This window comes from Ylistrum balloti, unplaced genomic scaffold (assembly GCF_031769215.1).
Source record: "Ylistrum balloti isolate Yb309-2 unplaced genomic scaffold, AGI_CSIRO_Ybal_v1 Utg370056, whole genome shotgun sequence".
In the NCBI taxonomy this organism is placed as follows: domain Eukaryota; kingdom Metazoa; phylum Mollusca; class Bivalvia; order Pectinida; family Pectinidae; genus Ylistrum; species Ylistrum balloti.
In genome coordinates this window covers 1,870,882-1,975,811 of record NW_026782106.1, presented here as the reverse complement: position 1 = coordinate 1,975,811, position 104,930 = coordinate 1,870,882, and the positions used below count along the sequence as shown (strand labels likewise).

The 104,930-nt window shown below is 34.8% G+C and overlaps 3 protein-coding genes across 3 annotated transcripts; 2 read left to right on the top strand and 1 right to left on the bottom strand.

Annotated features, from left to right (window-relative positions):
* The first annotated feature begins 11,874 nt into the window (after window positions 1–11,874).
* LOC132549381 (kinesin-like protein unc-104) lies at window positions 11,875–69,425 on the top strand. The gene is made up of 44 exons (XM_060213308.1): window positions 11,875–11,912; window positions 14,681–14,784; window positions 15,114–15,196; window positions 15,513–15,692; window positions 16,636–16,701; window positions 31,352–31,530; window positions 31,866–31,977; window positions 32,110–32,253; window positions 32,623–32,646; window positions 33,902–33,980; window positions 34,427–34,505; window positions 34,783–34,922; window positions 35,945–36,134; window positions 36,472–36,547; window positions 36,900–36,982; window positions 37,296–37,387; window positions 37,910–38,050; window positions 39,200–39,253; window positions 39,508–39,589; window positions 40,807–40,988; window positions 41,749–41,831; window positions 42,285–42,353; window positions 42,624–42,796; window positions 46,517–46,660; window positions 48,217–48,354; window positions 48,690–48,808; window positions 49,080–49,168; window positions 49,552–49,684; window positions 50,302–50,473; window positions 50,650–50,740; window positions 51,343–51,464; window positions 52,393–52,488; window positions 54,735–54,800; window positions 56,362–56,421; window positions 60,418–60,575; window positions 61,107–61,212; window positions 61,742–61,942; window positions 63,838–63,953; window positions 65,401–65,909; window positions 66,244–66,365; window positions 66,483–66,735; window positions 67,349–67,468; window positions 68,324–68,442; window positions 68,711–69,425. Exons 2-44 carry the CDS (start codon window positions 14,685–14,687, stop codon window positions 68,748–68,750), a joined length of 5,385 nt encoding a protein of 1,794 aa, XP_060069291.1. The 5' UTR covers window positions 11,875–11,912; window positions 14,681–14,684; the 3' UTR covers window positions 68,751–69,425.
* Window positions 69,426–80,783: 11,358 nt separating this feature from the next.
* Window positions 80,784–87,932, top strand: LOC132549380 (lithostathine-1-beta-like). Its single transcript, XM_060213307.1, has 4 exons — window positions 80,784–80,838; window positions 81,724–82,008; window positions 83,119–83,304; window positions 87,725–87,932. The coding sequence occupies exons 1-4, from the start codon at window positions 80,784–80,786 to the stop codon at window positions 87,874–87,876; spliced, it is 678 nt and encodes a 225-aa protein (XP_060069290.1). The 3' UTR covers window positions 87,877–87,932.
* Window positions 87,933–89,434: 1,502 nt separating this feature from the next.
* LOC132549379 (uncharacterized) lies at window positions 89,435–98,356 on the bottom strand. The gene is made up of 4 exons (XM_060213306.1): window positions 98,279–98,356; window positions 96,377–96,796; window positions 95,512–95,787; window positions 89,435–89,515 (listed from the first exon to the last, which is right to left on the bottom strand). The coding sequence occupies exons 1-4, from the start codon at window positions 98,354–98,356 to the stop codon at window positions 89,435–89,437; spliced, it is 855 nt and encodes a 284-aa protein (XP_060069289.1).
* Between the last annotated feature and the right edge of the window lie 6,574 nt (window positions 98,357–104,930).

Sequence of the window (104,930 nt, the reverse complement as noted above, 5' to 3'; positions counted from 1 at the left end):
TTTGGTAGCCCTTTGTCCATTTATGTGAAAAAACCGATATCAACAGCGTGGGCATTTTGGTTATCAAGACGAAGATATTTAACGACATTGTGGCCCTTCGTCCTAGTATGCTACAGGCCAAATATAAGAACCCTGAGCCTTTTGGTTATTGAAAAGTTGTTTGAATGGAAAGGTTCCACACAGCAAACAGCACATAACCACAGACGAAACACAATGACTATAGTTCATCTTGACCCTTCAGATCAGATGATCGAAAAATGCTATTCTAAAGTTGAATTTACTTGTTCTGTACCCATGTGTGTTTTGTTGACATCAATTGTAATTGTATAGGACTCTTAGTGAAATTCCCATGATCAATAATGGAAAACTGAAAACTTCAGAAATATATACATGTAGTGCTAATGTGACCATATCATTAGATGTATATTTGTTAATTGGTTTGTTACTTTAAACACACAAGAAAAAATAAATAAATAAAAATATCTGCATGACATAAATGTCCTTCTGCCATGGCCTTGACCTTGGATCCTGAAACACAGCAAATTGGAAATATACTTATACTTGATCCTTGTACATAAAAACCAAATCCAAATTCAATTCCGCTCTCCACACCCCCATGATGTTTTGAGAGTTGAATAATGCCCATCTATTGTGGTGGAAAAGTTGGTTTTGAAATAAAACTGTTTATCTACCTCTATAATATATATAAACCAACAAGTAAATTTCCACAACAAGAAACACAATCTTTATTTTGTTTGGCCTTTATTGTGTCAAATTCCTCAATATAGAGGGTGGCTTGTACTTGTCCTTACATCTATATAAACAGTTGCATGCTTGAATCTCTAACACCTGGTGTAGGTAACCTGATTAAAAACAAAACAACCAGGTCAGATGCAGGAGTCAACCCTATAAACACATAGGTCTAGGATAAGCTGAATTTTTACAGATAATTATCAGATACTGTTAAATCTAAATATCAGTGATAAGGCCAAACAAGATTGTATAACAATTGTTTATATAACAACTATATGACAGTCATGCTTAGGTTAAAATACCTTACACCATATCTCATAACTGGAAACATATATATTCTGTAGAGAATATTACTAGAGGGGATCTCTGCTCATAAAAATATTACATGAACCATATCTTTCACCTTGATATACAATGTACCATGCCAACCCTCCTTACTTAAGAGGGAGACATTCATTTCCAGGTCCTGGTTTATAGTTCATAAAATACTGCAGAAAATATTTCAACATGTCCTCGAAAAAGACCAACTTTTAATACTTAAATTTTATTTATTAAGTTGTCACAAATCAATCTTATAACATGAGGCCCATGGGCCTTAACGATCACTTAACAACCTAATCATTCATTTAAGAAATTATTGCCGTTTCAAATAAAATACGGGTAAAATCCACCATTGGTGAAATCTGGCCAAAACTCCCCACTTTGGGGCCTACCTACAGTCCTCAGAGGTTGAATTAGCTTGTTTGAATATTAGAAACCATCACCCTAAGTGATGATTAAGACCATATTGGAAGCGTAGGGTTTTTGAACAAAATTTTAACCCAATTCCCAAAGAACTGTATCAACTTTCTGAATTTTAACAGATAATTGCACACCCCTGAAAACGTTTCATGCCAAATGAGGTTGAAATATCCTGTAGCGTCAAGGAAGAGTAGAACTTTAAAGTAAAATTTAAGTTTAATTCCCCATTTGATTACAGAACGAAACTACATGTATATTTTGAGCAGTTAGGAAAAGAAAACTAAATACCAATATCACACCTGGTTTAATGGAAGGATTTTGAAGAAATTGTTTGATTTTCCCTATTGGGCCCCATCCGTCTCGTCTCAGGAAGCCAAGACCCACTGTTCAAAAACATTTCCCTCTACTCAAGGATACTTCAGTGAAAAAATTCAAAGCAGTTCCTCTATTTCTCCTTTCACTCATCGCCCCTCTGGCTATAACAGCAATTGTTTACCGATAGACTCTTGGATCTGCCTCATCCAAGGATGTTTCAGATCAAATTTATTAAAATCTATTCAAATTATGACTGGTAGTGATTTTTAGATTAAAACAGTGTAGAATGCTTCATGTCATACAACTGTATAAGCTCAATGGACCAGACAAGAAAAACAGAAATTAAAAATGGAATAAAATGAAAAAAAAAAATGAATATCATGCGAGTGATGCAAGCCCATTCGGCATCTTGTTTTATGTAGGAGTGGCATATTATTGTTTAACATATAAAACACCTTAAGCCTTTAATCTGTGACAATATATATTCATCACACACTATTTAATGTCCAGGAAAAATACTTTTCTTTTTTGTAAACAGGTTTTGTCCTACACTCCTAACTTCTAAGAAGCTTTCGTAAAAATATATTAAGTCAAGGCACACAGTAAAGTTAAAGTTCTTAATGGTCTGTAGAAGATATAAGTGACGTTTTGATGACTACACAATCACCTTCATCAGACAAATCACCGATGTGAAGTGGACTAGCACTGACATATGTAGTGTATGAGATGGTTATGAATGGAACAACTTTTTCAGCTGTACTATAATCCAGGTACACTAAGGTCAAAAATAGTAAATAAGATGGTAAACAGGTTATAAAAGAAAATTGCAGAAGATATGGTAGCTAAGTATTGTAGTTGATTTGGCTATCCTTCAACTGCACAAGCTCAATGGACCAAACAAGTAAAATAAAAACCTAAAAATTACCAAAAATTGGTAATCAGGGTGCTAATGGTAGTTACACCTCCTAAAATGCAACATGATGAAACTATTAAAGGCTTTTAAATATTATTAATTTTCAAATTTGGATCTACATTTCTTCAATATGTACAAAATTTATCATTAGGTTATCAAGCTCAGAAGAATTATCTCCCTTTGCTTATCAGTTGACTTAAAGTAATGCAATTGTATATATCCAAAATGTAACAGTGCGCTGAGAAAGATTAAAATATCAACAAAGTGAAAACATTAGGTCAACATGCGAGTACCGGTAATGATGGTTGTAACAATTGATCAGGCCAGACTTGTTTATTGTCTCGATATCTTGGCCGTGAAGAAGTCACTTTTTAAAGCCCTATTAAACACAAGTTTCACTAAAAAAGCAGAGAGAAAATATAATCTATCTATATTTCTTTAGTATAATTTAACTTATCTGATATATAATCAAGGTAACTTGCATTGGTATTGATTTCAAAGCTGTAGATATTCACTTTCTGTAAGCATGCCTTTTATAGCTGTACTGTAATCCAGGTACACCAAGGACGAGATGGTAAACAGATTATAGAAAAGTATAACATATGATATAGAAGCCAAGTATTGTAGCTGATTTGGCTATCCTTTGTATCCGGAGTCATAGATGTGTGATGTTTGTGACCCCCTTGTCTCTGTTGTGAAATATACAGTATAATGTATAATTGCAAGCAAACTAAACTTTGTATTTAAAACCACAACAAGTGTAAGTGCACTTTCTAATTCACTAGTGAAAGCAAAGTTCACTCCAATGGAATACATAGCAAAACACCTCCACTACTCCACGCACTTCCAGTATGGCTACATTTAAATATTACATAAAACATCCTATAGTCCATGTAATTCATTCCATCTTCAGTGGAATTAGTAAAAAGATCATATCAAAAGTTCAATATCAACAATGAAGGAGGATATTAGCAACAATTATCTATCCCCTCCCTGTATTTCCAACTTGTAGTCCATGTATGTAAAACTGATAACAGTAGTATATGTTAAGGTGGAAAGGACAGAAAAGACAACACAATAAAGTACCTTCCTCAACACAAAACACATTGTGTAAATCACCTTGCAAAAGAATTCTAAGTAGGGCAGCAGTTATTGTAATCAAAGGCCATTGGTCAAAAATCAGTATGTTTCTAAGTACTCAAAATTCTGTAACCTCGTACCTCGTAATATCTAGTAGCTTATATTTACAAAGACTGTATGGAGATGTTGATGTCTGAAGTCCTCCAGATGCTGTTTCCTAGTTTAATATTTAATAGCTCATATTTACAAAGACTGTTAGGAGATTTTGATGTCTGAAGTCGTTGCTTCGACAACTGACAGTAGATATATCTCCTGTTTTATCTGAGCATGCCCTGAAGTCGTTCTTACCAACAACACCAACCGAATACCAAGCGTCGACTACCTGACATACTGCGATGTGTACGGTAAGACATCTTACAGGTATAGCTTTGACCGACGAACCAGCTTTTTTATTATTTGGCACCTCCCTTTCCTGCTGAAAGCTGGTCAGAAAAACAGCAGAAATGTTAGAAGGGAGGGCAACAATACGGTTAGGGTTAGGAAAGGTGGTGAGCCATGCAGCCCAACCACTATGGCCGGCCAGTGAAGTAGGAACTCCCGCTAAAGCGTCAATTGGGGAGAACTCCTCGGGTCTTTTCCTTGTGTTATTTGAACAATAACAGAGAGCATTTTTGTACCAATCAAATCGCGCATTGCAAGTGACCTTTGACCCAGGCAAAATGGCGTTATCGGCCTACTGAAGATCGATCTTCTTGAAGTAATTAAGGTAATGTGTGAATGAAAATGACTACTTTGGCCCTTAAAATTCACAGAGTGTTCAACTCACCTCAATTTGAGTTCATTTCTTTTTTTAGTTTGGCTTTTGTATGGAGAATTATCGGGATTTAGCGAACAGAAACCATCTGTCAAACTCCGCATCTGTAAACAGTCATGTGACATTGATAAATACCAAACGTCGGGCATAGAATCACCGACGCACTAGATATATCTTCATTTTAATAACCATATTGTAAACCGTACTTGTGAAGTGACAAAACTTATATCTGCACACTGTGTACTTGTTTTGTGTGACCGTGTCCTTTCGCTGCCAAAGTTACGTTATTATGAACCGAAAGAATGTTGATTACCATCTTCAGTATTGAAAAAATAGATATATGAATCATTTCCATTTTATATAATGATCAAATTGATGAGAACCAAAGAATTTGAAAAGTTCCTATAATCAAAGCATGAAATGAAAATGATTCCAGGAGTATGTGAAAGTTGGTTAGCAAATACAGTATTTAAAAACCACGTAAGTTTAAGTTTCTTCTGGCATGAACGCCAAACATTATAAACATTTGGATAGAAAATTGTCTGTTATTGGACGAGATCAAGAGCACACTCCAAATGAAAACATTTAAAGAAGTGACTAAGCATACTTCTTTGGTTCAGTTGGTAGAGACATTCAGATGGATTAATTTATCACGCTGGAGATTGGCGTTCCATTCCAATTAGTACACTTGACAAGCTTAACACATTTATATTACATCTTGCAACAACACTCTGTTGTATATTACAAATAGAGTTATCTTGTCTCCTTTCTTTCAACCACAAAAAAATTATTTTACCATTTAACATTCTTTAATGGGTTAATTCATATGCAGGTCATTTTCCTTCATTTAATTTTGTTATTCCCAAACCTTGTCTGGATAAGGCAGTTCCCTGGAAATTGAATACTCTTTTGAAAGATTTTTTTTTATCTTGATCTTGTCTTTTTTCCCTAAATGTGTTCTTACTGTGCATTAGATTTCCACATTTGATATTCTTCTTGACACTGTCCACATATGATCCTGTCTGTTACACTGTAAAACTAAAAATATAATTACCATCAGACAAAAACCACCAAGCAAATAACTTACATTAAATTATCATTAAAAATGGTGTTGTAATTTTATCTTATCTTAGATTTATAATGGTAACACTAAAGTGGATGTCTCAGTTCTTGTTAAGAAATGATTCTTAAGACTTAAAATATTTTACTAATGTTTTGGTTTAAAATAAATGAAGTGGATCAATTTTCCATTGGCAACAAGCATTTTATCTTGTTACATAAATTTCACTTAAACATTTTATTAATTGGTAGCAAAGATATTTAATAATTATGATGTTTTATAAAGATATCACACAAACATAAAAATATTGAAAACAATTTTAAAGTACATGGAATTTAAACTGCAAAATTAAGGGAAACATTCATCAAACCCAAAGTGATGTTGTGTGATATTTGAAAAAAAAAAATATGGTGATCAGTTGATAGATATTTTAAACCTAATTGTGGCCCAATAAACTTATAACTGGTGTAAAACATTGCTGGAACATAAAAGTTGAAAAAAACATGTAATTTTTTAATCATCTATGTGAAATAATCACATTAACATCAGTTTTGCAACAAAAATCTTCTAATGATATAGGACTTGTGTCTGTTTGGGGATATGTCATTTTCAATACTCTGCAACAAATTTAAGGAGGGGAGGGTATGGGTGCAGGTGTTTATAGCGGAATCAGCTTATCTATCTGGCCAGAGACAAATTTGCTGTATATGTTTTTGATGATTTTATCCCATTTTCATGTAAGATAACAGTATGATATGGAGTTGTGCCCCCTTAAGTAATTTTGCATAAGCATGGGTCTGTTTTTAGAGACTTCTACCACGTTCCTGTAAAAATGAGCACTTCTTTTGTCCCATTATGCATTTTCTCATTTTTCCAATGTTTTTTGTTTTTGTTTATGTTTTATGTGAAATGACAGTACCATTTGGGGTTGTGCCTCCTGAAGTGATATTGCATTTTGACAGTTTTTAAGGGAGTTATGCCCCTTCATGTGAAAAATAAGCCAAAATTCATCTGTTTATACGGTCACTCATTCCTCTGTAGATGCTTTTCCATTTTCAAGTTTAGTACCAGTACCATACAGAGTTTAAGTGCCCTCTGAAGTGAATTTTCTATTTTAACCTTTTTTAAGAGGGTTATGCCACATTATATCCATTCATTCTTCCACTTAGAGTGAGTAGGTATTGCAACCCCTCCTCCTCCCCTCCCCAACTCAAACTTTATAGCATTACCTGAAACCTAACTTGTCAAAATAAGTAAGAAATTCTGTCCTAAACATCAACCTGTAAGGTGCACCAGGGATATGATGGAACAGTCAACCACACAGTCTGGGAAGGTAGCTTTTGAACTAAATACGTAGATAAAATGCCCATATCCAAAAACTGTTACCTATATTGCCCCTTCTCTAATGAGCTTCACCCTAAAGATTGTGTAGGTTGAACTTGACACTTTCTCAGCATGCACAACTGACCCTCTTGTTATTATGGTGCCACCTCAGGACTAGAACCCAAAGTCCCCAACAGGTTTCCACAAACATTGTGTTTCCCATACTGTCCAAGAACACTATATGGAATACCAGGTTCATTTGCTGCCACAAGGTATTGAGTACCAGGGTACAACAGAGCAGCTGTCATCCATCCAATTGCTCGACATTTATTAATTTAGGTACATAGACTCGAGACTCAACCTCACAGCCACAAAAGTTAGTTTTTGGACTATGCAGCTAAACTGGCCATATCCATGACAGATATTGAACTTTGCAACTGAAATAACCATATCCATGACCCATCACTAACCACTATCTACATGTATCTCTGAGTATGTCAATCGTTCTGTCTTTGATACCCTTTCAAGTTTCATCTTTTTGCATTTTTTTTTTTTTTATATTTATACAAGTTTATTAAAAAACGTGTTCTGTAAAATGCTTTGAGGGATCAACCATCAAACACTGCATTGCCAGCATTGAAAATTTTGTTAAGTTGATTATTCAAACTAACTTACGGTCGATCGTTCTGTCTTTGTTACCCGTGATCTTTCTTTTTGACATTAGAGAATCACAGGAAGTTGTCGTTTTGTTTGACGTCAAATAGGCCTGTATAGCTCACACCACATATTCATCTAAGTCTCAGTTACCATATTTGGCCTTATGAGCACCCTTCTGCTTTAACAAAGGCTAGGCATTAATGAGTTCACTCGACCATTTATAGAAAATAGTATGAAACGGTAGGGCCTGACAAGAACGTAGCCATTATTTACTTACCAATTGTATCATTTGGAATTTTGGAATTTCACAGCATACGTTTATTACAATGTTCTTATCAAATTGTTTGTGAATGTCATCAAAATAAGAAATGAAGTTTGATTAGCTTTCTTTTTCAATGAAATTTGTGAATTTTTTTTCATTTCTTTATTTTTTTTTTTGTTTTATTTTTGAAGAATTTACATGTAAAACAAACATACACAATACATGTGCATGAAAACCCCATAAACTCTGATTCATTAATCGATAATTATATACTGGATCATTCTCACTTGCACTCGCACAATCTAAAGATGAAGGGAGGGTAGAAAAAGGGGTGATGGAGAGTGTGGAGAGGAGGGGGTCAGAAAGAAAGGAGTGATGGGATCATTGGAATGTGAGGAGAGGAGGGGTTAGGAGAGTGGGATGAGGTGGGGGATAGTGTTTAAGAGAGGTAGTTTCTCCAGACAACTTAAATTTATAAATCAGATATCATTTATGATGAATGTTTATTTAATAAATAAATATGTAGACTGTGCTGTGTCGGCTTGATTTACTATGTGGTTACAGGCATCATGAAATATAAGACAAATTCGAAGTATTGATAGTGAAATCACACTAGAGATAAATGTATAAATAACTAATGAGAACTTCATAATAGACAAACATTCAAATACAAACATTGAGTATATACCATAACTGGTTACTCATATTTTGATTAAACTGGTTAACTTAACTGATTACCAATAAGTCAGATAAAACCACAAATATTATATCTTTTTGCAATTTGACATTTCATTATTATCATATACTCTGATATAGGGCTTTATTGTGGCTTGTGTTACAATATTACCAAACTTTGAGTTTCATTGAAGTAATTAGAAGGAAATTAATAAGTTTTGAAGTAGATATTACTCAAGATTAAAGATCTCGGGTTACATGTACCATGATTCTTCTGAAGACGGGGATACGTAGCATTATAATTCAAATATGATATGTGGAAATGAAGGCTCCTCAATGTATCTGTAATGTCTCAATGTTTACCAAACAACTGCAACCATCTTAAGCTGCAAAATTATACTTCAAGGCTTATGAAAGTCATCCTGATGATGGCCTCATAGTGGTCGAAACATGTTGATGACATCAAAAATCACAATAAAGAAGATAATTATTGTTGGAAGTTGAGAAGTCTTTAAGTCCATGTTACATGTTGATCAGATAGGAATGGACTTTGATAAACAATGCAAAGCTTCCATCCAAGATGTTGCTATTTGAAATATTTGGAATGTTGGTTCTCCTATCTTTTGAGTACTCAAGTAAATATTAAATAAATACAATGTAACGGTAAATGTAATAAGTAATTAAAAGAGTCTGTACCTGGTTTTTGATGTGATCATCAGGATAGAAAGTAAACAAAAGTGGTTGCTTCTTTGCTTGTAGCTGTCAACATCCCCCACCATTTTCAGTTTTTTCATAACTCATGATTTTTACCCAATGAAGTTTTATATAACCATAATATCTTGAATTTCAAATTCTGTAAGGGAAACAGACTTTTATCAAAATTACTGGAACTGCTTTTCTTATAGTCCTCTGTCTACTTTTTACTTATTACCTGAAAAATTAACAGAATTGTCTAAACGTTGATCTGTTATAAACATGAGTATCTATTATAACCCTTATTACACAATATTGTAATCCAACATGACATTAACATTGGATAGTTTACACTTTGCCTTCATGATCAGAGAAAATGATACTATGGTATGTTTCTTCTAAGCAATAATATAAAAAAAATTTCAATTCACTTTTTTCATCAAGTTTTAAGAAAAATTTTACATACGACTTTTGTCAGTTATGAAAACAATGCAGACAGTATCATATAGATAATATAGAAATGTGACAAACATTGTTTATTTTTACTGACTGTGCATGATTTTAAACATCAGATGAGTTGATTAGCTTCAAACATATATATACCCAACTAACCATAACATGTTTTGTTCAACGACCTTGAGAAGCAAAATAGAATGATTCATGCAGACATACTTTGCTGTTTTTGTAATTATTTAAACTTAAAGCAATGTTGTGTAATTTACTTTGATAGATCAGAACTTTAACAAGTTTAACACATTTAAATTTTGCAGCAGACCTGAATTGATATGTCTAAGCTAGTACGTTAATTACATTTCAGATTTCCCACACATTACATAGTTTTGAGGACTGGTTAGGTCTTAATGTGTATTTGGTCATTTTGTGTCTTAGAGAATAATATTTGTTAAGATATGAATAAAATAAAATGAAAAAAGAATCGTTCAATTTTTCCAAATTTCATATTTTCATGTCTGTATTTTTGAGATTAGATGATTATTAAAGATTTTGATCTGAAACCTCCAAAATTTTTATGCCTGGTGAGCTGGCCAAATCAACCAAGCTTAGAATGGTCTGTGCAATATTATATATTTATAATAGCATGTATTGATTGATCTGTCACTGGGGCTTGTGCCCTTGTATCCCTGTTAGATCAATGGATTCATCTCTGCTTCTGACGCAGAATTTCTCTCCAAGAAAAATCAATAATCTCTCCCACCAACAACATGACATCACCCTAACTACTAAAGGGAATGGTACTATGAGGTTCCAAAGGGAAATTTACCAAGAATTTTAATCAAATTCCAAATTTTTTAAACATGAGAGAATTTCATAAATGCCAGATTCTTGATTAATGGCTGTTTTAACAAATTTGTTTTGAAATTGTTTCAACATTCACTATTTGTATGTCATAGCAGCTGGCTTGTCAGGAGCATAATGGTACCATTCCTTGTTTTGTGAAGTCTATATATTGATTGACAATGTTTGGTTGCCCTATTTAGTTGCAGACTTTTCCATTGATTTTACACCAATTATCTATATTTTGTGCTCTATTATTCATTAATCTAGGTATGAGCTGAACACATATGTATACATACTTATATATATATTCTTACAAGGACTCACAGGAAAATTAGTACTCCTTTCCTCACAATATCATGGGAAATGTCAGTCTACCAAAATTTATTTTGTTTCCAATGAATGTGAGGATGTTTTCCCTGGGTGCACCTCTGATTGGAAGTGCATTACATATTCATTAGATATAGCTTAACTGTTCCTGGTGTGCTTCAGACTTAGCACAAAAAGTGGCTTATGTTCAACTTGGATTTTAGGACACCCTGCTAAGGTAAGCTTGTAGAATGACGGAGGAATGATATTGTAGGAATCACACTTTACTTTGTCGTGTAAATACATCAGAAGGTCACATAGAAACTGAATTCCAGTAGTGCCTTCAGGCTACAAGTCCAGACGTTACATCATACAACACAGAAATATAAACATAATAGATTATAAGTTTGTGAGAGACCCGTTCTGTAGAATCAGTATTTACATCAGCCACTGTTGATCAGTATTTATATAAGATATCACTGGTGACCAGGTCTGCTGGCTTAACTGAATATCGGATTTTTACAGCAGCTCATGTGTTATGTTTTAGGATTCGTCAAATCTGCTCGTTCAGCATTTTGGGTGAATTATGTTAATTTCGATGTGTTTTCTATGGATCGAAGTGACGTCCAATATTATAATAAGAATCCAAATGAGTCAATACTCAGAGACATGACGTTATACTGTGTAAATTATCATAAGAGCACTACCAAATCTTAGCGATCGTTTTCGCCATATTGCCGCCAAGTGGAACATTTGGTCAGTGGATTGGACTTTCCGATAACCTTTTTTTATATCTATTTAACTTCAGTGTCAATATGGAGTTGTGAGAGGAGAAAGAGAAAACCAGGTGGAGGATTTCTTGTCGGATACCAGCCTCCGAATCAGACTTTCCTGGGATACCTGCAATAACGGGCCGCCATACCAAAATGGATCGTATACCCAGCTTGTATCTGTAGAGACTCATCAAGCTTAGATTCATAATCCTCCTGAATATTTTTAAAGTTTAAACAAGGAACAAGAAAAGGTATGTCCAATTCTTTATTTCTAGATCTTATTCTTTGGCCAATACTCCCCATTTTCACAACAGTTCACTGTTGCAAGCTGTTTGGAATTGTTCACAGTGATAAGTATGAGTCCTCCCTGTATATAATCTTCCTAATTACTTTTTTGTATTGAATTCTTCTATTTCTTTTTCCATGTTTTGTTGCATTTTTTTAAAGATATTTTATTTGATATGTATATATTTCTTGGACAGCAGGCAAAACAAAAATATTCATTTGTGTCATGTCAGCACTTAGCTTGGCGAGTTATGACCAATGCAGTGTTGAGATCTTGTTTTTATAAGTATTGTATTTGATATAGATATAAATATGTGTCCTTTATAGACAGGTGTCTGTATATTGGCCATGTTTGTCATATTTCTTTATATGGAGAAGGTAGTCATACATTTACATAGACAGATGGTCACTACTATAGACAGGTGATTGATGTCCTATGACAGGTCATGTTAAAGTACAGGTAGATTGTTTTTATAGACAGATGGTCACTATAGACAGGTGATTAATGTCCTATGACAGATCATGTAAAGTATAGCTAGATTGTTTTTATAGACAGATGGTCACTATAGACAGGTGATCGATGTCCTATGACAGGTCATGTAAACGTAAAGCTAGATTGTTTTTATAGACAGATGGTCACTATAGACAGGTGATTGATGTCATATGACAGGTCACGTAAACATATAGCTAGATTGTTTTTATAGACAGATGGTCATTATAGACAGGTGATTAATGTCATATGAAAGGTCATGTAAAAGTATAGGTAGATGGTTTTTATAGACAGGTCGTCAGCGTAGACAGGTGATTGTTGTCTTCTAATATATTATGTAATACTATAGCTAGATCGTTTCGATGGTTTTGTACTTCAATACATGTCAGTATGTTCCCCTTGTCTATTTACTTTCAACTGAGACCACCATCTTGTAAAAGCAGAGACCAATACAAGAGAAATGTTTAAATAGGAGGTAATTAAACTGATCTGATATGGTATGAACACATTACTGACAGGTAAAGTATGAACATATTGCTGACTGCATATATTATGAATGTATTACTGACCAGATATAGTATGAACACATTACTGACAAGGTAAAGTATGAACATATTACCGACCAGATATAGTATGAACACATTACTGAGGATATAGTATGAACACATTACTGACCAGACATAGTATGAACATATTACTGACCAGATATAGTATGAACCCGTTACTGACCAGATATAGTATGAACACATTACTGACCAGATATAGTATGAACACATTACTGACCAGATATAGTATGAACACATTACTGACCAGATATAGTATGAACACATTACTGACCAGATATAGTATGAACACATTGGTGACCTGACACAGTATGAACACATTACTGACCAGATATAGTATGAACACATTACTGACCAGATAAAGTATGAACACATTAGTGACCTGACAGAGTATGAACACATTACTGACCAGATATGGTATGAACACATTAGTGACCTGGCACAGTATGAACACATTACTGACCAAATATAGTATGAACCCATTACTGACCAGATATAGTATGAACCCATTACTGACCCAATACAGTGTGAAAATATTACTCTACTGAAGTACTTATGTATTTTGGATGTTACCCATAGGAAGAATTAATGCTGTATGTCTTTATTAAAGTCAAGAAAAAATGTTTTTCTTCAATCTTAATACACACAAACAATTTTTGATGCTGACCTTCAGCTGTCATCTTTATTGGGTTAGAGTTTATATTATTAGTTTTTCAGTTGGAACAGTGATAAGATTTTCTGAAATATTGATCAGTGTTTTTTTGCTGCATCATATAAGAAATGCAGTGATAATTTCCTGTTGGGTCAGTGTTGAATACAAGATCATAGAAATCATGTTTATTATCCTCTCAATATTGTTTAATATCCATAACAAAATATAAATATGGTTTAAAAGTGATATTATCGGTATTTTGGTTAAAGCTTGAAAATTAATCAAGGTAAAATTTTGAAGGTTAAAGGTCATAATGCTGAATGTTGCATATAGCATGATATTGTTTTAATGTAGTTGGAATAGATATACCAGTTACAAGGTCAGATTATTAATTTAATAACAAATGTAATTCCCAGTGTAATGGTAAGACATGCTTACACATTGATATACGGTCGAGGCAATGTCAAGGTCATGTATGTCATTTGAACAGTAAAAGTGGTCTAAGAATTCCTGTGTTGAGATAGATATGATCAAGTTTCAGGTCAAAGTCACTGTTATTTGGTAATTTGTATGGAACAGGGCATTCAAATTTCTTTTTAAACCTTTACATGTATAGCCTGATAGTGAGCGATAATGGTAAAAACTTGCCTTAGTAAGTTGCGTTTATTATGTTATATATTGTATAGCTAGTAGTTTTCAAAAGTCCAAATTTCCACACTTTCTTTTAAATTTAACTGACAATGTATTAACAAACTAAAATTTCATCTGGATGTAAAAGAACATCTTATACACCTGTCTAATTACTTCATGGATTGAAACTTTTGCTACAACATTAATGAAGTGAAATTATCATCCCTGCAAAAATAACCCGCTCTATGAGTCTGTTCTGTTTATAGATGTACTGCAAGTTAAGGTAAAAATCTCAGGGGAATTAATGATCAAGTTCATTATAATCTTTTGGTTGCTGGTGTAAATATAAAAGTATTGATTGTGCAATAAGACCATGCCTGGTAATATATTACTTTGCAGTAAGATGTCGTCTGTAAAAGTTGCTGTGCGAGTGCGGCCATTTAATGGACGAGAAAAGTCACATAACTCCAACTGCATCATTCAGATGTCAGGGAAAAGCTCAGGTATGATATGTATAAACTCTAGAGTGCTACTGAAAATTGGTAAAAATTGTGGAATCTTCACTACTACAGTGTTTTACAAACATTATGTCACTATTAACTACATAGAGCACAGATTTGGCTAAAGGTTGTGCAGAATATTTGTATGCATTTGTGATCAGGTGCTAAGGTAGCTGTGTGTATTTTATCTAGTTTGAAAAGCTGATGAGAATTCTGACTTTGAGATGTGTAGTCAGTTTGCCACTTCTTCAAGTTTCATCAAATAATATTTTTATGCGTGATTTTCTGTACATGTTTGAAGTTCTATTTTAAATTTTTGCCAATATTTGCAGCCATAACTAATCCAAAAGCTGGACCCAAAGAACAGAAGATAAAGACTTTTGAGTTTGACTATTCTTACTGGTCACACACCACGGTAAATATTAACCTAGGGTATTTTTCTCCTCTCATCACAAAATACTGTATCATCTCTCTCTTTCAAAAAAAAAGGAAAAGAAAATGAACAAAAACAATAAACAAGATTTTGTACTTAAACTTAATTACTGATGAGTGTTAAAGTCTTCTATTGTGTAGAAGTTGAGAATATATTTTACATTTGCATCACAGTTAGATAAAATTTATTGAAATTTTCCTGTCTGTATATCAAAATTATGACACAGAGAATAATGACTTTCAATTTATTTTACTAAGGAAGAGTGTTCTTTTCAATAACTTATTGTGATTTTTTTCAGCCGGATGATCCAAACTTCGCCTCCCAACGTCAAGTCTATGAAGACATTGGACTGGAGATGCTTGACCATGCCTTCGAAGGGTACAATGTGTGCATCTTTGCTTATGGCCAGACTGGTTCAGGCAAAAGTTATACCATGATGGGCAAGAATGAGCCAGGACAGCAAGGAATTATCCCACAGGTATGTTAACAATATATACAAAAACTATAATATATGACAGAAACATGAGTGAGATTCAAAACAGGTTTTAAGAATCAAAATTCATTTTAGATCTATAGTTTTCTGTGATGTGGTACTTGAAGTTATGTACCAGGGTCACCTGATGATGATTTTCACTTGTGCGAGTACTTGTTACTTGTTTATTCCTACCACTACCAATAATAACAACAGCAGAATTCTTTTTTTCATTAATTTAGTTGGTTAATTATGTCAAAACTGTAAACTTTCACCAGAATTCAAGGGAGGTTATGTGATATAACCATGATGGTTAAATTACATTCCTACCATGTCATCAGTATGATAACACCCATTGCATGAATGCTGTTGTGGTTACATGTTGAATAAGACTTAGCAGAGTTCTAATTGGCTGAAGATTTCCCCATGGCCAATCACAACACTTTCTCAATGGTGATATCATAACTACCAACATCACATGAATTGTGATATCACCAAAGAAAGAAATATTGAGTGAGAACACACCCTGATCTTTTTTTTAATCAGTTCAGTAAAATGCTTCAAAAAAACTTGCAAAGTATCTAATAAGAGACTTTGTTACAGTCTTAGAGAGAATCTTGCTTTTTAAAAGAATTTTTTTTTTACAATTTCATGTTGGTTTTCATTTTGTCTTATCCTCTATAAAGTAAAAACCATTAGTTTTGTTTTATTAATCTCAGTATGAGATGTAAACACGTTTAGGATCTATATTTATTATACAGTAATGCATGTGGAATGCAATGATTTTGTCAACTTTGAGAAGAAATACAGTGCAGTTCAGTAATTCATCTCACATTCTAGTCCAGGTGGTTTATCCGAACACATCATAACCATTACAATGTAGATTAGATGTGATATTAAAAGCACTTTCTTATCAGAAATATGAAGCAGTGATATTTTGTTGTTACAGCTGTGTGAAGATCTGTTTGTAAGGATAAAAGAGAAGTCTTGTGAGGAGACAAACTATTCCTGTGAGGTAGGTATTTCTTACTTCACAATTAGTTAAAATGATGAATCAAATTTTAGATGTGTTAATTTCTTATAGATACTTTGTATCAAGCCTATCTATTGTATAGTTAGCTTTCACGTGGCTGATATGTTGTGGGGGTCAAATTTTTAGCTAGTTTATGGGATCAAATTTCATGTCATAGTATCCATTTACAAAGGCATATATAACAATGTAATAAAACCATTTCCTGAAATTCACTGTAAAATGCATGCTGGCCATTAATTCAGAGAATGTGTATCCCAACTACTATATAATACATATCAACTACAGGTAGGAAAGTCAACAAAATCTGTTGGGTTGTCAATATCATGGCCACACCTACTTTTAGTCATTTACTGTCTTTCATCAGTATCATAATGATTTACCAATAAGCTTATGCTGATAATAAGTGCATGCTTGTCGAGATTCTTTCATGGCTTGAAATACATTTAAAATGTTAAGCTTCACAGGCATGCAGTTCCTAGTCTTATTTTGAAAAATTAATGAGAGTATGTGAAAGAAATATTTTTTGCTTTTGTTTAATTTGTTGTTTTCATAAGTGTGCCTTGGAGAATAAGCCTGAAAACCCCTTGCTTTCTAGTCCGTCACTTTAATGAGAAAGCTAAAGAGAAAATCCTGTTAGGGCAAAGCTAGAAGGCCACTGACTCTATATGCTTTAATATGTGCCACATAGGCAACTTTTGCTCCAATACCAAGTATGTGTTTAAAAATGTAATACTGCAACAGCGGAACTTCCCTTAACTGACCATGTATGGTACATGGACATTTGCTGGTTAAGTGAAGGCTCAGTTTGCAGAATTGAACATAGTTAACCAGTCCAGGATATAGCCCTCCTAATGTCATTCTGTGCATGACAATGTCCATGCCTTTTGTGCCCCGTATGCTGACGGTTGCAAGTCTGTCTAAAAGTGTTTACTATAAGATTGATACATTTGATGAACTGGAGTTTCAGTTAATTAGAATAACAATATAATCTTTTAAAACAAATTCCATGTATGTCTCCATTTTGTATGTGTTAAAATAACACAATGTGTAACTCATGCAAATAGATGTAAAACTACAGTTCTCCAGCTTAGTATATTGACTTACTATCACAATGTCTTTTGATATAGTCCTTTACTTGTTTAAGTTAAACATTTGATTGGTTTGGTATGGTTTCATCTTGTCATGTGATGATAATTATGTATGATTCTATGTATAATCCTCGTCGTGGAAGGTTTGGTAAACGAAGCGTGTTTGTGACATGTATGTGCCCAAGGCACAAAGAATGACATGTTGATTTCATAGATCGCTGGTGCTGGTTTCTCAAATAAGACTGGCTTTTTGTAGAATATTTCTGTATTATTTAATCTTTTCAGACACAAAATTGGTTCCATGTTTGGAATTGAGAGCAACTGGTAATTGGTTTTTTAATTGTTATATTAAAGTGAACGTCATATTCTATACATTTGTTTGATTTCAAGAGGTGATCGATTTTAAGATGAATTGGTTTAGGGGGAGTTTTGCTGTAGATGTATTCACTGCTAACATTCAGAAGTATAACCTTTGCAGTTAATTTGAAGACTGCTTCAGATTTGTCTCTCGTAAAAACTGATTTCCCGTTGGGGTTGTGTTTTAAATTACATGTAATAAGTTGAATTCTAAAACAGTCACTTTCATTTATTCCTAATCATTCTTAACCAAACAAGGTAATTTTGCTTTAATTCTACGTCATGATTTGTATTTAGAAACATTTTCTATTCGTAAACTGAAAAGATCTGGAGACAATTCGCCTTGAGAAAATGTTTTGCTTGATGCAGATTTTATTAGAAGATGTGGTAATTGAGTTTCCTATAAGGGAACAAGGATTGATGACAATTCATTGGTGCTTCTGTAAATGTCACACTCAAAATGTGATTAATTTCTGGAGTTTGATGCAACCAAACCATGTATGAAATCTTCATCTGGAGAATTTTACATGACTTGAAGTTTTTCATTTATTATTCAATAAGCAATGAATTCCTCAAATACATAGAAGTATTTTATCACCAGGCTGTTGTTCTACTCAGTTCTAGAGACAGGGAATATGAATAAAAAGTCATGTATTTCTATTTCTTTTCTTTGCCCTAGAAGATACATGTGATATTGCCCTAGTAAACATTAATGGTACAGCTGACCATGTTTTGTCCTTAAGTCAATATTAGCAGTATTGCGGACCATTTCTTGTCCTTAAGTCAATATTAGCAGTATTGCGGACCATTTCTTGTCCTTAAGTCAATATTAGCAGTATTGCGGACTATTTCTTGTCCTTAAGTCAATATTATCAGTATTGCGGACTATTTCTTGTCCTTAAGTCAATATTAGCAGTATTGCAGACCATTTCTTGTCCTTAAGTCAATATTAGCAGTATTGCGCACCATATTGTACCCTTAAGTCAATATTAGCAGTATTGCGGACTATTTCTTGTTCTGAAGTCAATATTAGCAGTATTGCGGACCATATTGTACCCTTAAGTCAATATTAGCAGTATTGCGCACCATATTGTACCCTTAAGTCAATATTAGCAGTATTGCGGACTATTTCTTGTCCTTAAGTCAATATTATCAGTATTGCGGACTATTTCTTGTCCTTAAGTCAATATTAGCAGTATTGCAGACCATTTCTTGTCCTTAAGTCAATATTAGCAGTATTGCGCACCATATTGTACCCTTAAGTCAATATTAGCAGTATTGCGGACTATTTCTTGTTCTGAAGTCAATATTAGCAGTATTGCAGACCATATTGTACCCTTAAGTCAATATTAGCAGTATTGTGGACCATTTCTTGTCCTTAAGTCAATATTAGCAGTATTGCAGACGATTTCTTGTCCTTAAGTCAATGTTAGCAGTATTGCAGACCATTTCTTGTCCTTAAGTCAATATTAGCAGTATTGCGGACCATATTGTACCCTTAAGTCAATATTAGCAGTATTGCGGACCATTTCTTGTCTTTAAGTTAATATTAGCAATATTGCGGACCATTTCTTGTCCTTAAGTCAATATTAGCAGTATTGCAGATCATTTCTTGTCATTAAGTCAATATAAGCAGTATTGCGGACCATTTCTTGTCCTTAAGTCAATATTAGCAGTATTGCGGACCATTTCTTGTCCTTAAGTCAATATTAGCTGTATTGTGGACCATTTCTTGTCCTTAAGTCAATATTAGCTGTATTGCGAACCATTTCTTGTCCTTAAGTCAATATTAGCAGTATTGCGGACCATTTTTTGTCCTTAAGTCAACAATAGCAGTGTAATGCCAACTGTTTTTACCCTAGTCAGTATTAGCTGTATTGCCAACCATTTCAATGATTCTTCTAACTGGCAATGCCTGTCTTTATCTTTCATTATTAATTCTAATTATGGTACTTTAATTCACTTAAAGCACAAGATATCCAAAGTTCTTCATTCTTAAAGTATAGGCTAGAGAGGACTTATCTTTAGCTCAATCAGTTGTGCATTGTGTATTAATGAGTAAAGACTAGTAAGCCAGATGTCTCTAGCATGATACCTATATGGTGCACTTATAATTAAGGATCAGGGGTAAGCCTGTAATAAGCCTAAACTGTACTCCTGTTAAGGTTAAGCACTACACAGTTTATATATATATATATGATAGGTTATGCTTGTCATCTGTTTTGTATCAATTATAGATGTTGTAGTGCGCTTCATAAATTTTCATGACTTAATTCCCCTGATGTAAGTTTTTTTATGATCAATACATTTTCTGGGTGGCAGAGTGCTTTCTGACTCACAGCAGTCGTGTAGGGTTGGTTCTTCGAATATATTAATCCAAGAATAGGCAATGTAATTGATACTCAAGTAGTTTCATATATACCTGTTTGCTTTCATTTGTCTAATTAGTATCAATGTTAAAACGTTGTCTTATGGTGTTGCTAAAAAAAAGTAAGGTCAAAGAAAAAAGAACTGCGATTAATTTCAGACAGCACCTTCAGATATTTAAGAGTAGGGACCTCCAACTACAGGGTTCTGTACAAATAGAGACCCAGACTACAGGGTCTGTATAGATAGAGACCGAGACTACAGGGTTCTGTACAAATAGAGACTCAGACTACAGGGTCTGTACAGAGAGAGACCCAGACTACAGGGTCTGTACAGAGAGAGACCCAGACTACAGGGTCTGTACAGATAGAAACCCAGACTGCAGAGTCTGTACAGAGAGAGACCCAGACTACAGGGTCAGAGTCAGACTACATGGTCTGTACAGAGAGAGACCCAGACTACAGAGTCTGTACATATAGAAACCCAGACTGCAGAGTCTGTACAGAGAGAGACCCAGACTGCAGGGTCTGTACAGATAGAGACCGAGACTACAGGGTCTGTACAGATAGAGACCCAGACTACAGGGTCTGTACAGAGAGAGACCCAGACTACAGGGTCTGTACAGATAGAAACCCAGACTGCAGAGTCTGTACAGAGAGAGACCCAGACTGCAGGGTCTGTACAGATAGAGACCCAGACTGCAGGGTCTGTACAGATAGAGACCCAGACTGCAGAGTCTGTACAGAGAGAGACCCAGACTGCAGGGTCTGTACAGATAGAGACCCAGACTACAGGGTCTGTACAGATAGAAACCCAGACTGCAGAGTCTGTACAGATAGAGACCCAGACTGCAGAGTCTGTACAGAGAGAGACCCAGACTACAGGGTCTGTACAGAGAGAGACCCAGACTACAGGGTCTGTACAGTCAGAGACCCAGACTACAGGGTCTGTACAGAGAGAGACCCAGACTACAGGGTCTGTACAGAGAGAGACCCAGACTACAGGGTCTGTACAGATAGAAACCCAGACTGCAGAGTCTGTACAGAGAGAGACCCAGACTACAGGGTCTGTACAGATAGAGACTCAGACTACAGGGTCTGTACAGAGAGAGACCCAGACTACAGGGTCTGTACAGATAGAAACCCAGACTGCAGAGTCTGTACAGAGAGAGACCCAGACTGCAGGGTCTGTACAGATAGAGACCCAGACTGCAGAGTCTGTACAGAGAGAGACCCAGACTGCAGGGTCTGTACAGATAGAGACCCAGACTACAGGGTCTGTACAGAGAGAGACCCAGACTACAGGGTCTGTAACAGAGAGAAACCCAGACTGCAGAGTCTGTACAGATAGAGACCCAGACTGCAGGGTCTGTACAGATAGAGACCCAGACTGCAGAGTCTGTACAGAGAGAGACCCAGACTGCAGGGTCTGTACAGATAGAGACCCAGACTACAGGGTCTGTACAGATAGAAACCCAGGCTGCAGAGTCTGTACAGATAGAGACCCAGACTGCAGAGTCTGTACAGAGAGAGACCCAGACCCAGACTACAGGGTCTGTACAGAGAGAGACCCAGACTACAGGGTCTGTACAGTCAGAGACCCAGACTACAGGGTCTGTACAGAGAGACCCAGACTACAGGGTCTGTACAGTCAGAGACCCAGACTACAGGGTCTGTACAGAGAGAGACCCAGACTACAGTGTCTGTACAGATAGAGACCCAGACTACAGGGTCTGTACAGAGAGAGACCCAGACTACAGGGTCTGTACAGAGAGAGACCCAGACTACAGGGTCTGTACTGATAGAGACCCAGACTACAAGGTCTGTATAGATAGTGACTCAGATCACAGGGTCTGTGCAGAGAGAGACCCAGACTACAGGGTCTGTGCAGATAGAGACTCAGACTACAGGGTCTGTACAGAGAGAGACCCAGACTACAGGGTCTGTACAGTCAGAGACCCAGACTACAGGGTCTGTACTGATAGAGACCCAGACTACAGGGTCTGTACAGATAGAGACCCAGACTACAGGGTCTGTACAGACAAAGACCTAGAGTACAAGGTCTTTTCAGACAGAGACCCAGACTACAGGGTCTGTACAGATATAGACTCAGACTACAGGGTCAGCAGCTTTGACTAGAGATAAATCAATGGGCTTCTTTGGTATGTGACAACCGTCAACATTGATATGGATCATGGTGTTAATCCCAGCTGACATTTATACAATTAGTTGACTGTTAAGGGACCACTAATTGTATAGCCAGGGTAGGAATTATCAGCTTCAGGACAGGCCACAAATCATTTGATATCTATATATGGTTGCTAAGAACCATTCATTGTGTAGCATTTAACTTGATTCCCTGAATTATGTAAAAAAAAAATTATAAAAAATCTCTGCTGTAAGCTAGAAATTGTTTGAAATTTCCTGAATTACACATTATTCTGACTTAAAGAACAATTTTTACCAGATATTAAACTGATCAAATTACACTGAATTATAGAAATGATATTTATTAATAGAATTATACATAATGATAAAATAACGTACAGAATTTTAAATACTTATGTTTTAGTGCTTAGTGATAGATACATACTGATCTATAGAAGTAATACAGAAATATAGAACTGCTAAATTTATTTGATATTGATTCTGAGTTGCAGGTCAGGGGGGCTCCCAACGGGGGGTTTACTGGGCTCTCTTTTTTGTGTATACATGTATTATATACAAATGAATGGAAATTATTGAAGATATAAAACGTAAAATCTTGTGTAATGTGCACAGATACCTTTTGGGGCTTAAAATGATAAAAAAAAAATGCTTCTATTTGCATAATATGTGCACCCAAAACTTCAGTCAAAATTGATTGCCAGGAGCCAAGAAATAGATTTTAGAATGTTGAGCTAAATTGCCAGACCATTACACACTTTGGTAAGATAATCACATGGAGGCTATTCCCTTGTTACTGTTAGATATATAGATATCATTGATAAACATTAATAAGACCAATTTCAATAAATATGGAATTACACTCGGTGATAAGTATCTGTTGGAACTCTGCATACTAATATGTCAACGATAACATCGACCATTCTACTGGAAATCGGACCATGTGCTTATAGCTTCTGGTTCGGCGCAGTATCAGACGTCGAGGAGAACAAAATAAAATCTGTCAGTTTCTTAAAAGTTAAACATGAGAAGGTTTCAAAAGATTATTATGTTATAGTGAGTATATTTTTCAATATCCCAAACAGTGTACTGTTGATCATTAGGTTTGCCATGCTAGTTGCTATCACGCTTATAAACACTTCGTTTTCCAGGAAAAAAAAAAGAAACCTTAATAATCCTATAGCTATGTAATGTGCGCATCCCCAACTTTTGACATGAATGAAATACATATTCATAAAATGAATAGAATACATACTCATGACAGTTATGTTGATATACATATAATGTATTTATGAGATATTCATAATTTTCAGATCCACATCAGTGTGATATAATACACAATCAAAACAACATCATTGTGCCAGTATAGATGGGTAGTCAGGCTATTTTCTAGAAACAATATTGTAAATGGTTGATCATACCCTACAGTGGTGTGGCTGTTTTTCTGGGGTGCATTTTGAAGTACTGTAGCCAAATGAAATCTTATTGATTTTTTTTTATTTATTGAGTATAAACATGTATGAAATATGTATGTCCATAGGGTCTGAATATACAATCTCTGGTTTATTGTAATGAGCTTATATTTCTGAGGTCTGAGAGCTGTAGTCTGCAGACTGATCTCCACATTATAGATCAATGATGGTAGATGACTTAGTCACTGCAGTAGTGAATCAGAGGTGACTTGGCGAGGAACAGTCAAACACCAGTGTTAGAAATTCTAAAGGCTTTGGTATTGATTCTGTTATCAAAGTTGTATGTTGTAACCAAGTACTAACTCTAATAGACAGATATATTTGTCTGGTACTGAAATGTGCCATGTATCTTCATACAGTATGTCCATACTTTCATCCACATTTGAGATATTTCGAGACAGACTTTCTATGTTGCTTTTCTCTATATATTAGAATATTACTATGTCATTTCATGTTCAAAGAACTTTTTATTCTAAGCATTTAAACACACATTTGTGAACCAGCAATAAAGATCTAGTCAGGAATGCATCCAAGGAAGTTCAAGGTCAGAGGTTGGGGTCAAAAGTTAATTATCTGTCTTTAATATTGTTTGCAGATAGCCATAATAAAGAAAAAAGGGTTTCAAGCTTAAAATCATAAAAAAGTTGGATAAAACAAAGCAATGCTGAGATAGTTTCACAAGACTTGCACATCTTCTATAGAACTGAAACAAACATATTTTCTTTGAAGTAACATAATGTTTATGCAAATACCAGGAGAAAACCTTTTTATTGCTGTCAAGTTTTCAAGCCCCCAATGGCCCATGATATGTAAACATCCACATTCTTGTCTGTGTATAAAATCCTTAAGACATCATGTAAGATGTTACAACAGGAGGTAACATACTGTCCAATAAATCACAAGGTAATGTAATCAGTATATCTGTACAATATGGGTTTTAATGATAACAGATGTGTTATGATTTAGAGGCTACAACTCTTCTGACTTGGCATAACGCTCTGCTATTTCAACTCTCTGCCATTACCAGGTATAGATGCCACTGGAGTATACGTGCATGTCACATTAAATATTTATATCAGAGTCACGTCTCTTAGAAGTAGAAACTTTATCATCTGGTCTGCGAGGGTCAAGAAAAGGTTTCAGATGTACAGTTACAGGATCAATGGATGTTGTTTACCATAAACGAAATAATGTCTGGATTCATTAAAGACAGAGGGTCAACAGCCATCATTCAGGTATACCTGATTGGCTGATAGACGTGTCTGTAGCACACTTGTCACGATCTGCTAGCAATAGACCTGTCTGTAGCACACTTGTCACGATCTGCTAGCAATAGACGTGTCTGTAGCACACTTGTCACGATCTGCTAGCAATAGACGTGTCTGTAGCACACTTGTTACGATCTGCTAGCAATACCTTAGATCAATTTACACTGTACCAAGCAAAGGTAATCAGTTCTGTAACAATTCTATATATATTGAATGTGAATGAAAGTGTAGCTTGATCAAGAAAGCTGAAATGATTTCAGGAATCATTCTATGACATTAGGCAGACAATAAGCTTTGTCTGATGATTGTAGCGAGTATTTGGACACAAAGCAAAACACAGGTTACATATATAATGGATTTTTACAGTTGAAAATCTTCATGAAACAAAGTCAATATTTCTAGAGTTTGTGAAATTGTGGACTTTATCATAATAATTTACAATGTTAACAGTGTGGTATGTTTACCAAATCCCACCCACGTAAAAACAAAAACGTATCCTTGTTTGATTATCACAATGTATTGCCTGAAAACACACTGTTGTCAGATAAAACGTGAACTACAACAACAATGATGGTCTCCTATGAGATTTTCTAGAACTCATCAGTCTAACCAGCATGGTTCCTGGTGCATTAATCAATTCTTCATTATGTTACAGATCAGATTGAATCTGTTATTTTTTCTGCATGCAACACTGAAATCCTTCATGATGAAGTTAATGGACAAATTGTTGCTTTAATCAATAACTGAACTATTTCATTACTGTTAAATTTAAAACTCACAAACTTACTACAGGAACAGTTCCATTTATCAAGATTTTCATATGTGCAATATTTTCTTGAAAGCTTCTTATTCTGAAGTTCCATTAGTAGGATTCAGTTTAAACTTGCCTGAAATAATCTTGAGATGTTCTTTAAATTTTGAATTTACCTTTTTTAAATTCAGCTGGTGTTAATATGGTGAAGAAGCAAACAAAAGTGTTGTTATTTTTCTAACTTCTTTTTTTTTTGAAATAGGAGTATACAATTGTCAAAAATATTTCAATATGGCCAAATTTAAATAAAATGATCTATTTTGTGGGACGGTCCAAAATCCAATATAGTCACCATGGATGACTGCCATTAAAAAATTGATGAGCAACCCATTTAACAACCTTTCTTTAAATGATCCTTGGATGGTTCTAACCTTTTTTTTACTGGGTCTGTCAAAAATACAATATGGCCACTATGACTGCCATTCAAAAAACCCACTTAAAACCTCTTCTCCAGTTCTGCTGGTGCCATAATGATTTCTGAAATTGTCCTGTTTTTTTTTTTTTTTTTTTTGTAAATTTACTCCTCAAATATTTAGAATTGTTTTAATCATATAATAACTGTTTGTATTGAAGAAGTCACTACTGCTATTGTTTTTGTAGAGGTCTCCTCAGTCTGATGACTGTTATAGCTCATGGGTCTCCTTTTAATTCTCTTAAATATTTAGGATAAAAGAATTGATATGTGTTGAAAAATGGGAACACAACCAAAAATGAAAAGGATAGGATACTGAAGAGAGATTTATTGCTAAAAGGATAGGATACTGAGGAGAGATTTACTGCTTAAAGGATAGGATACTGAGAAGAGATTTATTGCTTAAAGGATAGAATACTGAGGAGAGATTTACTGCTTAAAGGATAGGATACTGAGGAGAGATTTACTGCTTAAAGGATAGGATACTGAGGAGAGATTTACTGCTTAAAGGTTAGGATACTGAGGAGAGATTTACTGTTTAAAGGATTGAATACTGAGGAGAGATTTACTGCTTAAAGGATAGAATACTGAGGAGAGATTTACTGCTTAAAGGATAGAATACTGAGGAGAGATTTACTACTTAAAGGATTGAATACTGAGGAGAGATTTACTGCTTAAAGGATTGGGAAGAGAGAAGTTAATCAATAAGGACTGAGTAGAGGAAAGATACTGATGAAAAGGATCGAGTAGAGAAGGGATTTATCACTAAAAGGATTGGGTGTTAAAACGAGATTTATTGCTAAAAGGATCAAGTTTACTTTAAGTTAGGAATCAATTTGTTGATCGTAATTATAAGCTACATGTTTAACATTAATCTTACATAAACAATGTAGATCGTTGTTGAATCTATTATGAAGATAGGATTTAGAATCCAATGCATACTGCTTTGACTTCTAACAAAGAAGCAAACAAACCTAAGGTTATGCGTGAGCATAGCGTTTCCTCCACACTGATTATTGGAAGGCAGCATTACTTTGGTACAGCAAAGTCCTCATCAGGAAGAATCAATAAGATAGCCGACCGGTCTCCTGTTCCACTGTTGTTCAATTCATTTACAGATATATTTTTAGCATCCTGAAAAGCAATCTTTCTATAGTAATGAATCTGAGACCTTTACTGTTACCAACTGGGTATTCCTTATAAGGACTTAGATCTTTAGGCAGCAGGATGATCCTTCTGTGTATCATACATGCTGATTTCCAATGTAATAACGTTGTAGAATGTTACTGTATAGACTTATGGACTAAATATAGTAACAGCAAAGGGATTAAATCGAAGCAGAGTGACTTAATTTTATCATTTTCCAAATATACATTTATATAAAGATAACCTGTCTATAAAGACCAGGTATACATTTATATAGATACATATATCACCTCCTACAAAGACCAGGTTTACATTTGTATAAAAAAAATTCCTGTCTATAAAGACCAGGTATACATTTATATAGATACATGTATTACCTCCTACAAAGACCAGGTATACATTTGTATAAAAAAATTCCTGTCTATAAAGACCAGGTATACATTTATATAGATACATGTACTACCTCCTATAAAGACCAGGTATACATTTGTATAGATACATGTACTACCTCCTATAAAGACCAGGTATACATTTATATAGATACATGTACTACCTCCTATAAAGACCAGGTAAACATTTGTATAGAAATTTCCTGTTTATAAAGACAAGGTATACATTGATATAGAGATTACCTGCTATAAAGACCAGGTATACATTTTTATAAAGATTACCTGTCTATAAAGACCAGGTATACATTTATATAGATACATGTATTACCTCCTACAAAGACCAGGTATATATTTATATATTCACCTGCCTCTACAAACCAGATATGATTTATCAATGAATATCACCTGTCTATACAGACCAGATACAATGTATGAATGAATATCACCTGCCTATACAGACCAGATACAATGAATCAATGAATATCACCTGCCTATACAGACCAGATATAATGTATCAATGAATATCACCTGCCTATACAGACCAGATACACTGTATCAATAAATATCACCTGCCTATACAGACCAGATATAATGTATCAGTGAATATCACCTGAAAGCTTTACTGTTCAACAATTGAACTAAATAATGAAAATTGATGAGATGCAACTATGATAGTCCCAATGGTTAATTCCAATGCAGACATAATTATCTACCACTTACTGAAATCCTGTTGATTAGTCATCAGATATTATGATAACCTGTTTATACATTGTATTTATTGTAGGCCACATTCACATCATCTTTCTACCTACTGATGTTGTGAATATCGTTAGCAGTTTGTCTAAATTAGGGATTCTGGAATGACACAATACATACAAATGAATTCAATCATTTGTTTTATTTAGAAAATTTCTAATTAATTTATTTTTAAGTGCATTGCAAGTTATTCCCCAATAAAAATTTTGTGTCTGGTGTATTCCAATGAGAAAAGGGAAAAATATTACATATTATAAAATTCTCTTTCATCTGAGAGCCTTTGGAATGACAAAAAGGCTGATTCAGTGTTGAAGACTGTTTTTTTCAAGCATAGAGGATGTAGGTGCAGCATAATGTATATTTAACAGGAGATTGGCAGGCAGTAACATCGATCTACAATGCACAGTGTGTCGGATATTGATTGTAGCTGATAGAATGTTGGTGTGTGGGCGTAACAGAGACAGTGTCTATTGGGCTGTTTCCCCATATAGCTGATTCTTGTTATTGTCTTTGAATTGTACCAAAGTTAGATATAATTTGGATCATAACAACGTCACTTACGTCAGATAACCAGCTTTAGTCTGTTGTATATAAATACTACTGCCTATAACAAATTTAGAATGGGAGTATGTACATTGTTTTCCCTGAAATTCACTCTCTTGAACATGTCTTTAAATTTCATGCAGAATACCAAATTATCCATATTCATGTTTCCTTGGAAACAGCAAAGAAAATTAACATAAAGTATTGGTTGTTTTCATTCTGGATAATCCTTAATTTACTCCTCCAAAATATTGACACAGATTTGTTTAAAGAGTCATATACCATTGAAAGGAAGCAGATGTCAAAGTGATTGAGTATCAACACGTACATTTTGGTGTGGATCTAAACAAAATCAAACATCCTTCCCTTAATATGTACCACAGCCACACATTATCTTCATAGAGAGATCCAATCAGACACATTACATATTTCCTGACCATCACAGCCACACATTATTTACATAGAGATCCAATCAGACACATTACATATTTCCTGACCATCACAGCCACACATTATCTTCATAGAGAGATCCAATCAGACACATTACATATTTCCTGACCATCACAGCCACACATTATCTACATAGAGAGATCCAATCAGACACATTACATATTTCCTGACCATCACAGCCACACATCATTTACATAGAGAGATCCAATCAGACACATTACATATTTCCTGACCATCACAGCCACACATTATCTACATAAAGAGATCCAATCAGACACATTACATATTTCCTGACCATCACAGCCACACATTATCTACATAAAGAGATCCAATCAGACACATTACATATTTCCTGACCATCACAGCCACACATTATTTACATAGAGAGATCCAATCAGACACATTACATATTTCCTGACCATCACAGCCACACATTATCTACATAGAGAGAGATCATTACAATCAGACACATTACATATTTCCTGACCATCACAGCCACACATTATCTACATACACAGAGATCCAATCAGACACATTACATATTTCCTGACCATCACAGCCACACATTATCTACATAGAGAGATCCAATCAGACACATTACATATTTCCTGACCATCACAGCCACACATTATCTACAAAGAGAAATCCAATCAGACACATTACATATTTCCTGACCATCACAGCCACACATTATTTACACATTACATATTTCCTGAGACACATTATCTACACAAAGAGATCCAATCAGACACATTACATATTTCCTGACCATCACAGCCACACATTATCTACACAAAGAGATCCAATCAGACACATTACATATTTCCTGACCATCACAGCCACACATTATCTACATAGAGAGATCCAATCAGACACATTACATATTTCCTGACCATCACAGCCACACATTATCTACACAAAGAGATCCAATCAGACACATTACATATTTCCTGACCATCACAGCCACACATTATCTACATAGAGAGATCCAATCAGACACATTACATATTTCCTGACCATCACAGCCACACATCATTTACATAGAGAGATCCAGTCAGACACATTACATATTTCCTGACCATCACAGCCACACATTTAATACATAAGATGTGAGGATGGTTTCAAATATTTAAAAGAAAATATAAATTTGATTTGAAATTCTTCCATGACATGAAGGACCTATGATTGTATCATTTTTAGAAATTGTTGGAATCCAGTTGCTGAGCATAAATTGATTAATTATTTAATTTTGTGTCCTTAGTTTTTCGTCACGGTGACTATATTCAGATCAATTGATATCATGATTCGTGATAAGGCAAAACGTATGCTACAATGGGCTCTGCATTATTTTTGACGCAATCTTCTGAAGTTCAAATAAATGATTTTGTTGTTTCATTTCTTATTGTAGGTGAGCTACATGGAGATTTATTGTGAACGTGTACGTGACCTTTTGAACCCAGGCAACAAGAACACCCTGAGGGTGCGAGAACATCCTCTCCTAGGCCCCTATGTGGAGGACCTTTCCAAATTGGCCGTCCAGTCCTTCCAGGACATCAGCAATCTCATTGACGAGGGCAACAAAGCCAGGTAAGTGTGATGACAAGGTATGGTGAGGGTAAGGGTGAGTTCAATAAGGCAGGATTAGGGTTATTGCACTAATGCATGGTATTAATGAAGGCATTGAGGCAAGGTAAAGATAAGTACACCCACACCCAAGATTAGATAATGATGACAAGAACAAGGTGAAGAGTTCATGATAGGAACAAAGACTTTGTTGCAGTTTATAGAGTTTAGATACAAGTTATATTGTTAGACTTGATATGGTGTTAAATGTTACTGACACCAGAATCAAATACATATGTAAGGCGTTCATAATTTTTTCTTCAAATCTTAGTGTCAGGTGATACTCTTGTGTTCTACAGAACTGTGGCTGCCACCAATATGAATGAGACAAGCAGTCGGTCACATGCTGTCTTCACAATCATCTTCACTCAGAGAAAGAAAGACCTGGCCACAAAAATGACGGGAGAAAAGGTTGGTAACTGATTTACAGTCATTGTAGACTTCAAATCTGCTTACTTCTTCAGCACTGATTGCTGGTTATTCAATTTACTCTGAAAAACAAATTTAAAAGTCTGTCGAAATAAAAGAAAATTTCTTTTGCAGGTCAGTAAGATAAGTCTTGTAGATTTGGCAGGAAGTGAGCGAGCTGACTCGACAGGAGCTAGTGGCACACGTCTAAAGGAAGGCGCTAATATCAACAAGTCCCTGACAACTCTCGGCAAAGTCATCTCAGCCCTTGCTGAATGTGTAAGTAATGAAAACACAAGAATGTCTGGAAGGTGATCAGGTGTAAATATAAACAACATGATTTCACAAAAATAATATATAGGAAAGGTAGTCTTTTTTTAAACAGACGATATGTGTAGGATTTGTATTCCATGCATTTTGACGTCAGAGATTTTCACAAATAAAAACAATTGTCCAAAAAAATAATGAACAGAGCAAATTAGCAGACTCTTCTAGAGACATATATATTTGTATATAAATTTCATCAAACAACTGCATAATTATTTAAACAGTCAAATGTAATTGTGAAACATAGCAAAAATTGAATTAACAGTATCTTCATTCTCTGTGTTAATTCTCTGCTTTCCCTGTCATGTTTCCTCTACATAGAGTGCTCTAGAATCTTCTGGGAAAGTAAGTGAAGGAAACATGTTGTGGTTATCTCCCCTGTTTTGTGGTTATCTCCCCTGTTTTGTGGTTATCTTCCTTGTTATGTTCTGTTTGTGTGTTCTGTGCCCTACGTTTCTTTTGTACCATGCATAATGCAAGCATTATAATAATTAGAATTGATTATATGTGTTTTTTTTTTGTTCCACTTAGAGTAGGTATTTTCCCTCTCAACCAATTAAAATCACATACATGTGACCAAATTTTTATTAACTATTAATTTATATATTGTTTACATGCATTAGATAATTTTATGGGGTGAAATGAAAATCTGGCTGATAACTCATTTTAATATAAATCAAAATTTAGTCTGTAAAACCACAATTACTCAGAAAATGTATAGCCTGCATTTATTTTGGTTGAAGGATATATTAGTTAGATTTACGGAAAACTTTTGATTTTTGTTGTATGATAATTATTTTAGAAACTCATTTAAAAAAGATTTAGGTGTTTTCTTATGGTTTTATTTCATTTCTGAAGGAATTGTCAAATGCGTAAAACTACAGAAATGAAAAATTTGAGTTTATAATTTTTTGCATGGCTCTGGTCTTGCCATATTTATGTTATGGTAATAAGTGGTATGGTATGATTGTGTGATATCAAAGTGTTAAAGCTTTGAAGATTATAATGCTATCAAAACTGGAACTTTGCATTTTTTATAAAAGTTCTAAAGTAGCTGTGAACACTGAAATGGTTTAAGGAGCCTTCTCTGTCTTGTTTCTTCTTTTATTCCTTTCTCTCACTTGTCTACTTCCCACCTCTTCTGTTCTTCTTGATGTAAGTCAGTGCCTTTAATGAGACCCAGGTACTAATATAATTAATTTGTTAATGTAATTTTCTATGAAGTGTAAATTAATTATCAGTACTGATATATGCAGTGTTTTTACATTTTTTTTGTATCTTGAAATGTCATGTTTTCGTTTTGTAATATAAAACAATCTATATAGATCCTGATTGGAATTTTCAGCACATACTTGTACTATGAAGATGGCTGTTATTGGCCTCTATCATGAAAATCTTGCTTTAATTTCTTTTTGATTCCTGAAGTCAGAGTTATATAAAGACCATTTCTCACTGTCTATTGTCCAGATCGCCCTTTTGGTTATTATAACATGGTCAGTAGTTTTAGTCTAGATGGTAAATTTGGTCAAAACTTACCTAAATAATAAAGAATGGATTCTTTTTGTATGTACTGATATTTGTTCTGCTTTAATTTATTTAGTCGAGTAAGAAGAAGAAAAAAGAAAATTTCATTCCGTACAGAGATTCTGTTCTGACATGGCTCCTCAGAGAAAATCTTGGTAAGTAAATAATATATATATATCCGTCCATCAAGATTAAATTCAAAGGAAATTCTCGCAATGGTAGAATGTTACATGCTAAAGTCCATGTGGCTTTGTAGCTGACCTTTGTCCCATGACCTAGAAAGATGGGAGGAGAAGGATCAACACTGTAATTAGGTAGATATAAGAGACCTTTACCCTTTATAAACCCCCAAGAGGGGATAGAGCATAGAGCTGGTAGGTTCACTTAAGTCTAGATCCTACAAAAAAAACTTCTTTTTCCTTCTTTTGTTCTAGACAGACTTTTCGGCAATCTACAAATAATACATTCATGTATTCTCCATTACTTAACACAAACACATTCGAAATAGATCTTTCCTTGGAGAGGTCAAATGAAAATGAATATAGAAATGATATTTTTGTTTAAGAAGATTGTAATAGATTTGTGTTTAATTGTTTTACAGGTGGAAACTCTAAGACAGCTATGGTGGCAGCTCTGAGTCCGGCTGACATTAACTATGATGAAACTCTCAGTACATTAAGGTAGATAATCTCTAGCTTGTAATATTTTTTCAGAGCGATAAAGTGAACATACATTATATATGTAATTATTGTTTCATACGGACATTTCTGGCCTAATTTCTCAGACTCTGAATTACAAAATGTCAGTTTGTAGATTTTAGAAGAATTCACCTATTGATTTTATAATACGGGCTTTTTAATTTGATATCTCTGTTAGTTGTATTTTTTGTTTTGAAAAATCATTTTAAATCTGTCTGGTTATACTGTTTAAATAGCCAAGTTCTTCTGGTGTCCACAGGTATGCAGACCGAGCCAAACAAATTGTATGTAAGGCTGTGGTCAACGAGGATCCAAATGCCAGGCTTATCCGCGAACTCAAGGAGGAGGTTGCCAAACTGAGGGAGATTCTCGTACAAGAGGGGATAGAGCTTGGAGCTGGTAGGTCCACTTAAGTCCAGATCCTACACAGACATTTGATGATTTTGTGTCTACTTTTTCTGAACATGGAATTCCAAAATACCTGTGTCAATCTCTTACTGGTCAGGTTTAAATTTCATTTTCTTTGTAGTTGTATTCGGGCACAGTAATGTTGATTACTTCAGCAATGTAGTTTTGAGAATTACAATGTGGTAGGGATAACAACTAGAAGTCAATAGTTTTTGAAACTTATGCAATGACCTCTAATGTATTAAAATAAAGTCATATTTCATGATAAATGTATTTGACTGGTACAATATTATGAAAAATTTTGTGATTTTTCTTATAATTGGAAATTCAAGAGTATCGCATCACCATTAATATGGCTTTTCAGTATTTTACCTTTAAGAATACACTACATTTCTCAGACACAGTTATTGTTGATATGTATCAACCCCCATCATAGTGATGTTTTGACTTCATATGCACTTTACATAAAGTCTCGAGACAGGAATACTGAGTCACATATACATTGACATCAAATTTCACAAAGTGCAATCTCTAAATGACATGAATGTGATACCAAATTTATATTACCAGAAATAGCATTGTCCAAACCATTCAAAATGTCTTCGTCTGTCTGATTATATGATGCTGTCTAGATACTAGATATATTCTCTTTATTCAAGTATACAACAACCTGCTGTAGAGATTTATAACATTGCTCTCAGGATACTTACTCCAATAAACAGAACATAGCTGCATCCATATAGACAAGTCAATGGGTTTTGTTTATTTGCAAAAGTATTATTCATATTTAACTCTGTATTACAAACCATAATGACAAAATATAAGATTTGACATAAAATTTTGTGACTCTTGTCATTCTGTTCATGAAAACAGCATCATAGTTATGGTGACATCATCAGTTCAGGCATTTATTACATTGAATCCATATGTTAATTAGCAAAGTCTGAGGGTGCAACATAGACATAAATGTTAATAACTTCTCAAAAATCAAATTTACATTCTTAATTTACTAGGACTTCAAGGTCTGCCTTCAGCCCCCAAGGTGCCAACGGGACCTGGGTCACGGTCAAGAAAAAACTCAGTGTCCATAGAAGGAGGAGAGGATGCTATTGAGAGACTTCAGATGTCAGAGAAACTAATCGCAGAGTTGAACGAGTCCTGGGAGGAGAAACTCAGAAAAACAGAGACCATTCGCAAGGAAAGGTAGGGAGAGGGCTAATTTAGTCTTTAGCCTTTTGCTCAATACATACACATTAAATTTACTCAAGAAAATCTCTGTGAAATGAAAGGTAAACTTCATGCTTACTGCTGTAAAAATAATGCTGTCATGTGATAAATTGTCATTTACTAAGAAAAATCATTCATAAATTTTCTTCCTAAAATCACAACAAAATTTTGAATTTCATATTTTTACTCAAAATTACAAAAGATCATTTGCGAATCATTTGTTTCATCGTTTGACTAAAATAGCACCAACAGATTCTGTTTTTGAATAATATTATGCCTTGTATTTTATATAATATTTGGAACCTGTTGACAGAGAGGCTGTGCTGGCAGAAATGGGTGTGGCTCTACGAGAGGATGGTGGAACAATTGGAGTGTTCTCTCCCAAGAAGGTAATACATGACACCTTATCAACTGAATATTTTGATATTACAGATAGAAAGTTTTTTACTCAAGTCCTTTATTGAAATTTTCGATGAACTACTTTTCCTTGAAAGAAACGAATCAGTACATTAATTTATTTTGTGAAAAGTTATGAAAAGAATCTTTCAAATGTAAGAATTTGTCCTGGAACATTAGATTATTCCAGTCATGAAATTAGTATCTTACTTTCAGTATGAACAGTAGGAAACCACAAATCTCTATTTTCCTCAGTGTATGTGTATATTGAAATGTAAACAGCCATGTCAGAAGACAGTTTATTCACCAAATTAATTGACGCCATATTAAATTTGTGAACCACAGTCTCCCCACCTTGTAAATCTTAATGAAGATCCACTGATGTCAGAGTGTTTAATCTACTACATCAAGGCAGGCTCCAACACAATGTAAGTCACTCCTTTTTATTAGTAATTGTCTGTTTTTGATAATGAATTCATGAATTCATACAAGATTTTAAAATTTTAGTGTAACAAAGTACTTTCCACCAGAAAATCAATGAACAATTGATTTCACATTATGTATTGTAAGATTTGTATTTATAAGCCTAGGAGATTAAAAGAGAGATGAAAAATATCTGTGTATTTAAATGAAACAAGGTTTCATTAAAGTGAAGTGTCACTGAAGTACATATAGAACAGTTGGTGAGGTTCTGCTGTTTTGTGATACATGTAATCTAGAAACAATTTGTTTATTATTCAGGGTCGGCCACGGAAAATCTTCAAAACAGCATGACATTCAGCTTAGTGGTTCCCATATACTGGAGGAGCACTGTTACTTCTCCTGTGAGGACGGTAAGTATCTACCAAAACAAAATGATAAATAAACAAAATAAATTAATAAATAGATAAAGAAAATAAATGAAAACAATAAATATACATGTTATAAATAAAAATCTACAAGAAAGATACCAAACTGACCTATCAGAACAAGAAGTTTGTTGATAAATATTAATTATTGTTCATTAAAAAATTCTGTTTTGTAATATTAGCTCAATAAATCTACTCGTACAAATTTTAACAATTGGTGGATTAAGAGTACCCAAAAAATCACCGAAAAATAAATCACCCTCAATAATTAATTATTGCACAGTATATTTAAAAAATGAATTTACACATTTGAGTGGAAGTACTGCTCAAAAAGCATATCATTATATTGGCTCAATTATATATTATGGCATGTATTTCTTGCCAACAATTTTTTAAACATGAACCACCTAATAATTAATGTCCATGTATTGTTAGATTATTTAAAACATTTGTCATTGCTACATTATATCATGGTGGTATTAATAATATTTTGATTTGTTTCTTCAGAAAAAGTCACCCTATCTCCTATGGGCGAGGCGATGTGCTACGTCAATGGTCGACAGATTACAGAACCAACAGAACTGAAGACAGGAGCTCGTGTCATTCTCGGCAAACACCACGTGTTCCGATTTAATCACCCTATACAAGGTCAGTGAAATACTCTCTTGACCTAGCCATTGTAGAGATAGAATAGACTAAGGTACCTCTTTCTCGTACATGAATGAGGAAAATTTCACATGCACATGTTAGATTCTTCTGTCTCGTCAAATCTGTCTGGTACCTTTATGCAATATTTTGTGCTAAAGGAGGTCATAATTAAAAGTATATCACATTCAGTTATCTTTCTCACATATATCCAAACAGGAAGGTAACAAATTGAAGAATTTGGAAATGAAACTAGCACAGAAAATGTTTGAAATTGATATATCTCAATCAAAGCCTCAGATGAGGTTTTATTACGTCACCTGAGACAAAGTCTGAGTGTGACCTATTGTGATCCCTTTTTTGTCCTGCATTGTAAACTTTTAATATTTTTTACTTTTTCTGGAAAACTCCTGAACTGATTCAATAAAATTCTATTAAACCTTCCATGGGGAAAGCACACCAAACTTGTAAATTATATGGTCCCCTAGGGGCCTAAGGGGCGGGGCAAAAAGGGTAAATTTGACTGAGATTTCAAAAATCCTCTTTTCAATACTGAGATAATGTAGAACGGTGCCTTACCAATACTGTAAGTTTTATGACCCAAGGGCCTTTAGGAAAGCATTAAAATTTACTATAGTTTATATAGGAAAATTACATTTTTGAGCGTATTTTGTTTATTTTCTTTCAAAAATAGTTAAAATTTGGTTGGAATTGTTACTATAAGCTGACAGTTTGATGAGGTGCACATATTGACCTCAGCTGATCTCCAGGGGCTGATGGGCGGGTCCAAAAATGTGTCAAATTGATTGAAATCTCAAAGATGTTCTAATGTCATGGATGGAAGATTTTATTTACATAGAAAATTTATATTTTTGAGTTTAATTTCTTTTAATTCAAAATTGGACAGACGCCTTAACATAGTTACTTTTTAACAAAATCATTTCTATGACATATTACAAGAAGCATTGTAAGTGAGGTGACCCTTTTCGCCATTGGGCTTCTTGTTTACAGAAAATTAGCCCATAGCTGAAGGTAACAGATCTATTTATCTGACTCCCATCTCTAATATTCCTTTCATTTCAAATAATTGCCATTGAGCTCATCTTCATTTTAATTAAGCCTAAGTACTAAGAAAAAGTTTTATTTCTACAGCAAGAAGAAGTCGTGCACATTTATTGGATGAGAACCCAGCTGAGAACCCAAGCAGTAAGTATTTATCACAGTCTTAGTGAATTTTTACTCCAAAATAAAGATATTGTTGTTAATAACTTTTATCACCTGATATTTACATCCTATTTATCTTTTAGAATTCCCTAAATTTTCATCAATTATACTTTTACCTGAATTTTTTTGAGTGAATGATTCCTGAACCTTGTTTCAATAAATGACATCAGTCCCCCAAGTGTATAGAACTGCTTGTCATGTGGGCAGTGTGTATTAAAAATCCTTCTGTGTTACAGCGGAACCTGTTGACTGGACATTTGCCCAGTTAGAGCTGCTGGAAAAACAAGGCATAGATCTGAGAACAGAAATGGAACAAAGGTATCAATTACAGAAAAGACAGAGAATGAAATATCTGACACAAATAGAAAATAAGTAAATTGTACAATTTTGTATTTATTTTTTCTTTAACTTTTTAGTTACAAGACAAGAATGATTATAGTCTATTAGTCTTGTCTAAGTTCAAATTGAAGGGCTCTATTGTGAAGGTCAAGCTAAGGTTACAGTTACTGTTTACAGAATTCCTTGTCAGCACTGTAGTAGCATCATTTTCTGATATATTTCAGCAAAACTCCATAAACTTGTCCATTTTCTGCACTTTATTACACATTTATCTTTAAATCCTTCTTAAAGATTTGGAAAATTTTTACTTTGAAGATGTTGCCTCTTTGAAAAATAGTTGATGATGTAATACAACACTAACAAACCCAATGAAAATTTCTGGAACACAAAATGACATTGTTGACTGATTACACATACAACACTACAATGTTCTCTTGGTGTACACTTCTTGGTGTACACTACCATGCACTACAATGTTCTCTTGGTGTACACTTCTTGGTGTACACTACCATGTTCTCTTGGTGTACACTACCATGCACTACAATGTTCTCTTGGTGTACACTTCTTGGTGTACACTACCATGTTCTCTTGGTGTACACTACCATGTTCTCTTGGTGTACACTACCATGTTCTCTTGGTGTACACCACAATGTTCTCTTGGTGTACACTACCATGTTCTCTTGGTGTACACTACCATGTTCTCTTGGTGTACACTACAATGTTCTCTTGGTGTACACTTCTTGGTGTACACTACCATGTTCTCTTGGTGTACACTACCATGTTCTCTTGGTGTACACTACCATGTTCTCTTGGTGTACACTACCATGTTCTCTTGGTGTACACCACAATGTTCTCTTGGTGTACACTACCATGTTCTCTTGGTGTACACTACCATGTTCTCTTGGTGTACACTACAATGTTCTCTTGGTGTACACTTCTTGGTGTACACTACCATGTTCTCTTGGTGTACACTACCATGTTCTCTTGGTGTACACTACCATGTTCTCTTGGTGTACACTACCATGTTCTCTTGGTGTACACTACCATGTTCTCTTGGTGTACACTACCATGTTCTCTTGGTGTACACTTCTTGGTGTACACTACCATGTTCTCTTGGTGTACACTACCATGTTCTCTTGGTGTACACTACAATGTTCTCTTGGTGTACACTACCATGTTCTCTTGGTGTATGTTAGGTTGTGTGTACTGGAGGAGCAGTATAAGAAAGAGAAGGAAGAGGCAGATCAGTTGTTTGAACAACAGAGGAAGGATTACGAGATTAGAATCCAGTCTCTCCAGGAACAAGTGGAACGCCACTCTATGATCTCCAGCTACGCTAATGTGGAAGATTTGCTCTCTGAGGAAGTGGATATACAAGGTAGAAAGTCTATGAAAGAGAATTTAGCTCAGTGTTTCCATGCAAGTATAGAAAGTTGAAGTGCTAGAGTTTTCTGACACTCCATCAAATCATTAAAAAAACAAGAAAACATTTTATCCAGCATTGATATTAAGAAGCTATCATGTTTACCGCAAAATCAGGTTTGCTGCAGTGTACAATGAATTAAGCTGCCTTTTTAAACTCACTAGCCTGCAGAGCAAAAGAGCTTAGGGCATGGCACATTGCCTGCCATCTGCCTTCTTTCTAGCTTGATTTTTTCCATTTAAATAACTTTTTATATTTAGAATAAAGAGGATCATGCTCATTATATTCAATGCCTGGATGAAAGGCTACAGACTTTGTTCTAATGAGCGCCTTTGACTTTGTTTTAAAACCTGTAAATTCTTCTTAATAATCCAGAGGCCATATAACATGATATGGAGCCTGTATAATGCTGGGTTGAAAAGCTTTCAAGTTTTATCAAATGTTAAATTCTTCAAACATCCCCTTTTAAGTAACCAAGTGTCCCTGAGTGTCATTAATTAGCCTACAGTATGATTATATAATTATACTCCAAAAGAAGGTGACATGTTTTGGATGAATGTAAAAGTTACCACAAAAATAATATCAAAGAATATCTCTTTATCATAAGTTTCAGAACAGGTGAGTGATACAGGTGCACTTGTTGTTTAGATTTGTTGATGATGTAGAATTGTTTCTTTTCCATTCTTACAATTGTCTTTAATTTCTTACTTTCTAGAATGTACTTGGACAGACAGGGAAAGAGAATTGGCTGCCTGGGCATTCAGAAAATGGAAATACCATCAGTTTACATCTCTTCGGGTACACCATTTTTAATACTAAAAGAGTAACGAGTCTGGCCTTATGTGGTCTGTATCTTGAGATTTATCTAGTAGAAATAAGCTCACTATTCAGAACTTTTAATCAAGTTTACTAAATAGCGAAATTTTAATCCACAAATTTGTGGCATTTTTAATAGCGAGATAGAAAGACTTTATATTTCATTATCTATTGAGAGACCAGATTTATATCCAGTAGTATTATTTCCGGAACACAACTGAAAATGTTCACTTCATCGAATCACAGTCATATATGAAAATAATGGTCACATAATTCTCATCATCATGAATTAAATAAATAAAGTATTAACAGAAATCATATTAAAGTTTTAAGAGGAACAGAAATAATATTTGTGAATTTGATCGGATATCTTACTCATCCATTGATGGAACTTTACCAGTAACATGTCATAATGCGAGATTTCTATTCAAACAGGATGACTTGTGGGGCAATGCTATATTCCTTAAAGAGGCCAATGCTATCAGTGTCGAGCTCAATAAGAAGGTAAAATCTCTGACTCTAATTTCTCAAAAGAAAATTTGTAAATTATATGTTAAAACAAACATTTCTTGTTCTGTGGATGCTAAAATTTTCATGAAATGTCCTATAACTTCAATGAATGCAATTTCAATTGAAGCTGTCATGTTAAGACAGGACAAAGGTTTTGCCAGTTTGCATTGTCTACTAATATATGCATAAAGCACCTAATTGTGCATGGTCTGCGGGTGAAGTAGGAAGGCAAGCATATTTTACAATGATATATTCCCCCTACAGGTCCAGTTCCAGTTTGTTTTGCTGACCGACACTTTGTACTCTCCTTTGCCCCCTGACATCCTTTCATCAGATGACCGTGATCTTGAACGCCCGTTTCCAAGGACAATCGTTGCGGTAGAAGTTCAGGACACAAAGAATGGAGCAACCCACTACTGGAGTCTAGACAAACTTAGGTATAGATGCACACATTTCGTTATCATATCTGTTTATGTCAAAATTCACTCACAGTTAATCCGGTGTGTGGGGTCTCTGTTGGTTTAAATGTACAAGTAATTCTTCAAAAAGTTTTCCAAGTTTTTGGAATTTACAAAAAAAAAGGAATTTCTAAATTTTAAGAAGGGGAGAAATTAAAGTTAAATTTTTTTGCCATTTGAGAATAATAATTATGACAGAGGAATACCTTTGAGATTGATATTGGTTGTTAAAGACAAGACAAAAATCTACCATAGTAAAGTTGTCTGTGTTCATAGCTGTCACTAACTGCCAGTAATTGAGATGATATTCCAGTTCAGTCGCAGTAGAAGGATGAAATAGTTATGAAAATTCAAATTCTCTTGGACTCATCAATGAATTGATATGTTCACTTCAAAATTTTTAAACAGTGTAGGCATAAGTCAAAGGTCAAGGTTGCTATAACTATTTATAGAAAATTGCATTTATCTCGTGATATACATTCTTTTATTTTGTAAAACAGACAACATATTTGTGTAATTATTATATAAGTGAAGGAGTTTATATTTTATGTTTCATTTGGAGACAAACAATGGTTACCATTCCAAAACCATTTCATTCAGAGATCTGACAAAATTTGTTTTTCAAAGATGTAAATTTTCACTTGTTTAAGAGTATGAGTACACTGAAACGAAAAATTATGCAAGGTTGAAATGGCTATGTTTCTAAGTGTAAGTTCAAATTTCTAAATTGATGTTTTCATGGCTGTCATGGGATTTAAGAATATTGTATTTACCTGGGCTCTGACATTCTAGAAAATTCTTCATTCTTATTACTTAATGACATATTTCCAAATCAATAAGTATTATCTTTTCTCATTAAAAATTCTACTGCTAATTCTGAATAGTTGTATTGTGAACCAATGGTCAAATTCCTTTGTTAAAAATAAAGTGATTTCTTTATCAAATGTAATTACGAATTTGAATGTAGTTGCCAAAATATTTTGTTCAAATTTTCATTTAACAAATATTTTATCATTGATGACAATACTCAGATGTGTCTCCAAACATTGATAATCATGAACCACAGAACTTTGTTCCAACATTAACACATTAATCCATGATTAACTAACACATTAATCGTTATTTACTAACACTGTATTCCATCATCATGTATTTAAAGAAATAAATATAATAACTAGGATAGGATTGTATGTGATAATATTGTAAAGAAATTATTCTTCTGTACATTTTTTCCTGGAAGATAATCAGGTCAAGTTGTACCATGCTTAGGGATAGATGTAGGTAGAGAAGTTTATGTAGGTAATAAAATGCCCTTTAAGATACTGGACATCAATAGAATGCATGTGTACCGTTTAACATGGAGTAAGAATAAATATGTTTAAAAAAATGTTATTGCTGTAGAATCTCAGAAAAATAAATAATAATAATAATAAAAATATAAAAAGGTGAAGAAATAAATTTAAAAAACACAACAAACAACCGAACAAAAAATACAGAGTGTCCTTATATCCAATACTTGAAATTTTTGTCTAAACATGTAACTGATTAATCATGATTCTCAAATTGTACATAATCCTTTCAAAAGAAACATTATATACATATTGATTCATATTAAATGATTCCAAAAATTTGATTAAAGGATTCAAGTAAAAACAAAACCATTATAGTCAAACAGAAAGAATGCTTACAGAATGTAAAAAATTCAATTGTGATGTTATGTGTGTGTCCCAAAATATTGAAAAACAGATATGGATACTTTTAGAAAGGATAGCCAAGATTATTGTAATATGGGGCAGACAACTCTTGATAATTATTGTCTCTACGAAATCTATAACAATGTTATTGTCACTATTCTTCATATTGCCTTTCAGTTAGCATGAAAACTTCAGATAAATTAAAAGAAAAAAAAAGGGAAAAATTTTTTTTTTTTCATGCAAGGAAAATGTAACTTTATTTTCTCCTTAAAACATGAATTGAAGTTTTGCAGTCTGTACTTGATAAGATTGAAAAGATTTATTTCAGTTGTAGTTACAGTTGCTTTTGAGTTGTACAATATACAATTTTGATGTGGTTGGCACCATGCAAGTTCTCACTAATCGGCAAAGTTGGAATCCTGTGACGAAATCCGACATTTATCAATGCACCTGGCATCCATTTCACTTTCATTTGTTGAAGAATTATGATTAAAAGAGGTTTTACAGCCTCACCTTCATACTCCAACTTTCTTTTTAGGTGTTTTAAAGACTCACATGAAATTTTATTAAATTTTAGAAAAGAAAAATACTCCTTTGTTTTATTCTAGAATTGCGGAATATGATTTGTCAATATTTTCTTTGTTCTAGACCATCCAACAACATCACATGAATATTTTGCTTAAATCTTCCTTTTTCATGTTCATCTTTTCATTTTAACCATCAGATGTTCATTTGTAGTGATAGATTGTAGCTTGCATGATATTACTGCCAATCTTCATATCCATATATGAGTCTTTGCCCGCTGTCAAGCTAATTACAAGAAATTAAAACACAACCTTCCCCAGTTTGAGTCTATATTTACTGTATTTTTTCAGTTATTTACATTATTAGATAGTAAAAATTATCATGAGATTGGCTGATTGTTTTACTGAAATAAAAGTGATCAATTGAGGCAGAATGTGAAGTTTTTGAGAGATTTTTTTTTTAATAAGTGAAATTAAAAAACAATCTTTTGTTTTGCTTCATTAGTTTGCACTTTTTTTGAGTTTTGATTTTGATAAATGTAGTTATATGGGATCTTAAAACAGCTATTTTTCAAAAGTTTATAAAGACTTATTTTGAAAAGAATGTGGCAGTTTATTATTTCTTAGCCAATCAGAAAACACCAAATAAAGAGTAATAACAAGAAACTAACCAGTTTTTCAGTTTGTTGATTTAGAATATTGTTAAGTAAACTGTCAGAGAGAAATAAAAGTTTTGTTGAATATTCTGTATTTAAGTCTTACCGTCATCTTTTTACACATCCAAAAAACCAACCTTCATATATCAACCAAGATGTGTCCTCAAGCTTGTGAAATGAGTTATGTCCCTTCCTGCACCCACTGACCTTAGCATGAGTTCCAACTTTGTCGATTAGATGTTAATGTCCTTGTCAGCTGCCTCTAAAATGCAATCTGTAATCTTGGATGTATATTTAGTAGTTTTTGCTATTCATTAGTATAAAATCACAATCAAAATTTGATTATCTTTAAAATGTGGATTATATTAGATAGGCAATGTGTATTATATTAAATAGGAAATGCAAATTCAGGAATTCTTCATCTCTGGTTCATGGATTTTGAATCTTTTCTTATAATTTTTGCAATAAATTATATTTGTGATTTTGCTGTTTGTACTGAGGACATTTTTTCTGTATTTCTTTAATTTCTATCTTTTTTTTCTGTACAAGCTCTTAAAATTCATTTCTTAATCAAAATTAAAACTCTACAATGCATTTTTCATGAATTCAATAATACACTTTTTTCACAGTACCCAAAGTCAGATACTTAGTAATTGTATTTGGAAATTAAAAGGAAATTAGAAAAAAGTCAGAAATTTTTTTAAAATTGTTTGAAGAAAAAAAAATTCTGTGACATTTGTCTTCTTGGGAAGAATAAAAAAAAGTATGTGGTTTTGATGGAATTTTGAATGGCTGTGACGATGCTTGGACATATTGACATTGTAGACATCGCTTGGAGCTCATGCGCGACATTTATAATGAGGACTTATCACCTGACACCCCTGAGGCCAAACAGGATTTCCTCCAATGCCTGGTCGGCTGTGGTCCGCACCAAAACTACTTTAACTTCATTAACCTTATCCCATCCAGGTGTGTCTGTATGACCTTCACCTCTCACCTTTAACCTCCATTCTGCTTGACTTTTATTTGACTTTTGTTTGACCTCTGTATGACCTTCATTTGATGTTGTGCTCTAAGTCTTGACATGATTTATTTATTTGTTTATGCAGCATTTGTTTTCTTGTTGTTTTTTTTATATTTTTTTCCACAACATTTTGGGTTCTGTTTTTGTTTTTCTGTTCAATTTGAGATTTTGATATCTTATTCTGTCAGATTTTACTGGTTTTTGTGCTTATTTCTCTTTTTTTTTTAATTTTCTGTAAAATTTCTTTTAGCTTTCTTTTTGTCAACTGATGTTCATATGATTCATACCTATTTCATCGTGATTGTGTTTTTTTAAACAGTTAAAATAAAAATTGAACTCATCCATTTCTTTGCGATTTGCAGTCGGTTTTATAAAGAGCTAACATTAGCTCTTTAAATGAATATTGCTCTACCATAATTTTCATGCTGCTTTGAACTCATCATTAACACAGTGATTAAAGACTGTTTTATCAATGCCTTGTTTTATATTCTTTAAATATTTCTAGCCTAAAATCATGAAATTTCAGTAATTATTTGACTGGAATTAGCTAAGTGGAAAGAGGAAAATTACCCAAAATAATTATGTTATTTGCTAATTCATAATTGCACGTTTGATATTTTTTTGTACGTTGAAAAGAGGTATTTTTTAACACTAGATTGATTCCATTTCCTTGTGTATCTATTGTATAATGTCTTCTAATCTTAATGTCACTCTGAATAATATTTAGAGCATGGCTTTTGTATTTTTTAATCCTTTTTAAATGTTTTCAATTTTTTTTTTTTTTTATCTCTATATAATATGGTAGTTGATGTTTGAGAAAATTATGCTTTATTGCTTAGGAAGTAGTTTTTTGAGTTTTAAAATTGGCAGCTTAAGGTACGTCAGATATGGAGTGTATCTGAGATTTGATGAAAAGGAACAAATGTCAAAACAAACAGTTAGTTGTTAAATAAATTCTAACAACTTTATAACCTAGATTGGGTGATTCTTCAGATTTTCCCGGGAAGTGCAATAAACCCTTGACATATAGAATGTAGAGCAATATGTAAATTTTGCTCACTATGGTTCACAGGAATACCTTAATTATATACAATATAGATCTAATGTACTGCAGGATGTGGTACAGCTTCAAAGTTTTCATTGTTACAATGGCTAAAAGTTCAAAATTGTGTTGTCAGTTCGAATCTTTTATCATTCAAATATAACCTGACTTTTTTTCTAAGCAATCCAATATTATACATGGTACTGTTACAATGTATGTTCAGATGGTAGGTATGGATGGAGACTTGTTAAGTCCTATATCTGAGGTGGATTCATTTGTCTTACCAGAATGTTGGATGTGTTTAGTGTGATGTACAGTGGCCTGTTGAAAGCTAAAAAACCTATGCTGGTTACATTGTTAAATGATTTCTCTCAATTGATTTTTCATTGAAGTTATGATCTGATAATGTCTTGCTTGTGATTTCATTGTAAATAAAACTTATTTTCTCTCCAATGACAGACAGAGGCTAGAGTTGATGCGGGAAATGTACCACAATGAAGCAGAGTTGTCTCCCACATCCCCTGAGCCAAACCTGGACAGTATGACCGGAGGTGATCCCTTCTACGACAGGTTCCCCTGGTTTAGACTTGTTGGCAGGTAAGTATTACTTCTGTTGTTTTAAGTTAGATTGATCTAGTTGATTCCTGGCAGTAAAAATCACTTTAAAGTCTAACTCCTTGTCTTTATTGTATGAAATAAAAGCTTTATGATTCAGGGTTTTAGCATTCCTGAGTAACCAAAGTGTAACAGTAATCTTACCATTTTTTCAAATTAAGGGCCTTTGTTTAGCTGTGTGTAACCCATGTGTAACACAGTTATCTCCCCTTTTGTACAAATTATCTTTTGTATTTAATTTCAGAGTGTTTTTGCACCTGATAACACTGATGGATTAGTTGTCTCCTCTTTTGTACAAATCATAATTTACATTTCAGGGCCTTTGTCTATCTGAGTAACTTGTACTACCCAGTGCCCCTTGTCCACAAAGTAACCATTGTTAGTGAAAAGGGAGAGGTCAAGGGGTCACTGAGAGTAGCAGTCCAGGCTATTACTGGTAAGTTTGTTGGCTTCTGTTACCATTAGAAATGTGTCTTGAACTGATTATGTTTCTCTGCTAAGAGGTGGACCTCATCAAAGGTTTTCTTATTTGTAATTAGATGTAAGGAATTAATGTATTTATTCCAATAAAGACATTATCCCTTTCCAAAGATTGATAGCTGCTAATTATAACTGTATTTAAAGAAAGAAATTTCATCAAATGATTTTTTATAATTTTTAATTTCTTGAAATATTTTCTTGATGGACACGTTTGTTTTTATTTATAGATAAAGAGGAAACCCCAGACTACACCCCAGGGATCAAGCAGTCAGGAAATGCCAAAATCACATTTAATGACAAAGACTACTACCAAACAGTGAGTACAGACAGCAGCAGAGAACAGCGGAATTCTTACATAGTCTCAAGGCACATTATTCCAGAACTTTTGTGATGTTGGTCTTATGGAAAATTTATCATTAATGGAAAATTTTCAATTACACTATAGCAGAAATGTCATGTATTAAATGACAGTTTTTATTCTTATATAACACTGCACAAATTAAAGAACTTGGCAACAAAATTATCAATCTTTAGAATATATCAGATATAAAAATGTTTGAATTAGTGAAAAGAGAGTTGAATGGTTATGTTTTGCAGATATGTATTAACACTCAAATTGATGGCGTCTCTGACGTCTTTCACTGCTGTGTTTACTGTTTATTATCTTGTTTATTTACCAAATATCTCCTACCTTTACAGAAACAGCAACACTTGCCAGACAAAGTAGTTCAGATGCGAGCTAGAATGTCCCCCCAGGGCGCGCCCTCGACGGAGGAACTTAGATATGTAGAGGGTGAGGGAACCACTCCTGACAACTGTAATACCATAGATGGTAAAATAATGATACCCCTCGTTATCAAAATTACAAACAATTCACATAAGTATACCCTAGAAATCCTTCAAATAATTGGCTATAGGAGCTGTGGATCTGGAGACCATTATATGGTATTCCTGACCCACTTACAATGGGGTATTAAAAGTACTGGAGTAAGTTATTTCTGTATTGATATTTATGTTCTTCAGCTGTTATTGAAGTTTAAATATTAATTGTCTGTTGCCTCATCTCGTTTGAACTGAGATTGTGACACTAAAGCATATATGTAAGGGTGCTATAATATAAGTTAATGAAAAACACAAAAAAGTTATTGATAGAAATGTAGAAATTACATAATGTTAGCATGCATGTTTCTGGTCAATTGTGTTCAGCTTAATTTGATCTCATAGAGTTTAATATGTGAGATGAAGTGATCATCAGTTTTTCGCTGCTTTCGTATTTTGGTCATGTTTTATCAAATTAACCATCGTATCTCTCCCATTCTAATTGATGTCAGCAGTCTTAGGACTTCAATTTTTTTAGGGATGATTCTGATTACATCAGAAGAGGGGCACCAATGTCTGACAGAACTGATTTGACAGTATTATGGGAGCTTGTTAAAATGTTTTTTGTAGAGGCACATCATTGTTATGAAGACACGACAAATCAGGAAAACAAATTCCCAGATGTCGATGATCGTGACCTTCCCAAACATCTCAAGGTCGGAAGCCAGTTTATGTTCCGGGTGACCATACTGGAAGCCTCAGGGATCAGTCCCGAATATGCTGATATCTTCTGCCAATTCAAGTAAGTATTGATAAAGAAATAAAACACAAGAGAATGAGTCGGTCTGAATGTAGAGGTTAAATTGATGATGATTGAGAGATTTACGTAGATCACTCTAGGACAGTGTTAAGTAAAAACAGATAGTGGAATTATATATGAAGTATATACTTTTTTGAGATGTTTGTTTTGTGTTCTAGTTTCCTGTACCGCCATGACGAAGCTTTCTCCACTGAACCACTGAAAAACTCTGGAAAGAGCCACCCACTTGGTTTCTATCATGTACAAAATGTAGGTTTTGTGTTCCTTTGGTAAAATATCTAAAGTGTATTTTATGTTGAGATGCTGTGAGTTAGTTGTTTGATTAATATATATATATATGACACTATAAGTTTCAAAGTTCAATGGATATGTGACTTTCTTTCATAATGTAAACTCAAGTCTTATCTTGCTTCATCAATTTTAAATCATTCTAATTGTGAAGGTGACCTTGATCATTTTCTGTTTCCTATACTTAGTTCAGTTTGAATGTGACCTTGATCATTTTCTGATTTCCATGAGGAACATTTTGATTCCTGTTGGTTCTCCAATCCTATGACTATGTTAATCAGCTTTCCGTTCCCTTTTAAGTAGTAAACTGTTCACAGGTGACTGTGTCTCTCTGTACATTACAAATAAGTCAAATAATTTCTGTAATCCTTAAATTACTTTATTGATTAGTCCAACTTTCAGTTTCTGAGCAGTAAGAATTTGACCTACTTTCTGTTTACTTTTAGTTTACTTAATAGTGACCTAGCTACTTTCTGCTTGCCCCTATTTTACATAATGACCTAGCTACTTTCTGTTTGCCTCTATTTTACATAATGACCTTGCTACTTTCTGTTTGCCTTTAGTTCACTGTGAATGTGACAAAGTCCTTCATTGACCACATCAAGTCCCAGCCACTGGTGTTTGAGGTGTTTGGCCACTACCAACAACATCCACTACATGACCAAGCCAGGGATACGGTTCCCTAGTAAGTACACAAGTCTATATTTGTTAATGATTTTGACGATAATGTCTAAGTCATTTTATATTGATCACACATTGCATTATCTCTGAAGTTAGGATTTGTAGCGATAACAGTTTGATTTATCTATTAGTTATTTTTTCCTGAAATCATTGGGCTTGTTTTAGATATATAGGTGTAGCATATGGGTTATACAGAAATACACACTTACATGTATATATATTTATCAACCACATAACAATGAAGGTTACATTAGAGAAATTTTAAAAAATACAAAAAATGCTGAAATATAAACATGAACCCAAAATTACACCTTTGAATAAGAAACCTATTTCTGAATGCTAAAAATGGACTACCATGCCATGGTAACAATTTACACAGGCTTAGTAAATCCAAACTTGAAATGGGGTTACAACATGAACACATGTTGACGCTAAGGAAATCCCACTTCTTGTAAAGCTATTTATTGTGATTGGACACAGATTCAAGACTGTCCAATTAATAGTCTCCGATCTGGTACAAAAAGTATTATTCTGAAAAATATGAAGCCTGACATTGTGCACTTCGACATTGCTACCCTCCATGGCCATACCAAGAAACTGTGTACTGCTACCGATATACTCCTGTAGTATAACAAACTCTGACAACAAATTTTATATGCTGTATTTCATACAATAAAGAAATATAGGAAAAATTGAAACAAATATGGCAATAACTTTGATTGGAAATGACAATGAAATATTGATATGAGTATTTTTTTCAAGGAAAATTCTCACTAGTCTTGATAATTGTCTTGGAAATGGGTTGTATATTTTCTTTCCATTAAGTGAGTTATTGAACATTTAATTGGCACAAATTTTACATTTTTAAAAAAAAATTTTACTGAAAGTTTCCACAGTTTCAGTGACATATATGAAGTAACTTCCTATTTCAGCAGTGCCAGGCCTCCCCCTCGTCGTAGTTTCCCGCCATTGATTCCCGTTTCCAAACCAGTTCCCTCCCCCAAGTTTGGCATTATCACCCCTCCAAGGTTAGTATTGAGTAATGTGTGTTTGATGTCCTGAGTAACTGTTTAGCATCCTCAGCTGATGTCATTGTCCTGCCTGTGTTGATTTTGTTGTTATGTATTTCTGTAGTAAATATCAGTTACTCTATTTTACTTTGTATCCTGTTTTCAGACAACATTAGAACAGTTACAAGCATTTCTTAAAGTTTTCAGTGCCTGTAAAAAACAATGTTGTGAAATTCAAACTTTCATTATAGTCTAAGTCTAAAATATAATAAATAAAGTAAGTAATTAAGGTTTTAGGTAGTAGAGTTAATGCCCTTGATTATGACTTGGTTGGATATGAGGTTCCTTTAATATTCAGTTCAGTTTTATATAACTACAACAGATAACTTGTAAGCTAGTTACTATATAACATTAAACATTATATATATAACCCTTTGCTCTATATATTTACAAAAACAGAACAAAAAAAAACAGGGATAATTAATCAGCCAGAGATTTTGAAATCTCTATGTAATCAGCAAATCTAAAACATAGTTTACCAAATGACAATATATTGTGTGCAGGCAAAGTTGAAAGAAGAATGGAGTCTGTACATACAGTGTCGTAATTTAACAGGTGCTGCCTCAGCTTGGTCAATTAATGTAGCTATGTTACATTATCATCCTTACTTTATATTGACAGAAATTTTGATAATTGATGTATTTGATAGTCCGTCATTGTCCGAGATTGCTCTCTAAATTAGCATTGTGTGGATAAGGTTTGATGATATACAGAATCATAAAAACGTTAAACTTAGTAATCTCCTATGTTTGATGAGATCAAATAAATGTGTTATTGTTGAACATATTTAAATGTGAAGTTTATATCCATATAATTTTATTATCATCAAAGTCATATGAGGGAATGGTTTAACACTATATCAAACAGTGACAACACGTAAGTTAGAAATTGTCTTTACTTCATCAGCTTTTTATAATTTTCTGTTTATCTGTTCCATTATGTTTACTGTTTTGCTGTTGTGAAACTTTAGAGATTCAAAACTGTTTGGTCAAATAAGTTTAGACTGTTGATTAATACACAGTCACATGCTTGCCAGTCCTGCATGTTTAGCACATTGAAGTCCTAGTGTTATACGACAATCAGGAAGTCATAGCTTAAATCAAGTACAGATAAACCCAGGGGTCAACATTACCTTTAACAAGTGGGGAGGTATAATTTATCATTCAGCATTTATTGATATTTCTAGTAAAAATGCTATAGATGTTGATGGGCTAATTATCAAACATAGGCTTTTTACAACAAACATGATCTTATTACCAAACATGGGCTTTTTACAAAAACATGAGCTTATTACCAAACATTGACTTATTATCAGACATAGGCTTATTACAACAAGCATGAGCTTATTGCCAGACATGGACTTATTATCAGACATGGACTTATTACCAGACAAGTACTTATTACCAGACAAGTACTTATTATCAGAACTGGGCTTATTACCAGACATGGACTTATTACCAGACATGGACTTATTACCAGACATGTACTTATTACCAGGCATGGACTTATTACCAGACATTGACTTATTACCAGACAAGTACTTATTACCAGACATGGACTTATTACCAGACATGGACTTATTACCAGACATGTACTTATTACCAGACATGGACTTATTATCAGAACTGGTCTTATTGCCAGACATGGACTTATTACCAGACATGTACTTATTACCAGACATGTACTTATTACCAGACATGTACTTATTACCAGACATGGACTTATTACCAGATATGGACTTATTACCAAACATGTACTTATTACCAGACATGGACTTATTACCAGGCATGGACTTATTATCAGAACTGGGCTTATTACCAGACATGGACTTATTACCAGGCATGGACTTATTATCAGAACTGGGCTTATTACCAGACATGGACTTATTACCAGGCATGGACTTATTATCAGAACTGGGCTTATTACCAGACACTGGCTTATTATCAGACATGGGCTTATTATCAGACCTGGGCTTATAATCAGACCTTGGCTTATTATCAGACATGGGCTTATTATCAGACATGGGTTTATTATTAATTGATATTTCAGCTGATCCCTGACATTATGAATATACAAACAGTTTTGAATCTCAGTGTATATATATATATATATATTATTTTGAATTGGTCTTTATTTGTTGCAGTCGTTGATATTTACTTATTTCTTTTATTTTATATTTGTTTGATGCTTTTCTGTCCTCACAGATCTGATAGGAAGTCTGGCACAAAGCAGGATTTATTGATTGATGTTACTAAGTTTACAAGTGTTGGGTAAGACCACACCCACTGTTGACTTCACTAAAGTCATTTGCTTCATTTGCATCAGTGTTAATTCATTTATATACCATCATTAGCTTTAGACTAATTAATAACAACTTATTAACATTGACTAATTAATACTAACATTCATATAATCAAGTTTTTATTTTATACATAACTCACAGATTTCTTGAGAGGCTTTTTTCAACAGCTAAAATCTATACAATTTTATTTCATTTAGGTAATTATCATTTAATGGGTGAAGATAGACACATCCCTCCACTGGGGGTTTACATGTTCTGTGCACGAGGGGGATGGGGGCGAGGAAGAAGGGTGTAGGCATGGCAAATATACTCTGAATAACATAGAAAGAAATTTTTTAAATTATCCAGGAAAATCTTTTTTTTGGACAAGTCATCTTTTCTTATTTTTGTTTCAGTGTCTTTACATATTTACCACATATTTTTTTTCTTCAGAATCTGTTTTTAATATTATATTTTTTTACCTATTTTTTCCTACTCTATGTTTTATGAATATATTATATAACTACCGTCGATTTAGGTTTATTGATTTGAAATCATGTTGTAGCATTATGCTGATATTTTGAAAAAAATTCCATATGTTGGTTTTTGAATTTAACTTTATCAATATGTATTTGTATGTTTTATTATGAACATTTTAGAGTTTTAGTACATTTATTTCCTTATCTAATAGTATTTATGAATAATTTCGTCTTTTATGTTAACGGTTTAAATCTACTATCTAAATGACAAATTGTCAATATAATATTACAGATTTTTTTCTATTTATTTATTTTTATTTTAGCTGTAAGATATAATCCAGTATGATGTGTTAATGGCTGCCTGCAGTATATTTTTGACATATCTCTAAAAGAAGTTACAAGTCAGTACCAAAGTTCCCATCAAAGTGTTTACAGTCGTTTCCTTGCGTTATGAATACTAGGTATTGATTGGTACAGTTTCATTTTTTATTTTTTATTTAAATTGAAAATATTGGATAGGGAATAGCTGTCTTTTTTTTCAAGTATGATAAGTATTTTACGTACAATCATATATCTTGTACATTCATTTTTATTAGATTAGATCTAACGTGATTGTACCATTAATCAACATAGATCAGAGGGCTTTAGAAATTTTCTGTTGCCTTGTGTAAAATCCATTTTTTTTTTAAATATTTCTAATTTATGTTAAAAAAAATCCTCGCATACACTAGGTGGAGAGATGAGCTTTCAATGATTAGTGCAGCAATTTATTGTAGTGCAATGAAGATATATTTGTTCTTGAAACCAGATGATATGTCACATTATAGATTTTATTTGAAGTTGCATTTTAAGAGAAAATGAAAACCTGTACAGTACATAAGATACGATGTGGGAGTTTTGACCAAGAGTGCTTGCCCCTTGTGTTACATAGTTGGTTGTTTTACGCTTGTCTTAGCAGCATTTCACAGCTTGTTATGGCAGTCACTGCTTGCCAGTGTTGATGTATGACAGTGTTGATGTATGACCAGCGATCATTAACCATTGCTTTCATTATTATTTTCTTTACCTTAGGTTTTATGACTCAGGTCGAAGTCCAGACATCGAAGTAGCTCCCCTGACACCTTACATACTGTAGGTACCAGTAATTCACCCTCTCTTCTCTCTCCAGTATTACTCTTGTATTCATATAGCAATAATACTCCTGTCTTGCAACCACAACAGTAATACTGTTTTGTAGCCATAGAAATATCATATTGTATACAGTTATTGACTGGGGTTGAGGGCAACAGATGATCTGTTGGACTCGAAGGCAAACTGTTCGGCCGAGGACAACAGTTTGCTGAGGGTCCAACATATCATCTGTTGCCCGAAACCCCAGTCAATAACTGTTTTGTTATATCCTTCACAAAGATGACATTGCCAGACTGAATCTGCCTGAGTCATTAGGCCTACTGGTTGCCATTTTGTTGTGCAGACGATAAGAGAAGATAACTCTAATGAAAACAAAACATTGTTATCATTCGGGCGTACTTTATGTTTCCGTAAAGTGGTCAACAGTTGATTTTAACAGTCCATTAGGACCGGTGAACAAAACAGTTAAACTTTTGACATTTCTTTCTCTATATAAATATATAGGAACTGAACCTACATGGTATAACAATACAAACCGTGTAAGGCACACTCTAGTTGTAGGATTGCCTGACCTTGCTCAAGATTCTGTAGCAGTAGTACCGCAAGTCTTTTTACCCTAGCAGCAAATTTAAATACTGTTTTATATCCATAGCTTTATCATATTGTGTCTTGTAACCATAGCAGTATCATACTGTCCTTGTCACCATAGCAGTATCATACTGCCTTGTCACCATAGCAGTATCATACTGTCTTGTCACCATAGCAGTATCATACTGTCCTTGTCACCATAGCAGTATCATACTGTCTTGTCACCATAGCAGTATCATACTGTCTTGTCACCATAGCAGTATCATACTGTCTTGTAACCATAGCAGTATCATACTGTCTTGTAACCATAGCAGTATCACACTGTCTTGTAACCATAGCAGTATCACACTGTCCTTGTCACCATAGCAGTATCATAATGTCTTGTCACCATAGTAGTTATAATGTCTTGTAATGAATTTTCTACCCTGATGTGACTACACTAATTTGTCTAATAATCTTGTAACCATATCAGTGTGTCTGTCTTGTTAATATAGTTGTTTGATGTGCATTTGTCCTATAACTTTAGAAGTAAATCTTTCTTGTAACTAAGTTATATATCTATCACGTAACTATAGTGATAACCTGTCCTGTATCTATAGTGATACATCTGTCCTGTATCTATAGTGATACATCTGTCACGTATCTATGGTCAATACAATACACCTGATTTGTATCTATAGTGATGAGTCTGTTATTGTGTCTCTTGTGATACATGTTTTTTATCTGGAGTGATACACCTGTCTTGTATCTAGAGTGATACACCTGTCTTGTATCTAGAGTGATACACCCGTCTTGAATCTATGGTGATACACCTGTCTTGTATCTAGAGTGATACACCTGTCTTGTATCTGGAGTGATACACTCGTCTTGTATCTATGGTGATACACCTGTCTTGTATCTATGGTGATACACCTGTCTTGTATCTAGAGTGATACACCTGTCTTGTATCTATGGTGATACACTCGTCTTGTATCTATGGTGATACACCTGTCTTGTATCTATGGTGATACACCTGTCTTGTATCTAGAGTGATACACCTGTCTTGTATCTAGAGTGATACACCTGTCTTGTATCTAGTGATACACCTGACTTGTATCTAGAGTGATACACCTGTCTTGTATCTATGGTGATACACCTGTCTTGTATCTATGGTGATACACCTGTCTTGTATCTATGGTGATACACCTGTCTTGTATATATGGTGATACACCTGTCTTGTATCTAGAGTGATACACCTGTCTTGTATCTATGGTGATACACCTGTCTTGTATCTAGAGTGATACACCTGTCTTGTATCTAGAGTGATACACCTGACTTGTATCTAGAGTGATACACTTGTCTTGTATCTATGGTGATACACCTGTCTTGTATCTAGAGTGATACACCTGTCTTGTATCTATGGTGATACACCTGTCTTGTATCTATGGTGATACACCTGTCTTGTATCTATGGTGATACACCTGACTTGTATCTAGAGTGATACACCTGTCTTGTATCTAGAGTGATACACCTGTCTTGTATCTATGGTGATACACCTGTCTTGTATCTATGGTGATACACCTGTCTTGTATCTATGGTGATACACCTGTCTTGTATATATGGTGATACACCTGTCTTGTATCTAGAGTGATACACCTGTCTTGTATCTAGAGTGATACACCTGACTTGTATCTAGAGTGATACACCTGTCTTGTATCTATGGTGATACACCTGTCTTGTATCTATGGTGATACACCTGTCTTGTATCTATGGTGATACACCTGTCTTGTATCTATGGTGATACACCTGTCTTGTATCTAGAGTGATACACCTGTCTTGTATCTATGGTGATACACCTGTCTTGTATCTATGGTGATACACCTGTCTTGTATCTATGGTGATACACCTGTCTTGTATCTATGGTGATACACCTGTCTTGTATCTATGGTGATACACCTGTCTTGTATCTATGGTGATAGATCTGCGGTCTTTTTCATGTAATATTCAGATTAAGTTTACATGTTCTCTTTCTTTCCGGTTAATGTTTTGTAATTTTGATTAAAATATAATTCTTCATTAGAACTTACTTTATAACTTAAACAATAAATTACCTGAGTAATCCTAAATTGCCACCCTAAAATATCACATTTGTTCTCATGTTTCACCTTTCATTGGCTATTCTTTGTATTATATATCTTTACTTGCTTGCATGTTTGCCTGCCAGTTTTATTTTGCACTTGTTCCTAATACCTAAATCAAGACTTTTATAACATTCATTTGCTTATCATAATATAAATAAACACATGGTTATTTTTTTATTTAACATCAGATTTGATAATCCGGTCATTGTATGTAACACATCTATGCAGCATTAGTCATGTAATTCAGTGTAATAGATGTTTCCAGATGTTTCTTGGACACTGAAGTATTTGTAAGTTATTTGTCATTGACTTTTGTGTAGAAATTTTAATGGTAGCTGGTTGTGTACAGATAGAAGTTTTGGTAACTGACTGTTGTGTACAGAGAGAAGTTTTATTGGTAACTGACTGTTGTGTACAGAGAGAAGTTTTATTGGTAACTGACTGTTGTGTACAGAGAGAAGTTTTGTTGGTAACTGACTGTTGTGTACAGAGAGAAGTTTTGTTGGTAACTGACTGTTGTGTACAGAGAGAAGTTTTGTTGTGTACAGAGAGATGTTTTATTGGTAACTGGCTGTTGTGTACAGAGAGATGTTTTATTGGTAACTGGCTGTTGTGTACAGAGAGATGTTTTGTTGGTAACTGACTGTTGTGTACAGAGAGAAGTTTTGTTGGTAACTGGTTGTTGTGTACAGAGAGATGTTTTATTGGTAGCTGACTGTTGTGTACAGAGAGAAGTTTTATTGGTAACTTGTGTACGAGAGAAGTTTTATTGGTAACTTGTTTGGAGAGAAGTTTGAGATCTGTGAGTTTTATTGGCTGACTGTGGAGAGTAAGTAGCAGAATTTAGTAGTTTTTTAAATATTGAAACTTTAGTTATTTGTAAATTGTTTTTGATACAAGCTTTTACAACCTACTTGTATATTAAACCAAATAAGCTACACCCAGGCGTAAGTACAATGTTTAGGAGATGTTCACAAAACTCAGAAGTGAAATAATACCTTTTGCAAAAGAAATAATTGAATAAACTATAAAAACCGGATAACATTGGTATTACCCTCACTGTTGAAAAAGTTAATGTCATAGAATATATTCAAAAATATAAAGTCACCTGGAATGTGTATATCACAGTTAACATACTTCAGTGGTTGTATTGTCTTAATCTGTTTTCTGTATTTCTTTTTGATTGGAACAGACATTTACCTTACTAGTCAAATTTAGATACATATGTATTAGGTAAAACAAATCTGCTTTTTATGTAATTGCACTGTATTTGTGGTTCCACCTGAAGATATGTGCCGGCTGTAGTGGATCACAGTGACGACCAGCCATGCATGGGAACGTACATGTTACACCAAGGTATCCAGCGAAGAATCGCCATTACCATCATGCAGGACCAAAGTCCAGAGACAGACCTCATCTGGAAAGATGTCAAGGAACTTGTTGTAGGTAAGTATACCCAGACTTTTATAACAGAGGTCATTATTTATTTCAATATCGCCACTATGATTCCAACTTGGAACCTTTGGCTTAATAGCCAGCCAATCAAGCTCTCAGATGATCTCTCTAGCCAAATGGTATAGAGTGGCTAGTATTTACCAGGGTTACATACCTCCCTTCTACGGAAAATAACTCATACTCAAGTTTCCGGGGATTACAGTGATGGTTATGAAAGTAAAACTTAGTATTATCCCTCAGTCCCTTTGTAACAGAGGTCATTGTTTATTTCTTTTGATTTGATTTGAACTCTGGCTTACTAGTCTGATGCTCAACCAATCAAGCTAAAGAGAAGTTCTCTCTAACTGAGTGGTATGTTGTGGCTAGTATATTACCAGGTGTGCACTTTTATCCTGCAACTACTACAAAAGTACAGCTTTTTTGAGACATTGATCATGTATTCTCTATATCTATGACCCTAAGGAAGAATAGATTATCATTTTGTAGAATTGGAGAGGATTTTAATTGTTTGTAATTTTTCAGGACGTATCCGTACCACACCTGAATACCGAGACTCCGACATGGAGACTACAGTGTTGTCTCTAAGTCTCTTCCCTGCTTCCTACATTCAGTACCCTGGAGATGACAGGTAATAAACCTTCCTTTCTGTCATTTTTACATAAAGTACTGTGTTCTTTGTCTGTGTCAGTCAGTTTTACATAAAGCACTGAGTTCTTTGTCTGTGTCGGTCAGTTTTACATAAAGTACTGTGTTCTTTGTCTGTGTCGGTCAGTTTTACATAAAGTACTGAGTTCTTTGTCTGTGTCAGTCAGTTTGTTTTAGACAGTTAGGTTATTACTCAACCTTCACACTTTTTCTTGTACCTTGCAAAGTTTAAGTTTCATTTCACATTTATACAAACAATTTGTAAAAACAAACTTTTCCTAAGTCACTGTCTCAACTCTTAATTGGTTAGGCCCTGTATCATGTACATTGCAGATGAATTACAGGTAGATTACATGTTCTTTGGTAAACGAGTCCCTGTCTAGATGTAGATTACTGTAATTTATATAAACATGTATAAAGTGTATGTAGGGCTTCTTTATAGTTACACAGTAAAAGTGATTTATTCACTTTATCAAACAATTTATTTTTAAATTTACCTTGTTACTTTCTAGAATCTATTTCCGCTTTGAGGCAGCCTGGGATAGCTCCCTCCATAATTCCCATCTTCTCAACCGCATGACATCCTCCGGAGAGCGCGTCTACATGACACTGTCTGCCTATATTGAGGTGGAGAACTGTGACCAACCGGCATGCATCACCAAGGATCTCTGTGTTATTGTTCATTCCAGAGATACCAAGATATCTACATCAAGGTATGTACTCAGGACGTTTAGGTCACTATTAAATGTCAAGGCCATTTAGTATCAAGTTGAATGCCAATGTCAAGGTCATCTTCTTACAAGTTTTCTGCGTACAAGGTTACTGCTTAAATGTCATGTAATCTGTTTACAAGGTGATTGTTTAATGTCAAGGCCATCTAGTATCAAGTTGAATGCCAATGTCAAGGTCACCGTTAAATGTTAAAGTATCAGCAAATCCATTCCTAAAAATTAGTCATTTAGTACTATATATAAGTCATATCTCTTAAGTGGATGTACATCATATCATTCAACATGTGTGTTTGTATAATTATTTACCTTTGAGTAGGTAATACTTTTGATATAACATAATCACAATGCACATGGTGAATATTAGTTATTACAAAATGGGAGATATATGCTTTAATCATTAGTTATTACTGTTTGTTTGAGTGTACCCGTACATGTGTGTTTAAGTCTGCTTTAACTGTATCTGCGAGGTACAGCTTATACATGTTCTAAAGCAAATGTGTTGTCTTACCACAATATGATGAAATTGTGTTATCATGAGAGCTTATACTTTGCATGTGATAAATTTTGTGTCAATGCAGTGCTATCCTGTGGACAACCCAAATGATTGATCCTTCCCAGCATGCATCAGCACTGCCCTTAGCACATGTGACAGCAGCATCCATGTTATAAATGATGCCGAAATCATTGTAACATCTTTGTGACTTTGGTAGCAATTAATATCTTCCTCTTTATTTTTTCATAACAATTTTTAAAGAAATTGTTTTGAAATATACATGATTCTTTTTTTAACAAAAATCATTAGAAAAAAAATAAAGCAAGACCGTCAGTTATCTTTATCATTAGTAAATCAGCAATATGGAATATCCATTTGGGTTACCAGAATAATTACAAATAAAAAAATTGTGATAGTTTCCTGAAAACAGTGGCTAGTTAGTACATGTATCACAACATTGATGATTACCTTCATGTAAATGTGAACAGTGTTATTGAGGGTATTTATTTCTTGTTTGATATTGTGTGCCTGCTCTCTGTGTACGCTTCAACTCTTGACAACACCTACAGTATAATATTCTACACATTGTACTTGTTTCTATACATCATTACCTAACCTGCCTGTAATTGTAGAGCAACTAAATCATATTGTGCCATGGTGTGATGTAATCCATTTCTTAGTATCAGCTCTTCAGTTTGTTCAACTTATTGACCTTGACCCACATTTCAAATAATTTATGTAAGATAGACCCACTTTCAATAGTCAAGAAACCGAGAATGAAATTATTGGGAAGCAAAGAGCTGTAGAGTTTGTCCAAATAACCTTGACCCACTTTCAAAATTACAATTGTTAACAACAAATGTTTCTTTAAATCTGAATAACCGAGATGAAAGCTAGGATCGTGATATATTTCCTATATAACTACTTTTTTCTTTAGGAATTCAGATAAAATTTTATACAAAGGCCAACTACAGTTCTTTAGATTAGCCTGTATTTATGGCTTCTAAGGTAGTTTTCCAGTTGGATTACAGGGTGTCATTTTCTATGTCACTATTGTCAAATGTGTTGAGATCTGACAATATGGGCTAGAGTTTTATCTCTGTAACATATGGGAAATTAAGGGTTTAGGTCACAGGAGTGAATTTTTAATCTTCTGTTCATAAGCTATAGATCAGGTGAGTGATACAGGACCATGCAGCCTTTTGTATTGAAGTGTAAAATCTTGTCTCATTCATGCTTGTAAGATTTTTGCTGGTGCATGTTAGGACAGATGAATGCCTGACACAGGTTGTGACACAGGATGGCAGACTGATGCCTGGGAAGTTTTGAGCTTTGTGTTACATTGCCAGAGTTTGTTGTATTTAACAGCCTGTCCCTAATTTAGTGCTCGTTTCAGGACACTGAGGAACTTGTTTGGTGGCTCTAAGAACCAGGATAGTAATCGTGTGAGTGGTATCTACGAGCTGTACCTGCGACGGGCGTCCGATTCAGGTAGTCCAGGTATTGTGTTGTGTTTGTGTTGTCTCACCCAGCACCAAATGAATGATCCACCTTCCCCTTCCACCACTTGACAGCTCAACCTTCCACCTTCCCACCAATCTGCACAAATAGACTATATATACTAGTCAGTATACGAGTAATATCGAAAAACAAACCTGACTGGCCATTATTGTATGCATCTACAGATTTGTAATACTATTTTTGACTGCATGGTCACACTGCAATAGGACTTACTTGTCATGACTACATGTTATTGGTTGTTGCATGAAAATTTGTAATGCCACGGAGTGATTGGCTAGTTGTAATATTCCTGTATTAGATATAATATGATCACCTAATTCCTTGTTATTTTGATTGACTTTGGACCTATTACTTTAGCCCCTGTAACACTTACTTTGATTGGCTGCAGATCTGTGGTCACTTAATTCCCTTTAACACTTACTTTGATTGGCTGCTGATATATTTCCTCAGTTCCTGTAACACTTACTTTGATTGGCTGCTGATCTATTTCCTCAGTTCCTGTACCACCTACTTTGATTGGCTGCTGATCTATGATCACTTAATTCCTTGTAACACTTACTTTGATTGGCTGCTGATATATTTCCTCAGTTCCTGTAACACTTACTTTGATTGGCTGCTGATCCATTTCCTCAGTTCCTGTAACACTTACTTTGATTGGGTGCTGATCTGATTTAAACCACATGATCTGTTTGTTTTATATTTATGAAAAATGAAAAATCTTCATCCTTCTTGAATACCAGATTTACTGATAATGTGCGTGTCCATTGTGAATTAGAGTGAACTTTCATTTCTTCTCTTCTAGACATATAATTATGCTTTTATTCAACCCAGAATGTCCATCAATTCCTAACACATTTGGAATTCCATATCATTTAATCTGTATACAGAGACATTACACTTCCTGTTGCCTCTAACTTCCTTATTCTCCCTAATTACACCCACTGCCATTGCAAATGGCCCTTCCCACACAGCTAGCCAATCTTAAACGATTACTGGTAACCCTAACCCCCACAAACATAAACACCACTGTTAGATAAAACAATGTAGAATAGGATAGTAGATATAGTTCTAGATTGAAAGATAGAGAACACAATTTGTACATAAACTGTAATGATATGTAAATAATCCATACATCACATTAGAAAATGTTGGTTAAAAGTCTTCTATGGCGATTGATGGTATCTATTATCTGAAAGTTTCTAAATATTCCTTGATGATAATTTTAGTTAAAAAAGTAAAATTAATTTAGATATGTCATATTTGGAATTGGTTCTTATTCTGGAAATTTAGTCTGTTTTCACTTACAGGTAAAGTTGAACATTTGTAGCCTGTTTTGGCTTCTCTATTTTAAAATTAGTGAATGATATATCAAAATGGTTATATTTTAATTCAAATATTTTAAAGAGTATCCTGTTATGTTTCTTAGGTGTACAAAGACGACAACGCCGCGTCCTTGATACATCCTCGACATATGTTCGGGGTGAGGAGAACCTGAACGGCTGGCGTCCCCGCGGTGACTCACTCATCTTTGACCACCAGTGGGAACTGGAGAAACTCACACGTCTTGAACTTGTAGAGAAGTCACGCCACGTGTTGTTACTACGTGAAAAACTTGCTGAACAAAACAAAACACATGAGCTGAGTAAACTGGACAAAGAAGCATCCAACAAGTCAGCTAAAGCAAGGCAGCAAGAAGAGACGAAACAAGATGAGAAAATACAACCTCCTACACCGGACAAGGTCGACAACACTACCGAGGAAAAACTCATAGAGAAATGGGAAAAGGTGGATGAGAGTGAAAAGGGCAAAAAGCTTAGCAAACGTGAGGTTATATTTAATTTTGAAACTAACGGTGATCCAGAGAAGGAACTAATGGCCAAATGCCTGAGGTTGATGATTCATGGACGGGTTCCATTGTCTCCACCTCCAATCAAGGTAACTACATCAAAAAGACTACTTTTCTTGAGTTTCATGATCAGAGATACAGGTTCTGTCTGACCATCCGGGTGTCCGTCCTTCCATATGATCACACTTTTGGGGATGATCATATATACTGTGATACATATTTATATATTTTGTAGGATAACATGTAAAAATTCATTTTCACTGAAAAAGAAGATTTTTTTAGGATTGATATTTAAATAATGTTAAAATTTAATTCAGTTCTAAGATTAACACTGTAGATTAAACATATATTTCTGTGAAATCTGACGTCACCTTTCAATGTGTAGAATAGCATGCTTATCTGTATTGTTTGAAATGCGTCTAGACGCCGACTGTGATGTTAGACTCTGTGGCCAGTACAAACACAAACACATCAGAGGACAGTGATGGTGTGACAGATTCGATGACTACAAGTATGTCGACATCCTCAGCCTCGGAACTCTTCAGGTAAATATCTGATCTGTTAGTTGTCTGTAAATTTGTTTTCATTATATTATCTATGCATGTTTTATTCTCATGTATTTCAATTCACAATTTAAAAGACCTGGCTTCATTTCTTTTCAGTAAACAATCCACCAACAACAACTCTATCCAATTGTCAAAATCATGTGAAAGTCTGTCTACAAACTCCAACACTTCCCAGGATTCCACAGCAGACAGGAAGTTGTCTCTGCCAATCAAATCAATGAGTCTAAACCTAGACAGCAACATTTACATTCCACATATAGAAGAGGTGCGCGTCAGTCCTGTTGTTTCAAGAAAGGGCTATCTCAACTTTCTGGAGGAGAAGCACAGCGGCTGGGTCAAACGCTGGGTGGTAAGTAAATCCGGAGAAAAACTATTCAGTTTAACTTAGTTATTTCAAAGTCAGTGGGATCGTGGTAAAACTTTATTTCAAAGTCAGTGGGATCATGGTAAAACTGGGAGCTGTCTGATTATTTTATTAAGTAAATGCGAAGTTTAGTGTGAAGGTTGACTGATACCAATAAAATATTAAATGAAATCTTCAAGTTATATAAGTTTGAGATATTGAGATTTGACTGTTTATATATTCTGAATTGTAAAAACAAGCACAGGTCACAACTCAAATGTAAAAGCAAGGTTGAATGTATATGTCAGGGGTCAACTTATCGTTCATCATTAATCTAGGATGAAATGATTGGTACTTGTACATTATAGATCATAAGCCAGGGGTCATGCTATATAAACAGTACATCTTGAAAAGATCAGAAATAATTTGTAGTAAAAAAAAACTCTAATAAGTTTTAGAGGCAATAAGGTCCTTCAGTGTTTTGAAGGGTTGGCAAGAGAATTTAGATTTCTGATGTGTCTATTACCAGGTAACGACTGTCATTGGAATATGGTCACCTACAAATATATCACTTTATGTGTGCGTTTTCTAGATATCTCTTGATGTGTGTGTTTTCTAGGTTGTGAGGCGTCCATACGTGTATATCTACAATTCTGAGAAGGATCCGGTAGAGCGTGGAATTATCAACTTGGCCACATCACAGATAGATTATAGTGAAGACCAGCAAGCTTTACTGAAGGTACCTGTACATACGATATCATACTGAATACAGACATGGTTGTTTCAGTAACGTGACAAGATATTCATTCAGTCATTGACAGAGTACTACTGTGTATTTATATACAATAGAGATTTAATAACTAAGTGTTACTGAGAACTAGATACTGCCACACAAAATAGGTGGTTTGTGAGAACTAGATACTGCCACACAAAATAGATGGTTTGTGAGAACTAGATACTGCCACACAAAATAGGTGGTTTGTGAGAACTAGATACTGCCACACAAAATAGATGGTTTGTGAGAACTAGATACTGCCCACACAAACCAGATAAATATCTAACTTTGTTAGGCACCTTTAGATACTGATCACATTACTGGTAATTTTCAAGTGTAACAAAGTACCAGCAACATTGTAATAGGAAAAAAGTGTAATTATGGAGCTAATTAATAACTCTCGAGATACAAAATTTTTACTTCAGAGTTTCTGTACTATGAATCTTCCTATTGAGTTCAACAAATGGTAAATAGTTTGGAGCAAAATAAAAAGTACTAACTAATAAAAAATGAATACACCATATCTTTATTTTAAGTCATAATTGATATACTGACAGGGTACTTGATAAACCATTAATGTGCCTGGAAAGTGGAATTTTAGAGTGAAAAATCAATAAAAGTTAAACATTGTTAATGTCCTTATGTTGTTATTGTACTATACTCATTCCTTGGTCAAAACCAATTTTTACTTCAAAACTATTGACCAGACTTAGGGATTTTTTCAAACTGTTAAGAGTATGCTGGTACTGTAATGTGTATACTTTGAACCTCTGTTGAAGTCTTTATGTATAGGATAAAGAACTACTTTATTACTTTTAGGCACGAAACACATTCTCTGTTTTGACCAAGCACCGTGGGTTCCTGATGCAGACCCTAGATGAGAAGGACTTCCATGACTGGCTATATGCTATCAACCCGCTATTGGCTGGTCAGATCAGGTAAGGCTGGTCTTTTGCTATCAACCCACTTCTGGCTTTCATGGAGATATGCCCAACAGGTCCTTTGTGTAGTACTTTATAAACCTTAACGAAACTGCTGAGGGTAAATCACAATGCAATCAAAGTATCACGTGTTAGTTTTACTCGTCAGACATGCGTACATGTAATTCATGACTAAGTCAATTTTTTTAGCATTGAATTGAAGGAGTGTTAAGTTTTTAAAATCTGATATTCTTGTTAACAATGATCCTTATATTATGTGTTGCAGGTCAACGTTGTCACGACGTAAACAACCAGTACAGATATGAGTTAATTAATTCACACCGACTGATGAGAGCAAGTGAATGAGAGGATTGAGAGAATGGTCTGACCATCTTCAGCTGAACATTAGAAGTGATAAATGGACAGGAGACATTTTCTGTCAATGTATAGGTATTCTGCATTATTTGAAAAGCTTCTCCTGGAAATATTTGTGAAAATTCTAAAAGAAAGATATTAACAAAACACAGTCTGATGTGTTTGCCATTGGAATATATTCTAATTTAAGAGAATTTGGAATATTAAGTTTTGGCTCTCTTTTCTGTTGAACAAAGTTCCGCCAGCTAGATGAATGGATGTTAATAGCCAATGAGAGAACTTGTTACATAACCTCTGTAAAATTCATCAAATGAATAGTAACTATAGATATAGATTTGTCATTTTCATTTACCCATCATGCAAAGTGAATATATTGTGAAACTATGTGATCCTGTATATTTAACAGTGTAAGTTATTTTGTGTGGAGTTTTCTCCCCTTTTGCAAAATAAAAAATGCATTTTATCATGAAGCTCGAGTAAGCCCTGAAATAACTCTGATGCTGAGCTTAATTATAGTACAAGGTAATATATATATATATACTGGGATGAAAGAATATGCTTCAGAGAGTTTCCAGGAGCTTTTCCATCATATGTTGTGGTGAACTGTTATAAACACATTAAATTTGACTGTGTAGTTGTATAAGCATCTTTATATAAACCTGAATAATCTTTACTTTATTCTCATTGTAATGATGTTTGTGTTGATATATGATATGTGTACATTTTTTATCAGTGAAAATGTGAAAACAGGTCACATTAAAATTTGAAACTGTATTTGACAAAACATATTTTAGCTAAAATTGAAAGAAACGAAAAAAATCCAAATAATTTGGTATTTTTATTGATCAATGTCGTAAATGAAACAGGTGTTTACCATCAATCTTTATGAAGAATTTTTGTGAATAGTTAATTTTTACATGTTTTATATTCTATATGTTGGAACGAATATACTGTTTTAGAAGGAAAAGAAGGCTCTGATTCGATATTGCTTTAAACAAGCATTCCTAAACCTGTAAACTTTTAATGTAGTTTCATGATAGTCAGATAAGACTGCTTAGAAGGTTTTTAAAGAAAGAACATGTTGAAGAATGTTGAACAAATTTTGTTAAAATTCAGGATGATTTATAAAATAATTGTTTGATATACAAGATGAATGTACCTGTTACTTATATAAAGTGAAGAATGTTTACGTCATTTAAATAACTATGACTAAATTCCTCCTAGCATATTAAATAAAAATGTAATGATCTGAAATTGTTCGAGTACACATTTACTGAGGTACTTATAACAGGAACTAATGTAGACTAAACACACGTCTTGTACATGTAACATTACCAGATACACCAGTCCGAATGGAACAGAAAACATTTTACTCTAAATTAATGAAGAAACAAGTGAATTTCATGAAAGATATTTATTTCTCAATCATTATGTACCAAGGACATTTTCCAATATAAGTCCAAATCACTCACTAGCTTCATAATTTTAGTATAAAGTCAAATTTTACCAATTTTTCACTGACTGCATAGATTTAATGTGGCACTAGATAAAAGTAGCCTAGCCAACATGCCAAATCTGACTATCAAACTATTGTATCAGTTTATTTGATGTTGTCAAATATGTCATGTTAATTGAGATCAAGCATATATTGACAGCTGTCAAGTGTGAACGTATAAATATGATATATAAATCTGTAATAATGGAAAACAGTCATGTTGTTGTGTAAAGATGTTTTCCAGTAGAGAAGGGACAGGAGATCATATAACATTCCTTTACATTGAAATCAATGATAATATAATTTGAGCTTTGTTTGAGGATTTAACCTCTGACATTCATGGGATATGTCCTATTAGGTCTGGTAAGAGCTGTTTGTACATGTTTAATTTTTGATTAGGATATAATATCAGATACATGTCCTTGTTCCAGCAATGACTGTACAGAAATTTCATCCCTAATAACCTCATGGAAATCTTTGGTGTATTGAGTTATATAATATACTGCGTCATTCATTTGTATTATAGTTTGGTTTGCTATCCAAACTTTCCAAATATTTAGATAAAGTAACGTCTAACTGACAGAGTAAATATGCTTAACCTTGAGTATCACCCTCTCAAATACCCCAAAAGAGTAATAATTATATATATGCATGTATTTTATACTAAGGGAGATAAATCCAAACTAAGGGAGATAATTAATAGAAAATATTGAAAAGACTACAAGAGTTCTGATATTGCTGACCGTTCATTTCAAAATTTGTCAATGAAATGTACAATATCGTTATCAAATTAGTTTCTCAACCATTTAAGAATAGAATTTCTATTTGTACCATGTGATAGAAGTTGATTATTTCTTTTTCCCCCAAATTTCATACCGGTTTAACAATAGATATTACTGATGTACAAAATCTTATAACTATTATCTCAAACATGTTTTGTAAATATTATGCTTCATGTGTTCCATTGCTAATTGTATATAAAGAAATGTGAATAGTAATTTATCATTAATGAAATATAACAGTAGTGTTTCTGTATTATTTTTGCTACCAAGTTTCTTGTACGTGAGCAACTCTTAGTGTTTAGCTACAAAGTTCTGTGTGATGTTTTTTTTTAACTCATTTAGAGGTGCATACTTTCCTTTTGTATTTACAAATATATGTTGTGACTGAATACTCAGTGAATTTTGCAGAAAATTATTTTTGAAGATATTCCTCTTTTTGTTTCCAAAAAGTGTTGTGAAATATTTATTGACACTATTTATTCCGCCTTAGTAATTCTATGTACTGTTAACAACATTTGTTTGAAATGTATGATATTTATCATGAATCAATTATTTTTTTCCATTATAACATTGATGGATTACAAAAGCTTGATGACAAACCTACGATAAATATGAAACACTTCTTTTCACAAAATTATTTTCAAGTGAGAAAGAAAATTAATGTTCTGTTACAGACATTAAACATAAGCTTTATGTATTGTACTTGCATTCAAATTAAAGTTACTTAAAGTAGAACTAGAAGCAAGTATAGATGATATAATCATAGGTTTGAAGTCTTTTCAATGTTCGAAATTAACTGACAATTTTATTTTACAAAGTTCATGTACAAAACAATTTCTAGTATAGATACGAAAAAGCTATTATTTGATCAGTGAGTGACCGACCTATTGAAAACTCTGTCTTTCGCTGTTTTTGACCACTCCGACCATCCCATAGAACTTACAGCTATGATTCTGCTTCATCATCCTCTTATTTTCAATGGCATAATTCTTGAAATTTCCAATTTTGATGAGTTGTGATGAATGATGCTGCAGCATGTTTTTGCACTGTTGAGATGTTGATAGACAAGTTAAGTGCTTGATACTTAACTATTATTTTTGTTTATTGTTACTGAATTCTATAGTTTATTTACTTTGTTTTTACTTGATTTGATTTGTTCGATGTTGAATAGATTGTGCCAAGAAATAATTTGTCATATTTTGATCCTCAAGTTTGTGCGGATTTTACTTCATGTGAAAAACAAACAAAAACCATTAAATGTAGAGAAATGGAAAAATAAAAAATACAACTTTAAGAAGTAGAAATTGAGATCAGATGTAAGTGTTTTATACATCTCCAGAATTAGGGTGAAAAAAACCATCCTTTCATGGAATATTAGGAATTCAGAACATAATTGAGCCATGATATGTGACTCAGACTACCCAACATTTCATAGTGATCATTTAGAATTTTTATTTGCTTTAATTTCAGCGCTATTTTATTTATTTACAATACCTCAGTATCATTCTAGATATACTCACAATGGTCCTAGTCTTTTATTTCAGGGATGTGATCATACTGTTTGTCCGCTAGATAATGATTGAGTTTAAAATCAATATGAAATATGTACTTTTACTTTTGATTGTACTGTCCACCAATAGTTCTCCTAGAGAGCTGTAAGTCAGCCATTTGCCTTAGCAATCAATTCTATGTGACGCAAATATTAATGTGTGGAAGAATGAAAATATTTCACATGGAAAATATGTAACTTGTTTGACATTTCAATGTTTGATTTTTTAATTGCTTCATGCTTTGCTTGCCATTCAGTATTTTGTAGATGTACTATGTATTTAAGTTTAAAATCTGTAATCAGTCTGTTTCTTATCTTATGATTGTCCTGGAGAGCTGCTTTGCTTAGTCAGTTTCTTGTTCCTAGTGACTAGAAAAATGAATCAGTGGTTGTAGATATATGGTATATCCCTACAATAGGCCTATATACTATCTCTTGTTAGTTCTAACAATAGAAGTATTCCTAGAGGAAGCGAAGGGAGGTTAACTCTAGATATCAAATGTACATACTTCAAAAGTGGGGTTAGAATTAAGTGATGGTGGACATGTCCTCAAAGGGATGAAACATTAATACATGTCTCATTAAGTCTCTACCGGAACTATGTAGAGACATGCTGAAAATGCAGGAATAGAAGATGATCTTGTAGGAACAGTATTTGGTTGTATAGGATCAGAAGGTGGTTGTATAGGATCAGAAGGTGGTCATGTATGATCAGAAGGTGGGCGTGCAGGATCAGAAGATGGTTGTGTATGAATCAAAGGTGGTTTTATAGGAACACAAGGTAATTGTATAAGAACAGAAAGTAGTCTTATAGGAACAGAAGTTTGTTGTATTAAAATTGAAGGTGGCCATTTAGGAATATAGAAGTTGGTTGTATAGAAACAGAAGGTGGTGTTGTAGGAGAATGAGTTGGTAGTATAGGAACAGAAGGTGGTTGTTTAGGAACAGAAGTTTGTTATGTAGGAACAGAAGGTGGTCAGGAAGGAAGAAAAGGTGATTGTTTAGGATCACTAGGTGGTTGTATAGTAACAGAAGATGGTTGTGCAGGAACATAAGTTGGTTGTATTAGAATAGAAGGTGGCCATGTAGGAAAAAGTGATCATATTGGAACAGAAGGTGGTCTTATAGAAGAAGAACTTGGTTGTGTAGGAAGTGGGTGTGAATGTTTAGAAATAGAATATGATTGTGCATGGATAGAAGGAGGTCAAAAGTGAACTGAAGATGTTGGAATGTAAGGTGGTTTTGCAGGAGTAAAAGGTAGTTGTGTAGAGACAGGTTTTTGTGTGTGAATACATTTTGGTCAGATGTTTGGAATTGAGTTTGTAATTCCAGAAAGTGACTTCATGACAGTTTGATGCCTTTAAAATAGCATCCTGCTAAATCTACTAGATAAAAACCCCATTAGAAGTTTGCAACCTCAAGTCTCCAGAGAAAGCAGTTGACGAGATAATTTTTTTTGTATTTTCTGAGAAGATGTTTTAAGTTTCTATTTCATGTTGTTTTGCCAATATGTTGATTTATTCTACTTTTTAAACATTAGTGGCATTTTTCTATTCAATATTTTAATTATAGAAAATGAATTGGTGGTCCATCAAAAAAATTGTAATCTTCTTAAACACCAGCGTACAGTTCCTGGTTTTCATCAAGATGTATCGGAGTAGTTGGTGATGATCCACTCATAACTATGATAGTTTTGACCTTTGTAATAATATCACTATTAATACATTTCATGTAAACAATAGGGCGATGTTACGTGTAAGCGCCTGTGTTGGGGTAGGGAGAAGGTTTAGAGATGGTTAGAAGATGTAGGTGAGGTACATTGTAACTCTATCTATCTCTGGTGAATCTTATAACATTGTATTTATCCTATAAAAACACTACTACTGTACAATGTTATTATTTCCCAAGGAAATTTACGGTAAATTAAGTCAGCAGTGTTGTAGAATTGCCACTACAAACTGACCTTGTATAAGTACTTAGATTTAACATTAAACTCCCACAAAAAAACTATTTTGAATATCAAATTAATACAACTAATTCTTAATTCAATCAACATTTGATAGTTTGTCCCCTGGAAATAAATACATAAAAAGCTAGGTAAAAAATATGTGGGTGGAGCTGTGTAACATGCTCCATCTTCCATTATGTCTATGATGATGAGATATCCTGTGAGATATTGTATCTGTGTTGATGTTGAAATATTCCAAGGACAAACTTGTATATTATTGTGTGTTTGTTGATCTGTTTTCACAATGTGTTCTGCATCTCTGACCTTTGACCCCCACTTCTCACCAGAGTTATATTGTTAGTAAATCATTCCATGATCAGCATATCAAATTGTTCACATCTATATAGAGAAATACAATTCCTATACGTAAAAGTTGATGTTTACTTCTGGAGATCATACACAGTATAGAGGTCAAAGGGTCATACGTACGCCATATACCATAATACTATGGATCTATGGTCCGTAAATTGCTTTTGAATTAAAGGTAAATGAAAATTAATAGATGTAAAACAAATGTGACTAGAATTAATGAAATAGTCATGTTTAAGATGTATTTTAATATACATGTATATAGTAGATAACGTTTATAAAATTTATCACAAAAATTCAAAATGTGCTTTGATATACATAAAGGGATAGTTTCCTTTAAAATTGAAAATGAAACTTATTTAATATTCTTGGATATCGAGATCAGAGTTGAAAATTTTGGCAGATAAAGTTAAAACAATCAGTTTAAGGTACATTGTACGTCACAAGTATTTCTATGACAGTGATTGTCGGGTAAATCACAAGCATTTCTATGATAATGATTGTCAGGTAAATGCCAAGTCTTTAGGTGATTGTGACTTTTAGAAAAATCTTAAGTGTTCTTGTGGCATTGTCTGTCAGGTGAATGACACATGTCTTTGTAATAGTACATGTCAGATAAAAACAGGCGTTTTGAGGATAATGATGGAGAAAATGTGAAATAGTTTATGACATTGACTGTCAGTTAAATCACAAGACGTTCTAAAACATTTACTGTCAGCGAAATAACTTCTGTGACAGGGATATGTCAAATGAGCCACAAGTGTTTTGCTGACTGTGACTGTCAAGTAAAGTGTTTCTGTGACAGCGATTTGAAAATAAATCACAAGTGTTTCTGTGACAGTGACACTAAGATAAGTCACAAGTGTTTCTGTGACAATGACTTTCAGATAAATCACAAGTGTTTCTATGACTGTGACTTTAAGATAAATCACAAGTGTTTCTGTGACAATGACAAATAAATTGCAAGAGTTCTTTGACAGTGACTCTAAGATAAATTACAAGTGTTTCTGTGACAGTGACTTTCAGATAAATTACAAGTGTTTCTGTGACAGTGACTTTTAAGGTAAATTACAAGTATTTTTGTGACAGTGACTACAAGATAAATAACAGATGTTGACAATTGAATCTTTAAAGGTTCGACAGTAGTGACGAGAAGTTGTGGCGACGTGCAATATAACCTTGTTCAAACAGATATGTTAAAGTGATGTTTATGATTGTGATATTTACTATTGCTGTCATCATAACTATTATTAGATAGTTCCTATTTGTTAACATTATTATATACTTTCATGTTCGGCTGTTGCCGTGGAAACCTAATCATGTGATCTGTATGATGATGTATGTACAGCTTTAAAAATGAGCATGTTACATCGTTAAGTGTATCAGCAGGAATAAACTGCAGTTTGGAAAAGTGTGTTTGATTTTCTTTTTTAAATTTCCATTTTTTTTAATGTATGACATGGATTCAATAGTAAATGATAAAAGGCTTTATTAAAGGTCTATGACACTGAGTTTACAATACTCTTTTAATAATTGATCTCTTTTGAGAAGAGACGGACGGGTAGTTGTTCACTTTAGGGTAGAGGACAGGAAGTTGGGATGGGTATCTGCAGAACTGTTTTAAAAGTAGGGGTGACTACATCGTTCTAACAGGATGTTGACCGATAGGATACTACAGCGATGTTTTAACAGAATGTATAACTTCAGAACCGTTTTAACAGGATAGTGACGACATGTATTTTTTAACAGGATGGTGACTACAAGACCTTTTTAGCAGGACAGTGACATCATGGTCATTTTACAGAATGATGACTACATGATCGTTTTAGCAGGACAGTAACATCATGGCCATCGTAACAGGATGATGACTACATGATCGTTTTAGCACGATGGTGACATCATGGCCATTTTACAGGATGATGACTACAAGACCTTTTTACCAGGACAGTGACATCATGGCCATCGTAACAGGATGATGGCAACAGAACCATTTTAATTATCATTGTGCTTGCGGTGATGGAGGAAAGGCCAGAGCTAAAAGAAATCTCCTTTGAAAAAACACTTACAAAGTTGTACAAGGATGGTAGATCTTGGTTAGAAATGGTGCCTGTTTTATTAACGTAGAAAGATGGAATAGTTAACTGGGGGGGGGGGAATCTCCAATATTAAGGTGATATATGGCATTGTTGTGTTTTACCGGGCACAAAGACATCTTTATATCAAATTAGTTATCCCTAAGAATGCGTGAGTACAGGTCTTTCCAACCAACAAATGGACATGATCTTGTAACGAAAGTTCTTATTTCCGGGTTCATTCTAAACGGAGGTGTGATTTGTAAAGTACATATATAATTGTAGACTGAACAAAACGTCCTGTTGTTTGGAGATGACTAGTGTGCCAAGCCCGCGTGCTGTCAATTTTACATGTAACGATGTGCTTTTAATGATCTTCTGAAAAAAAAAGACTAAAACACCTTTACTATAACTAAACCACCTATGCCATAATTTATGGAGAAGATTTATATTTATACTGCCTGGTATCCTATTCATTGATATATGTTCACACAATAAAATTTGTTAAAATGAAATGAAATTCAATGTTAATATAAACTTTATTTTGTTCAATATTGAGTTCAAAACAACATACAGCACAGTACAAATTAATAGGATCCGGAAACATGTTGTACCAACTTATATAAAACCTTTTTCTGAATTTGAAATCCGACTATATATAAGTGATGATAATTGTAAGAATAATGTTTAGAGTATATCATAAAGTAGAACTAAAAATTGCAAGGTGCAGACAATATATTCTTTTTACTTTTTATTTTGATGGTTCTGACTGGTTTCTAAAACTACCGTTATAACTACTTTAAACTGATAATACTTGGAATAATTATATATAACCGGCTGTGGGCACAAGACGTACCTTAACAGAGTAGCATGCTAGGTATGCACTACCAGCTATCATCATTTATGTGTTATCTCGAGACTTATTGTGTGCACTTCAGATTGATATCGACCCTGGTTACCAAGAAATATAACTATTTTATTCGGGATTCTGAATTAAAAATACGTGAGTCATATTGTAAACATAAGAATGGATTTGATTTGTTCCCTAACAAATACTTTTTAAAATTCAACAATGCATTGTATATACAAAAAAAACAGGCTAATAACCACACATAGCTACAATTCAGAACATGAAAATAGTCTTCAGCAATATATCATTGGTAAGATAAGATTCTTATTTTACTGTAACAATTAAAGGAGGATCGTTTTCTTATCACTTCAGGATAGCAATCCAAGAGAACATGACAGATCAGAATTATGTCGCTGTGACCTACTTATTCAGTTTTTGACATTTCTCCCTAGCTTTAATCTTAAACTACCGCCACACTAAAAATGAATCTGTAAAAACATCAACTAAAATGTGGTTATCTTATACCTCACTTTGACCACTAAATTTGTAAAATGAGGGGAGAGGGGTCACAACAAAGGTCTTTGTTAGGTACTATAAACCCATGTACATGTACAAAGTACTTTGTTAGGTACTATAAACCCATGTACATGTATAAAGTACTTTGTTAGGTACTATAAACCCATGTACATGTACAAAGTACTTTCTTAGGTACTATAAACCCATGTACATGTACAAAGTTCTTTGTTAGGTACTATAAACCCATGAACAAAGTACTTTGTTAGGTACTATAAACCCATGTACAAAGTACTTTGTTAGGTACTATAAACCCATGTACATGTATAAAGTACTTTGTTAGGTACTATAAACCCATGTACAAAGTACTTTGTTAGGTACTATAAACCCATGTACATGTATAAAGTACTTTGTTAGGTACTATAAACCCATGTACATGTACAAAGTTCTTTGTTAGGTACTATAAACCCATGTACATGTATAAAGTACTTTGTTAGGTACTATAAACCCATGTACATGTACAAAGTTCTTTGTTAGGTACTATAAACCCATGTACATGTACAAAGTACTTTGTTAGGTACTATAAACCCATGTACATGTACAAAGTTCTTTGTTAGGTACTATAAACCCATGAACAAAGTACTTTGTTAGGTACTATAAACCCATGAACAAAGTACTTTGTTAGGTACTATAAACCCATGTACATGTACAAAGTACTTTGTTAGGTACTATAAACCCATGTACATGTACAAAGTTCTTTGTTAGGTACTATAAACCCATGTACATGTATAAAGTACTTTGTTAGGTACTATAAACCCATGTACATGTACAAAGTTCTTTGTTAGGTACTATAAACCCATGTACATGTACAAAGTACTTTGTTAGGTACTATAAACCCATGTACATGTACAAAGTTCTTTGTTAGGTACTATAAACCCATGTACATGTACAAAGTTCTTTGTTAGGTACTATAAACCCATGTACATGTATAAAGTACTTTGTTAGGTACTATAAACCCATGTACATGTACAAAGTACTTTGTTAGGTACTATAAACCTATGTACATGTATAAAGTACTTTGTTAGGTACTATAAACCCATGTACATGTACAAAGTACTTTGTTAGGTACTATAAACCCATGTACATGTATAAAGTACTTTGTTAGGTACTATAAACCCATGAACAAAGTACTTTGTTAGGTACTATAAACCCATGTACATGTACAAAGTACTTTGTTAGGTACTATAAACCCATGTACATGTATAAAGTACTTTGTTAGGTACTATAAACCCATGTACATGTACAAAGTACTTTGTTAGGTACTATAAACCCATGTACAAAGTACTTTGTTAGGTACTATAAACACATGTACAAAGTACTTTGTTAGGTACTATAAACCCATGAACAAAGTACTTTGTTAGGTACTATAAACCCATGTACAAAGTTCTTTGTTAGGTACTATAAACCCATGAACAAAGTACTTTGTTAGGTACTATAAACCCATGAACAAAGTACTTTGTTAGGTACTATAAACCCATGTACATGTACAAAGTACTTTGTTAGGTAGTATAAACCCATGTACAAAGTACTTTGTTAGGTACTATAAACCCATGTACAAAGTTCTTTGTTAGGTACTATAAACCCATGAACAAAGTACTTTGTTAGGTACTATAAACCCATGTACATGTACAAAGTACTTTGTTAGGTACTATAAACCCATGTACATGTATAAAGTACTTTGTTAGGTACTATAAACCCATGTACATGTATAAAGTACTTTGTTAGGTACTATAAACCCATGTACATGTATAAAGTACTTTGTTAGGTACTATAAACCCATGTACATGTACAAAGTACTTTGTTAGGTACTATAAACCCATGTACATGTATAAAGTACTTTGTTAGGTACTATAAACCCATGTACATGTATAAAGTACTTTGTTAGGTACTATAAACCCATGTATAAAGTACTTTGTTAGGTATATAAACCCATGTACATGTATAAAGTACTTTGTTAGGTACTATAAACCCATGTACATGTATAAAGTACTTTGTTAGGTACTATAAACCCATGTACAAAGTACTTTGTTAGGTACTATAAACCCATGTACATGTATAAAGTACTTTGTTAGGTACTATAAACCCATGTACATGTACAAAGTACTTTGTTAGGTACTATAAACCCATGTACATGTACAAAGTTCTTTGTTAGGTACTATGCATATAGATTTATCATTAACTCTCATAACAACACACAATATCCAGTCATATTCTCTGTGTTTTCTGGGCCATCGTCCTTGTCAGGTCATATAGCTGATATTTAGGCGTTGCTGGGTGTCCTAACTGAAGACTTTATCTAGCATTGTGCACGTGTACAGTTGCCATACTGTTGACCCACCCCACAAGATGAGGACCGTCTGTACAGCTGTGCTCTCAATCCTGGTCCTTCTCTTCTTCACAAGTAAGTCTCTCATCATGGACGTTTTAAAATTAAGATTTTTCAAAATTTATACATTATCGTAAACAACATCGAATGTTTGTCTTTACCCAATGTTTAAAAGTTTTCACCGATCGTGCGGAGTCGTTTTATCAACAACACTATTGAACATGCATCCGTTACAGGATGGAAAACTAATTTTATTCAATTAAACAAGTGTAATTGTTTTGTTCAATATATAACACATACTTCAATCTCCGTGTGAACTTTGACCTTATCAACAAGAAGGAATAATCATAATATTATCTATATCCAAAACGAGATTAGTGGAATAAGAGCGTCAGTCATGGACTGTATCACATATTTGGAAGTAGCAGTAATTAAAATGTTAGGTCGTTAAAACTTTAAAACAACACATACATATTTATCGTGAAGCTGATTTCTTTTCATCAATTTCATTTATTTTATCGTTCTGTTGGCGTCGCACCCATAATGCTAATTTTAGCAAAAACAAGTTGCCTTTTGTCTCTATCAAGTAATAGTCGCCTCATACATGTATAATGCATTAAAATATCTTTTCTTTGGAGGTCTGGATGAGCTCTTAGCGATAACCGCGTGTTTCACTTTTTCAATATATTAAAGAAGTTGGCGCGTGCCGAATTGAAATGTTAGGAAAAAAACAAATAGCAAATTGAATTAAGAAAATATCTTTTTCCTATTAAAAATCAAGCACTTTTAAATCAATGTAGGCATTAATTAACAATGTTTCTATTGATTTGTTAAAGACAACTGTGCGAAACTTCCATGTGCACGTCTTTTCAATTTCATTTCTATGGAACTAATGACTGTAAAAATATAGAATTAATCAAAATTATACAGCAACTTGAAGATATATCATTGTCTGCCTAGAATGTACCGAAAGTAGCACAGACTCGTGCCCAGCCGCTGTGACACGCGACCAGCACTTACAGGAGTATGGGGACTATTGCCTCGAGTTTGTACACACCGAGAGGAACTGGGATGACGCTAGAAAAGACTGTAACAAACGAAGCGGAAATCTCGTGCAAGTTGTCAACCAGGATATCCAGGATTTCATTGTGAAGACTTTGAGGGATGTTCTACACTGGGATAGACACGGAGTCTGGATTGGCGCCACTGACAAAGATGTGGAACAAAAGTGGATGTGGGTCACAGGTAGCACCATTACGTCACATATGACGTCATATATATATAAAAAGGAAGCACAGTTAGTCATTGATCCTAATTTAAGTTCATTTAAGATACCGAAATTTACCCAAGTATAGTAATATTTGATATACTAGTAATCTCATTATGAATAATACAATGTTTTAAATCGTTTTTTGTCTTACAAAGTCTTAGATTCTAACCAGTATCTAATTGTTCGAAGTTTTCTACCACCAAAAATATTAATCTTCCTCAATAAACAAGAACTGGAATAATTATAACGTTGTCCTCCTTCACTCTGTGTAGGTTTTAAGCCAACTCTATTCCTTATGTTCGTCAGTCCTTCAACTAGTCTTGATACCACTATTTATTAAGCCATTCTGAAGTATATATGTGAGGGTTACCCTTGGTGCCTAGCGGTGAAACCAAACAACCGACAGGCGGCCATCTTTTTAAAGAGAGGACTGAATTAATTATTTTTCAATTTTTGCCTTGGTCCTAACTTGTACGTTGTCAATTTTATGTTAATCAGAAAATCAAAATGGCCGTAGACGTTTAGGGGCCATATTAGATTTTACAACTTTCTGTTTGTTGTCGCTTAATTTTTACAACAAGAGGCCATTTAGATTGCTCTCAGAGAAGCACTGTGTGTTGGTTCCTCTTGGTCTCTTTAGTTGGACATTGTTCGCTTCGGAACAGAACTCAGATTTTGGTTGTTACAATGTGTTGCCACTATTTGTAACTAACAATAATAGATGATTTTTCCCGTTCCTATGTAGGTATACCCTTTGGTCCCTTGTGCATTTTTCATCTTGGGACTGATTTCAAAAATAGAACGGCCTAAACATAAATGTAGGTGGCCATCTTGCATGAGGATTTCTTTCAAGACACTGCCTTGTTTATTGTTATGTTGTTGTAATATATATGATTAATTTAACTGTCAGTAAAACGTATTTAAGAGGAGAAAAAAAAACTAACGTTTAAAGAACTAACAATGAAGATCATACAATAGTGAATTTCCCTGGGATCTCTTGATGATAATATTGTCTTGACATCTTAAGTCATATAGAAACTGCACCCATAGTCAAACACGACAACTCACCTCGAGTGATGTTACAGGTCAGGAGTTGACGTGGTCTAATTGGCAGCCAGGAGAGGGACCACAGCACACTGACGGCTTTCTTTTCGTTCCAAGTCACCATAGCGAGGATTGCGCCCAAATCCGTCTTGATGACCCCCTAGGGAGGTGGCACGATTACCGCTGTGACGGAGTAGGAATACACTACTCATATATCTGTCAGTATTGTAAGTATCACGGACTGGAATGTTGCTCTATGTTTTGAGTTGGCGTAGTGGTAACTCATCCGCCAATCACCAAGACGACTTGAGTTCGATTCCTTGATCGGACATTAGAGGGGAATGGTGTTATTTGTCCCACCATATGAGTAATCAACAAGACCTATCCCGCGCGTTCACTGAACCAATATGAATGATTAATTTAAACTGACAGCTTTCTTTACAGTTGTAGGTGCCCTACTTTGTGGTTGTGGTGATGGCTGTAAATCTGGAAATCAACTTGACATTTTCTTTTTACGTTAATATTAAGAACACGTTTTTTTTTTCCATAGCAGATCCATTTATGCAGACAAATTAATGATAAACGTACATCATTCCTTGGGATATTAATAAGGCATTGGCAACAAAAGGTAAACACCCAACCTGTTCTTCTGTCAAAATCAAATCACTTCCGGTGGAACGGTTTTGACAGAAACGACCGAAAGATGTCTCTGAAGACGTATAAAGCTGTAAGTTGGTAATATCAACCTATTGTGTCCGCAGTAAATAAGAAGTGTAATGTCAAATGAAGTGAAGATTGTAACACTTGCCGTGTAGTGCTCTACATTTGAATTTATGCCACGGATTCCTGCTAGACGCATCCTTGATACTCCAGGATATATATCTTAATATATATCTTAGGGTGTTTTCTAGTTTAGTTTTAGGTCTATGGGTCCGATAACAATGTTCTCTATTCCATAAATTAACCGAACTAGGGCTTTGTAGATCGGTCTTCTGCAGTCGTAAGTGCAATGAAAGAGGTTTCTGTGAAGAAAGCCGAGGTTGAAAGTCGCTCTCTAACAGATGATGCTGATTGGTCTCTCTGTGAAGGAAGCCGAGGTTGAAAGTCGCTCTCTAACAGATGATGCTGATTGGTCTCTCTGTGAAGAAAGCCGAGGTTGAAAGTCGCTCTCTAACAGATGATGCTGATTGGTCTCTCTGTGAAGAAAGCCGAGGTTGAAAGTCGCTCTCTAACAGATGATGCTGATTGGTCTTTTCCATTTAATGCCATCTGGGATTTGAAGCTGGAATATTGATATTTATGATGTCTTCTTTTCTTCAGGCTAGTTATCTATATGTTTTGGTGTTAAATCTTTGTCCTGGTTTTTCACAGTTACTTGTTGACACAGTAAAGTTTGCTGTGCTCCAGTCTGTTATTTATCGTCCTGCACAAGGATCAATGTCTTCAAATAATCTTTCTGGTAATTGTTTAGTATTTTGGTGAACTTCAATACGGTATAGAAAAAGTACGGTCCCTATAGCAATGTCTAATGATAAGACCGAGTCATTCTGGTCAGATAACCTCTCTTGTAATACAACCGATTCTCCTTTCTCTTAGAAATTGTCTATGGATAAATTTAAACTTTATTAACTTTACAACAACCGAAAAGCAAATTATCAGCTTATATGAATCACTCCTGGCCCCTGATGGAAGTGTGCGAAAGGTTTTAATATGGAAGGAACCCGGAGTACCAGGGAACCCACGTGATCAGGCAAATGACTCCATACCTTTTCACGTCCGCTTAGGGAATCGAACCCAGAACTGTAGGTGAAAGGCGAGTGCGTTACCAATGAGCCATCCAACCACTCGGAGATGAATTGAACCTGTCTCTTAGTCATGCTTGGTTTTATGAACCTTTTATACGAATGATGGTAGATGATGTTGCTAGGTAGTCTGTACATTGCTTCAATATTCCATAAGTCTAACCTACTAACAGTGTGTCCCATTATATGCCAGGGAAATGGAAATATTCATCCGGCATGGTCGTTATTCTGTACTCACCTAGAACAGATTGTGTAAGGCACTTTGAAATCTTTTAGCTTGAATTTTATCCAATTTCGCATTTGATCTTAAGTTGGAGTTGTTCTATAACTATTAAGTGTTTTACCAGCCTGGACACTCCTCCTCTAAGACGCCTCTGTCATTTTGATATACAGTATAGCCTCTTGGGAACACTTGTGGTGATTCTATTCCGTGTCCCGATTAGTCTTACAAGTTTGAATCCTTTTAGATAAGACATTGTCCCCATGATCATATCTGGTTCGGTACAGTTTGTTTTTGTGTGGATGGTTCTATTATTCCGGGTGGACTGTCGCTTCTTGTAGTGAAGATTTTGTCATCATCTGTTGATTTCCAGGTGTTATGGTCTGGTTTAGGACTGTTTTAATTAGGGTGAACGGATATATATAATAGTGAGAGAAAGTTCTCAGCTATGGTAAGAGGCTAATAACAGCGTAAGGTATAAAATACATTTGTTTTTTCTTAAATCTTCATTGTAGACTCTTTCACGCGCCAAATAAGATGTAAAACTGTTTTGTACACGAAAATCGGTAGTCAGTGACCACTTTCGTAAAATGTTATCATATCTAAATATGTGTCTAAAATTTCAATATTTTTCATGTATGAAATTATGTAAATTTTAATTTTGCATTAGTTTGATACAATGTTTGATTTCACAATTTGCAACAGTTCCACCTCATCCAAAAATGATATCACTTGATAGCGTTAAGCGTTGCTTTAATTATACTTTGGTGTACCCTGTCGTATGTATAATATCACTGGCCTAAGTTATCATGAGATTTTCTATATACATTGTATTGTCTGTGTCTCAAGGTGCTACAAATGACACCCAGTTTACGTTAAACTGGTTTGAGGACAAAATGTTATTGTTCCTGAAAATGGTCATCTCTTTGTGTAGATCGGTATAATAACACCTCATCCGTTTAAACAAATGCTAGAATTACGGGAGAGAACAAGTTAATGGCCATCATATGTATGTTTTTAGGCTAAACGTACTCAGTACGCATGGCCTATTGTGACGGCCTTCCAGACAAAATTTACCGATCCTGGCCTTCTCATTGGCTGAAAAATCGAAAAGAGTTAGAGCCCTCTAGCGGCAATTTTCTGCGTAAATAATGCCGCGATTTTTCAAATCGCTATTTTAAAAGCATCCAAAATTAGTTTATTTTTTTCAAAAAAGAAGCACAGAGTGGTTGAACTATTGATAAATTTTGAACAATATATTTTACGGAATTCTCGACATGACGTAAGCGTATAGAACACTGTACGTGCGAGTTGGCGCCATGATCAGAAGCTAGTCTGGGGGCTCGGTTTGAATTATCAACTATCAGCACTTATAAAAAAAACAAAACTTACAAACAGAACATCAATTTTGATTTAATCATTGTCGTTGTGGCAAGATCGTCTTAATATATAACATCACTTTACCTCATTAGACGTCACAAAATTGGACTGTTCATCCTACGCGCACATCCGCCGATATGACACTTTTTCAGGATTTTCACATCCACCTCTATGACACTTTTTCAAGTTTTTGAAGATAAAAAGTTTGCGCTTCGTAGGCAAGGTACATTTGGTGCTCATGATTTATGAATAATATATTTTTAATAATGCACTGATCATGATGTTGACTTTGTTATAACTTATATTTTTTGTCTTTTAGTTTTATTTGATGAAGGTTGATTGTGCTGATTTCTCAATGTTTGTTAATGTGTATCAAAGTTCCTTGAAATGAAAATATACCTTCAAACAAAGCGCGTATAAAAAAAACCCAAAATTTTCATGTTTATAATTATCAATTAACTAGAACGAAATATTTCCATAACATATTTATTCGTTTAGCGTGTCATGGTGACATTATCTAATGCATTGGAGATCAGAAATAGTAGTAGCTATAGTGAAAATATTGTAAATTTTGTATATATATGGAAGTCTGGTTTAGTCTCTTAGAACTATGCCTTTATAGACATAATTACTGGAAGAAAAGTCTAACCATGATACTTCAAGGAGATAGGCATGTAAATACATTTATATATTACACTTTTATATATCTGAAATGCTGTGTATACCTTATCTACTTTCCTCAACTACAAATATTATTATAATAAGTAAGGACTATTACTTTGCAATACATTCAAAATAAAGAAGTAGGTATAAAGTCCTTTCGATTTGTTTAAATCCTCATATTGATCGGATAGTAATTGTAACATCTTAGGTATTTCAAAGGTTTTATTTAGTCAACTTCATCATAGAGCTATTTATCATTTGGCTTGTTGGCGATAAATATATGGTTGTGTGTATTTTGTTATTATTATTATCTTTTTTTTTTTACCTATTTTGATTTATTCACATTATTGTCGTCAAATTTGAAATAAGAATTAAAGAAGATATAAAATCGCTTAAAATTAAAAAAAATAGTCTCTGGTTCTCTTATTTTAGTAATTTTTGCATTCCAAAGTGTAGGAGTATGGGGAAAGTAATATAGCTTAGCGGTTATTTCTGAACATTTTTCAATACGTTTAGCCTCTCAGTACTTTCAGTACATTGATTTTATCTGTGAGGTACATCGAAGTCTTTTAAACGTTTTAGTCAAGGTAAATGTACATACACAAGTGCCGCAGACCGTTGGACTACCATCAACTGATCCACCAGCCACAATACAGTCTTTTCAAACAACGAACGGCATAGGAGCTCAAACAGACAGTGTTACCACCGACACTTCAGCCACGACAGATGTCTAATCCAATGATGTTTCCACCGACACTTCAATGTCACCAAGTATTCAAGTATAAGAAAATACCGCCAAATTATAATCGTTATCCTTTGTATTTCGTAAAAAGATCTACGATTTGATGTAAATAAAGATGAGTATGATTTAAAATGTCTTCTGTGTTCTGTTGTGGAGAACATCTGAACCGTTAAGATAATCTCCAATTAATATTTTACATTATCAAAAAACTTAGAATTTATTTACCGTGAACTTTATGTGACCTATAGCTAAATTCCATAAAATAGTGACTGCACAAGGGACAGACAGTGACGTACAAAGGACAGATAACAACTGGATGAGAGAGAGAGAGCGACTGCATATGTAACAGACAGTGACGGTACAAAGGACAAACAACAACTTGATAAGAGAAAGTGACTGCATAAGACAGTGGACAGACAGTGACATACAAAGGACAGATAACAACTGGATGAGGGAGAGTGACTGCATATGGAACAGACAGTGATGGTACAAAGGACAGACAACAACTTGTTAAGAGAAAGAGACTGCATACGACAGTGGACAGACAGTGACGGTACGAAAGACAGACAACAACTGGATGAGGAAGAGCGGCTGCATAAGGGACAGACAGTGATGGTACAAAGGACAGATAACAACTGGATGAGGGAGAGCGACTGCATATGGAACAGACAGTGATGGTACAAAGGACAGACAACAACTTGATAAGAGAAAGAGACTGCATAAGACAGTGACGGTACGTAAGACAGACAACAACTGGATGAAAGAGAGAGACTACATAAGGAAGAGACAGTGACGGTGCAAAGGGCAGACAACAAATGGATGAAGGAGATCGACTGCATAAGACAGTGGACAGACAGTGACGGTACGAAAGACAGACAACAATTGGATGAAGGTGAGAGACTACATAAGGAACAGACAATGACGGTTCAAAGGACAGACAACAACTGGTTGAGTGAGAGAGACTGCATAAAAGACAGACATGACGTTACAAAGGACAGACAACAACTGGACAAGGGTGAGAGATCGCACAAAGGACAGACAACAACTGAATGAGGGAGAGAGAATGCACAAATGACAGACAGGTCGTTACAAAGGACAGACAACAACTGGATAATGAGGGGATAACCCAAATATATGGCCGCCTACACACGAAGTTTTTTTTTAATTTGGAGCCCGCGGTGTCAAATATATTTATATTCTATATATTCTTTATTTCTACAGTCAATCGCTCCCCATTGCACAGTGAGTTGCGTCCAGGCAAAATCGACTCTGATAAGGTTCACGTCATACTCTGTGTTTTATGATATAATCGTTATATAGACTATGATTTGTGGGCGTTACATTTGAATATCAATTAACGTTTTAAATAGGTCAAATGACGAGCAACAGCAACAAGACAACACGAATATTCTGTTTAATTAAAAAATGTTTATTATTAAGTTTTTTTCTACCAAAGCGCTACATAATAATTAGTAATTCGTCAGAGGAATAATGAAGTTAAAATGAATGAAGATGCATTTGATAGACACGGCCAGCTGGCTTGTAGTCAATCAACTGTATTGTAACGTAACCCGTGTTCCTGGTCGTACTAAAACACGCTCTGGAGGGAAACAGACTCCACGGTACACCACCTAAAACAAGAAAGAGGAATGGTATCAGGTGTTCGTTAGTGATACACGGGCACCTGGGTGGTATCAGGTGTTCGTAAGTGATACACGGACACATGGGTGGTATCAGATGTTCGTCGGTGATACACGGACACATGGGTGGTATCAGGTGTTCGTTAGTGATACACGGGCACCTGTTGCAGTATGAGGGGTGATATCAGATGTTTGTCGGTGATACACGGACACCTGGGTGGTATCAGATGTTCGTCGGTGATACACGGACACCTGGGTGGTATCAGGTGTTCGTTTGTGATACAAGGACACCTGGGTGGTATCAGCTGTTCGTCGGTGATACATGGGCACCTGTCACAGTAAGAGGTGTGGTATCAGATGTTCGTTAGTGATACATGGACACCTGGGTGGTATCAGGTGTTCGTCGGTCATATACGGACACCTGGGTGGGATCAGATGTTCGTCGGTGATACATGGACACCTGTCACAGTAAGAGGGGTGGTATCAGTTGTTCGTCGGTGATACACGGACACCTGTCACAGTAAGAGGGGTGGTATCAGTTGTTCGTTAGTGATACACGGGCACCTGTTGCAGTATGAGGGGTGATATCAGATGTTTGTCGGTGATACACGGACACCTGGGTGGTATCAGATGTTCGTCGGTGATACACGGACACCTGGGTGGTATCAGGTGTTCGTTTGTGATACAAGGACACCTGGGTGGTATCAGCTGTTCGTCGGTGATACATGGGCACCTGTCACAGTAAGAGGTGTGGTATCAGATGTTCGTTAGTGATACATGGACACCTGGGTGGTATCAGGTGTTCGTCGGTCATATACGGACACCTGGGTGGGATCAGATGTTCGTCGGTGATACATGGACACCTGTCACAGTAAGAGGGGTGGTATCAGTTTTTCGTCGGTGATACACGGACACCTGTCACAGTAAGAGGGGTGGTATCAGTTGTTCGTCGGTGATGCACGGACACCTGTCACAGTAAGAGAGGTGGTATCAGATGTTCGTCGGTGTTACACGGACACCAGGGTGGTATCAGATGTTCGTCAGTGATACTCGGGCACCTGTTGCAATAAAAGGGGTGATATCAGGTGTTCGTCGGTGATACACGGACACCTGGGTGGTATCAAGTTTTCGTTACTGATACACGGACACCTGGGTGTCAGATGTACGTCGGTGATACACGGACACCTGGGTGGAAACAGGTGTTCGTCAGTGATACACGGACACCTGTCACAGTAAGAGGTGTGGTATTAGGTGTTCGTCGGTGATACACAGACACCTGTTGCAGTAAGAGGGGTGATATCAGGTGTTCGTCAGTGATACACGGACACCTGTCACAGTAAGAGGTGTGGTAGGTATTCGTCGGTGATACACAGACACCTGTTGCAGTAAGAGGGGTGATATCAGGTGTTCGTCAGTGATACACGGACACCTGTCACAGTAAGAGGTGTGGTATTAGGTGTTCGTCGGTGATACACGGACACCTGTCACAGAAAGAGGTGTGGTATTAGGTGTTCGTCGGTGATACACGGGCACCTGTTGCAGTAAGAGGTGTGGTATCAGATGTTCGCCAGTGATACACGGACACCTGTCACAGTAAGAGGTGTGGTATCAGATGTTCGCCAGTGATACACGGACACCTGTCACAGTAAGAGGTGTGGTATCAGATGTTCGCCAGTGATACACGGACACCTGTCACAGTAAGAGGTGTGGTATCAGATGTTCGTCTGTGATACACGCAGACCAAATTCGACAACACATCCGGACTTTCATGATAAAAATTCTCACCTGATACGAAACACTATTAAACACAGATTAATGATCATACATTATTAACTATTTATTGTTTATAACAATAGGGACCTGTAAGTATCAAATGAGACCTATACATACCTGAAGTCCTATAGACCACAAGTAACTTACCAAACACCTGACAATAGACGGTCAACACCGGACATTTACTAGCATTTGCTACCACCTGACAGGATCACGTTAAATAGCACATCATAATACAAAAATACAACAGAATCATGTACTTACGACTTCTTGTAAAAATACGCCTGGTATATGACGTCATGTCTGATCTATTTGCAATTACTGGTATATAACGTTACACCGACAGGCAAAACCAGACAAATGTGACATCACGTGACCGTTAACATGTAAAATGATATTGATTTTTTTTATTATTATTACAATTTTAACGGCCAGTCAACACATAAAAGTTCATTAGATTCATAAACCGTTGAAAGACACAGCGATCCCAAAAAAAGGAAATAACATCAATAAACTTAAAGGTAAAAGACGAATACTAAAAATCTTCAATGGATGTATTATCACAAAAAAATTAAATGGTAAGTCATATTCTATAATATTCTATTTCAGATAACCTATAAAATCTCAACAGTTTCAAAGAAGGATCTTTAGACATGTAACGTTACGATAAAAAATTCTTGAGTAGACAGAATATCAATACAGTCCAATAAAACATGTTTAACGGTGAATGGTTCATCACATTCTATGCACCAAGATTATCTTCGCCTTTCAACATATATGAATGTGTAAGGTAAGTATGGTCCATCCGAAGACGAGCAAGGACAACTTCGTCTCGGTGGTTGTCTCTATAGCCTGGAGACCATTCACTGATAACAGATTTAACGCAGTGCAATTTATTATCGGTATATTCATTCCGTTCCTCCTGCCACTGAGCTGTTGAAAATTGTTTGATAAATGGTTTAAAATTAGTTAAATGAAGTTTTAAAACAACAGGTGGTAGTGATAAAGCTTCCTTTGCGGCACGATCTGCTTTTTCATTGCCTGGTATTTCCATGTGTCCAGGAACCCAGCAAAAAGTAATACGAAAGTTTGAGACAAGTTCATGAAATAGTATTATTGTATTAAGAATGAAAATGTTTTTGATATTTCTATTGCTAAGATTTTGTAGTACAGAAAGAGAGTCTGAATGGATAACAGCTCTCATTACTTTGTTTGTTTAAATATGTTAAAGGGCGAGGTAGATAGTTCGCGCTTCCGCCGAGAATATCGAGGCGCTGTTTGGTAGCCGCCAACCATAGGCTTCATCTTGTGTAACCAAGGCCGCAGAAATTTTACAATTATCTTTTGTACCATCAGTATATAGACGTAGATTTTTTTTATATCTTGACGGCAATTTCGAGAAGGGTTGACGGAGGGTGTAACTGTCAGTGTCTGGTTTAACCATTTCTTGAAGTGAAAAGTAAACTTCAGGTGAATGGAAGAGTCAGGGTGAAATTTCTATCGTTCCAAATGACTGAATATGGTCAATATCAATATTTGCGTTTTGTAAAAGAGCGGAAATCCGAATATCGAATGGTGCAATGGTCTTTGGTTGGTTTTGAAGCACTTTTTTTTATATTTTTTGGATCAAGCACGAATGAAAAGGCAGGATTTGAAGGATTTGACTTTAGCTGAATGGTGTATTGCAAAGCCATCTTATTTCGACTGCTATATAGTGATAGTTCGTTAGCCTCTACATAGAGGCTTGCAATAGGCGTGGTCTTAAAAGCTCGGAGAACGAGCCCCAGACTCTGGTGATGAACGGGGTCTAAAAATTTGAGATATGAAGTTCTAACAGATCCATACACAATGGAACCGTAGTCTAAATTTGATCTAATAAGAGTTCTATAAAGTCTTAGCAAAACTTTTCTATCAGCATCCCAACCAGTGTTGGACACAAGCTTTAGAATATTCATTGCCTTAAGGCTTTTGGCTTTAAGGTATTTTATATGTGGAAGACAATTGACAGAAAAGCATACAAACTGTTTTTTATTGTGAAAATTTGAAACCAAATTTGGAGTCGAATCAAACATTGTTCGGTTGTCTTTCATTGGTATTCATATGCTTAGATCGACAGCATATGATGAAGTCATCGACATAAAGAGCGCCCTCCATTGAAGGAGATAATGTTTTGACAATACTGTTAATTTTTAAGTCCAAAAAGTGTAACCGAGAGATTACTGCTTTGTGACACACCTATTTCCTGTTGAACATCGGAAACGATCGTTCCATTCCGGACTTGAAATACTCTATCTGATAGAAAATTTGAAACGAAATTTGGTAGATTACCTATGTCATGCAGATCTTTCATTATACCGTATTTCCACATACGGCATAATGTTGTAACCCTTTTCCGTAATCGAAGAGAACAGCAACCAAGTGCTCCTTCTTTAGAAAAGCCTCACGCACAAAGGTTTCAAGTCTAACCAAATGATCGTTGGTACCTCGCTTAGATCTAAAACCCTTTGTAGGGGTGATATTATGTAATTGGATTCCAGATGCCAAATTGATCTTGAATTTATCATCCGCTCTAGAGTTTTACAAACGCAAGTTGTGAGTGAAGTTGGGCGAAGACTGGTGTAGTGTTATTTATTCTGTGAATGATGTACCAGAAAATGCTTCTTTTCACTTACTAGAAATATGATCTACACACAGCCTTATATGAGTAACAAGTTTTTTCACGTCCAGGACGAGAGGTTCCAAGAATTGATCCATTTGAGGAAAAAATCTTCCGGGTGTGAAATACATGTAGCGTAGGTGCCCTGCCCATTATCCTCGCTAATTCTAATTAAAGAAGAAGAATGAAAAGACGAAGAAGAAGAAGAAAACAAGGAGGAGAAGAAGAAACCTTGCGACCTTGCATTGGGGTCATTTCTTTTCACCAACTTTGTCGAGTTTCATCTCAGCAACCAACAAGCCAAAAATTGTGACATTTTGTTTGCCGAATATTGAGCAAAAGTCGTATAAATATGGAAAAATTGACGACGGACGACAGACATTTTCGCTTTCCTAAAATTGGTGACCTACTTTTAAGTGTAGCTAAGCATAAAGATGATTTTACACAAATGAAATGAACATAATTTTCCCTCTACGTACGTATGACCGTGCTCACAAGTACCCGGCGTATAACGCCAACCGATATCATGACGTCAAAACATATACAAAAGGACACAAAACGTAAATGTCACAATAATTGCGTGATCGACCAGTCGCTGTAGCGCGCCAATTTTCTTCATTTCTTGAAGTACCAACCAATTAACCATATTTATTGCTGTTTTATTGTCTTGCTACTTTCAATCGAGAATGTCATTGTGGCATGTAAGATTCGCTCTTTCCAGGTACTGCCTGACTCGTATTAATTATCATTCCTTGATTGTCATTTACACGAAGAAAGCAGACAAGCATTTTTTTAATTGACAATGTACGGACAAAAAGATATAGATATACTGTTACACAGATCAAGTGTACTTTCTTTTAACGAGAATAAAGATATATTTCTGGCAGTTCACAAATATATAAAGAGTTCGCTTGTCTTTAAATAGTAACATCTGTAATTAGTAATAGTATCAATAATAATAGTGTGTTTGTCAAAACACGACGGGAATCGATTAGATTTTCTCTTAAAATGGGCGCGTTCGGATTTGTCTGAGGATAATTAGGAGTGACGTAGGGATGACGTGTTTATGAGGAGCGGTGCTACGGATATTTGATTAAATAAAACATTTAAGGCTAGTGGTTGTTAAATCCTGTCAGTTTCACCGTGTTTCGATAGATACAGATTTATCATTAACATAAGTACACACGGGCTAAAATCTTCGGATTGTGTTACTACTGTACTCTCTGTGTCATTCTCATACCTAACAACACGTGTTTGAGTGCTAGCGTCAATCAATTCATTATTTATTTTAATGTTCATTTTAGCTATAAAACGATCATGTTAATAAGCACCGGTACATTTTTTGTTATTTGTATCAACTGTATGTATGTTATATGGGAGAGGACGTGATAAGTTTTATTTTGTTTTATTTTTTAACTTTTGTCCAATCCTGTTTATTTCGTTATGTAAAATATGTTTGAACTAGACCAATTGTGTTAACCATCCGATTGGTTTCACAACTGTCGTTAAAGTGTTATGTGACGTCATCTTACATAACCTTTTTGATGTGATAATTTACCCGACCACGTCGTCTTCGAACGTAAATCCTCCACAAATGGCGATCAGAGTTCGTCATCCCAAATATGTCCGCTATAGCTTCACAGTCGTTCTGGTAGTCCCAGTCCAGCATGACATTGAACGGGTTCTCTGCGCCTGCACGTTGTTGTCGTCTAAAAGTTAATGCTGCAGACATCAAAGCCCTGAACACTGACATTTCCGGTTCCGGGGTGATATTTTGTGTGAAGAGGACATCCGGGTCAAAGATTGTTCCGTCCACTGTCACAGATACTGTAGGCTGTGGAAAGAAAGAACGCTCACACAGTTTATTCTGCTCTGCAAATCAGCATTTAACATCAATAAAAATCTTGGTAAAACTAAAGGCATTTAAATGCCCAAATATGATGACACGGAAATGGTCAAGTTCAGAAAAGTGTAGTTTTTTTGAAAATGGAAGAAAAGTGTAAATATTTTTCCATATTGCAAAAGTAGATCAACTACTACAGTAATACATCTGTATTAAGAATATCTCCTTACTTCCACTGCCTTCGTATGATGATGTTAAGTGACGTCACAATAACCTAACGTCTCAAGTTTAAGTCTGTTGTTTTTTATAAATCGAAAATTAAGTGACTGGCTTAAATCTACGAAGAGTATAAAACCTTAGTTACATGAAATCCAAAAAATTAAAGGTCAAAATCGATTGAGGATGTATTCCTCTCATGTTGGACTGGAAGTAGGATTTAATTCATAATGGATTCCATCGTAATCAGAGACCGTACTTTTTACTAAGTCACATCCATTCGCCCATTTACATATCGTATATATAATTACTATAATCAATGATAAAAGGACGGACGGACGGACGTTCTGAAGATATATATTACCCGTCGGAAATGTCGCCTGGGAGGACTGAAGCGATTTAACCTTAATTGTTCGTTTCTGCTCCAAGATCGAAAGTGAAGACTGCCGCCATATTGTGAACTGAAGTCTGGATATCCACGCTTTCTAGGGATTGGACGAACCGAGTAAGCCGGTTCATTGTCAGGCCAACCGTCTTGGGCGAGGTTAATATCGCTTTGTGTCAGGTCAAAGCTGTTATCTTCACTATAAGTCTTCCTTTGACGGCCACTTAAGTGGTCAAGACGTAATTTATTATCACCCATCTTGTCTAACTTGTGGTTCATTACTCCCAGAGAGATTCTCCCATCATTCCCATCATCCTCTCTGCCTATCACTGGTCTCGCCATTCCCTTAAGATCACCATCATCCACGTGACTTGGCCTCGGGATCAGCCAACTTGCAAACTGTAAATTGAAAGTTCAAAAACGATCCAAGTTTAATCTTAATTAGACTTTATGAAAAGTATGAGGAACTGCTGGGCGGGGTAGGGGCAGCACTATTACAGAATAATAATTCATATCTTTATGAAATTAATCCGCTTGGAATCACCTTATATAGACAGATGATCCGGAGATCAGTACATAAAAAGAAGATCTGATTAATTTTATAGTTACAGCTTAACTTTGTTCAGACGTGATATTAATATCCTTAATCGAATGATTACTTAATCAGTATTGATGGACGGATATCGATCTAACCCTTATTTCCTGTTTAGTTATCCAACGTAATGACGTAAACAGGTCCCAGAGGAATGTACCTGGTCATCTATTGACCATTTCATTACTTAATGTTATGGGCGACTTAAATTGGAACCCATGGTCAATAATGCGTTCACGCCTTACAATCTGGTCTCCCCTTACAGCGGACCCATTGACAAGACGGGTAATTAAACATTACATGTAAACATGTTTGTGTGATTCTACAACTCTCTACTTCATCAACCCAGAACCCTTAGATAGGCGTAGAATCACGAAAAAGTCACGTGATATATATATATATATAGCCAAACAACGATGATTTCTGAATCAAATTTAATTTTCTCCTGACGTCATTGTGATGTTTTCCGGGTACCAACCGGAACAAATAATATGGCGACAAAGGACATAGCACTGCGATAACAACAAACACGTGCCCTTATAATGTTCAAAGAACATGGCAGTATCAATCAAGAGCTTCTAGTCAGATTTATTTCTGTAATCAATATATTTCTTAACAGATAGACTTTTATTATAATTATATATTCTGTGATCAATCTACTAACGGGTCCCGAGCCCTGTATTCATAACATTTCTTGCATTAATGACACATTGTATTTAACAATAAATTTGAAAAGGGCCCATGAAAATAAATTGTAGATTGGTCACCGCATAGTTCAAAAGTAGAAGAGAATGAGATGGAAAGAAATTTCTATCCCCCAAACGCCGACACTTTCCGGGGTTTGTCCACGCCGACATTTTCCTGAGTTGTCCACGCCGACATTTTCCAGAGTAAGCCTAGATATCCATCTCGTCTCCTTGCACGCTCATCGCTCATGATCACTGTCTCAGAATATACATATATCATACAAACATCCATCTCCTTTACCTGTACACGCCAAATATATGAAATATTCCATTATTTCTATCTCTTATACCTATCCATGCCGACTTTTTTTTATTATAAATATTCCCATTATTATATCACTTTTACATTTACACGTCTTTTTGCAAACTATAACAACCTTTCATCGCCTTTATTAGACCACACTCACTGTTTATTATCATTCCTATGATCCCTTCTCCTTTACTTGACTACGCCTAATGTTTATAAATATTCCTTTGATTCCCTTTACTTTACCTGACCACGCCCACTGTTTATAAACATTCCTTTGATTCCCTTTAACTTACCTGGCTACGCCCACTGCTTATAAACATTCCTTTGATGTTCTCTCCCTCCCCCTGACCATTTCCACTCTTTATAAACATTCATTGGATTCCCTTTCCTTTACTTGACCACGCCCACACTTTAAAAACATTCCTTTGATGTTCTCTCCTTCCCCCGACCACGCCCACTGTTTATAAACATTCCTTTGATTCCCTTTACTTTACCTGACCACGCCCACTCTGTATAAAGATTCCGACGATTCCCTTTCCTTTACCTGACCACGCCCACTGCTTATAAACATCCCTTTGATTCCCTCTCCTTCCCCCTGACCACACCCACACTTTATAAACATTCCTTTGATTCAGTTTCCTTTACTTGACCACGCTCACTGTTTAAAAACGTCCCTAATATTTTCTTTCCTTTACCTGACAATAACCACTGTTTATGAACATCCCTGAGATTGTCTCTCCTTCACTTGACCACGCCCACTCTTTATAAACATTCCCATAATTCCAACTCCTTTCCCTGTCCACTTTTCCACGTGATCAATGACATCTCTTCTTCCAGTCCACAGCCTGTAAACATTCATGTGTTTCCAGTGCATTTACCTGTCCACGGCCATTGTCTATCGATGGTTTCAACATCTTCTCCACCTACATGTATCCACATCTATTTTTATAAACATTCCAAAATTGCATCTCTCTTCCTTATACACCTACATATTTTACCTATTTACTTATGCATTTCCATTTTCTTATAATACTAAACCCAGACATCATCCTTCTCTCATTCATCAGTTCTCTCCCATTTTCCACCAAAAATCAGTAACATTTTCATCCATGTCTTCTTTTTCCGAACGCTCGCCATATCATCACCTATCACCCTGCCCACGCCCACTCTCTCCAAACACTTACAGAGTTCGTAATTGATATCACCGGCTGTGTTTCCTCTATACCCGATACTAGTGAAATCAGTAACATGTGTGATTATCAATTTTATCGTGCTCCAGTTCGTGTGTTCACCTGCCCGATTCTAGCTCCAGGGAGAACTATGTGCCCTTAATATTTTATGTCATTATACCACTGTTTCATTTGTGTAGGAGGTCGCACGCATCGTCTTACATGAGAATTATTGCTCAACGAGGAACATAGGCCCTAATGGCGTTTGACTACATTATTGTCCTCATCAAGGAAGCCACTTTAGTCGGCACGAACCTAAAGCTTTCAATTTGTACTATAATGTTGGTTGTAAGAATTATTCCCTAAGGAGATATTGTCATTTGGTCGATTGTGTGATATTTTACACGAATCGGCTTGGCCGCTTGAGTTTGTCTCTTTATTCAAAATATATTTAGAGACTACATGTCGTATAAGGGTGTTCAATGTCACACTGCAGTATTTCTTAGAGAGCTTAGAGTGAAATGTATTCAGCTTTATTTCTATAATTGTTCACATGACAATCTACCGCTATAGTATAATCTCTGAGTTTCCAAGAATTTACTTTTTCAGAAAGTATATTGTTTTTACATGATTATCGTTGAATTTTGTTGGTGAGAGGGTATTTTAGATTTGGGGTTTCAGTTTATCTAAGTATGTCATAAGTATAGGTATTGTTTAATAGTAATTAAATAGAAAACGGTTCAGAATGAATTGTACAACATGTGACCAACCCTTTTGTTATAAGACCATTTGAAATAGCTAACGTGCAGTTAATCTCCAGTAATAACAATTTTCGACAAATTGCCATGGAAATATAAACGGACAGGAAGAAAGTGACGATATTGAACGTGTCTGATTCCAGTCGTGATGTTTTTAAAAATTCAAGGAAATACTCCGGAATGTTTTAGACGAAGTTCAGTTGTCTTTGTGTTTTTGTTACAAGAAAATTAAATTTTATCAAAGTTATAACTTATGAATTAATCATATTTGTACATAAACAAGTGATGTCACGTAACATCTGGTGAAACACAGCATGAGAACTGAAAAACATAAACTTTGATTTAAATTGTATTGTCAAACGTAATCATAAGTTATAATATACTGTCAAACATAATTATAAGTTGTAATGTATTATCAAACATTGTCATAAGTTATCATGTATTGTCAAACATCAGCTGTAATACATTGTCAGACATAATCATAGGTTGAAATATATTGCCAAACATAAATGTAAGTTATAATGTATTGTCAAACATATTCGTGACTATTATGAATTCAAAACAACAATAAAGTTTTATCTTTGATATCGCTGACGGAAAATATTTCAAAATGACATCTGCCAGAGAAACGAATTAAATGATAGCCACATGTGAAAACAGACATTTATAAATAAGGAACAATAAAGTCGATGTGATTTTCTCATAACCAACCCCGACAAACATATGTTTATAGTTATCAGGCCGCAGGATGTCGTAACAATATAAATATCTTGATGTGACTACAATGTGCCATTTTATTATTTCGTCTTTTGTTTGGGTTTAAAATTTTTATCTTTTTTTATTTTCGCGCCGAAAAGAGGAGAATTAACTATGAAACCTGAATTCTAGCCTTTTAGGGGCGAAGATGAAAAGACGAGAATCAAACTCGCTTATGTATTTCATCTTATCGTGTAAAATTGTTCGTTCTTTCAATTTTTTCGGGGCAAACAGACGAGGATTAAGTTTCGTTAAACACGAAAAGACGAACGAGAAAAAATTAAGACTTTTAACTCTCGTCCCTTTGTGGTGAAAAGACGGAATATCGAAATGACATAAATCAGACACCTAAGGCCTCCAATGATTACCAGGCCTTAGGATCTGGAAATTCCTTAAATCTCAATTCTCATCCTAAATGACACGCATATCATCCGAAATATATTTATTCCCTCGAAATACTGTCATTCTTCAAACATACATTTTCATGATAACAAATAATCATCATTCTAAAACCTTCGAATAAAGAGTTCATTCTTTATATTGACCTTGTCATTGTCCCTCAAATGTATTAACACCCGTCAGCTACAAGTATATGCTGTTATTAAATATACTATAAAAAATCCTATATTTTCATGGGACTGCAAATTCGCGGTTTTCAAGAAAACAAGGATAAGTTTTGCTCACATGTTCTTATAATACTATATACATTGTATTCCATGTTAACTTGAATATATTACATTTCGTGGATATGTAAAATTCATGGCATTAAAGTCCCCACGAATTAAACGAAAATAGTTGTCCTATGAAAATTCATTATCTTACTGTTTACGATAATTTTACGTAATATATATATATTTAAAAATTCTTTTCTCGCACAACAACACATAATATAAAGCAATGTTTTGTTACGAGCTTTTGGTGGTAAAATATCACTAAAATTATTACAATAGTAAACTTATCAAATTAGTAATTCTCAAAATGTAACAGCTAAGACATCGGTTATACATATCCGAGTCTCAATGTAACAGCTAAGGATGTTTTTTTCTTCAAGAAAATTTTCAATTAATTGATATCCCTACGTTCATGTAACAGCTAAGATTTATATCTAGGGATGGTGAGAGTCTCTATGTAACAGCTAAGGGATGGGTTATATCTAGGGATCTCTATGTAACAGCTAGAATGTCTCTCTCTATGTAACAGCTAAGAATGGGTTATATCTAGGGATAGTGAGGTCTCTATGTAACAGCTAAGAATGGGTTTTAGCTAGGGATTGTGAGAGTCTCTATGTAACAGCTAAGGATGGGTTATATCTAGGGATAGTGAGGTCTCTTTGTAACAGCTAAGAATGGGTTTTAGCTAGGGATAGTGAGGTCTCTAAGTAACAGATAAAATGGGTTATATCTAGGGATGGTGAGAGTCTCTATGTAACAGCTAAGAATGGGTTATATCTAGGGATAGTGATGTCTCTATGTAACAGCTAAGAATGGGTTTTAGCTTGGGATAGTGAGGTCTCTATGTAACAGCTAAGGATGGGTTATATCTAGGAATTGAGAAAGTCTCTATGTAACAGCTAAGGATGGGTTATATCTAGGGATGGTGAGAGTCTCTATGTAACAGCTAAGGATGGGTTATATCTAGGGATAGTGAGGTCTCTATGTAACAGCTAATAATGGGTTATATCTAGGGATAGTGAGGTCTCTATGTAACAGCTAAGGGTGGGTTATATCTAGGGATGGTGAGAGTCTCTATGTAACAGCTAAGAATGGGTTATATCTAGGGATAGTGAGAGTCTCTATGTAACAGCTAAGGATGGGTTATATCTAGGGATAGTGAGGTCTCTATGTAACAGCTAAGGGTGGGTTATATCTAGGGATGGTGAGAGTCTCTATGTAACAGCTGAGGATGGGTTATATCTAGGGATTGAGAGAGTCTCTATGTAACAGCTAAGGATGGGTTATATCTAGGGATGGTGAGAGTCTCTATGTAACAGCTAAGGATGGGTTATATCTAGGGATAGTGAGAGTCTCTATGTAACAGCTAAGGATGGGTTATATCTAGGGATAGTGAGAGTCTCTATGTAACAGCTAAGGATGGGTTATATCTAGGGATGGTGAGAGTCTCTATGTAACAGCTAAGGATGGGTTATATCTAGGGATGGTGAGAGTCTCTATGTAACAGCTAAGGATGGGTTATATCTAGGGATGGTGAGGTTTCTATGTAACAGCTAAGAATGGGTTTTAGCAAGGGATAGTGATGTCTCTATGTAACAGCTAAGAATGGGTTATATCTAGGGATAGTGAGGTCTCTATGTAACAGCTAATAATGGGTTATATCTAGGGATAGTGAGGTCTCTATGTAACAGCTAAGGATGGGTTATATCTAGGGATGGTGAGAGTCTCTATGTAACAGCTAAGGATGGGTTATATCTAGGGATGGTGAGAGTCTCTATGTAACAGCTAAGGATGGGTTATATCTAGGGATAGTGAGGTCTCTATGTAACAGCTAAGAATGGGTTATATCTAGGGATAGTGAGGTCTCTATGTAACAGCTAAGAATGGGTTATATCTAGGGATAGTGAGGTCTTTATGTAACAGCTAGGAATGGGTTATATCTAGGGATAGTGAGGTCTCTATGTAACAGCTAAGAATGGGTTATATCTAGGGATAGTGAGGTCTTTATGTAACAGCTAAGGATGGGTTATATCTAGGGATAGTCAGAGTCTCTATGTAACAGCTAAGAATGGGTTATATCTAGGGATAGTGAGGTCTCTATGTAACAGCTAAGAATGGGTTATATCTAGGGATAGTGAGGTCTCTATGTAACCTAGGGATTGAGAGAGTCTCTATGTAACAGCTAAGGGGTTATATCTGGGTTATATCTAGGGATGGTGAGAAGAATGGGTTATATCTAGGGATGGGTTATATCTAGAGTGAAGTCTCTATGTAACAGCTAAGAATGGGTTATATCTAGGGATAGTGAGAGTCTCTATGTAACAGCTAAGGATGGGTTATATCTAGGGATAGTGAGAGTCTCTATGTAACAGCTAAGAATGGGTTATATCTAGGGATAGTGAGAGTCTCTATGTAACAGCTAAGAATGGGTTATATCTAGGGATAGTGAGAGTCTCTATGTAACAGCTAAGAATGGGTTATATCTAGGGATAGTGAGAGTCTCTATGTAACAGCTAAGAATGGGTTATATCTAGGGATAGTGAGAGTCTCTATGGGTTATATCTTGGGATAGTGAGAGTCTCTATGTAACAGCTAAGAATGGGTTTTACCTAGGGATTGAGAGAGTCTCTATGTAACAGCTAAGGATGGGTTATATCATTTCATAGAATGTCTTAAAAGCCTTGTAACAGCTAAGGCCATGGGTTATATTCAGCTAAGGCTCAGGGATGAGACACGTCTCTATGTAGGAGCTAAGTGGGTTATACAAAACTGTCTCTTGTAACATCTAAGAATGGGTTATCTAGGGATAGTGAGGTCTCTATGTAACAGCTAAGGATGGGTTATATCTAGGGATTGAGAGAGTCTCTATGTAACAGCTAAGGATGGGTTATATCTAGGGATGGTGAGAGTCTCTATGTAACAGCTAAGGATGGGTTATACTTACGGATGGTGAGAGTCTCTATGTAACAGCTAAGAATGGGTTTTAGCTAGGGATTGAGAGAGTCTCTATCTAACAGCTAAGGATGGGTTATACCTACGGATGGTGAGAGTCTCTATGTAACAGCTAAGAATGGGTTTTAGCAAGGGATAGTGATGTCTCTATGTAACAGCTAAGAATGGGTTTTAGCTTGGGATAGTGAGGTCTCTATGTAACAGCTAAGGATGGGTTTTTTTATGGCAATGAAAAAGATGAAATATCTTGACAAAAATTCTTGTAACAGTTGAAATATCTGACTTTGAGGCTCATGTAACAGACTTGAATGTGTCCACGCCAGAGAGGGACTTGAGGGACCGTCGCCTTGCTAAGCGAATGCAATCCCGTTTGGCTCTGCCCAACACCTTTGCCTCTAAGGGTTGCAGATGAATCTGACCTTTCTATGCACAACAAGGCCAACTGGGTGAAATTTGATGCCTATTCAATACAGTTTCCAGTACTGGATATGGAATATTTACAAACATAACCTGAGGATCATACCAATTGAAAATAGCACCCAGATATATTGCTGAGCATCCGACTCCTGCTGGAGACTTTGAAGTTTGGGTCTATCATCCATTCAAGGCACAAATTACAGTCAAAATACAATGTTTGGA

What these genes read in the sequence shown, in the direction of transcription:
- LOC132549381 (XM_060213308.1), top strand. Translation starts at nt 14,685, where the DNA reads ATGTCGTCTGTAAAAGTTGCTGTGCGAGTGCGGCCATTTAATGGACGA. An exon ending in AGACAAACTATTCCTGTGAG is followed by an intron (nt 16,702 to 31,351) that starts GTAGGTATTTCT and finishes TTCTTATTGTAG; the next exon opens with GTGAGCTACATGGAGATTTA. An exon ending in AGAACAGAAATGGAACAAAG is followed by an intron (nt 39,590 to 40,806) that starts GTATCAATTACA and finishes GGTGTATGTTAG; the next exon opens with GTTGTGTGTACTGGAGGAGC.
- LOC132549380 (XM_060213307.1), top strand. Translation starts at nt 80,784, where the DNA reads ATGAGGACCGTCTGTACAGCTGTGCTCTCAATCCTGGTCCTTCTCTTC. An exon ending in GGTCCTTCTCTTCTTCACAA is followed by an intron (nt 80,839 to 81,723) that starts GTAAGTCTCTCA and finishes TTGTCTGCCTAG; the next exon opens with AATGTACCGAAAGTAGCACA. An exon ending in CTCATATATCTGTCAGTATT is followed by an intron (nt 83,305 to 87,724) that starts GTAAGTATCACG and finishes TAAACGTTTTAG; the next exon opens with TCAAGGTAAATGTACATACA.
- LOC132549379 (XM_060213306.1), bottom strand. Translation starts at nt 98,356, where the DNA reads ATGTTTATAAAGAGTGGAAATGGTCAGGGGGAGGGAGAGAACATCAAA. An exon ending in TAAGCAGTGGGCGTAGCCAG is followed by an intron (nt 96,797 to 98,278) that starts GTAAGTTAAAGG and finishes TTCAATTTACAG; the next exon opens with TTTGCAAGTTGGCTGATCCC. An exon ending in TTCGAAGACGACGTGGTCGG is followed by an intron (nt 89,516 to 95,511) that starts GTAAATTATCAC and finishes TTCTTGTTTTAG; the next exon opens with GTGGTGTACCGTGGAGTCTG.